Raw genomic sequence first — 108,073 nt, forward strand, 5'->3', positions numbered from 1 at the left:
TACAGAGATTTAACAGGCCAGGACTGAGCTGGAAGCCAGATTATTATGGAAGGATTTGGCTACTGTTATTGACATTTTCGAGTTGTCCTCTTCATCTCTCTTCACAGAACATAATCTTTTCAGGGATTCCATGTCTTTACTTCTGTCTTCATAATGGATCAGCTTTAATAGTTACCTTTTATGTGATCCAAAGGTAGAAAGTACATCCAGCTTACTTTTGTGCTGTTGTTAGTTGTTAGTCACAGGAGTGACTGTGCTTCCCTTGTAAAATGAAATCTGAATAGAACCGTTTCTGATCAGCTCATCATTTAAACATATTCATTACCTCATGGCCAACTCTTTGAAGGATGACATTGTTATGCAAAGAGATCCATCCCCATCCCCCACATCTTTCACTAAGCTAAATGCATTGGCTTTAAATCAAAGAACTGAAAGCTATGGGCTGCCTCAGTTCAGTTAATATTCCTGACTGTTTCTAAGTATATTCTTTACAGCTTGCTTTCATATTTCTCCACAGTGGGAGGCATTACAAGTGTTTACTGGCTAGATGGACATTGTTTTAGAATCATAGAATTGGAAAGGACCCTGGAGGGCATCAAGTTCAACTCCTTTCTCAATACAGGATCTGCTACACAGGAGGCAATTGAGATAACTCTGACAGATGGTCAGCCTCTGCTTAAATGCCTTCAGTGAGTCACCATTAACCCGTGTGAAATGTTCTCCCCTCCCTCAAAATTCCTGCAGTTTGAGCTTGTTTTAAGCGACAGCATTTCTTGAACTGGAACAGCAGAACATACGTATATTAGCAGTGACAACAGATTTTATATTTCTAAAAAGCCTTCCAATTCTCTCTCAAACTGATTGCTATTTATCACTTATATGCACATCACATATAAGGTAGGACTCAAAAATGTTTGTATACCTCAAACTTCCACCCCTCTAATCTCATGACATTTCAGCTACCCCACCCTAAGATTTTGTACAAGATCACCAACATTTGGGGAATTTTAGCCTATCTTTCTAAAAATAACAATTTTTTGTGTGTTTGATGTATTCATGGATGACTTTTTGAGAGATGACAGATGTGCAGGAAGTTCCAGGTGCCACACTTATGATCCCTAATACTTGTCCACAGTTTAAAGGCTTGGTAAGCACCGTTCGGTTTACTGCATGTAAGGAATGCTTTTTTATGGAAAGAAAAATGAAATGAATATTAAGGAGTATAGTTATAAGTTTTTAACATGCTTGTCAGGAATGTGTTATTTTATACATTTGCCTTCTTTCCACTTAACATCTTATAACATGTGATGTTCCAATTATACAGACAATGATATGCAAGTAATCTACTTATTTTGTGTGTAAGTGTGTGTTTTGCAGTGTCAAATTCTTATAGGCAGAGAAACCTGAACTTATGATCTTTGTCTTGACAAATGATACTTGTGAGGTAAAGATGAATGCAGTTGACTTGTTTTCTGTATTGATCCAGCCATATTATTTTCTTCTACATGTAGCTCCTGTTAATAGCTGGTTCTGAGGGGTTACATATAGGTCAAAGTGGGTCAGAGTGGGAAAATAAAATGCAATAGTGGATGTGAGATATTGAGTAAGGTAATAAAACAAGTGATGTTTTTGTCTCAATGAATACATTACTCTGTATTTCAAAAGCAAATGAAAACTGAAAATACCTTTGTCTTTTAAAAATTAGATTAATAATTGTAATCCTACAGTGTAGTTAGATTATCTGCCACTCCCACTTTATCAATCATGTGGAAGCAGTTAATTTTAAATATTTGTTTGACCTCTAAACCATTCCTGGCAAACTAAAATATACTAAACGTTGAGGGAAATAGGGCTGACTGGGTGTATTTAAAAGCACAAAGTCTAGTTGTCAATGATACCCTTTTCCTCCATGAAATTGAATTAACCTTTTAAGCCATTTAAGTTGGAGACTCTTGCAGTAGCTAATGTTACAGATTGGACATGAGCTGTTTGAAATTCCTCCTTTTCTTAGTTCAGCTTCGCTGGATAGTCAAAGTTCTAATCCTGTGAAAACTGCGAAGAACGTTTTTATTTTTTCCACACCACGTGTAATTCTATACCCCTTATTTATGCAGTTCCCATCAATCTATCCAGGATGGTCAGAAATCACAATTGTGAGATTTGCAGCCCAACAACACTTAAAGGGCCACAGTATCTCTGCCCTGTTTCTACACAATGTAAATACAGCGTGATTGAAGTTGCCACCTCAAGCACTAGGAAGTAAGGCAGCACTCACATCTGAAAGAAAGTTTCACTGAACTCAATAACATTTACTTTTGAGAAGACTTCTATAGGATTGAACAGTAAATATCTTTGAATTAAATATGATTGATTTTTAAGAAAAGATCCTTAAGAACCTTCTTTTCCTCTTTTTCTTAAAAATGTCTTCTTTATCATGCAAAATTTCTAATATTTTCTCCTTGTATTGCAGGTGTGATTTGGTTGCTGATACATAAAGCAAAATGGCTAAAGTTAACACTTATCATTCCTACCCTGCTGCCCATAAACCTTCTGCAAAGACTATTAGTGTTGACCCTGGTAGACTTGAAAATGGAATGACCAGGTAATGGATTCATACCATCACTATCACCACCACCACTACCACCACCACCACCAGAAATGAAGTGTTTTTTTAAGTAGAGGAGAGGAATTTTGTGGAGATGAGAAGATAAAGAATGAAAAAAAAATCCATTCTTAAAACATATATCCAGAACACTATGAAAATACAGTTTCAAGACCAATGAAATTTAAACATGTCATTGACAATGTCATCTTATTTACTTACTTAGAAGAAATCCCATGGAGTTTAAGAGGGCATAGACCCAGCAAATTCCAACCTTGAGGAGAAATTTATCATTGGGAACTTCCTCTCCGCCAGCCCTCCCCACAGAGCTCAGACTCTCTTGTTGCCTTCAGCTTTCTACATTTGTAGACAGCAGTCCATTTTCCATTTTGATATCAACCAGAGTTAAAGGAGGTTAACTTTGAGAAGGTTGTTCCCATTTTCTTCTATATCAGTTGCCTTTGTTTAGAAGACCAGAGCTTGTATTTTCAAATAGGATTGTCTTTTCAAGTAGTCACTTGATGGAACTGTACTGTTTGAATGAGTTAGAAAGGTTACCTGGTTGTTCCTTATGCAGAAAAGCAGCTAGAAAGCTAGAGAACATCTTTCGTCCTTATCAAATTATAATGCTATCCACTCATCCTTGAACTGGCAGAAAATGACACCAGCAAAAAATTTGCTGTCACTGTTGTCACTAATCCTGTATTGCCTCTGTTCCAAGTCATTGCCAGTCATCCTATCTCCTTCCAAGGTAATGGAAAGATTATGTTTAACAGATTCAGCACACCTTGAAGCTGCCCTCAGACAATATCAGGAAAAAATGAGGGAAATACTTTGATTTAATTAAGCTTATCTCATTCATGGGCTGGGCATGAGATCAAAGCAATGTCAAAGAGGGGTGTACTTACAGTCAGTCGTTCTCAAATTGCCTCTTATTTAGACTATTGCAACATGCTCTACATGGGGCTGCCCTTAAACCCACTTGGAAGCTACAGTTGATCCAGAGTGCAGTAGCATAAGTCAATATAGGTATACAGCCTCCTCCCCAAATTCAGTTAGATCCAATCTTGCCCACTTTTAAGAACATGCTGAAAACTGGTTGTTTGCCCAGGCATGAGGCCAGGAGCTGGTTGGAACCATACGCGATGTTGGTCTGGAATTATACAGGGTATGCAGTATGTTTTACTTTACTATGTTTATTATTTTAATCATTTTTCTGAACCCGATGATTGTAAATGCTTGTTAGCCATCCAGAAAGAGCCCATTTGGTGTAGTGGTGAAGGCATCAGGCTAGAAATCTGTAGACTGTGAGTTCTAGTCCTGCCTTAGGCACCAAGCCAGGTGGGTGACCCTGGGCCAGTCACTCTCTCTCAGCCTAGGAAGCAGGCAATGGTGAACCACTTCTAAAATCTTGCCGAGAAAACTGCAGGGACTTGTCCAGGCAGTTACCAGGAATCAATGTTAATTCAAAGGCACAAATAAATAAAGAATAGCCATTCAGAGTCACTCGGCGAGTGGGTGTCCAATAATAGATTGATAGATGTTATACCAAGTCTAGAAATAGGTTTTTATTTGTTTTGTTATTTTCTTATAATGCTTCATTCACTTCAACCAAACTGTGTGTACCTAGAGGAGTTGTGGATCCTGCTCTTAAGAGATCCTTGGCGAAGTGTCCTTTATGGGCCATCTCCTAGAGTTAACAGAACCTGTTTGTTAAGGAATCCAGTCTTACTTCCTTATCAAGAAAGAAAAAGCCAATAGATTTTTAGTTTTTAGAAAAGAGGCTTTGTATGAATGCTGTTTCAGAGATGGAACCACATAAATTTCTATGCTCCATTAACTTGTCCGTGCAATTATTCAAAGCGATTCACATGCAATTATTCAAAGTGATTCAACACTTAAGAAAATGATTTATTAACCCTAATGTTTCCATATAATAAATTCATTCTCTGTTTAAGGTGGGGGCTAATTTGCATGCATGTGCACTTTTATGTGTCATTGTGGCAAAGTTGTTTTTGTTGAAGAAACCAAACTAATAAAAGTTGAAGCTTTATCTAGTTAAGACTGTCTTCTTTCCTAGGCTTAACCTAGTCATGAACTTTTTCTAGAGATTTGACTCATAATCTACTACAATTCTGAAATGTCAGCAAGATAATTGTCTGTTCCGGAAAAGAGATAATCTGTGTAGATTTAAAGCTTGTTTTTCACTTCACACATATACAGTACCCACCCACCCCATTTAAATACAGAGGACAAATATTGACATAAAGATGTTAATACATGGGGTTATAGAAGTCCCATAATAGCAGGTTTCAATTCAGTGAATAACTTTTCATTCACTGAATGAAATCTAATCATTTGGATTGAGGAATGCACAGGAGGAAACCAGAGTATAAAGATGAGTAGGCATAAAAGGAACAATATGGGAAAGCTAGAAGGATTTGGAAATTAGACATTTCTTCTACCATATTTTCAGCTTAAATTTATCCTCTTGCTTAGATCAGGTTCACTATCTGTAAAAGAGTAATGGTAGGTTTCTCTCTCCATAGTTTTCTGTGAGAACAAAGCAATGTGGGAATATGAAACAGTGTAAGTTATATAAATATCACTTTGAAGTGCAAAATGTCCTTTCCTCCCCTCATCTTTGAGTAGATCATAGCATCTGCTGAGGTATTCGGTTTTGGTTATTCTCAGATTTTCTTCCCTTGTTGTTCTCTTCTACTGTGATCATCTGGAATGGGCCAAGTGGAAAATCAGACAAATATACAGATAGTAATGTTTTGCCAGAAAAGCTCTCACAGGGACTGAGAAATGTTGAACTAAGGCAGAAGATGATTAATGTATTGTCTATCCTCCCTCAGTGTCACTCATGACAGTAATAACATTGGTGATTGATCAAGGAGTGCGTGTTCTTTCACAGATGCGTAATTGGAAAGGCTTGAAGAATAGCAAGTACACACTGAAAGGGACTAAATGTCTTTCTGCTTGATTCTGAAGGACCCACTCCCAGGGTGAGGATACGTCTTCAGAATTGCAGAGAGTCATTTCCATGGAGACAGAAGGCATGTCTGACTCTCAAAGGGACTCATTCACAGGCAGTGGAGCAATGACTAGGTAAGCTTTATTTTTACGATGTCAGAGTAGTGGCCTTGTAAAAGGTTGTCAGGATCTTGTTTGGAAGCAAAGGGGTGAAAAAAAGGGAGATAACAGTATTGTTAATGCAATGAATTTGGTCTGCGTGAAGCCATTATTAAAAGGGATGAACTGAAGAATAAGTTGATCTTGATTTATACTATTATGGCAGTCTAGTGTTTGGATGTTATGGACTGATGAGCTGCAGCAAATGGGAAGTGTGCTATCCGGTTCAACAGAAGAACATAGAGCGACAGAGTAAATTATATATTACTGGCAAAACTTCCTTTAGCTTTTCATCAGCGCTAGAAGGTCATCTGTGACATTTAGCGTGGTTAAACTCCCATTTCCCAAACTTTCTAGGAGGTGATGAGTCATGATCCTGAGAAGTATCAAAGCTTAATGAATCTTGTCTCATTGCTGGATAAAATGTGGCTGGGTGAAGCTTCACTAACCTCTTACAGAGCATAATAGTCTCAACGTTTTGTGTACTGTGGCGAAGGCATACAGTATGTGGGTACAGATTTGCTGTTTATTTTAATATAATAATGATATCTTTAGAAAATTACAGAGTCAGTCACCTTTTATCACTACTGGAGTTTTCTTTATACCAAATACTATTTGGACAAAAGTGAAATGTTCGTTTTTCAGCTAGGACAAAGAATTCTTATATTATCTTCTGAGATATTTAAGATCACTGGAAGATCTTGTATCGTTGTTTTTGAAAGAAGTGATTATTAACAAACGATACAAGCATATTGGAAGAACTGCTTTGTCTCTGCATTGAGAATAAAGATCAGAGACTACAGAAGCTTTTTTGTTGTCCTGTCTGAAATGTGCAAAGTTCCTGCATATCGGTACATGCACATTAAGTCTATCGAATGTATCAAGTAGAAGTATTTCTACCTATGCTATCAGTTCTGTTTCCAGATTTCTTGGATTCCAACTTCCGCTGTCCCTATCCACTATTGGCCGGGGTGATTGTACCTTGACACATCTGTAGGTCACCAGGCTGGGGAAGCCAATCTAGTTGTTAATGCTGGATTGCAAATGGCCAAGGTTAAATTGTTAGATTGCAAATGGCCAAGATGGTTAATCTTGGCCATTTGTATTGCTGGCATGTTCCCTTTTTCCTTTCAGGTTATCAAGGTTTATCTTATTGGTGAGAACCTGGGTCAGGAAGCACTTACAAGAAGAAGTCCAAAGGTCTGATTCTTTTCTTGAGCGGTTTCAAGGGCCGGAGCACAAAGATGTTTCAAGTAGAGACGGCAACACTCAGCCAAACTCAGAAAGGAAAAATGAGCTGCAAAAGTAAGAGGATGCTGTTTCAGTGGAAATATATTTGTTTTGGGGGAACCCTGCAGGAAAAGGAACTGCTTTGTTCAAGAGTCAGGTTTAGTGAAGAAGTCCTCATGGGAGCTCTGTAAATACAGTATCTAAAAGATCTGTCAAAGGAAAAGAAGATATTGTCACTGACTTTAGTGAGATGTCTATTGCTCTTGTCTAGGTTTGTTCTAAATGTTCCATCCATAGAATAACTGGTTTCCGATGTTCCATGCTCAGAACAGAATGTGTATATTCCTTGCAGAAATATCTCTGAGGGAGAGCAGGAAAAAGCCAAAGACATCAGTTTACAACATGCAGCAGCTAAGGAGTGGTGGGGAAAAGAAAGCCTGGGAAGTCTGGGGCAGGAATATGAGATAGTTGTTGTCACTGCTCTCTTTGGCTCCAAGCATGGGGTATCCAACTACTTGATCTTCCCAGGGCCTTCTTTCTCTACCTCCCCTTATGCTGTGCTTGAAGTCAAGGATATTGGTGATGCAGCAGCTAAGGTGTAATGGTACGTGCGAATGACCTTGGGAGGCAGGAGGAAGAGCTGCAGACTGGGCAACGGTCATGTAAAGGATATCTCAGTCCACAGAAGGAGGGAGGGGCATGGGAAACATTTCAGAAGGGACCCTCCCTAGTTTTCCAGAGAGTAAAAGGAGAGGAGGAGAGAAATACTATCAGTCTTGCAAGACTCTGTTAATGTAACCTTACTCTAAAGTACTTAGTACTCATAGCTGTGCTTCTTGTCTGGGCTACCTCGAAGGGCTAACATAAAGGGAGGTAAAGGAAGGAAGGTCTTAGAAAGGCTAGGGGGAAGGAGGCAACTTGGATATGCCGTACTTGAAGCTAATGACACCAGTGCTGGTGGCTAAGGGGAGATAAGGAAGGAAGATGTTGAGAAGATCAGCAGGTAAGTGGTCCAGATGGTTACCCATTGCTGCTGCTGATGTCATATCCCTCCAACCCACTCACCCCACATCTTCTCAGTGCCTTCCTTTCCCTGCCTCTCCTTAGTTGCTGCTATTGTGCTTAGCATAAGGGCAGATCCCAAAGTGGACCATAACTCAGGCCATGCAGAGGAAGAGGGGAGACTGGAGCAATACCTAACGGCTTTGCTTTATTTATTCCATAAGATTCTTCCAGATTTTATCTTGGCTGAAACATGGAAAACCAAAACGTTCTGAGTATCTTTTCTGCCAAACTCTGGAACAACCTGGCAGAAATATCAAGATACATTTTCTGATTCACACACCTTACTCCTGTAATGTCGGAGTAGTTCAGATCTTTGTCAATACTTTTTCATATCCATTCAGTTACTTCATGCTCCAGAATGGGTGGCTGCTTGATTCCTTCTATGTCTTTCACCCAGAATATCAGGTATCTTGGTTATTCGTTTAGCAGCATAAATGACCTGAAAGGTTCATTTTGGGAGGGGGAATAAACAATCCATATATGACACCAAGGAAGATTCTGCTGTTAAAATTATGACTAAGTCTAACTTCATTATATTTCTATGATTCTTTTATTTTAAAAATGGATAGTATCTTTGCCTGGCATGGAGAGAAAAAAGGGAAGGGTGGAAGAAGGTCATAGAAATTGGGGTTAGATATCCAGTAGATTCGAAGTGGGGAAAAGGATTCTGGAGACAGTCTGGGGACTGGATATAGCACTACAGCCTTGTTTATTAATACTTCTCTAGTCTCGAAGCCTTACCCAAACCTTGCTCCTTGGTTTTCCAAGATTTCCTCTGTCATCCGGCCTACTTGTTCAAAAAGGGATGTTCAGAACACTTGACCTGTGTAACATGTTCTTGATTCCATGCACAAGTAAGAAAAATCGTGGTCATGTGGAATAAACCAAGGAGTGCCTGCTTTGCAGGTTTCTGATTTGGTGGAATATTGAAAAAACTGCCCTTGTCATATCCAAACAGAAGGCTTGCACATCTACTAAGCCAAAAGGGGAGTGGGGAGGAGGGTCTGAAACATTTAATTTGATTGTGGCCTCTAAAAATCCAAAAGGACTGTACAAATGGGAACAGCAGAGTTGGCTCTCAATGGCAGAAGTCCACAGAGATGGGAAAATGCTCATTCCTTGATCAAATGGTTCCTTCCAGGGCATTTGTTATTCTTCCTCTTGGTAAAAACAGGGTTGGAACCTGCTCTTAAGAGATCCTTGGAAAAGTGTTCTTAATGGGCCGTCTCCTAGAGCAGAGCCTTCTTCCCCCCAAGCAGTTGAATTATTCTATTCCCAGTCTTGTCCAGAGTCTCTTGCACCGTGTGTTCTTTGAAATTGTGAATTCTATTAACCAAAGGTCCTGGCAGTTGCCAGAGAGCACTGGAGAATCTCCTCAAGGTCTGGCTTCCATTCATGGTGATGGGGAGAAAGAACAGCTTTGGGTCACTGGGTTCACACTAAATCATGGTGTGTTTGGGGAGTCTCCCTTAACTTTTTCCTGTCTAAATGAAAGCCAGCTGCTCTTCACATGAGGGGACAAAACTAAACAGGACAGGGTAGTGCATGCTATTGGATAATCAGGATGGCTAAACCTAGAAAGATGGGCTTTCTTGGTTTACACATTGCATTAAGCTATGGCTTGTTTTAAGTAATAAATCATGGTTTATAAACATCAGAGGCTTTATTCCCATATCGCTGTAAGCTAAAACCAAACAAACCACATGATAAGTCAGTATGGTGTGTGGACCAAGTGTGGCATATACCTTCTTTCCACCATCCTGGGTAGTTAGGTTCTCACAAGAGAAATCCCACGAAAAGATGCAGTGAGCCTCTTTCAGGATATAATATCCCTTCCTCCCACATTAACACAATATATAAACCATTTATTCACATCCACATATACACACACAGAGATCTGCATACTAGCTAGTTGTCTTATTTTGTTAAAATAGTAGCAATATTCTATTGTCCTAAAGCAGCCAAGTAACCAGTCCCCATTTCCCTGGTTTTTATGCTAACAGCCAATTAATTAATTAATGTAAATTTTCATAATCTATGAACTGTTCAGAAGATTACTGGTTGACTGGGATTTTCATTAATTACAGAGATTCGTTTTCTTAGGTTAATTTATGATTACTAGGGAAATCACGAGCCTGAGTCCAGATGAAAGTCCCTATTCAAGTTCCCATTTCATGTTATCATTCATATTTTCCATGAACCCCTTTTCTAGAAAAAAAAAATGATGGCGTTTTGAGTACATGATATTTCCTTTCCCCCTGGAGTTAGATATTTTTATGAGGGTTACTGTATTCTTCTCATCTCCTATGGATTTGCAGCAGGAGTGAATATTTCTGCTTGCTGCCCAGCAGTCTTGGCAATTCAACGGTGAGGATGATGCTTCTTGAGTGTCACAGCCAAAGGCAGGCTATAAATAGCCAGATCTTCAACACAAAAGTGTTTTGGCAGCATGTGACCAAGGTGGTGTCCTGGATAATTCTGTCATGGGACTTATCCTTGTTATCAAAGTTGTCTTCTTCCTTTTTTTAAGCATAAAGGGAAAGTGAACAATTGAACCAGTGATGGGGGAATGAGTGTGTGTGTGTGTGTGAGAGAGAGAGAAAGAGAGAGAGAGAGAGAAAGAGAGAGAGAGATGTACACATACACATACATGCATATAGTGGCCAAGGGGAGAGGGTTATACTACTTTTTAAATTGCTTATTTTTTCATGTCACTCATTGTAGTCAATGAGCTTTGGCCAGGTTTAATATCAACTGATTCAACACCAGCAGAGAACAGATACAACAGGGACAATACTGTCAAGTCTTTCCTAGTTTTTCCTTTGTAAATAGGCTGCTAACAATTGTAGGGCAGTTCATGTTCATTGCTGTTGAAAACCTGATTCAGCTAAAATGCTTCTCAGAATGGACAATTTGGCCCTTGTAGATAACAAGCTAGTCTTTTCCTTGTTAGAGGTTGCTAGTGATGCAAATTTGAAAATTGTCACAGATTTGATATTAAAAAAAGTAAGAAGGGTGATGTCTCTGAAACTCTGGGAGATGAAGAGCAGAAGAGACATCTGGCATAACTGGAAAAAAACTAGAAGTGAACCTGGCCAAGTGTAGCTATGAATTCATGTTTGGTCCTATACTGTAGCAATAAGAGAGATAGTGCTGATATGTTCCTCTCTCACTGCACTGGGGGGTTGCCAGCCAGTGGCCTTGTTTAGGCTGGCCAACTCCCTTTTTGGGAAGAGGCAAGAGTTTGAGTTCCTGCTTGGTCTCTGTGATCAGTTGGTGTCCAAGTTCTTGAGTGTGATGTGGTTACTGGGGAAGTGCTTTGCCATGTTCTCTTGGATGCATTTTGGCCTGTGGTCTCTGAGGAAGAGGATAAGGTGGTCTCTGAGATACCCTCAGCCACTTGTGGCCTGGACCCATGCTTCTCCTGGCTCCTTTGTGGGACAAGGCTGTATGTGAGGATAAGCTGGTTTGGGAGGTAATCGGTGCCTCACAGAGAGTAGGACTGGCAGCCTTGAAAGAAGCTGTGGTGCTCTGTCTCCTTTACAGACCCTTCCTGGATCCAGCCATTCTTGATAATTAACACTCTATCTTTAAGCTACTCTTGTGAAGGAATGTTATTGAAACTGTACTCACTGGACAACTCAGAAGCACTCTAGATGAAGTGCATTATCTGACCCCTTTTCAGTCAGCATTCAGCCCTGGGCATGGGATAAAGCTGCATCGGTCATTCTTATGGGTGATGTTTGTTGGGACTTGTCTGGAGATAGCCTGAATCATTTTTGTTGGCTTTTGATACCACTGACCATAACATGTTTTTGAACCTCTGGTGAAGGTTGGGGATCGGAGGTACTGTTTTGTAGTGGTTCCAGTCCTTCCTAAGGGAGTGGTTCCCATTGGTAGGGGTATGTGGAGTGATCAGGCAAGCAGTTGACTGCAGGGTTGAGTATTCTCCCTCCTGCCTTTTAACATCTGTCATCACCCATTGGTTGGGGGTGGGCAGTGTCATGTATGCTGATGATACTCAGTTGTTCATCACCATCCCAGGCTGAGTAGGACGTGTTGTCAACATCTTGTCCTGGAATCTGGAGGCTGTTAGAATTTCAATAAGACAAAAAAGGCTGAGATTACTCCCACCATGATGGAGTTGCTGTTTTCCATTGAGGTGCTTTAACTGCTTCTAGCATTGTCTATCAAAAAGCAGCTCCAAGGCCTGGGGGTCTTCCTGCTTCATGGGCATGGAGACCAAGGCCTTTGCCCAGGAATGTTTGGTTGGTATACAGTATTAGATATGACCCTCCCTGGGGCAAGAGACTCTTGCAACAGCAACTCATGCTCTCATTACCATGAACATGGAGCACTGCAATGTGTTTACATGGGGCAAAAGTTTTAGAATGCAGTGAATTGGTTATTAGCCCGCACTCACCAGCAAGTCTATATTCACCTTTGCTGTGGGGCCTGCAATGGCTTCCTATTAGCTTCCAGGTGCAATTCAAAGTGCTGGTAATTAGCTATTAAGCCTTACCTGGCTGGGCACTGAGGTACTTGCAAGACTTCCTCCTCCAGTTGGAATCAACCTGCCTGATCTCTGCGTCCTGAGAGAAACTGCTGATGACCCTCATTTCTGTGACACTGGTGGTGCTGAGGTCTGCAACTGCTGCTGTTTGGTGATACTGCCTGTGCTGTTATGGAATAGCCTCCCAGTAGAAATCAGGCTGGTGCAGATTGTTTTACCTTTCTGGAAATCGTTGAAGGCTTATGATGAGTCACAGGACTCTCCGGATTGTTTAATTTATTTTATGCTTATAGTTTTATCTTTTTATGCTTTTTGGTTTTCATCTTACTCTTACTGGGGATGACCTGGTTTTTACTGCTTCATAGTTCGTTTGTTCTTAATTACTGTAAGCCACCAAGAGACTTGACAGATCGCAGTGGGTGTAAATATAATTGATAAGTGAACAAACAAACAAACAAATAGTACTGCAGTGGAACCAGCATTAAAAAAAGGATTTATTTATTGAAGTTTGCCTCTTGCTTGTGTAAAACGTTTTGCAAGGAACATGGTAGAGCAACGTTTCTCAGCTGTTTCTCCCCAGAATGGTTGGCTGGGGAATTTTGGGAGTCGTCCACCCATCTTAAAATGGCCAAGGTGGGAAAAAATCAACTTATATCCCCATACCAAAAAAGGGAAACACTAAAGAATGTTCAAACTATCGAACAGTGGCACTCATTTCACATGCCAGTAAGGTAATGCTCAAGATCCTGCAAGGTAGACTTCAGCAGTTCATGGAGCGAGAATTGCCAGACGTACAGGCTGGGTTTAGAAAAGGCAGAGGAACTAGGGACCAAATTGCCAATACCCGCTGGATAATGGAAAAAGCCAGGGAGTTTCAGAAAAACATCTATTTCTGTTTTATTGACTATTCTAAAGCCTTTGACTGTGTGGACCATAACAAATTGTGGCAAGTTCTTAGTGGTATGGGGATACCAAGTCATCTTGTCTGCCTCCTGAAGAATCTGTATAACGACCAAGTAGCAACAGTAAGAACAGACCACGGAACAACAGACTGGTTTAAGATTGGGAAAGGAGTACGGCAGGGCTGTATACTCTCACCCTACCTATTCAACTTGTATGCAGAACACATCATGCGACAAGCTGGCCTTGAGGAATCCAAGGCTGGAGTTAAAATCTCTGGAAGAAACATTAACAATCTCAGATATGCAGATGATACCACTTTGATGGCTGAAAGTGAAGAGGAACTGAGGAGCCTTATGATGAAGGTGAAAGAAGAAAGTGCAAAAGCTGGTTTGCAGCTAAACCTCAAAAAAACCAAGATTATGGCAACCAGCTTGATTGATAACTGGCAAATAGAGGGAGAAAATGTAGAAGCAGTGAAAGACTTTGTATTCCTAGGTGCAAAGATTACTGCAGATGCTGACTGCAGTCAGGAAATCAGAAGACGCTTAATCCTTGGAAGAAGAGCAATGACAAATCTCGATAAAATAGTTAAGAGCAGAGACATCACACTGACAACAAAGGCCCGCATAGTTAAAGCAATGGTGTTCCCTGTAGTAACATATGGCTGCGAGAGCTGGACCATAAGGAAGGCTGAGCGAAGGAAGATCGATGCTTTTGAACTGTGGTGTTGGAGGAAAATTCTGAGAGTGCCTTGGACTGCAAGAAGATCCAACCAGTCCATCCTCCAGGAAATAAAGCCAGACTGCTCACTTGAGGGAATGATATTAAAGGCCAAACTGAAATACTTTGGCCACATAATGAGAAGACAGGACACCCTGGAGAAGATGCTGATGCTGGGGAGAGTGGAAGGCAAAAGGAAGAGGGGCCGACCAAGGGCAAGATGGATGGATGATATTCTAGAGGTGACGGACTCGTCCCTGGGGGAGCTGGGGGTGTTGACGACCGACAGGAAGCTCTGGCGTGGGCTGGTCCATGAAGTCACGAAGAGTCGGAAGCGACTAAACGAATAAACAACAACAAAGAGCATTAGATTAAAGGACTGAGAGATCTGTCCTCAGGTCAGAGTGATCCTGACCATCAGCACTCACCCTCATCACTGCCTTTTAGATGGGGTGGCAAAACCACGGAGGCAGGGCATTTGGAGCTTCCTGGCTCCATGCAGTGCAGGAGACCAACCAAGTTAGTTCTATCATGGGTGGGTGAGGACTTGATCAACTGGAACGCAAGGATGCTTGACAAATTACACACTTATTAAACCACTTCAATTGTTCTAGTGATTGAAAAGATAAATTTGCCACTTTCAATATGAGAATGTTGATTGACTGGATGGTCAATACCAGCCATAAAACATTCCTTGCCTAGCTGTAGACACCTGCTTTTGGTCTTCTAAAGCAAACATTGTGAAACATAAAATATTACTTTGATCAGAGTCCATCATGTGCATATAAACTTCCTTTTTTTTTCATTTCCAGGAAAAAGAAAGATGCCTTTGTGATAGATCCTTCAAGCAACTTGTATTACAGGTGGTTGGGAATCATTGCAGCCCCAGTATTCTATAACTGGTGTATGTTGGTATGTAGGTAAGCATGATTTGTAATGCATCCCTGTGCTATTACTGGTATTGGTTTCACTGGCATCCATGGAGGGGTGTCAAAAAAGTCAAGATGGTGGCTAGCAATCAAAGCTCTGCACCTTGTTTAATGTGTTGCATGCATGACACACATGAAAAGGGAAGGAGCTTCAATTGCACCGTTGCAACCACCATCCTGACTTTTTTGACCCTCCCTGCAGTTAACTCTGGTTCTGAAATTTAATCTCTCTCTCTCTCTCTTTTTCCAAGAAGTGTTTATTTGCACCAGCTCCTTTTTTAGGCAATCATATAATGCAGTGTTTCTCAACCTTGGCGACTTCACGATGTGTGGACTTCAACTCCCAGAATTCCCCAGCCAGGCTGGCTAGGGAATTCTGGGAGTTGAAGTCCACACATCGTGAAGTCGCCAAGGTTGAGATACACTGATAAAATGAAACAATAGCCATTTAACAAGTAAGGCTGTGCATGCTTCAAAAGCAGTTTGAAAGAAATGCTGTGGACCTTCTGAGAACACAACACTTCTCAGCTCTTCACTAAAACCTGCATGATGTGAAACTGAAAAAAGAGGATGTGACTGAGTTGCACTAAAGATAGGCTGGTTTAATGATTATTTAATACTTCAATGAATCAGCTAAAGACAGTCTTTGATTAGGTTCACACACAGAACTCTGTTGTTTGTTTTCACCATGTTTTGCTGAATAAGCCTTAACTTATTCACACAAACTAAGCAAGACTCAGTTTACACAACTAAGCAAGAAACCAGGATCTGCACAACACAACAATCAGATTCAGACAGCATGCTTAGCAAACCAACCAAACAGTATATGAATCTGGGTCTGCTATCTATTCATTCTGAGCACGTCAGGGCAGTGGTTTTGATTCGTCCTTCAATTATATGCATGTAACAAGCTCTTTTGACCCATACACAGATGAATAAGGAAATTCCATGTTTGTAGCAGCCTGTAGGCGCCACCTGGTGGATTGTGTCTCATTTGTAAACCACAAATGACTGCATTTGTAAACCGCGAATGGCTATAAACCACAAACGCTACATATGTCTTTTCATTCAGTAGAAGGACTGCAGTGTTTGTTCACTGCCCAGAGTTACTATGGTGAGGGGCAGCCATACAAATCCAAATAAATCAAAAAATAAGTGCCACCTAGATTCATTTGGAGGTGAATCAGCAAATGTATTCATAAATAAAGATAAAGAAAAATGGCAACTTCATTAAAAAAAAAATTGTGGCCACCTTGTTGGCAACGTTGACCCTTTGCAAACTAATCTTTTCAATAAAAACATGGTTGTCAGCTGAAGGTCATGGAAGCCAATGAGCTTGTGGTTACAGGACTTGGTACTTGCTTAGTTTTTTGTTCTCCTTGGCTTGATTGCTTTTTAAAAGTAGTGTTTCAATTATAGATAAGTAAATGAGAAGCTGGTTTGCTGCAAAATCACCTTCTGACTTGGAGGAGTGTTCTTCCAAACTATCACTTGTGGGAGGATGCAGTCCAATGAATTGTTTGGAAGTGTGAACCTGCAGTGAAAATAGAGAGAGTGATAAGGAATATCTCAGGCAGCTAAATGGACAGGCAGGGAACAATCTTACTGGTTAGTCTTCAATAAACAAATGATTTATGACTGGCCACATCTATCACAGAAGTCATTTTATAAATAGGCAAGTCATATTGTGAGAGTGCCCAATCACAGCATGCTCTAAAAATTCTAGGTGTGCTGCAGTCCTCCAAATCTGCCTATACTTGCAAGAAACATGTGACTATTGTATCATGTTTAGCTACAGATAGAAATAGCTTTTTTTATTTCTATCTGTAGCTAAACATGATAAATAAAGCTATTTCTATTGAAATCTAACTCTAACCAGATCATCTGGTTTCTTTAGGGCCTGCTTTGATGAGCTTCAGATGGAACATCTTACACTCTGGCTGATCTTGGATTATTCCTCTGATGTTATCTACGTCATGGATACATTTGTTAGATTCAGGACAGGTGAGCAATTGTCTACCATGAAGCTACACTCATAAATCAATTTCTTAAGAACATTGGAATGAAGTCACAAAATTTATCAGAAATCCTCCTCTCCTTTAGCTTGTACTGAGAGACTCTCACCTCCAAAATTCCGATACTGCACCACTGCAGGATTATACAGGAGGAAAAGCCTTCATAACATGGTGGATATTGGAGAAATAGTTACTACAAGGCAATGCTTATGAGTAATTCTCTTTTCCTTACTCCCCCCTTGCAAATGTAGCCTTTTGTTCAGGTTTAATGCCAATAATGCCCATAGGGACACACAATAAAGCTTCCATTGTGGGGTGATAGACCAAGCAGTTAGATATATACAGTAGGTTGAAAGGCCGTTTCAATGAAAACATCTAACCAGTGCTGATCACCCTGACTGGAAGAGGAAGAGGATGGCCCACATTTTTAAGGCAATCAGAGCTGGGAAACATTTGTGAACTTGCTTTTGAGAGAGGGGTGACTCAACAGCCCCTCTAACAACCCATATTGGGTGGCATAATATAAAACTCTGATTTTCAGGCAGGACAAAAAGAGGGGAGAAAATAATTTTGCAGTCCTTTCTCCATCTGTTCTCCATCTTCCATGGACTCCTAGAGGCTCTGTCTATCCCCAGTCCTCAAGAATCAGGAATGGAAACACAGACTAGCCCTTCTTTCTATGCTCCACTCCCACTTCTTACCTATTATTTATCTTTTCTCTCTTCCCCCACCTCATCTATTTGCTACTTAGAGGCTAGCTTCTCAAGTCCCCTTTTCCTTTTCTCTCCTTCTCCCACTGAACTTCTGCCTCCCCAATTTTCCCCATGTGCACCAGGACCCCTTCCCTCTGCACCCCGTGGTTATCCAAAGAGAAAGGCTCAGACAGAGCATGTACTGGACTTCTATGGGTTCCATGCTGACTGGTGTCAAAACAATCAGGATGGCAGTTGCAACTCCATGATTGAAGCCTCACCTCTGTTGTCACATGCACTGACCAAGGAGCGGGGTTCAGTTGCACTGTCATAACTGCCATCTTGACTTTTTGACACCTCCCCTCTCCTTCCCCACTAGAGCCTTACAGACTTGCCCTCTTCCCTAAAATCTCTTGCATACATGGTGTCCCATTTCTAGCTCTCAGGGATCGTTCACCACTGTTCCCTGCAATGCTGGTTGAATGCTATTTTCCCAACAACTTCTACTTTCTCCTTCATTGTTCTTGCTTTCATTTCCTGCTTTCATTTTTCATTTTTCTTGCTTTCCCTGTTCCTCAGTAAAATCCGACCCATTTCTTTGAGGTGAGTGTGGGCACCTTGTCTGAGATTCACATTCTCTCTGGGATGCATAATTTTAAAATATTATTTAGTTCAGAAATCTCACTTGCAGGCTGCATGCTAAACAGGCCCTATGCAACACATCCTAGCATCCCTGTCCCCCTCAGTGGATGGGCCTAACAATATGTGCCCCCCCACCGTATTTTATGGAATGGGGATTCAAGGGGCAAAATGGGTAATTTTGAGAGTTGTATAGGCTGAAGGCTCTTCACCCCTTAAAACTCCTGAACTTCACCCACCCCCCCAATTCCTGGCACTAATCACTTTTAAAGAGCAGCCCTTGACACACTTTACAAAGCCTGGGGCAGCCCCCTAGATAACAAAAGTTGTGCACTCCTGGGTTAGAGCAAACAGACCTAATATTAGGAAGCTATTTTTAAAGGGGAGGGATTTTGGATTGATTGACAGATTGTATTCTGTTCCTCTTGATAGCCAAAACGTTCTTGGCAAGTCATAAAATAAAGATTAAACTAATAATAAAAAAGGAAAAATAGCAACCTTTGAATAAATTGAAACAACCCAAAACAGAAGTGTAACTAACAGCAAAAGCCAACAACAGTGTATGTCCTAAACAGGGCTAATCCATGTTGTAATGTGAAAAAAATGGAGCTTTGCTTTCTTCGATAATGTCCTCTCTGAAGTATGTAAGCGGGTATAAGAGGAAGGCACTTAAGATCAGATGAAATGAGAGGTCACTGCAATATATTTTGCACTTGCAGGTGAAAATGGGAAGCTTTATGTTAGAGGCATTTCCACTCAGGCCATTTCTTGCCTTTTTTATGCTTTAAGGTTTCCTTGAACAAGGACTGCTAGTTAAAGATGAAAAGAAACTAAGAGAACATTATCAGTCAACTTTACAGTTCAAGTTGGACCTCTTGTCACTTTTGCCAACCGATCTGGGTTTTTTCCAATTTGGAATGAACTATCCTGAGTTGCGATTTAACCGGTTGCTGAGATTTGCCCGGCTATTTGAGTTTTTTGATCGTACTGAAACAAGAACAAACTATCCAAATATATTTCGTATTGGGAACCTTGTCTTGTACATTCTCATTATTATTCACTGGAATGCATGTATCTATTTTGCCATTTCCAAGCTAATTGGATTTGGAACTGACAGCTGGGTTTATCCCAATATCTCCCATCCAGAACATGGACGTCTGTCCAGAAAGTATATTTACAGTTTATACTGGTCAACACTGACGTTGACAACCATTGGAGAAACACCACCTCCAGTGAAAGATGAAGAGTATCTGTTTGTGGTCATTGACTTCTTAGTGGGTGTGCTTATTTTTGCTACCATTGTGGGTAACGTAGGCTCTATGATTTCTAACATGAATGCCTCTAAGACAGAGTTCCAGGCCAAGGTCGATTCCATCAAGCAATACTTGCATTTTCGAAAGGTCACTAAAGATTTGGAAGCAAGGGTAATCAAATGGTTTGATTATCTATGGACCAATAAGAAAACAGTAGAAGAAACCAAAGTCCTGAAGTATCTCCCTGATAAGCTAAAGGCTGAAATTGCCATAAATGTCCATTTGGATACACTAAGGAAAGTGCGGATCTTCCAAGATTGTGAAGCTGGCCTCCTCATTGAGTTGGTGTTGAAGTTGAAACCTACTGTTTTCAGCCCTGGAGACTATATATGCAAAAAAGGTGATATTGGAAGAGAGATGTATATTATTAAAGAAGGGAACCTGGCTGTTGTGGCAGATGATGGGGTGACACAGTTTGTGGTTCTAAGTGATGGCAGTTACTTTGGAGAAATCAGCATCTTAAACATCAAAGGCAGCAAATCTGGCAACAGAAGAACCGCAAATATAAAAAGCATAGGTTATTCTGATCTATTCTGTTTGTCTAAAGATGACCTGATGGAAGCTCTCACGGAATATCCAGAGGCCAAAAAAGCACTGGAAGAAAAAGGACGGCAAATTTTGATGAAAGATAACCTAATTGATGAGGAAGCAGCTAAAGCAGGAACAGATCCCAAAGACTTGGAAGAAAAAGTAGATAAACTTGAATCAGCTCTGGATATTCTTCAGACGAGGTTTGCTAGACTTTTAGCAGAGTACACTGCCTCACAGGCTAAAATCAAGCAGAGACTTGTAGAAGTTGAGACCAAAGTGAAGAAGTATGGAAGTGGCACTTTGTCAGATGCAGTGGATGAGGCTGAAAAACCAGAAGAAAAGAAAAAGAATTAAGTGTGCATGGTCACCTTCATTTAGCACAGAATTACTGCACCCTACACTATGAACATACTGACAAATATGTGAACAAAGTTGTTTTATATTGTCTGAAAGCAGCAAGTTTGTATAGTTTTTAACTGAAGCAATTGTCTTCTAAATAGTAAATGCTGAACTTTTATGATCTTTTTAGAAACAGATTTTCACATTTCTTTTATTCATTTTGTACCGGGTACAGATTTTCTATGAGTGATGATCAGATCTTGTTATTAGGTGCTTGTATAGACCTCACCACATGTATCGTAGCTTTGCAACATGCACCTGCTGCAAAAAGAGACTTACCTGAATGGAACAGTGAATTGACATACGATACCGATGCATAAATATAACAGTATGACTTGCACATCTCCTACCCTGAAAAAGCAATTGTTCCATTAGTATAATGCATCCATTTCACATTATTTCTTTTCTGCTCATTAAAAAAAAAAACTTAGATTAATGTCTAGGAGAAGTTGCTTAGCATGTGGGTGGTGGAAAACAGAGTGAATTTGACCAAATGCAGATGTGAGCACATGTGCGGCAGCAAAATATCTGTATTTCTGTGTCCTTATTATCGCATCAGCAGAATGCCGTCCAGCAACCCTGTTTAAGGTGACTTATATCCTGATGGGTTAAGGAGAGTGGGTAGATCTTTCTTTGGGCTGCTGGGACAGACACGCTCAATGTTTTTCTGACAAAGCCACTCATGTTTGCTCAGAGTTGAATGCTACTTTGACAAAAGTAAAAGTACTAAGAGGATTAACATGAGTTCTGCTACCTGTGGGCTAAGGTTGTGAGAGAGGGGGTTCAAGAGGTGATTAATGCCTCTTTGAGGGAGGAAATGGTACGTCCTCCCCATCCTGAGGGAGGTGGTGATATATCCTTGAAAAGGCCCCCTCTCAGTCCTGCAGTGTTAGACAACTTCTGCCCAATCTCTAATCTTCATTTTTAGGGCACATTCTGCTGAAGGTGGTAGAGCTTCATTGCAAAGATGAAGCTGACTGTCTAAATCCCTTCCAGTTACAGTTCAGATCTGGGCATGGGACAGAAATGGCATTGTTTGCTCTGGTGGATGACCTCCACTGGAATCTGGATGATAGAAGAGCAGCTCTTTATGACATGTCGTATATCTCAGTGGCTTCTGATACCATCATTCTTGCTATTCTTCTGGACCATTTAGGAGGGTGAGGGAGTTGGAGTGGTCTGTTACAATGATTCCACTCCTTCCGGGAGGTACCAGTTAATACTGCTGGGGAATGAATGGTTGAGTCCTTAAACTCTCCTTTTGGGTGCCACAGTGTTTGATATTCTCCTCATATTATTTATTTCTACATGAAACTGCTGGTGGTGGTCATGCATTCATTTTGGTCGAGGTACCATTGGTATGCTGCTGATACCCAGTTATTTGATGTCTGGAGGCTGTAAGTATAGAATGGGATGAAACACGATGAAGTTGAATGCCACTGCAATGGAATAGTTGTTTTTCCTGCAATCACATGATAGCTGGTTTTAGAGGGGTAGGGCTTTTCCCAGAGTAGCAGGTCTGCTACTTAGGAGTGCTCTTTAACTCACAAATAAACCTAGACCATCCGGTGGAAACTGTGGCCAGATGTGTTTTTGCCCAGCCATGGCCAGAATGCCAGTTGTGTAATTTCTTGGAGCTGGACCTCTCAGATACAGTTATCAATGCCCTCATTATCTCTAGATTAAATTGGTTCAATACACTCACCTTAGGGCTGCCCTTGAAGAATATTTAGGAACTACCACTGATGCAGAATGCAGCAACCTGTATGCTGAGTAGTGAGAGCAGGTTCAGTTAACATCTATGTTGTGAATTCTGCACTAGCTTCCAATAGGCTTTGGAGTGCAACTCAAGGTGTTGGTATTGATCTTTAAAGCACTACAGGGCTTATGCCCAGGTTTCTTATGACTTGTGTGTGCCTTATAGTCAGTGCTGACTCCTGGCTATTGCCTGGACAACTCCCTGAAGTTTTCTTAGTAAGGTTTTTCAGAAGTGGCTAGCCATTGCCTCCTTCCTAGGGCTGAGAGAGAGGGACTGGCCCAAGGTCACCCAGCTGGCTTTGTGCCTAAGGCAGAACTAGAACTCATGGTCTCCTGGTTTCTAGACTGGTGCCTTAACCACTACACCAAACTGACTTTTTTTAATGGCTGCCTGCTCCTTAATGTTCTAGCCAGCCTGTCTACTTTATCTGGGATAGGTGCTATGGGTCTTTCAACTTGGGAGGCGAAGGGGCCTAGAAACCATGTTTCACCACCACTGTACTGACCCTCTGGAGGAAGCTCCCCTCCTCCCAAGATCTACATGGGACCCATACTTGCTATCTTCAGGGGAAAGTTAAAATGTGGCTTTTCAGACAAGCTTTTAGAGATTAGCATCTAGTGCTTGTGTTCCTTTTTCATTTATTTAGCGATATTGATAGTCTATCCAAATCCTTATAGAGACTGGGTGGGCTACTACAGAGTCATAATCAAAATATTAAAAAGACCATTAAACAACAGTATCCATAAATAACAGATAAGCATTATCATAAGCATCCACATGTAAACTAATCTAAGGGCCAAAACTGGCTGCAGGGTTGGAACCATCTGTACGTCTGAGGGGAGAGTATTCTGGGAAGAGTATTCTATTGAGGGGCCTGGAACAGAAAAGGACTCTTGCCTGGTCTACCCCACATGTATCTCACAAAGTGAAGGAACCTGCAACAGGCCCTCCTGTTGACTAAACCAGATGGGCCCATCTGACATTTGCAAGGCATGGCCTAATGTAACCTGGTGCTGCACTATAAAGGGCTTTCAAAGCGATGATCAGCACACTGAACTGGGTCTGGAAGCCTAGTGGCAACCAATGCAGTGATTTCAGGATAAGTGTTATTCTTACAATTTAGGGTTGTTCCAGCAGGAATTTAGGCACCACATCTTGCACTAGCTGTAGCTTCCAGACCATCTGTGTAGCATCTACGAATGCTCAATGGTGCCCACCTTTGGCTTTTCACTACCTTTGCCATCACCACAAGGGATCAGCAAGTGGGGAAAAGCCTTGCTGGAGCGATCCAGCGTTCTGGCTGCCTCTATTTTTCACAGTCAGGCAGGCATAAGATGGAGCTGCCCACCAAGTTGTAGGAACATTCCGCCAGCGCCCTTGGGAAACCTGAATTCATTAGGTGCCTGGGGATGCTGTGATCCAGTCTGACAAGGAATTGATCTCACCATCATGAAAGGCAGATATTAACATTCTCCATTTTCAGACCAAGTCTCATCTGTGCTGAAGTGAATGTTGGCAGAATGCTGGGAAAGCCTTTAGCCCAGGAGAGATCAGAAAAGTCACACACACCAGGCATATCTATAAAAATAATTTATTTACAGAAAGCAAAACAAAAGCAAAACATATTTAAAGGACTTAGCTCTCCTTGAGAGCAAGCCTGGCTTGCTACATATTGGCAGAGAGAAAAAAAAGAGGAAGTAAGAAACAAGTCTGGGCAGGATCCTCCCCCCAGGCGATTTGCATGAAGCACGTGAAAGGAGACAATCAAATACAACCTCTTCACCGGGCCAAAATGATTAGGTACAGTAGCAGTCTTAATTGTTAGTAGGAAAACCTCAACACTCCCCTTTTTACACTATAAATTAAGATGCAAACCAATATTCTCTGACAACTTTATATGTCTTTCCATTCACATTATTTTACCATTATCTCCCCTTTGGTTTAACAGAAAGCTACCATTCTTCTTCCTGTGTTTTTCCACAGGGATCTGCTTTTCCTTTTTCAAACCAAAATTCTGCAGTTTTTCATCTACTTTTTGGTTCCAGGATCTAGCAGCTTGTTTTAACCCATAGATTGACTTCTGCAGTTCACAGACTAGATTCTCCCCTTTTTCATAGCCAGGGGGTTGCTGCATGTATAATCTGTGGTCTAAATCACCATAGAGAAATGCAGTTTGAATGTCATAGTGGTTAACTGACATTCCCTTGAGTGCAGCAACTTTTAACAGTAATCTAATTGATTCACCTTTAGTAACTGGTGCAAAAGTCTTGTCAAAGTCTAAATCTGAGTGAACCCTTTTGCAACCAGCCTTGCTTTATATTTTTTGAATTTTGCCATTAGCATCCCTTTTCAGTTTGAAAACCCACCTACAACCCAGACAGCGTTCATTGGGAGGTAGATTTACCAGTTTCCATGTTTTATTTTCTTTCAAGGATGCTAATTCCTGTTGCATGGCAGAATGCCAATTTTGTGCAATCTCAGGTGGTAAAGCATTCACTTGTTCTAAAGACTCAGGTTCTGTGAATATGTGAAAAGCCTTTACTGTTTCAGCCTGAAAACGTGATGGAGGAACGCCTTTATTACTCCTCTGAGATCTGCGAGGTAATACAGGGCTTAAATTTTGACTCCTATCACTTTCCTGAGAAGCATCTGTCTCAGACAGATCTTCAGTTTGCTTTTCTGGTTTAATGTCCTCATCAGGCAAAAGATCACCATCAGCAAGTCCTTGCTGTTCTCTTGTGGTGGTCAGATCAACTGGAGAGCTAGAATTTAATCTCCCCCAGTTTTGTTCAGCAAAAGAAGCGCTTTTGCTAATTATTAATTTCTCTCCCATTATGAACCTGTAGCTCCTCTGGCTTTGTCCATAGCCAACAAAGATGGCTTTCTTTGTTGTGGGGCCTCCTTTCCTTCTCTGCTGTTTTGGAATGTGAACCCATGCAGTGCTACCAAACACTCTAAGATGGTTTACCTTTGGTTTCACACCATAAAACAAATGGAATGGAGTGTCCTGAATCACAGAGTTATACAATCTGTTTTGTACATAAGTGGCAGTAGATACGGCCTCTCCCCAGTACTTAAAAGATAATTGTGAATCTTTAATCATGCATTCCATCGCATTTTGCAAGGTTCTGCCCTTTCTTTCAGCAACACCATTTTGCTGAGGGGTGTAAGGGTTAGAAAGAATTTGTTCTATTCCCTTTTCCACTAGGAACCTTCTGAATTTGTGAGAAAGGTATTCTCCTCCTCTATCACATTGGAGTGCAGATACAGGCCTAGGGAATTTTCCATTTGCCCATGTCACAAAACCTTTAAATTTCTCAAATGCCTCATCTTTATGTTTTAAGAGGTAGATAAATGTGTATCTTGAGAAATCATCAATGATGGTCATTGCATACCTTGCTTCTCCAAGACTTGGAGCAAAAGGACCAATAATGTCAGAGTGTACAATTTCCAAAGGTCTAGTTGTAACTCTGTCACTGTGCTTACTCACAGGAGCTTTTAGTGTTTTGCATTCTTTGCAAACTACACAGTCTAAGTATTTATCACAGGGTTTTATCTTTAGGTCAGCACACAGCTGTGGCATTTGTGCTATATACTTGAAATTAGCATGACCAAATCTCCTGTGCATCAGGTGTACACATTGGTCATGATATGGAGTGTTGCCAACTGCAGCCTTGCAGCTTGGCTTCCTTGCATTTTGCACAATGTACAAGGAGTCTTTTAACATACCAGTAGCACACAATTTCCCATTTTTTCGTATCTCACAACCATTTTTCTAAATGTTATGATATACCCTGTTGCAGCCAATTGTGCCACAGATAAAAGGTTTGATTGTAAATTTGGCACATACAACACACCTTTTACAGTTTGTCCCAAGCAGGATAAATACAAGTCACCTTGTCCCATAATTTTGGTCACAGACCCATCAGCCAAAGATACACTTTGTCTTTCAGTTTTAGACAGTGACACAAAAGAGCTTTTACAATTACATAAATGACAACTGGCCCCAGAATCTAACACCCATACATCAGAATTACCCTTCTCAGCAACCTGTGCAATCTGGGTTGTCTGAAGAGCCTTCTTCTGTGTTGCCCTTGTGTTCTTCTTCTCTGTCTTTCTACTCTTGGGTCTCAAGGCACAGTCTCTTTGCAAATATCCAGCTGAACCACAAGTGAAGCATTGCTGGCTGGCTAGCGCTGTGGCCTCAGGTTCCTTTCCCTTCTTTTCCCTCATTTTCTGGTATTGCAGCTTTCCAGAAGAGATGAGGGGGATCTTTCCTCTCTCTTCTTCCATTCAGCGAGTAAGCGCTGTGTAACATATGATGGGGTGAGGTCTGCTTCAGGCATAGCCTCCAGGGTACAAATCAGCGTGTCCCACATTGCATTCAGTGAGGACAGGAGGATATATGATTTTGTGAGAGGTGTAAATTCCATTCCTCTCTCCTGCAACTCAACAAACAGCTGCTGAATATAATGCAGGTGCTCAGGAAGGCTATCTCCTTCTGCAAGGTAGGCTCGGTACAGCTTTTTCGTCAGGGTAACTTTACTCCCTGCTGTTGCCTTTACATATAAGTCTCTCAAAGCGTCCCAAAGTTGCTTTGCAGACTGCATGCCTCGCACGTGGACTAGCTGATTGTCCTCAACTCCCAAGATAATGGTGGCTCTAGCCCACTCACCCTGTCTCAGCCATTCAGCACTGAGATTTTGGGGGGTTTGCTCACCAATTGGCAGCCAAAGATCCTCTCTGCGAAGATACATTTCCATCTTCAGGGCCCAATTCAAATAGTTGGTCTCTGACAGGCGCTCCAGAGGCATCGCTGAGGGCTGGGAGGTAGCCATGGCTTCTTCCTTCTTTTGCAAGTCACCTCAGCTAGCTTCTTTGTCCTGTAGACCGGCAGTTGCTGGAAAATCTCCAGGCGGCTCCAAAGAAAATCTTCACAGGTCTTTGCTACCTGCCTTTAAATTATGCATGAGGTGTGGAGCTGATCTCTCTTTTCTCTCTGGGTTTTACTGGGCTGCTCACTGGGCACATAACCTGTTGGCAGAATGCTGGGAAAGCCTTTAGCCCAGGAGAGATCAGAAAAGTCACACACACCAGGCATATCTATAAAAATAATTTATTTACAGAAAGCAAAACAAAAGCAAAACATATTTAAAGGACCTAGCTCTCATTGAGAGCAAGGCTGGCTTGCTACATATCGGCAGAGAGAAAAAAAAGAGGAAGTAAGAAACAAGTCTGGGCAGGATCCTCCCCCCAGGCGATTTGCGTGAAAGGAGACAATCAAATACAACCTCTTCACCAGGCCAAAATGATTAGGTACAATAGCAGTCTTAATCGTTAGTAGGAAAACCTCAACAGTGAAGACCAGATCAAGCATGTGCGCACCAAAATGTATCAGGACTGTGATTACTTGAAACAAGCCAATACTAGCCATGAGTGTCATAAGCTACACTAGAACACTTCTAGGGCATGAAGGTCAAAATCATTCAAGACTAAAAGCCTTGGAAACTCAACTGCAAACTCCAAGATGAGATCCAGGAACTCATGGAGGGTCATGCTTATTTTAGGGGGGTGTTGCATTTTAAACCTGACTTCCATATATTTCAGTGTGGCTAAATGTGGTTTTATCATGTTTTTATTAGTATGTTTTGTGAACCATTTAGACTTTTTATAATTGAGTGGTTTATATAGTAAACAATCGAACAAACAAATAAATATCATGTAGAGGCCCAAATAATGAAGTATTTGTATGCTTATCTCAAAACTGAACTTTTTCCCACTGACACTCTCTTCTCGGTGGAAAGGCCTGATGAAATGCCAAGGTTTTGTTCTTGAACATCTATAAATGTGCATCCTTTGATCAGTGGTGAGCAGCTGTGGAAGTGCTGTTGCTGAAATTTGTTACTTATTCTGCCCTCACTCCACCAATATTAGGCTTACGCTCAGCTGGAGCTGTTACAGTGGCTTTAATGCTTTGGGGAGGGGGGCTGTGTTCATGCCAACGCCCTCTGAAAAACAGTCCTTCTGGGTGCTTTGCACAGCCCTAACATTACTGGGGACAGTTGGGACTGTGGGATCCTCAGAGCAGCATCTCTAACTTGTTCTGGGCTTTGGCCCCCAAATGTCCAGCCAATGGGGTCATGGATTATGCTGGCTGGGAGTTGATTTCTGGCACATCTGGAAGTTGCCAGTTGCTGGAACTCTGGCTTTAGTTGATATTGCTTGGTGCTCTTGGGGTTCAAACTGAAATTAATATAACTCTTGCAGGTAAACGATACAAAACAAAACTGCACTAAGAAAAGTCAAGATGACCTAAGGTGATTTGAAAAGAGAGGGGGGGGGGAGAGAAAGAGAAAAAGAGAGAGCAGTCATAACTCACCAGTTAGAAGAGATTGATTAGTTTACCCCATCACCAAGAATTCTGTTTCTGTTTCTGACTGAGGGAAGAAACTGCAACTCACCTCATTCAGTATTTTTTCCCATTTTAGAAAAATGTTGGCAAAGGTTCATTGGAAACTGGCTACATCTCAAGAGAGCGGCTTTATGTTTTGGCTAAAAAGACTGAGCTAGGAGTCAGAACATCGGTTTGATTCTCACTTCTGACCCAAACTCAGAAGCTGGGCTCAGCTAAGCCACTGTTATTCTCAGTCAGTCTCAATCCATCCTCCAATTGCAATACAGGGAATACTACTACTACCTTATAACTTACCAGGTTTTTGTAAAATTGCACCTAGATAATCCAGGATGTGAATTTAGTGCTTCAAATACTTGAAAGCGTTCTGGGCATACTAAAAACTGTTATCTAGATTATGGGAACGTTTGCATTCAGAAACTTTCTGCTTTTTGAAAACAAAATGTGTTTTAAATAGTCTGTCATAACTTGTGTTAAAAAGTCTGTTGTCTTTGTATGTATTTCTCCTCTATATGCATATTATGAATTTAAAAAGAAGTGAGATAGGAAATCTGCTGTGCTAGTGGTTGTTTCCTCTGGTTGGTTTTGCACTGGTACAAAAATAAAGTGTACTGTTTGATTATATTTTCCATATACTTGTAGAAGAGTGAAAGAACCTGTGTCTTTCTCATTGAAATGATATGGAATTGCTTAATATAAGAACATAAGCAGGGCCCTGCTGGATCAGACCCCTGGTCCATCTAGCCCAGCAGTTTGTTCTGAGAGTGACCAACCAACTGCTCAAGAAAACCACCGGTGTCCCAGCAGATGGCCTTCAGAGGCAGCCACACTGCCATCAAGCATAATAGCTGAACTTTGGCTAGATCATGCTAGCCGCCAGTTTATTCAACATCCCGAGATTTTAGTTTCTATTAGAATCTGCAGCAGAAAACAGTTTTCATGCAAGAAAAGGTAAAAACCCTCTCAAGTCAAACCTGACCCATGATGACTTGATGGACATAAACATGTTGTTTTCTAGTAATGGTACTGGCAGAGACATCCGCAGGATGTGGGGGCATTAAAAAAAACTCAAGATGGCAGCAACAATCATGTGACCAAGACTGCATTTTTGACTTTATTACTGCCCCCACCCCCGACACCTCTGAGGACTGAAGGAGTTTGCCTTTGCCTTCTTTCAGGATTTTTTTGATTTTTTTTCCCAAATGTACAGGAATGTGTATATCTAGTCCCAAAAGATCAGCAATGGAGAGCATTGTGGAGAATCTCTATTGAATTGAATTGTTACAAATTTCCATTTTAGATGGTTCTAATTATGAGTTCTTTCATCCATTTTTATTTAAACAAAGTTCATCGATCCTGATTTTGGTGCTTGAAGCTGCTTTTCATATTCCTTTCTTTAAATTGTACAAGGGTAGCAAGTAAAGTATCCATTCAGAATCAAGTGGTTCCAGTTTTCCTATTGATTCTGAAGAGTCAATGCATTGCACTGGGTTGATAATCTGATACTGATGGACCTTATACATGTCTACACATAAATAAGTCTCAGAGAACTCAACAGTGAGTAGTCTCTGTTAAGTGGAATCCTGAAGTTTCTGAGGTTTGGTAAAAGACCCCTTTAGTCTGGTTTCAGGCCTGGATATTTAACCAAACCCACACTGATTGCTCTTAAGGATGACCTGTGATGATACCAGGATCAGGGTAATAAGTTGCAGTCCCGCCAGGTCACTCTATGGCTTTGGATCGAAGTGTCCTACTAGACTACCTTTGAGGGTTAGGAAATGAAGGGAAAGAAGGTTCCAGTCAATGGAGGTGGTGGTAGTAAAATGTTGGCCCTCTGTTGGAGGCACCATCAGGCTCAGTGCTATCCTCCCTACTATTTAACATCTATATGAAGTAGCTGGGTGAGCTCACCAGGCTCAGTCTGAATCCCAGCAAGACAGAGTGGCTGTGGGGATGGAAGTCCTCTGATTCCAGGCACATGGTATCTTTGGTTCTGGACTCAAAGCTCCTGCTTGAAGAGCAGGTGGCAGCTGTGGCCAAATTAAGCATTCATAGTACTACATTTGGCCACAACGTTTTGCTTCCATCCTGTACGTTAGAAGGAGAAAAGACAGAAAAGCGGTGAGCAGCCAAAAGGAATTGGTGACAGTTCCATTTAGAAGAAAGTTAGAAAGGTTTAAAGAAAACATTATAAATGTCCCATATCAGACAGCATTGGCTTCAGGTTTCAAGAAGCCACTGGGCAGGATCCGCTCAGTGAGTCCTCTTTACAACTTTTTTCCATTATCACCATCACTGCTGTTTATATACTTGCCCATCACGCAAGGCTGATGGTGCAAGGCAAACAGCTCTTCCCTCTGTTTATGCTTGTCATTACTTGCATGCTAAAAGAAGACAGATGAACCTGTAAACTGGGAAATCCTACAGTAGAATGTGCCAGGGATTGACGGGGTCTTTGCAAGCATCCCCACATCTTTAACAGTAGCCCTGTTAAAGTATTGTTGGAGCAGGTGCCTGCATGAAAGAAAATAAGATAAGCTTCATTTAGGAAACTTCATTAGCGACTTCAGCCCATCCACAGCTAAGAATCTGTAATCTATTCTTCTCAAAGATGAAGAAAGAGCAAGTCATCTAAGAACCCAAACTGCACAGAAACAGAAAATAAAGAACTGGGCTTAGAGAAAAGAAATTAATAAAAGCCCAGAGTATATTAGTCGAAATCAGTGTTTCTCAACCCCAGCAACTTTAAGATGTGTGGATTTCAACTCCTGGAATTCCACAGCTGGATGTATGACTGTGAAAGTTAGAAATTGAGACAGATGAGAGAAAAAAGATATAATGGTCTCTTTGTATGTCTCTTTAAAAAGTCCCTGATAACCTAAAAGTGATAAGAGAGGAAGGCCTATTTTAATGCACACAAAGTTCTAGCAAATAATGTAATTCATGACCATTACAAATTTAATTCACACTTAATTTCCCATTGAAATAATCCAGGAAGTACTCTAAAAAGAAAACAAAGGGAATTTGCAGGACAGATTACAGGTACCTGAAACAGGAAAGCACAGGGGCCTTTTGCGGAAAGCAATAATAACTGAAGGGAGAGGCAGAGAAAAAAAACAATTCGAAGGCAGACTTTTATTACTATATTTATTGGGGGGGGGAGATAAATCTACAAAACAGCTGTGCAAAATCTGTCCTAGGCAGAGCAAATTAGCAGTTAAAGCCAGAGTAATTTTTTAAAATCCTGCCTGACTTCAAAGAGGCTCAGTGACAGTAATTTCCTACCATCTTCTTCCAAACAGCTTCCAGGAATGTTAATTTCTGTTTCCACAATCTCTGCTGATAGTAGACCAAAAAATAAATTCATTTTACTGCTATTGTCGCTTCTGATTCTAACTTAATCTTATACTTCTCCTGAAAGGAGGATTTGAATAGCGACATCTCCAATACTTAAATTATTTTCCTCTCCTGGATTCCTCTGAGTTTTCAAGGCCTGAAAACTGGAATAAGTTGCAAAACAGTCTTGAGACTTCTAGTTAGCCTTTTATTTTAAAAAACCTTTTGGAAGCTAATTCCACCCTCTTCTATTTTTTCAGTGTGGCCTTAAAGATATCCCAAAAGTACCTCTTAACAGACTTGGGCGGCAAAATATTCCCAATCATGTCATGATTTTACCAGGGTCTAAAATAAAAATGGACTTCTGGATGGGAAGAAAAGAGGGAAGTTTCATGTCTTCAATGACCTTTACTCTTCTGATTTTAGCTATCATTAAAATGTTTCTAGATCTAGTAAAAATTGAAGTATGAGCCAAATTTCAACCCTTCTCCACTTCTGTTAGCCACAGATTTTTTCCCTCTCCAACAATGAACAAAAATGCACATTATACACGCACACGCGCCCGCTCACAGAACAGCAGAAATTCAGCGCTCTTGAAGTGAAAGCCTGGGTTGTCATCCTTAGTCGCACATAAGCGTGCAACAGATCACAGCCTTGCAAGCTTATTAATTTCCTATCATCGTCAATGGCCCAGGAGGATAATTTTTTTATGCCTTTGATTAGAATCCTCACAGAGGAAGGGGAGTTGTGGAACATGCCCCCCAAATCCCATTTACTCAGACGTAAGCTGTTCAGTGTGGTCAATGAACTTTATGTACGGCTACCTGATCGGACTTGCGAGAATCCAGACAACCACAGATGACATCAAAGAGATACAAAAACCTCAAAGATCTTTGTAGCTCAGATCTGCTATCAACTTACTGTACCCTCCCATAAATATGGAATTGTCTGTAACTTGAAATATCCCTCTGATGTATAAGCAAAACGTGGTAATAATGAAATACTTTAAGAACAGCGAAGAAATTGGTTTTTTTAAGCCTGCTGTCCTGTAGGTCCTGTGCCATTGCTTAATGTCCTGAAAAGTATCATTTATTTATCATTTATTTTATTTTTATTTTTATTCCGCCAGTTTCCATCTCAAGAAACTGTCCATCTGGAATACATAAGGATATTTGGATTTACCACTATTTTTTTTTTCTGCAGCCAGTAAAACAGCAGACAAAGCAGCTGATTGTCTCTTCAGCCCGTGTTCGTACATGCTTAAAGTCTGGCATATTTTTTCTCTCAAATTGCATAGGCTTCAAGACAACAGGGGGAAAGGGAGTTAGTTATCTCTAACCGACATACCCCGGATTTACAGCCTGCATTAAAAAACAGAATTTTTATTGTTTTTGCAAAAGGCTTCTGATACTCTTCATACTTTTGTAGTAGTTTTCTGATCAGTCCTAAGAACTTCCCTTGTGCACACAGTAAGTCCAATGTAATATATTCCTAAAGCAAAAATACCACTTACAGCTTGAAATGTTGTTTTTTGTGCAAGTCATCACCACCACCATCACCACCTTCGTCACCATCACCCCTTGCTCAGGACAATGAACGAACAGGCTGATACAGGATAGCAGGGTCTTATGCTATGAAACATTCAAACTTAGATTTGAAAGCTGAAAGGCAACATATTCAAAGTATGTCTCATTCATACGGCACACACAAACAAATATAGTGACCAATATGACCACACTTGCCTTGGCATGAAACAACGAGTACATCACAAAGAAATGGCTTTCAAACAAGCTGTTGAAGAAGAACATGGGAAAATTCTCTCATTGCCTAATGCTATACTGAGAGCAACTCATTTTCCATTTCCCCCTCCATCTCCAGTCCTGCTCTTCTTCCCTGCACCTCACTTCCTTTCATGGGCACACAGTAAATTTTGTTCAAGACTGCTAGGCTTGGCTTCCCTGGCTTCCCTCACCCCTTCCAGCAATTCTGTATTAAAAGGGCTGGTTTCCTATTGTGTGCAATTTGATCTGCAAGCAGGGTGCTAAGGAAGAAAGGGAATCAATGCATAAAAGCTTATTTACTGAACAGTGGGGGAGAAAGTCAGAGAAGGGGGATAAAATAATTTATTGCACTATGTTTGCACTGTACCCTTTGCTCAATTTCTTTAAAAGGTGGGGAATAGTGGAATGGGGAAGACATCTATTTTATTGACTTTGAACACATAATCCCTCGGGGGAAGGACTGTTAGGGTTGTGGGTGGAGTAGGTTTACTACCAGTTCCGTAACCATTCAATTTTCAAATCCCAGGTTTTGTATTACAGAAACCCAGAGATCTCCAAGCAGTTTGTGGTCAGGGAAACCATTTTAGTCATTACATTTGCTTTAGAGTTATGGATGTGATAGTTCTTTGAGTCAGTCTTGGCTCCTGGTGATTACTTGGACAGGTCTATGCTGTTTTCTTGGCAACATTTTGGTAGTGATTTGCCATTCCTTTCTTCCTAGGGCTGAGAAAGAGCAACTGTCCCAAAGTCATCTGCTGGCTTCTGGGCCTAAGTGGTGACTACAGTTCAGGTTTCCTTACTCCTAGCCCAACACTTTAAAACGCTACACCAGGCTGGATCTCTTTTTACAAGTACTTCTTTTAAGAAGGTCCTTGTCTTCTTCTGAGTGTTTTTCCCTACTTCCCAATCTAGCCTATAGCCTTGGTATTCTTTCGTGGGCTCCCATCCAAGTATCAGGTCTGATCCTGCTTTGCATTCACGTTCTGCAGAGGTCAGTTGGCTGCAATTGCAGGACTCAAGTCTAGACTAAGAGCTACTGTAATTTAAAACAAGTCTAATACTCAGTTCTCATTTATTTGATTCCTAGGGATGTTGTGTACTACTGTTAAAACAAAATATCCACCAAGTCACCCGGAATCAAATAAATGGGAACTGAGTATAAGGTTGGATCCAAAGTATGGCTTCCTGTTGCTCACATACTATGGCTGCTTCAACTATTTAATACACACACACACACACACACACACACACTGGCTAGTTCTACCAGTTTACAGGACTTTGATTTTTGAAATTGGAGCAATTTTTTTTAAAGAAATCTAATGTATAGTATTAAATCTAATGTTATAGAAAATGTAAGCATACTCCTGCAAAATATATTAAGTCAGCGGAAGATGACCATTCATAGCAGGAATCAAATAAATCCACCATCCCAGGTATTATTTTTCAACAGAAGGCTTTCATTTTTGCTTCCTTAACAACGAAGATAAGAAACTTGATCTCATCAACAAACCCTTGACTGTTGGTGTAGTATGTCAAGGTTCCTTGTGATTCACAATCAGTCTTGGGGGAAGTCCAAAGACATCTTGCTCACTCCAGCAATAGATACTATTGAAAGCTAAATATTTTTTGCTGTGCAAAGAAGAGCAAGCAGTCAAAAGATTATAAAACCTAAGCATTGGTTTTGGCTTCAGATTTAAATTTCCAGTCTCCCATTTCATGATGGATGAAAGGACTAAATTCAAAGATGGAGACAAATCCCAGCTGGCTTTGTCTTACAATGCAAAAGAAGAGATCCTGTTAAATAAGCAGCTAAGAATTCTAGACTCCATGAAAAAACAGGCAGAAAATTCCCTAATTCTTGATCAAAGGATCTTATACAACAGATTCATTATGAAGCTCAGGAGATCCGAAGTGGCTCATGCCAAGCTACTTGGTGATCGAGAGCTTGTCAAACAGCTCTCCCTGAGTCTCTTTCCAAATCTGCATTGTACTGTGACTGACGATAGCAGGAAAGAGATTGGAGTTCTATTGCAGAATACAGAAGCCTCCAGAGCTATTTCAGTGCCATGCGGAGTTCAGAAGCAGCGGGCTGCCATCTCTGTCACCAACAATCACAGCAGCTACAAAAGCTGGCAAGGTAAGGAAGCTGAGATCAAAGAGCGAAAGAATTCCCTTGGAGCTACAGGGGAAATTAATGCTCAACTGCGTTGTCAGAAGAGGGTCATCTTGGGTGCTAAAGGAGTTTCTGAAGGTCAGCCTGTTTTTATTCAACCTGCCAGCTTTGCTAGATACAAAAGGTCCCATACTTCCTGTCATCAAGAACATTCCAGTGTGAATTACAGCTTTATAAAAGTCTCCCCCCAGCTACCACATTCAGCACCTCAGGCTACAGATCCTAGTATGTCTTCATCCTCAGGGTGTCTAAGAGGGGACTTTTTGAAGGAGAAATGCCCAAGAGCTAAGAGCAGAAGAAGTCACAAATGGAGACCAAATTCAAGGAGACTTTTCTTGGATCTGGACTACATACCTTTGGGAATATGCAACAGCAGGAGTAATAATTTAAACGTACAAAATTATGGCTTTTTAAATGATAAGGTCAAGCTCTTTCTTGAGAAAGTTGCAACTTTAAAACAAGAACGAGGGTGCCCTTTACAGGACTATTACTCTGACAGACTGAGGGAACAGATAGGGCAGAAATGTCAGATAAATCAGGATTTTGTATGGGATACCACTCAGGAGCAGAGTAAATGGAATCCAATAGGTTCAGAGATCAACCATCGAAGCATTACAATAAAGAAATTGGACATGGATTTTACCAAAAAAGACAGCCCACTAGAAATTTTGATATGGGAATATTACAATAAATTACTTACCGAAGAGAATCTCATTAAAAGACACTGGCTCAATAACAACCCTAATCAACTGATCACAAATCAAGACTTGGACAATTTTGTTTCCAAGATTAAGAGCTGTTCTGGGATTAATATTCACTAAAACATGCCACCCCTCTTGCAGGTTTCTTAACTGGTGCATCATTTACTAGAATCCAAAGGTGTGTGGGAATATTATCTGCAAATGTCTTCTATCCCTGCCTTGATGAAAAACAGGCAAGGAAAGTTAGTGATCTTAAGTGTCATATCTTAATAATCTTTACCAATCCTCCATTATGTGAAAATCAGTAAATCACACTTTTTAAAACTGTGGACAAGCTTGTTGTGCAAACAGAGATATTGCCTATCTTTTCTGCACAATATTTATATTGGCTTGTTTCACATTGTATCGATTCAGGTCATCTGAATAGTGACAATTTGTGTAGAATAAAGGTTGATCACTTATACTGCAGACTGACATGCATTTAAACCCCATGGGAGCAAACCAATATAATTATTGCTTAAAATATGACAGCTTAATTTGAGGCAAAATTTAAAATGGGAAGTTTCAGCTGTAGTATAGATTAAGAAAGTATTCTTTTAATATAAAAAAATTCATATATTCGTATCAGATCTGACCATTTAGCAAAAATAACAATATAGTAATGCGGTGTCCTTTTCATCAAGCTGCCTTTTCCTATGGTTTTTGATGCAATTAAATTCAAAGACATTGCACATTATATTTCAGTTTTTTGATTGTATGCAGAATGAAATTTGTGAAGGAGAGAGTTGGATGCAGTATCACCTCTTGGAATAGTTGTGATTTACTACTAAATTAATTATTTTTCTGTCTCTGTTAATATGCAAGTATAAAATTTACAGTATGTAAATGAAAACAAGTTGAAACTTAATCCTAGTAAAAATTTAAATTGTTTAGACTGTGAGCTTTCATTTATTACATCACATGCGCTAGAACAGGGGTCACTAAAAATGTTTGAATCAGCAAGTCAGTTTGTGATCAAGGAAAATAACTGGTTTGGATGGCTTGCCCATACATAAAAGCAGGGTTTCTCAACCTTGGCAACTTTTAAGATCTGTGGATTTCAACACCCATGGTGGCTGGGGAATTCTGGAAGTTGAAGTCCACACATCTTAAAGTTGCCAAGGTTGAGAAACACTGCATACAAGAGTGGCCACAATGTGCCACAAAACTGATTTTCCAGAAAGCCAGTGGATGAGCTCACTCTCTGCAACACTTTTTGATTCTCCAGGTTATTCTGCACTTTCATGTTTTTTTTTTCTCTAGGCAGGTTGGTATTTTTAGAAAGTATTGAGATGTACTCACCCATCATTTTATTTTCGAACACTTACAGGCCTAAGATGAAATGAAAAATGAAAACTAAGGTTACTTAGAAAACTACACTTTCCCTCCCTCCAAATGAGAAAAGAGGAGCATGTCAGGCTGTCACTAAAGGAAATGTCTGTGGGCACATTAGCTGTGCGCGCCATGTTGGGGATCCCTTTATGAAAATGAAAAGATGGCTCTTTCATAATTTTATTCCCAATGGATATTCCCTCTTGAGTTCAGCCCAAGATGGATTTCTGGTACTGGAGTAAAACCGAAGCCTATTTTTTTTCTCCCATACTTAGACTGTGCATGAGCCAGTAAGAAAAATCAGTAGATCTAGTGCATCAAGGTGATCATCCCAAAATAACTTCTTGGTTCCTACTGTTTGAATCAGAAGTACATGCGTTTCCCTACACAAAAATAATCTTTTTAACCTATTGTAATTCTTTGCCATACATGGAATCTAACATGGGTGTTGTAGCTCAAGTGTGAATCTGAGAAATTTCCCAGCAATCTAAGGCAGCACCGGCAATGCTGGGTTCAGCCCTACAAGGTAGACCAGCTCAGAAACCAACTTCACAGGAAGACTATAGCCTAACTCAATAAAGTATAATCATAGCCTTCTTTGGAATCAGTTTCTTGAGCTGGTCTATCTTGTATGGCTGACATCCATCTTGCAAGTCTGCGTGTGTTTTACTTTCCCACCATCGAATACCCCCATTGAGTCAGGGAGAAGCCAGCCTGAGCCTTTTTCTAATATTATCTTCATTCTCAGGGTTTCAGGAATGCTTCTGCCTTTGTTTCTTTAACGTCATTTTCATGGCTTTCTAAGCTTGGGAGTTGATTTTCAGCAGCATCTAGAAAGTAGTTTCGCGTGGTTTTTTTTTAAATTCTGACTGTTGCAGCTTCCCTGAGTTCTCAGATTAAAATCTTTTCCAATCTTGCTATAATTGATTCTAGGAAGCTGTTCTTCGACAGTGACCCCTTTCAAGTAAACATGTAATTTAAACCACATTGGACAATTCAGTAGCCATTTACTTCACTCGTGAATGGATGTTCATTGCTCAAAATTCCCACAACTGCTATTTTTAGCATATTGAAAGGAGGTGCAATATAAATATTTAGCTTATAAAAGAAATTAGCAAATGTTTTCGTTTAAATAGTGAGCTATTTACTGTGTGTAATTCCCGATTAACATAGAATTTCTATTAATGGGCTACTGATGTAAATATTGTTATATTTTTTGAAAGTGGAAAACAGGATCCTAGCTATGTAAATCTTATTGTACAAGTGAGAATTACAAGAAAGCTTTGATGCATAAATTTCAATCAGGAGTGTCCCTGTTCTAAAAGAACTAGAAATTCAGCTGCTTAGTTTTGCTAACTTCTGTGTTTTAAAATATTATACATCTCAAAATACATAATTTTACTTGGCAAGTGACCACAAAAACAAAATACTTTGCTTCTTTCCAGCTTGTATTTTTAACATAAAAATTCCACTCATGTCAAGAAATGCTTGAGTGGTGAAAACCATCAACTAGTTTCAAATGTACTGATTGTGAGGCAAAGCTTTACACTTGCAGTAAAGAATCCTTCTACTCTGTAATTTAATTTTATACTTCCTCACCAAAAAATTCCAATGATATTCAGAGCTAACATCATACTAAGAAAATGACTTTTTTTCTTTGTCACTGGACCATGGTGGAAAACATCACTATTTTATTTGACATTATAGTTACAGAACAGTTACCTGTTTCTATTACTATTTTTTAAAATAAAATAATCCTGAAAGACATTTTCCCCTTCCAATGATTTCAGATTTTAGCTTTTTTCACTAATAACAATTTTGCACCAACCGCTTTGCCATGCAGATATAGCTATCACCAAGGCACAAGCTCAGTTCTGCGCATCAGTTGACCCTGGCAGTGAGAGGAACACCGACTGTATTGTCTTGGTTAAGCACATATGGTCCCTTTATTCAGACTGTAATAGCAGCAATGAGCAGTGTGTAGGGTTAGGGTTCTACTCTGTAGAAAGGGTAAGGGATCCTCTGATATAAAGGTTTACATTCTGAATCTCTGAAATGCCAGGTAAAAGACAGAAGTGACCTTAGGATTTACTTTCTACACATACAATGAATAACTTGGAGTATTACAATGCAAAGTTGTCCTTAAAAAAATTATTTTCCCCTATTGCTAAGAGGAGGAAAAAAAAGGCATCCCCTTGCTGCAGCATTGATCATATGCCTTGATAAAGGAACAGCAGCTCATTAAAAAAAAAGCTTGCAGGGAAGACCGGATTGTCTATTTAAAATGTCAACATAAGAGAAATCATAGTTTCTTTTTTAAGTGCACTTCACATGCTTTCGTTTATTGGCCCAACATTCTGATTTCTCCCACAACACATTTTCCTCTACTTTAAAGTTGTTTGGCTGAAATGCACTTTTCCCAGTAAACATTTTCCTTAAAAAGAAAAAGCCCAAACTATGTTTATTCTTCTATATAGCTAGAAATCTTGCTAATTAAAAACACGGTATGCTACAAGACAAGACATGTGAAAGACAACATATATAATGAAATGAATTTTTGTTTTTGTTTAATTGTTGTGCTGTGGCTAAAAGTAAAGGTCTCAAGGCTGTAATTTAACGTTCCAAGTTCTCCCTTCCATCTTTATTGATTCTAATGTTTTTCCACAAATGTCTTTGGGGGCTAGAACAGCAGTCATTGCATCACACCATTTTGTTTTCCAAGATTTCAAGTTTCAAAAGCAAAACTGTTCAAAAAGTACAGTTCCTGATTTTGATTTGATAACTGGGACAAAAATGTAGCACATACTTAAAGGTTACACAATCTACAAATGATGGCAATATTTTCCTTGGGAGAGTACAGTTTTGTTTTCTTGTAAATACTCAAAAAGGCTCAACTTCAAGCAGTAATAAAACACAAGCAAAAGTGATTTAACCCTTTAAAATAAATATTCAGGAAAACCTCTCTGTACATACAAGTGAAAGAATATGTAACACTTTCACGCTAAAAGAAAATAATTTGTTCATAGAAGCAGCTGAAATCTGCTGTTCCAGCCCAGAGTCCCCAAGTGAAGAAGGGAGGCCCAAATACAGGTGACTACGGTAGCTTGCTTGCTATAGCTTATGGCCTTTTGTGGGTTTTCTCTTATTGATTTTTGGACAGGGACACCACTGCCACCAATCGCTTCATCCCTTTTATTTAATTCATTACAGCATGCCAAATCCTTTGGCATATGTGATGGCCTTCAACAATCTCTCCTTAAGTTTCTCTTTGCTGGAGTACTCCGGAAGCAAGAGGACATTAAAGCATGTATGAGATGTGGGTAACCTGGAGAAAGAAAAGAATTGAGTCTCAGAATTGTCATGAAATCTAAACAAATATTCTGCAGTTCCATTAGTTTAGCATAAGCAATCCCGGTATTTTGTCTATGCTTTATTTTTCACTGTTTAAAGAATTAGGTTATTCAAATGCTATTATGGGTGGGTTTATGTAATCCTCATTTGGAATGAAGTTGAAAACCTATTGCTTAACTACATTTCCTACCTATCTCTGAATTTTAAACAGTTTACCTTTCGGTGTCAGGGCCATTTTTGGCTATAATCATCTTTAGTTTTCCAAGTCCTCCTACTGGTGCTCTGTCTGTACCTGTTGTAAACTGGAGGAAGAGTCTTTTTTGCTCATCTGTAAATGAATGGACTATTTCCCAAAATTCCCTGTAGAAGTGAAAATTAAACAAAAAAGGAAAAAAAAAAGAAACTGAATGCAGTGCCAATGACACAAATGTCTGCTTAGAGATAATCTGGATAAAACTGTGCTTTCTGACATTTGCTTCAGAAGTAGCCAATACAAGAATATAATATAAAATACAGTTTTCTGTCTCATTCAAGACATAATCTCTAAGGTATCTTATACTGAAGGACATCTGGTTACCTCAGTCCAGCTAGAAATATATATAAGTTCTGCAGAGAGCCCAGCTTAGATTTATTGTTTTCTTTTTAGGAATAATTGCTTGGGACATTTCAAAATTACATACAAGTGACTGCCAAGTCTGAAATCCCCCTATGTATGCAGACTACAACAGGCTAATTATGATGCCTACATAAGCAGAGTATCTCATGAATCCACATGGATCTTATTGTGACCAGATTCCAACTTCAAGCAGCAGTGGCGACTTTCTTACTACCCTCTTTTGAGGGAAGCATACTGCTTGCTCTCACCAATTCAATAAAGCACCATTTTTTGAAAGTAAGGCAGTTTTACTCACTGGCTGGAGAAGAGATGTCTAACTTCTTCCTCATAAAGTTCAAGAGCTGCTTAAGTGCTAGTACATATACTGTGCTAGCTGGTAGAAGATACAGGAATGGCAAGATATAGGAATGGCAAGAGGGTCTTGCCCTCTTTTTTGGAAAACCCCAAGAGGTCTCTATGCTGACACAGCTAACGTTATCAAGTACTCAAGGCAGTTATGAAACAGAAGTTACTCATGCACGTGAAACCTAAAAAAATAAATTTTGAAGACTGACAGTGACCCTTATGAATGTACAGAAAGAGCTGATTGATGCTTTACAGGATCTGGCAGCTGGAAAAACAGGAAATGGAGGCTACTCCTATTCTTTACTACTTTTATTTCAGCACCCATGCCCATCATTTCAAATTTCTTATTTCAGAGTCTAGCAAAAGGGACTTGAGGCCCTTCCATTTTCTCTTTTAAAATTGTCAGACTTGTATCATATTTGGCTACTCTCTTGACTTGTTTGGAGGAATAAGTACCAGTTTCTATAGCTATACACAGAAAAGCTTAGTCCCCATACCTAATAATAAGAGAATCTCTGGTATAGCCACCATCATATTCTGTGGTTTCTTCTAGGGCTTGAAAGTCTAGATTCTGTAAACAGAATATACTGTATCACCATTATACAATTTAGCATCAAACAGCAAAACCAATAAATTGTTTTCCATGCAATTAAGATGCCTTACCCTACTTCCGCAAATAAGCAATTCAATCTCCTCAGGTCTAAATAAATATTTTAGGGGAGATTCATTGGTTACCATGTGGAATCCTCTTCGAAAGGCCTTAAATTGTTTTTCCACTGATTTGTTCAGAATGTAGTCAGAATACAGATTAACAAATTCCTGTTTAATAAAAAGCAGACAATGCTAAGCTTCTTTATTGGGTCAGGTATGAACCTTTGTCTCAAATAAAGAGCAGTATGCTCTTCCCACCGTCTACTCAAAAATAGATATGAACTTTCCCTTGTTTAGTAGCTACAGTGGATACAAATCAAATGTGCATTCATACAAAATGTAAGATTTTACTGCTTCTACAACATTCAAATGATTTCGCAAACAAGTAACACATTTTCTTTTTACCATCCACCTCTACAAGGCTGAAAATATTTCCAAATCTAATGAAGTTATTAGAATTTTTCTTAAAACCACTAGCCAAGTTGTTAGTGATCAGTGGCTTTGGATTCTTTAACAAAGGAGCACATTATCTAACACAAAATATATTTTTATTCAGAGTAGCCTCTTCACCTCACATGCTAACTAGTTATTATGACTGTCAGTTACCTGAACTGAATGGTAACTAATAATCAAAGTTATTGATGTGCTTTTCTTGACTTTTACATTATTTGACATTCTCTTATCTTCCTTTTACATTCAAAATACTGCAACACTAAAAGAAGTCAGAATCCTTTATTTTACATCAAAACACAGGCTGCATTCACAGTCCTTTTCCTTATAGACTATATTTCTGATGGTAGAGAATATACGTAGCTCAGGGTTGGAGTGCTGGGCTGCTGGGATTCCCTGAGCTTGGTTTTTCATCTGCAGATGTTTCATTACCCACCTGGTAACATCTTCACCACTAAAGATGCACTTAGATAGGTGATGAAATATCTGCAGATGAAAAACCAAGTTTAAGAAACCCATATGACCCAGTATTACCATCCTTCCTCAATTTAGTGCTTTCTAGGTAATGGCTGGGAATTCTGAGAGTGGTAATCTCAATGCCTGTGGAGGAAACCAAACCAGTACATACCATGAATGCCATGATGCCTCAGAAATGCAGTTAGAAACACCAAGGAAATTCTGCTTCCAGTCAGGCACAGACTTCAGTTATCTGAAGTAAAATTCTAGCTCTTACGAAGCTCTACTTGAAAGCTTGTGGCAATACTTAGTGAGGTCAAGAAAAATAAGACTGGGGGCAGTCTTCAGTGCCCTATACCTTTTTGTCCTTTCTGTGGCATGGTTCATTATATCATTCAAAACAATGCAAATCATGTAAGCAGAGATCTTGCAAAATAAATTTTCTTAATACAAGCAGGTTGCAGAATGTATTTTCTTAATATGCTATCTCTGCAGTTTTAGAATACTACTTACTTAGGTAATCACTGTATAATTGGTGGCAGCCATATTATATTACCTTTCTGTTTTCATTTGTAATAGGGATTTTATCTCCATTTTCCTTTAAATCATGCATCATTGGATTACCAAAGAGATCTGTATGAGATATCTGGAAGGTTATCATCATATCATCTTCCACACTTCCCTCATACTGCAACAAGTCTCTTAAGCTCTGATAGAGAACCTAAAACAGTAAATATATTTCATGTAACCTTAAAAAGCACTACAAGAAGGCTGATGCATAGAATGTCTTCAGACACTAAGAGCCAAGCTAGATGTTATACACATGCACCTACCTGTAACAGTTAGTTGGATATTATTAAATTAAAAGCAGCTGTTGAGGTTGGGAATTTGATCAGAGAAGGAGTAAAAAGAACGGAATGGTTTAACTTGGGTTTTTTCCCCAAAGGATGCTTTTTTTTTATGAAACCACCCTTTAGAAGCTGTTTTTCCATATACTGGGAAAATATTGTTCCTAGTAGCTGGAAAACAGATGGCAATTTTGGCTGAAAAAGTCACAAATTTAAAGTACTCATCACCCATTCCTCCAATCAGATATACAATTTTTTTCATTTAAGACATGTACACACCATTAGGAGTGCACAGACAACTTAAACTATGCTTCAGAAGTGAATGAACATGGGAGCTCTTCCCTCTTCAAACATGTGGCTGTGCAGGTGGCACAATAGCTTCTGTCGCCTGGAACAAGCTAGTGTGCAACGTTAAGATTACACAGCAACTTAAAAACAAATAATAAAGAACTGCTTTGTAGCCGTGGCATCTCTGGGGAGGAACCACATAAGACATTTCATAGCTACATCATTGCTAGTCATGGCAGTGTCTTCTAAATTTGGCCTGTTAATATTGAATTCAGGCCTGGACAAATAACAGTGCATGGCCATCTTCTTCAGAGTTAACAGACTGTTGTACAGTATATTTACTAGATATGCACAGATGTTATTCAATACTAACATTCCTAAAATCCACATTAACATTTATATGATTGACAGCTTGTTTAAATGCAATGCCAAATCCAGTCTCAGCAAATAATTATACTCCTGTATGAAATTCTGAGACAATACTGATTCTCATTTTACAAGGTTGTTTACACAATTATTAAAGTAAGAGATGCACACACACTTACATAGGTAAACTTTCAGAATGTAGTAACAGTAATATAATGTTATTGGTCAATTGACCATATCAAAAATTGGGCATCAGCCACAATAAAATATAGTACCATAAGACAGATAAAATGCAGTAAGATAAGATAAAATATACTAAGGTGAGATAAAATATGATAAAATACAGTAGGGTAAAATTGAGATAAAAGAGTAAGATAAAATTGTAAGATATAATAAGAGGAGTAATAAAATATAAACAATATGTGTTTAGGTGAATTCATCACCTTTACATGCCACCCCAATGTGTTCTATAAATTATGTTCTCACATTCAGAAAGTACTATAGTATCAACAGGTTCAAAAAATACCAGCACTGAAGTGCAGACTTCCAAATGGTAGGAAAACTGAAAAGGACTTACAGGATGAGAGTCTGCCAGATCACGGAAAGTTCCTTTTTTGCCCATTAATTTCCTGTAGACAACCATTGGAAAATGGACATCCAGAATACAATTATTGTAAATAGCCAGGCCCAATACAATCCCAATCAGTGTAAACTGTCCCTCAGTTTCAAAAGAGGATGGGTTAAACCAAAACAATTTTGTGGACTCATCGTAAGTGAACATCCCTATATAAAAAAACAATGTTACATGATTACTGATTTAATGTGAACAATTAAATAACAAGACATCTGATTATGAATTTTTCATTTTAGAAATCCATTTGTTTTTTAGTCAGAGTTTAATTCACAATATACTGCTCAGCATATTGAATAGCTACATCTGTACTTTATGTAAAAGCCCAAAATGATAAAGCCGCCATCATTCCCTAATATCCATTTTAAATGAGCAGAACTTTAAAAGCTGAGCATTGAGAGTACTGACTAAGAGTTGAGGGTTCTTTCAAGAGTGACAAAAGGCCTTTGTGTGCATCTTTAAAACACTCTATAGATTCAGTAAAATGATATAGTACAAATGTCCCAAAGTTTTGTACCTGCTTACAAAGCACAATGGAATGGAGCATGGAAACTGTACATTGAACACTGCATGTCAAAAACAACTTGCACAAACATTCTTCCTAAAATTTCATGTAAAACGTTAAGTCGCAACTAGCTTCGAACGTGAAAGGTATTTCTACTGAAGGGGACATTCCAACTTAAACAGATTCAAAGCAGAGGCATTCAATAAGAGCAGGAGTCAGCAATCAGTTCAGGTAGTAATCAGGACCATGTGATTTCACACAATACGTGACCATGCATGTATAGGTGTGTGGGTGGGTATTAATATAAATATTTAAACATCTAAACAAATTAAAAATGGCCCCAAACTCATAAGATCATATGAATACCTATGAAAGGTATTTCAAGAATTTGGGTATCTCATGGGACTATGGCAATTTTCATTTTTATTTGAGGTCAGCAGATTCCACCCGATGATGCCATTGGTGAACTTCTATTTATTTGGTAGATTTGTATCTCATCTTTCCCCACATCAGTTCAAAGTAGCTTACATGGAGATCTTCATTCACTTTATCCTCACAACAGCAAACCTGTGAGGCTGGGCTGAGAGTGTGGCCCAAGGTCATCTAGTAAATTTCCATGACAAGGAGATGGACTTGAAGCTAGGTCTCCCCAGTCTTCGTACAACGTTTTAATCACTTAAGCACAGAACATGCAATGAAAAAAAAATAGTGGGGAGTGCAATTAATCACACACTAACCATGAAAATTACTTACTTACCAATATCGGGGTTGAAGATTTCTTCTACAACTAGCTGAAAAAATTCTTTGGAAACTCCTCCTTCATCAACCCCTTGTTCTCCTTCAAATTCTACATACAACTGCTTTTTCAAATCTGCTGGATTTTCCATTGCAATCATTTCTAACTATAGGATAAGACACAAAATAATATTTGAGTGAGTTCATATCACTGGATATGAGTTTGATTTAAAAAAATCCAAAGATACCATACCAAAATTTCAAAAATAGCTTCTAATGACAATACTGGGACTTCATTTTTGGGAATAGCTGCAATGAGTATTTACAATATAAATAATTTTTCTCTGTTGGCGAGAATAGGTTCATAATTAATTTAAAAGGGGAGGGATACACAAAGAACCTATTTTTGGCTTATCTTGTCAAGAAACATGCAATTAAATTAACTGGGTTGAAACTGAAGGTTTAGAATCATGGGAGCACTGCACCAAACAGGTGACATTTCAGTGAGATTGGTATGGAACAAGGGCATCTAAAATAGTAACTCGCTTTACAAACTGTTTTTTCGTTACTGCCAAAGATTTTGTGGGAATCAAACGGTTGTATCACTATCTGCAACTCTCCCAATCTTTACTTTGGGCTTAGCTTTCAAGAGGTTGCATCTACTGTCAGCAGTCCTGGGGCTCAGGTGAAAGTTAACCGCTGTGCTACATTGATGATAAGAAGGGTGACCCTGCACATAAACGGAGGAGGAACACTGGTTTTGTCTGGTCAGCGACAGGTGCTATGCATTCTTTTGAACTCTAGAAATTTCATAAATATTGCTTTGCCCATGCACCTGTACAGAATACCTTTAATAATGCTTGTATTTTCAGGAACTGAAAATCTCACAAGTAAAATTAAAACTGAACTATTTAACTTTTACACTATGGAAATATCTCACTCAGTTCATCCCCCAAAACAGAGCAATTATATAAACACGAAGAATACGATCAGCACTTAAGCAGGGTAATATATAATTGAAATTGCTTTATAAGTAGTAGTCATTTTTACAGAAGACAGACATGGACAAACAGCTTCAACAGAGTGCAGCTATGCAAATAAGGCAAGCGACAAACATATCCAGATAGGCAACATAGTTTATACGCTCTAAGTGAGCACATACCCTATTATTCCAATATATGTATAGTGTCAAGGTTCATACACTGCCTTAAGCCAAAACCAAGCTACTTACCAAACTCTAGAGTTCCTGTCATTGTGGAAAATAAACCATGATTTTTGGATCAACATGTGTCACAATAAACAATTTAGCCTAAATTAAGGTTAAACAAACATACGCTTAACACGGTGTTTAAGAACTCAGAGCTTTTATGTATTAACCTATTCAATCTACATTTTCAGAGAAGTAACAAAATTACTGCATTGCAACATGGAAAAAGTATTTGCTTTTTTTTTAAAAAAAACAAATGCATAGAAAATTAATTAACAAATGAAAATCAGCTAAGTGAAATAGCAAATACTTAAATATTGAAAATTTAAGGACTCCATTGGAAATAACTGGCAAGATTCATGGTTTAACAAAACTGCATCTCTCACTCATTATAAAATAGCTCAAAAAGATGGTTAACACCCAAACTAGAGCTAACATTTACTTTCAGAAGGCAAACAAGATTTCTGATTATATATATCCTACTGCACTGCTGAACAAAGAATTTTGAAGAGAAATTTAGACAACTAGAACACAATACAGTGCAGTGAAATATAAACAATATTTCATAGGATACCATGGTTCATTTTTAGCTTGTGCAATTAATTTGCTCTAAAGAAAAGTATGTCCTGTAAATTTGGAAACTTCCTTAACTGAAATACAAGTTTTGAAGAAATATGCTTTTCCAAGGCCATATTAAAATAAAGAAGACAGTGTTCAGTTCTTTTCTTACTCTTTGTATCACTAATATCCATTGTCTGTGAATGTATAAATATGATGGGGTTATGTTAACCCTCTATTATTGTATATATCCCAAACTTATTTTTTTTAAATGTACATAAATATGCAGTGCAGTAATTTCATCCATGTAAAGTGAACTTAAAATGCTTAAATTTTGTTGGAAAAATCATCTTTGGAATAAAAACTGAAACAAAATACTGTAGAAATGTTCATAGTTAATTTTTTATTTGTATTTCACATTTTATCATTGCCCATCTCACTCAATTGCTTTGGTCTTCGCAAAAGAAAAACTATCATCAATTTTTTTCAGTTAAGTTTGAATACTGTTTTATACTTAAAGAAACCAAGTTCAATATAGAATGTTTTTCCTTCTACTGGACCAAGGCCTTTGTACTTGCAGGAGTCCCAAATGTCAATAATTCTATCTAGTGTGTATAGTAATTCTTTAGGATACATATCATTTTGAATATGCCCAGAAGACCCAAGAGACAATTAACAAAACATTACGGCTCCTAATTATTATTATTTTTTAAAAGGAACAGATGATCAAGGGCTTTTTATATATTAAGCCACTTACCCGAACAAGTGCATCATCTATGATGTGATCACGTCTCACTTTGAGTCGCAAATATGGGTTTAACTGCTGGCCTTGAACTAGACTGTAGAGTACAGTTATACGACGTTCACTGTACATACGGATTCTGTTGTCGTAATACAATCCCAGGTTCTTGGTAACGGCATTCAATATAAAGGGGCATGTCATAAAGGAAAATTTATTTTCTGTTTCTACCTTGAAAAATGTATAATCTTTGTCCATTTCTAGAACATCATTCAGTGGTTCATTGATAAACTCTTCAAAGGGGATAAGTGGTTTTCGGCAATCTATAGTTTTTACGCCAAGTTCTGTTTCCAGAGGGTCTACCCGAGGTCCTTTTTTATTTCTTCTTTCCTCACCCAGCAGTTCTTGTAAAGTTAATTCACTAGATTCTGGGATAGGCTCTTCATCCTCCTCTTCATTGTGATCTGTGTCTACATCTCCTCCTACTACATTTGCATAGTAAACCATTTTTAAGCACTTTGAAGCAGCAACAATAGCATCATCATCATTCACTAAGTTACGACTATTGAATTCATTGCTTATGACTTTGTAGGTTATAAGCTGCTGAAAAGTTTCCATCATTCGTCGAATCTGGTCTGCACTGTACTTTGACCACAGTCTGACCAATTTTGCTTGAGCTGCAAGGGGTAGCTTACTCATTGCTTTGCAAAACAATGGTAGTGCGATTTCCAGATACTCAGGACTATGAAGATTACCATTCTCCATAACAATAATAAACAAGTTGAGATAGTTAGGATCTCGAGAGTACACATTATGATAAGTCAAGTCACATTCAACATTGGGTGACAAGTACACAAGTGCATTTAAAAAGGCAGTTTCTATTTTTTCATTAGAAAGTAATCTATTGTAGACCCGTCTGACTGCATCAATATCTACAGATACTTCATCTGGGCCTAATTTTTGTAGGTTGTTATCCCCCTGTGCACTGTCATCCATTCTTGATGATGATGATGATGGTGCAACTAAATCTTCTTCCATGGCAGAAGAACATGCGGCCTTTTCTTTTTCATCTTCATCCTTATCTTCATCTTTTCCTTGTAGAGACTTCAATTCTTCCTTGGTATGCTGTTTGGCTTTTCGAAAACTCTGTACCAAGGCCTCGGCACTAGAAAATACTCTCCCAATGACACGGATTAAAGGAGAATAGTCTTCTTTTTCTCTACACAGTTCAAGAATTTCATATACTTTTTCTTCTGTTAAAAAAGTCACATCTAGATATTTAAAAAGAAAATCAAAAAATATTCTTGAAGTCAGGTTAAATACATCTACATAGAAGGCATTAAAATAATTACTATTTACCATCTTCAACAGAAATCAACAACTTCTGCAATCAGAACTTATTTTCCTACTTACAGAAACTGTACATCATACTATCTGCTGCCACTAATATAGGTTCTGCCTCTTATTCTTCCAAAAACAAGACAATATTATAAAGAAGATAGATAGGATGGAATGGGGGCAGGAAGTGGGAATAGGCCCCAAAGGATACAATTAGAATTAGCTGTCTGTACCTCCAATGCTGAAAGCTACATGCTCAGGTATTTCAGTAGCAGTCTGGAACCCATCCTTTCCTTACTGCAGGCCACAGGGCTCATCTTACTCAGAAAAAAACAACTTTTTAAAATGGTATTATAATGGCAAATGTTTTAATTTGGGATCAAACTGCATGCAACTGAATTTAAAAAAAGGGGGTAATACCATTACACTCACTAGCCCTGTAGGAAATAATCAAGTTTGCAGGATGTGGGGTGGGAGGGTGTTTTCTTTTCGTTTAGAAAATCTGCTCCTAGCTATTTGACTCAATTTAACTACAATTAAAATCAGGGCAAACAACAATGGAGTGACTGACCACTGTCAGAATGACACAGTGAAAGAAGAGCTAAATCTGTTATACTAAGTATGAGTGGGGCATAATGTGGTTACGATTTGTAAACAAATCGATACATTCAGTGTAAGTACATTTTAAATTATGTGCTTAATGCAGTATTTAATTTGACAGATATTCTTTTGTAAAAAAATTAAATACACAGTATTCCCACACACTGGTATAAGCTACGACTAGTAATTTGTGATGGTTTTTCCTTTACATTCCTTTATATCTATGATTATGCAAGCATATTACAAATTTATTCCTTTATTATTTATATTTCAAATTTCGTCACTGCCCAAAAGAGGGAGAAATCGCCAGTGATGACGACTGTTATTCAACAACTATTGCAGAAGACAGTACCACCATTCAAGAAGATAGTTATGGAGCTCAAGCTCATCTTTTTCAGACTTCTAGAACTATTCTGATTCCAAATTCTGAATGAGGAAATAAATTATCCAAACCTGACATATACATATCTTTTTTAATATGCCAGAAGGGAGAAGAGTTCTTTTATGTGTGTTAACAATAAAAATACAGCCAACATCTCTAATGGTCAATTTTCTGTTATTATGATATGTGGTCAGGATAACAAGTTGTTCTGTTGTAAGATACATGCAGGCTATATAAGGTTGCATGCAACGTTGCATCCTTCCTGAACATTCTGTAATGGCTTACCTTTAAAGTCATCTCTTGGACCTTGCATTTCCTTCTTGTTCATTTTTATGTCAGTGCAGGCGTTGTTGTGGGCACCTTTGGAATTATTTTCTAGATAAGCCGAGCTTGTTCCTTTCTTGGAGGGATGAGGATCACAGAGTTTTGCATTAATCTTATAAAGGTCGAGGGCTTTAATGGCTGCTGCATTGTTATCCATACGCAGAAAAGTTGGACAGGAAGCACAAAATTCATTCGTGCAGGCTTCATTTCCACAACCCTCAGTTAACTGATGGTAATAGCGTTCTATTAGATGCTTTGCAGCTGCTCGCTTCCTGTACCAAACATTCAAACAGTAAGCACAAGGATTAGTATGGCTTACATATACAAGCTCATTCAACTTATCAGCAAAGCACAGATTAGTGAAGCTCTCAAGTAATCTCTCTCAATTTAAGAGATCTAGAAATATAAGATGCACCTATTAAATAAAATAAGATGTAATTTAATGTGTGAATTCTGTATAGATTGGTCTAGTTTTTTTAAAAAAAAATGTAAAGTGTTTAAGAAAACAATACTTCTTAGACAAAGCTTTATTAAACATTAACATTCAATTCATTTCAGTAAGAAAGATCTAAGGAAGAGGTCCTTAAGCTAAGGCCTAAGGGCCATGATAGGAAAGTGATTGTCTTCACTGTACGCAATTTTAATTAAAAGTATGTGGAAATGAAATGAAATGATTTTGTCCTAGACTTATCCACCCCTACTTCTTGGAATGTAGTTTGTAGCTGTTTATTCCTGTAAGCTGCCTTCATTATTGAAGAAACAGAAATGTGGGACAGAAATTCAATCAATCAATCAATCAATCAATCAATCAATCAATCAATCAATCAGTGCAAGTCAAGTCTAGCCAGAAAACAATGCATACCCCTGATATAAGTAATGGGAATTAAGGTATAAAAATGGTTAAGGGCATAATCAATTCCTGTTCTAGAGGTATGTCCAACCTTAGGATGAAAATGGGATGTTTTGTTCCATGTTGTTTCCAATGTTCCTAGCCATGGAAATTTGGAGAATGCAGTTACCAATAAAACAGCAGGCACAGATTCAATTTTTGCTGTCATTGGCTACAGCCAGTTGAAAAAAGGAGGTGGATGAGGGAGAGTGATTTAAGCACAGGTTCTGCTACTGAGAACCATCATTCTGGACTGCTGCTTCTGGAGACCCAGGCATAAATTGGAGAGCACAGATGGACTTGAAAAGTTAGGTCACTGTTGAGTTAACTATTACCTACAAAGGCAATAGCACTCCCACCTTATTCCTTATAATTACTATTACTGGGTACTCATTAAGTAATGCAGAGTCCAGTCTCGGGTCAGAAAGGATGAGCAGAGTCTGAGGTAATATAAAATTGCATGAAAGATAACTTTTAGTGGCCATTTTGTATGCATTATAGATAACCTTGCTATGATGCCGAGCTGTCATTAAATATAAGTGTGCACTACACATTTACATTAGAAAGAAGCCTCAAGCCAATAATCCAGGAAGTATAATAGTTTTATTACTGTAATGGGCTACGCTTAAGTGACTCAATTGTTGTTGCTTCATTACTGGACTCAAATTTGTGGCAATTCATGCAGGTCTGGATGCCAAAAAAATAAAAACAAAAACCAACCCACCCACCCCATTTAGCATTTGCTGTCATTGCTTGCTATGGGTGTATTTATTTTGCATAAACAAAGAATCTCCTTGTCTAAAATTTCTGTAGGTTGGGCAGGACTAAGCAGTCAGCAACTTACCATTCCATTTACTTTAGGGCCCTAAAGGTAAAGGTAAAGGTTTCCCTTGACGTAAAGTCCAGTCGTGTCCGACTCTAGGGGGCGGTGCTCATCTCCGTTTCAAAGCCTTGGAGCCGGCGTTGTCCATAGGACACTTCCGGGTCATGTGGCCAGCATGACTCACGGAACGCCGTTACCTTCCCGCCGAAGCGGTACCAATTAATCTACTCACATTTGCATGTTTTCGAACTGCTTGGTGTGCAGAAGCTGGGACGAGCAACGGGAGCTCACCCCGCCGCGCGGTTTCGAACCGCCGACCTTCCGATCGACACAATAAAGAAGTGTGTCTTATATTCCCATTATTCTTCATGTCAGAACACTGGAAACATTTTAATGTTTATTCTAACAGAATTCAAAGCACTTGAAATGTTTCAACACAAAGTTCCAAGTGTAGTTATTCTGTTCTAAGTTAGGGAAATTTTTTTTTTAAAAAAAACCCGTTCAAATCCTGTTTGAGATACAAGAAATTGGTTCCATAATTGCACAGGAAAACAAAATCTGCAAACTGCTGCAGGCAGAAATAGGAAAGGCAATTCTCCCTTCTTTCCATAGCAATCCTTGTAGGTTTTCAAATATTTGCTGGAACAACATGGAGGTAACTGAGGGCTGCAAGCAGAAAGGGGAACAAACTAAAATTGCTGTCCTTTTAGCAGAAGCAGCCATCTAATTATCTGAATGACAGATTCTACTCGACTAAATTCATTTCCATAAGCAAAAGGAACCTTCCATTTATGCAATATAATGGACCTAATCCACTATAATATTAGTTCATCATATGATGAACTTTAGCATATTAGTACATGATTATGGTTTAAAATCTATTGATTCAACTCATGTGGCTATATAAAAGTAGTATATCATTTTTATAAGGATTCTGCATTCTCATATTGGGCAAAGAACAAAACAATAAATATATTTTTTTAAAAATCAGCAGGTTAAACATAGTAAGAATGAACCATGGCCTAAGATGATGATTTTTGCTAAAGCTGGTAATCATAATTTCACAGGAATTTGTGGTTAATTAAATGGATTTTGGCTGAATTATGCCTTGTGCAAAAGGGCTTTGTGAGCAGGCAAAATGTTAATGTGATTGTACACAGAAATGAACATCTGGCCAAAGATATGTTCAAAGTGAGCCAATTTGTTTAGTTAAGATGTTCTGACAATTCAGTTAACAAATTTAATCACAGTGAACCAAAATTATACTTTGCAAATGTCTATCAAAACATGGTTTTGATACTGTGTTGTAATTGTGGTTTTTTAAAATGTATGAACTAGCCACTTTGAATTTAACTTAAAATCAAAGTAGACAAGAAACAGACCTATCCCTTTAAAAGCAATTCTACCCCAATCATATAAAACATTAACTAAGGAACATTTGATTTTAAGAGTATAAGGAGTGGCTGGAGACAAGAACTAATCCTCCCTTGATATGCCTGATCTCTTGGTATTCCATCTTCCCCCAAACACATTGATGCTGGCATTTGGCCCAGGATCCAGTTACTGGGAGGAGGATAGCAAGAAAAGCTGAAGCAGTAAGCTATGGGCAGCAGAAGTACACAACCTGATGCTTCTCAGATGTTTCAGACTACGACTCCCTCCTTCATAATCAGAATGGATAATTGTCAGAAATTATGTGAGTTTAGTCCAAAAACACCTGGTAAAGGATTTAGTGTCACTCATCTGCTAATTCTTTTCTTTAAATTGGATTGCCCATGTTATCCACAACTGGGGCAGACTCAGTTGTCTGCTATGCATCTAGATTTTCAGTACTGTATTTTACTTAAAATGACAGAGGGCTAGTTATGTAACAAGATTGGTATTGGGAGACTGGTATACAAGGACAAGAAAAATGGTTTGTTTTGAATAGCTTTCTTTACCTTAAAAAACTGACTATGGAGGACTCTTTGGTGGGTTTCACTTGGCTAATACATCAATATCTCAGCTTAACTGGATACTATGCAGGAGAGAAAGTTTCAATACTTGTGCCATTTTGCTTATAATCAGACACATTTCTTAAACGAAACAGTAAAAAAATACTATTTAGATTGATCCAATTCAACATTCAAGATGAAAAGAATTGTAAATCCCTTAAATAGGAGAGCTTCAAATATTTATAAAAATCAAATTCTCAATATGTGAAAAACATTAATAGATACTTAAAAACCAGTTTCTTTGACCAAAGAAAATATTTCAGAACAACCTCATGCAGAGCTTTATGTCAAGGCTACACAACAAGATTTTACATGCAAGGAGCATACCAAAGAAGAATATTATACAATTTATAGCATGCTGTAAGTTTACATTTTATATAAAAAGGAGAATAATCAATCTTTAACTGTTAAGACTCACAAGACATTTCATAACATTTTTGTGGCATACAGGCTTCCCCCCCCCAAAAAACAAAAAACAAAAACAAAGTTGGACTTAGATCAGTTACAGTTTTGGGGCAGATTTATTTATTTATACTACTTTTATACTATCTGGCTCAATCATGACTCCTGACGGTTTACATAAAATATAAAAATATTGAAACAGAAGGATACTGTAGAACCAAAACAAAAATGAAAACAAATTAACTTACAAGCAAGGAAACAATCTAAGTTACATAGGATTTGGTTAAGTTTGTTATTTTATATCCATTTTTTTCCTGTTACAATTGCAACTTTAAGGGCAAACAGTTATCATTGTACAAAAATAGTATTATGGTTAACAGTTTGTTTTCAGACAGAATTCAACGAGAAAGTTTGGAATTTGGAATTGATTACCTGAAGAATTTGGACTGTTTTTGCAAGAACCTGGATCAAATCTGAAATCTTCTGCTGAAGTTTGCTATGGGTGATCTCTCTTTTACATATGAGATGGGACTACGTTTTTTTCTTTTTTCTACTATGGCCTACTCATAGGCCACAGTAGAAGCCTAGTCACACTTATGAAGAGTGTGTGTGTGTGTGTGTGTGCGCGCGCGTGTGTGCATGTCCCTTTGAGTCGTTGACTTCTGGCAACTGCCTGGACTAGTGCCTGCAGATTTTTTTGGCAAGATTTCAGAAGTGTTTTGCCGTTGCCTGCTTCCTAAGGCTGAGAGGGTATGACTGGCCAAAGTCACCCAGCTGGTTTTGTGCCTAAGGGGGGACTAGAACTCACAGTTCCCTGGTTTCTAGCCCAGTACCTTAACCACTACATCAAACTGAATCTTGTATGACCTATCATATTTGTAGACTACCACCTTTGTTCACTTTCAGATACTAAAAAACAAACAAACAAACCTCTAATCAACTCTATTTTTGGTGGCATTTAAGCAACATTTATTTCTTGGTTTCTGTTCTTGACTTCTAAACTTGAATTAGTTTTAAGGGTTTACTGGAATATGTTATTTTATGTTAGGATGTACAAAACATTTGCTTTATGAGCCATGTCATGCATAGAGTAGCTGGCTTTAGCTGAACCATGGCCAAAATGAAAACGTGTTCCTGTGATGTCTGGTTCTGCATACAGAATGAAGCAGGTATGTTTTGTTCTGGATAAGGACTGGAATGAGGTTGTTTTGGAAAGAAATGGCATTGCTGGGGGCAGGGGGAGGGAAGTGGGAAAAAGTCAAGGCTAAGGAATTTCCTTGGTGATTGCATGTGCAGACATCAGCAACAGCAGTGGCAACAGGGGAAGAAGGCACGGAGGACACTGGGAAGAATGAGGAGGAAGGTGGGCTGCTGCACAGACCATGCAGAAGAGGAAGGGGCAGCAATGGGGTGGGGAGCATATGCCAGCCGTGCCCTATTTGCCCTGTAAAATCACTCTGTGATCACTTCAGATTTTTTTGGCTGAAACCTGGAACAACCAAAATATTCTGAGTTTCATTTCTGTCAAATCACAACTGACCCCAAAAGGTACAGCATGCAATGGTTTGTATCAGGTTTGAACCAAAGCTTATTTTTCATTTCATGCATACCCCTACTTTTCAGCCACCTTGGAAATGCTTCACCTGATTTTAGATTCCTTTAAGAGTGGCACTCTTCAGCATCATCTTTATTTTCAAGAATGCCTCTGGGTCCCCAGAAAACAAGGATTATGAATGGTGGCAGCCTAGTGCTAATTTGGAAGTGTGCTACCTAGTTAGGCCAGAAGCAGAAACAAAAACAACTTGGGATGGTACAGAGCGACCTAAAGACAGAGAATGAAAGCAACCTTACCAGCATGTGTTCCGAAAGGTGTTTAATGGCTAGCAGTCATTAAAATCTCAAATGGGCAAATTAGCACAAAAACATTGTCAACATCCTCTTTGTACTATGAACAATTAAAATATTTATTTTGTTTCAGGAGAAATTTAGAGACAATGCAAGATGAGATAAAATTATGGAACTGATAATCAATTAAATTATCACTATATTTTTAGTAATTAATGAAGCTAAATCTTGTAGATCTGAACATCAGAAAGAAAAAAGCGATAGTCATTGACAATGTATATTGTTGAAAACAGATTTTTTTAAAAAAATTCAGCAAGGATGAACTTTGGGATAATCCAATGGACCTCTTCCTAAATTGGGAGCTATGACTACTTAGTATGAGCTTTTAACTTCATGAAGTATCTTGTTAAGTCAATATTACTACTTGCTTCAGGATTTTTCTCAGAGTAATTATATGAAATTTTATTATTATTATTATTATTATTACTCCTTTTATTTTATTTAAAACAAAGGTATATTTTCAAAAATGATATTATCTATGAATGAACAGATAATCACTGAGGTTATACAATAATTAATCAATATAACATTAGTAACAGATACCAAGCTGTTTGTTTTTATGATATAAAAAAGGCATAACATTTTAAGTTTAATGCTGAAATCTCCACTATAATATTTTTGTTTACAAATGTTAAAAAAAGAAAAGAATACATCCCTAAAAATAATATATTATTAAATATATTTAATTTCTGACTTCCCCCTTGTTTATACTGCAACCAATTTGCAGTACCTGTTGGCGTAAGCTTTAGAAACCTTACTCTAAATGTTTGTAGTTACCTTGCTCTGTAATATGTAATATATGTAAATCATTCTTGCTTAAATTTAGTTAAACTTCTGTTATATATACAATTATTTTTGCCATTGCTGCATATTCTCCAAGTAAGTTCCTAGTCTGTCAATGTCAGTACGAGGTCTTTTTTCCAGTGTTGTGCGAAGTTTATCCTTCCAGCTATAAGCATGTATCTTAGTAAATTATGGCATTTTTACTGTTGTGTTCTGGAATCTTACCTAATTAAAAAAAATGTGGTTTAATTTTGAATTTGATCCCTAAAATTCTCTGAGTAATGCTGTGTATATCTTGCCAATACTTTTGGGTTTTTTTACATGTCTACCACAAATGGTAGAATATTCTTTCTGTTTCATGGCATTTTATAACTATATTAAATTCAGTCTCAGTAACAAAACTACCAAGCATGGAAGGCAACTTTTTCCAGCCTGATGCCCTTCAGAAGTGTTTTGGAGGAGTCAACTTCCATGCTGTTGCAGGGGAGGGGGGGGAGTAGCCACCAGTGAAGAAGGTATGTTGACCTGATTGCTCTCCTCTTGACCCATTATTTTGATACTTTAGCCATTCAAAACTATGCCCGGAGTCCTGTTAAGTGATAAGACTAATTAAGAAAGGTGTATTAAAAAGAGGAACCAAAGACAACAGAAGCAATACCCTCCCTTCAGTAATGAGGAAGAAATGCCGGAGGAGGAAGATGTTTCCGGAAGATGTTTCCGGAGGGCACTTGAAATTATGCATCAGCCTGGATGAAGTTGGATGTTGGATTTGGTAGGTATGTTCAAACAAATTAATGAACTTAAAGAAATGTCTCATCACCCAAACTGCTAATAAAACATACAGAGCTCTACAATTTGCTCATCATCACATTCAAGCCCATCTTACATAGAAAGAGGACATATTCCCTCTCCCTAAATAGTAAAGATCAGCAATGGTTTGACTCAGCATGTTAACAGTTTAAAAGAGAAAGCATATGATGTTGCTATGAAAAATGAGCTTGATATTGGAAAAGTTCAAAAATACATTATTGGCATTAGATTATATTTTGCAGATGCCCAAGACTGGAATAGAAGAAACGATTTGAGACTTAAAGGCATTAGGAAGAATGAAGAAAAGACTGGTTTAATTGGATATCTTATCTCTAAGAGTAATGAGTTCTTGCTAAATGTACAGCTCTAAATGTGGAACAAACTCATAGTTTTTTTCTCCTAGGCTCACCTGAATGCAGAAGCCAAGAGACGGAGTAAAGATTTGTAAATGCTTCTGTGAGAGACAAATTGTGCAAGGAACTTGTGAGTGGGAAGAGGTAAACTAGGATGGAGATAAAGTGTTCTCCCTCCCCAAGATATTAGCTTTGCTACTTTACAGAGAAGGACTTAAAATTACTAAAAAGTGGAATGTGATATAAATGGGGGTTTCCTTTTAACCTAACTATAGTTAAACCAAAAGTTAAACTATTTCAACTCTTCATAAGATGAACAAAGGCTTAACAACTTTATTGCAGTTCGGAGGAAAATAAAAAAGAAATTAAAATTTGGAACTAGAAATATTTATATACTGTATATTGGGACAAACTCGACCAACCAAGATAATTCACATCCCATGAATTGGGATTATTACGTATTCTCAACGGAAGCAATGCTAAATATTTTTTTACTTGTAGCAGCAAAAAGCAGCTCAACAGTTGATGTCCCTAAATAACAATTGATAAATGGAAGTATGGTCAGTTGCTCTACCTGAAACTTTGAATGTTAAGTTCATAGACAAATGAATCGCATCTTGATCAGCTCTAGAAAGATTATATATATTACACTGTTAAGAATAATAGTTCTGGAAAATCTTGTTATCTATGAAAACTATAAATTTTGATTTATGCTGTTATGTTAAAAAAATAAAACACATAACACACCTACAAAAACCTTTCCATATTTTGCCTGTTTTTAGCTTGAGAGTACAACTGATGTTTAGTTCTTAATTAGGTATTTTCTAGTTTTCAATAGTGGTCTTTAAAACTGCAAGAAAAGGTTATAAATTGAATGCATGTATTATGTCCCCTTCCTCTCTTTTCTCTTTATTTTCTTTTCTCATGTGCCTTTCTGCTAGATATATATCTATTTTCACACACACACAGGGCAATCAGCAGAAATACTTAACGTATTTTTCCTTCATCATTATCTTCTCTGTTTTTTTTTTTTTTGCTTGTGAAATAGTAATCACTACTACCATTACATGACTGCCACCATAATTTTATTGTAATGGGTGGAGGGATGTGTAATGCATTAGAGTAATAAGATTATAAATCTGGAAGTACAAAACTATTTTTTTTTAATTTATAATTTTTAAAAAACCTATTCATCATTTTCCCCTTTTTGTTGGGCTGGAATATTTGTATTGATGCTCTTTTGTACAATATTCAAGACATGTGTGATATATGCCTTCCCCAATTTTAAACATGTACCCTTCTTTATGGTAGCTTTAAGATGGAACAACCAGGGGATGCAGTCTATTTCTAAACATAGGCAAATGTTTACCTAAGTTTAAAAAAGCTTGCAGAAAGCTTGGTTTGGGAAGGTATATGTAAATGTAATAACAGACATGCAACAGGTTTTACAAAAGAATAATAATAATAATAATAATAATAATAATAAAAGTAATAATAATAATAATAAACATCTGCCTATCCCAAGTCCTTGGGGAGGACTCGATAGGTGGGCAAAAATGCCAAATCCAGTCTAAACATCTGGCTGACTGTGCGATCAACCATAAAAATGGCCTAAAATTGGAACATTAAAAAAAAGAAACTGAAGGTTTCATTTTGGCTGCTCAAGAGCAAGCTATTGAACTAACGCAATCAAGGCCAGAATTGACAAATCATCAAAGTGCAGATTGTGCAAAGAGTCAGAAGAAACAGTAGATCATATACTCAGCTCATGCAAGAAGACTGCACAAATTGACTATAAACAACAACATAACACAGTCACCAAAATGATTCACTTCTGTAAAAATTATAATGTGCCAGTAATGAAAAACTGGTGGGAGCATATAGCTGAAACAGTAGTTGAAAATGAACAGGTTAAAATATTGTGGGATTTCCAAATACAAACTGATAAAGTCTTGGTGCATAACACTCCAGATTAACTGTGGCTGAAAGGAAGAAAGTGTGGATAATTGATGTGGCAATACCAGGGGATAGTAGAATAGAAGACAATGAATTGGAGAAGATCAGAAAATATCAAGATCTGAAAACTGAAGTTGAAACTTTATGGCATAAACTGGCAGTGGTAGTTTCAGTGGTTAAAAGCCCTGGACAACACTTAGAAAATCTGCCCATTGACAAAATTTCCACCTGTTAATTACAAAAGGCCACACTGCTTGGATCTGCACATATACTACGCCAATACATTACAACATCCTAGGTTCTTGGGAAGAACTTGATGTGAATGAAGGCCAACATCAGCTAAAGAACTAGCAGCTGTGATTTCATGCTGTTATGTATATAATAGTAATAATAGTAATTTATTAAACTTGTATGCCACCCAACAACAAAGAAATTACAATAAAATCAATAAAAGATAAAGATAAAAGATGGCAAGCACAATGAAGCATGGGATTAGATTCTAAGTTGGTCACTGAAGAAGAAATATCAGGCAAAGATAATTATTAATACAGTACTTATAGTTAGACTAGGAAACCACTTGGCATTACCGAATTCACTCTCCAGAATAAATACATACAGGTAGTCCTTGGTTAATGACGGTAATTGGGACCAGAAGTTCCATCACTAAGCAATGCTGTCCTAAAGTATGATGTCACATGACTGCATCACTTAGTGATGGCAATCCTGGCACTCCCTGTTGCCGTCATTAACTGAATTCCAACCGGTTGTTAGGCAAGGACCCACCCTGATCCAGGCTATTCCTGGCTTGGTCCCCCCTAGCCCCGAGCCTTGGTAAGATAAGGGACTGCCTCCTCTTCAGGTCCCCCCACCTGCCTATCTACTCTCCATCTCTGCCCTTTTGGCTGCCCTGGACTCCGATACCTTTGCTGCCCTGGCTCAGCCTGCCCTGTACTCCACTCATCCTGCCACCCTGGACTCTGCTCACCCTGCTGCCCTGGGCTCTGCTTGCCATGCTGCCCTTGCTGCCCCCAGCTGACCTTCACCTTCTTCTTCCTCGTGCTGCTGCTGAGGCTCCTGGCCATGCCATCCTTGTCCAAATCACATACAGCCTTGTCCAAATAGCATGCGGCCTTCTTACAAGGCTTTGGAAGGCTTCAAAGCCTTGTGAGGCTGCAAGTGATTTGGACAAGGCCACACACAGCCTTGGGAACAAGGCCTGGCATGGCCGACAGCTACCTCATGAAGGGCCAGGCCAAGCATGCCTTGTCAGCAGTGGCAAAAGACGGCAAGTCAGCTGGGGTGGCAGGGTCAGCTGAGTGTACGGCAGCAGGGCCGGCAGAGGCAGTTGATGTGAATTCAATCAAATAGATCTTTGGTGTTCCAATAATCCTACACACTGTGAATATGCTTTATTTTCTTCTATAAAGAAAATATATTTTCCCTGGTGTTTCATTTTTTAGTTTCTAAAATTTTAAAAATGTGACACAGATACTAAGTTAAAGTATGCTATTATTTCAAACTGTGTACCAATGAAACAGATAGTTTTACCTGATTGTTGTTTAAAATACAAATAGATTCTAATTGAATCTCTGTTAAACAATAAACATTTTATTAAGCTGATTAAACAGGAGATAGTACATTTTTAAATATTAACAGGGACTTGATTACATCACTATCTTTGGTATGAGACAGCAAAAACATTGATTCAGTGGCTTATTATTATATATGCTACTTAAAAAAGAAGCAACAATTATTTAAAGTTAAATATCTGGAAGAGAAAATTAAAGTATTGGCAACCCTTTAGGCATGATATTTATCTCCTGAGGGATGTGGATCTTTAATTTCTGCTAATTATAACTCAGCAAGCTCAATGCCTCTGAAATTGAATGTTTCTTGCATTTTATCAGTCAACAATATGTGGAAGAGAATATCAGTAAGCTATTGGCTTCTAAACAATTAAGCCATGTAGTTCTGTTCTTGATGCACTTTAGGAACTATAAACAGGAACTAGATCAACTGCTTTTAAGAAATATATTCTAAATTATGTAGTTACAAATTCTTAACAACAGATGATGAGATCAACACTTTTCTAGAACATGTGAGGTGTTCTGTCCCAAGAACTGTGTTATAATTAATTTTATGAAACTTGGCTAGGGTGTAGCTGATGGATACAAAAGGTATATATGGTTTATCTTTTTCAAATAGAGTCCTATGCTTTATCTTCAATGAGGCTAACATTATAGTCTACCCTAAGCTTGACAAGGATCCAACCATATAGTCCAATTATAAAACCTTTTCCTGACTAATGTGAATCTACAATTTTAACAGCGACCTTACTTGTTGATTACAGCTTGTACTTCTGACAATTCTGCACAGGCTGGATTTATGAAGCCATCAAGCTTCTGATAATATTAGATTCTTAATTGAATAAGCTACTTTAACGCTAAATAGTCAAAATCTAGCAGTTATTATTTCATTGGATATTGAGAAGCTTTTGAAGGAAGACAAAAATGTCAATTATATCATTAAAATTATGTCATTTACATAAACTTGAATTAAACAGACATTAGAGTTCAATGGACCCTTTCCCTTAAAACAGTTAAATCAAGGTTGAACTGCACAACACTTTTAAGTTTAAATCTACACTTTAGGACTACATCTATACTGTTGCTAAATCTGCAGCAACAGATGCCTGAAACATGTTCTATTTAAATTACTCTTTTTTGGACAAAAAAGCAATTCAGTCAATTTTTTTGAAGCTGTTTTCTTTATGATACAATCTATTATGCTCTTTTCTTCTTTTAATTTTAAGGGCATATCACATTATTAATAGTTTTATGTATGAAATTACTAAAATGCACCTGAAGCTTCAAATATTTGGAAACATTCAAGTTATGGTTAAAAAACCAGGACACAGCTCGACCGTAGTTGCATATAATGAGTAGTAGGAAACTATGGCTGTTTAGAAACAGCTTATCTTACTGTTTCAGGGTGGAATATTACAATACCAAAACTACCAAAGACATTTCATGAGGGGCTACCCATGTGTGTAATCCAAAGACTGTAGCTACTACAGAATGCAGTGGTTAGGCGTCCAAGTGTGTGTCTGATTAGAAATATATTATACCACTTGAGAAGCAACTGTAATGGCTGCGTGTTACACGCACACCATTTTTAGATCATCTGGTGTAGGAAACCTTCAAAAGGAGGGATCTGTACAGTCTGAATAAATTGTATACTTTAATTCTAGTTAATAGGGTTCAATGGGACATCAGAATATTACTCAGACTCCGAACTATGGTATTATATTTAAAAATATAACTTTCTGAAAGCTGGATTTTATAGCATGTTAGGATCCTTAATGTACAGTACTTAAAGTAAGCAAATGATTATGGGCATTATCTGTGTAATTCTGCTGGGAGAAAAAAGCCTTCCAATCAGAAGAGCAGGCTACTCATTTTATACCCACTCCTCCACCTCCCAAATCTTGTCCAGCATCATGGGAACTCTGGAATAAATTTTGGAGCACAGACAGGGAAGACAATGGGAGGAAATCCAAGGAAAGCCCTGTTGCATAAGTAGCACCCCATTATATAAGGTTGAATATAATCCTACAGGGTTTGAATGCTGAGTGATTTCTTTGAAATACAACTTAAAGGTAGCTGTTACAAAACTGCCATAACACAACCCTGATGTTGCATCTGGCTTTAACACACAATATACCAAATGCAATCTTTTGTAATGCTATTTATACTTACATTCGGCTAGTTTCAATGTTTTCAGAGTGAGGTTCTCCTGGTGATCTGAAATGTTTAAATAAAAATTTAAGCAACTTGTCATGTAGATAAGAAGAAAGTGATATGGCTCTATATGTGATGTTAATGCTTCACTAATACCTAATAGAGTTTTCTAAGTCAGTCCTATAGTTGTCATAGGAAATATGTTTACAAATAAGGATGCCTACAGCTGGGAGAAGCATAAATACAAGCTCTGATCATACTGCTCACAATTAACCTCTTTAAATTTCTGTTTATAAGGCAATAAAACTTGTAAGAAAAAGAGTTAATGAGAACCTCTAAGTATGGAGATTAAATTTCGGAATATATCAATTTTCCCCTCTCAATTATAAAGCTTCAGATCCATGAACATTAGTTGCTTATACAAACAATATTATGTCACTATTTGAGGCAAAGCTCAGCAGAACCCTTTATAATAATAATATTACAATTGAAGCAATGAAAGTTGTTGCCTAGGGATATAGAAAATGCTCTGAATGTGGGACAGCTGCTTCAAGTGCATATCAAGGTGAAAATGGCCCATTTTACATTCAAGGTGTTTCACATTCAAAACATTTTGCTCATGTCTATTGTTGTCTATTTTGATTTCTCTTTTTGCACTAGCCTTAAGGTTTTTGGAGGCTAGAACTAGAAATGACATATTCTTTAGCAAGGAGAATCATATTAAAGAACTTTTTTAGAAATAACTGACAGCTCATTATGATGAATACACTTTTGCCTGTGGTTTTATTCAATGGTAGATAGCTCTAGCTTGTCAAAATCATTGTGTATCACATGGTGAAAACTGTTAATATCTATATAATGGAAACTAGGATCTAGTTGGACAACTGTAGTAGAGCTTTTAAAAGTGTATTAAATTTAACACTAAAAATGAGAAAGAAAAGTCATCCAGAAGCATTCAGAACAGAATAAAATATGTCGAGATTTCTAAAATAATATGGTGATGTATGTGACTAGTATATTTTTGGATAAAATGAGCTCCAAAATTCCAACAATTTGATTTGATGTTTAAAATTAATTTTTTAATAGTTGTAAAAACTGACCTTTCATTCTCATTGATCTGGTTAGTGTCTCCTAAATAACAATTTCGGTCCAGCTGTAAACAACAAACAATGGTTTGCCATAAACCAGGGCTCAGTTTCAATACTGAAGGGAAGAGGAAATGTAAAACCTTTGATCTCCTTTCTAGACAGTTCACTTGGCATTAAATGTGACTTTGGGTCATGCTTGAATTGAGTCAGTGTATTAGCATCCCAATATGATTTTATTGGACATTTCAAATTCTTTACAATTCAAAGCTGGGATGGATTTGGACAGCCTATAACTTTAATAAACAAATAAATATTCTAAAATTAATGTCCAGCTTTTTAAACAGCACCAGCAGATTCTTATTTAATTATATACCCTTCCATCCTACAACTCAGGTTTGGAATGCATATGTACTCTGTGATTTAGTGGCCAGATTGTTCCCTTTTCCCTGCTTTAACAGTCTGATGAAGAGTTCTGGAGAACTCAAAAGCTTAGCTGCTATTTTGTGTTATTTATGTTGGCCTAATAAAGGAATCGCTCTACCATGCACTTTTTAAAAAAATTACATGACATTTTATTTTTATATCCCAAATGCTTCTTTAAAACTTTTGTTCATGGTACATCAAATATTCCTTTGATTCAAGGATGTATTTATTTTCTTGTTCGTCTGCAAGTACCAATTGAGATGAAAAATAATTAATTTTGGTGTTACAAAACAAAATAGTGTCACTATTTCTTGATTTTAGCAAGTCTATCTTTCTAAATTTTCAGAAACACAGTTGACCTGGTTTTTATTAAAAAGCATAAACTTACAGATTTTATAAAAAACGGTTTAAATTAATGCTGATCAGCTTCAGTGCAGGATACATGTGTGGATTTGTATGGAAGCTTTTAAATCCTAAATATTTCATTATATTAAGTAATCTAGAAAGAACTGCAGAACTACAAAGTAATCAAATGTTCAGCATAAAACACTTGCAAACCTTTTTCGTTCTTATGTATTTCATATAATTTTATCACAAATGCTCTGAATTTTCAGCCCTGAATTATACTGCAGAAAATGTGATCACAACACACACCCACTAATCTGAACACTGCAGCATGAACTAGCAATTTCAAATGGTGGCTCACTTCCAAAAACCCTCGGAGCAACTTCTCCATTCTGCAAGCCACTCCTTTTACCTCCACTGTAACTCCCTAGGAAAGAAAAAGCAAAGGTATGCAAGTTTGCTGCATTTAGCAAGATTACCAAATTTCCTGAACAAGACAAATTTTTAAAGCAAACGATGAAATTCGTCTGTATGTTATTGTTATATGAAGGTTTTCTCTTTAAAAAATGTTCAAACAATTTTAGAGACAGTGGTGGGTTCCACCTGCTATACAGTAGACCAAGAAAAGTATCTTCTAATTCTGGAATGATAATATTTTAAAGAATATTATCACAAGCATTCAAAATTATATAAAAAGGGATGGTCATCTCTAATTTACTTGCCTTGATAGTGTCCTCCTAAAGTTTAGTAATTAAACAGTTATGAAGGCAGTTGATGAAATATTTGTATTTAAATATTTATTTTATAAAAGTTTGTGCTTTATCTTGACATTTACCTTTTACAAGCTGTGGCCATTCGGTGACATTGGGGTGATCACAATTTTGTGTCGTTGATTAAAAATACGTTCTTGCCAGTCCTCTTGTGCTGGGCCAAGCATATGCTTAATAGTGCTAAATAAATAAATGCATGCTAATTAGTTTATGTACTCTGTATCCAATTTTTTTGCCAATAGTTCAGTTTTTCAGAACTATTTTGACTTCTATAACCAACTCTGAAATTGTTCAAGAATGTTTGTCAGTTCGGTGTAAGCCATTCCTGACAGAACTCATTTTTAAAACATGATTAATGCAACATTTGAATATCTGCAAAACCCCATGAAGATCTGAAAGCTGCTGCTGTCAGTATGCAGGTATGTAACAGAGTCCTAGTCTATGGTGAGATCCAACAACCTAAAGCATTTGATAAGTTGATCCAATGTCAAGAGGCCAAAATACATGGCAATCAATTTTTGCTTCCCAAAAAGCCTTCCCACATGGGGAATAATGGGATTATTTGTACAACACAACTGCTGAAAAAAGTTTGCATCCAATTTGCACCAAAGATTAAGAAGGTGAGTTTAGTCATCAGCTGATTTCTGATTTTATGGCTATAGACGAGCATTTTTCTTGACTGTGCAAAGCAACAAAGCTAGAGAGGCTGGCTTTCAATTATCCCTCATGTTTTATAAAACAGAATAGTTCTCAGAAGAGAAGAGGAGGGATAAAAAGAGCCTATCAACATCTGAATAGTAGGCTCAAATGACTTCCCGCAACACAAACCCTTTGCAATGAATTCTGGACACATGCTGAAACCCACAAATTCTGCAAGGTGGTAATAAATAACTGGTTTAGCTGACTGTACTGATTCCACGTGGAATTCACTAAGTTTGCCTGTTGCCTTCTCTTGTTCTTTTCTATATTTCTTTTCCCAAGAAATTCCTCCTTTTATCTATAGAATTGGCCTCAATGGTTTAAAAAGGCCTTTTCTAATTAAAACCTTCCTTATGAAAAAGAGTAATAGTTAAACAGCTGTCCTTCGGGTTACAGGATTGACACCTTGTTATGTTTTATATTTCTTGGCTTTGGGCAGGAGGATCAAAAAGCATCTTACTTTTTATTTTGTTAGAGCTGGGCTGAACCTTATCTTTTACTGGAGAAGCCTTGGAAGAAGGGTTCTACTAGGGTGGTTTAAATCATCCCTGTCCCATTTTTAGCAAGGCAAACCATTATGCCTGCAGTTCTACAACAAAAGAAGATACTGGCATTCCCACTATCAAGCAGATTCACCTATTTTAGTTAGTGTATTTGCAATCTGAGATCACTTGCCTGAGTTTGTAGACTTGTGCTGGTTCCATTAATTCCAATGATTTAGCAACTGTTCTAAAGTTTAAACTAGTGCAAATAATGGAAACCTTTCATATCATGAAGGTAATCAGGATTTACTGTATATTATATCCATGACAAAATGACTGCCTTTGTCCTCTAGGTAGTCTTTGGGGCTTGATGGCAATTGGGACCAGGATTGCTGTTGCTAAGTGATGCGGTCTTAAAGCGCAACATCACATGACTGCATCGCTTAGCGATGGCAATCCCCAGCCATCGTAACTTCAATGGACTGCATGGGTTGTTAAGCGGGAAGAGGTGGGAGTCCCGGGCAAGGAATGTTGAGGTGGGGGTGGAGTGCCGCAGGGGGGGTGCTGGGGCATTGTGGGTGGTGCTTTGGAGCACGGGTGGGTCAGCGAGGGCTGCAGGCAGATGCTGCAGGCAGGCGCTGAATCACGATCATATGGATAATGAGGACTATCTGTACTGGATAATTTGAAGATGTTAGTTATGACTGAATAATTATTTACAGGTAGTTCTTGTTTAATGACCACTCCTTCAGTTACCGTTCAAAGTTACAATGGTGCTGAACGAGGGGATTTCCGACCAGTCCTTGCAGTTCCAGCCATTACAGTATCCCTGCGGTTATGTCACAATTTGAGTGCTTGGCAACTGGCTTGCAGTTACAACGGTTGCAGCATCCTGCAGTCACATGATCGCCATTTGCAACTTTCACTGCTGGGTTCTCACAAGCAAAGTGAATGGGGAAGCTGGCAGGAGGTTGCAAATGGCAAGCATGTGACATCATGCCTAACAACCGAGTGGGATTCGCTTAAAGACAGCAACTAGAACTGCTGCAACTGCTGTCATATTTCAGTGCGGTCACGTGACATCAAGCTTTACAACCGCATCGCTTAGTGACAGAGTTGCCAGTCCCAATGACCATCCATTAAGCGAGGACTACCTGCCAATTTAGGAATGCAAAGGAGCAACAAGATTGTTTTTGGTGCCTATTATGGAGTATTTTTTGTTCTTAAGATCCACTATAAGCAATTGAAATAGTTTTCAGGAAGCAATGGATTGCCTTTTATATGAGATGGATTCTGATGGGTAAAACTAGAGTGGCAGAAAAGTCAAAAATTTTGATTTGAAAGGCTCTATTTTCAATATTTATCCTAAGCCCAACAGATGAATGAGCTACAAATTACAGATATGTATTTGTAAATTTCGTATCATTATTTATTTGTAAATATTCCATCAGCCTAATTGGTATGATTAAGGATTATACATGATAGTAGTTGTAGTTGAGCCTCAGCAGGTCACCTGTCTCTGACCTAGAGTCCGTGTTTTCCTAATAACATGAGACAGGGCTTCAGACACAATTAAGGGAGAGGCGTGAATTTTCTATCCTTTTTCAGGTTTCCCTTTTAAAATACTGAATTGATTTACATGGCCACCCATCTCCCAAATGTGACTCTGGTTACCTAACAAGGATTAAATATTATGAGTGCGCTAGCAGATAAAATGTTAACCCACTAATCAGAACAACATTAATTGTCAATGGATTCCACCCCCACAGATATGAGGTGATCAATGAACAACTTCCTTGGTTTTGAACCCCATCAGTTCCCAGGTTTTAGGACTGTTTAAAATGTTACATTCTAGGTATATACAAAAAAAAAACACCACCTCAGATGCATAATAAAAAAAGGTAAAACGTGAATCAATGACTGCACACTTGGCAATATGTAGTTCAATGCAACTTGCTGACTGTTCACTCACAAGAGGAGCAGCATTCTTTTTACCCTATGGTAAGGTTTGAGAGCCATTGTTTCATATTGTTCTATTGCTTACAAAAAGTACTAAAAGAAAGCAATAAATTTAAAATACTTGGACTCTTCTCACATATTGGCAGTAGATATTTCAGTTTCAAAAACTTACCTGTCAATTGTTTCCTGCAGTTAGGCTTCACTGATATTAAATGTAAGGCTGATCTCCTACTCTGTCATGTCGCTATCAGCCAGTGATTATTCAGCAATAGTCGTACCCACAGTACCCTGAGGCCTCCCATTGGCTTTTTGCTCTCCAACTGAAGACTTCCATTGCTGAAACAGAACCAGATGATATCTCATACATTTCTATTACTTTACCTTATTGTTCTTAATATACAAGTTTTAATTGTTGGTTTTAAAACAATTCGTGCAGGTAAAACATTTTGTAAATTAGAATAGTGTAAGCTAGTTATCAAGGTGGAATTGTCAAAAAGCAGAGATAAAAAAAATGTAAACTATTGCCTGTTCAGGTTATCAAATACCACATAGTTACAGCGTAGAACAGCTTAATAGTGACAAAATTGTAAAAACTGGAGTAAGGTAAGGTGATCTGCTCTTTGATAATTTTTTATTTAAGAAAATTTTAAAAAATACTAAGTTGGCTTTAATCTTAAGAATTTTTTTAAGGAATTCACAAATTATGGCTGTGTAATAAAAGAGATGCTTTGCAATACATTGAAGTGCAAGCAAAGCAACCCTCTTCAAGCTATTAAAGCAGCCGCATATTTTGCATGGCATGGAGGAAAGTGACTATGCATGCAAAGTCACGAGTAGACAGTTGGGAGCAACTTCTGAACAGTTGTACAAGCCTTGCAAAAGACGCTGCTGCTTTAATAATCCAAAGAGAGGTGCTCTGTTTGCACTGCCCATGTTGTGAAGCACATGTTATAAATCCATTGATCAATATATATGAAAGCAACTCAGATTAGAGCAAACAGTTGAAGATAATGAAAATAATGAAAATAAATTAAACCAAATTCAACTTTTATTACCAATCTAATTCTAAATTTAAGCCTTCAAATATTTTCTGTTAGAACACAAATATTCACTGACTTGCTATTTTGTTTTTTATCATAGACACTGGAGCCATCAAATCAATCTGTTTTAAAAAATATTAGATACATTTACAGGGAATAAAGCTATTAGTGGCTCCTAGCCCTATTCTCCAAGAAGGATAGGACTATCCATGCTGCTAATGCCTCTGAATAATACCAGTCCTTGGGTTAAAATGGGAAGAAAGGGCTTTGTGTTCATATTCTGTTTATGGCATTTTCATAGGCATCTGTTTGGTCACTGCATAAATAGAATGCCAGGCTCCTGTACTCAATTTGCTATACATATATGGAAGTCCACTTGGAGAGACTGTCCATTGTTTGCATTGGGTTGGCAACAGCACTGGCATGCACGGAAGGTTTCAATATGCAAGCTGCATTTAGAATCCAGAATTTTGGTCAGAGAAAAGAGGTGTAATTGAATTAGTTGTCTTATCTCATATCTTTTGTCTCCAGTGGCTGTACAAAGGAAATAAGTAGGATGTATTTAACGACTCGTACAGTAAGTCACTAGCAATACAGAAGATTACAAAAAACTAAGAGCCATACGCCTGTATATTAGCACTACAAAAGTAGAAAAAACAGACTAAATAATTCTTCAAAACTATGTATTAGAAACCTCACAATAGCAAAGAGCATGTTAGAGTTTCAGCATGCATTTTTTTCAGATATCATAATAAAATCGTACTTTGTAGCTTGATGGTTTTTAATTACTTCTTCTTGTGAAACTAGACCAAAACTCATTTAGTTACAGCTAATAACCATAAAATTAGTTTTAGCATTATTCTAAGGAAACTAGCATGAATACTATCTTTAATATATAAACAAATTATTGGAACAAAATGCATAGCGCATGGATGATCATACATTTTAGGCATATAAAAGGAGTGCAATCCATTTTGTGTAATGAAAGTTCATTAAACAGCTAAGCTTAAACAAAAATAAATAAATAAATAAAAACAAAAGTGGCTCAATTTGTATTCTGTCCACAAACAACTAGCATACAATAGTCAAGTTATTTCAGGCATGTGGAGCTGCTTTCAAACAATATCGTCCCCTTCTTATGAAATGCTTATATTCCACAGACTTTTGTAAATTATATGTTAATTGATTACTTGGCTACTTAAGTCCATAAATACCTGTGTAAATATTTCTATAAATTAGGTTTAGTCAGTCCAGTTATTTTTGCTGCTAAGAATACAGTAATCAAGATCTAACTATTCTACTTACCATGTTCTTCTAGCACTTCAGTAGATTGTTCTTGCACAGTTGCCAAATAGCCTTTGGTGGGTTGCAGACCTAGAATATATTATCTTATTTAGTTTTTGAAATAGTGGCATATAATTAAAGTACATTAACTCAATGCCATCTTCTTAACAGATTCACTTGGGTTCCCACACTCAGAATGATTTTTAAAAAAAATGTAAATTACAAGTTATATTTTAATTAAAAAAAAACTTTTCTAACAATAGTATGTATATGAAATATATTTCATTTTACAAAAGTAAAATAGCCAGCTTATAATAAAAACTAGATCCAATAAGCTACAAGTACATTTTTAATTATCTCAAAAACTAAATAATCCTTGCACACAAGTGCATGTTTTTTGTTTACAGGGGCATGGCTCTACTGAAATTAACTGCAAAACTAACCATCATCTAGTCTTGGTTTCAAATTGTGATTTGCTACAGGAGTAACAATAAGAACTTCATTTCTGATGTGACAAGAACCTTTCTCATATAAAGGTGAATCAAGTGCAAAAGTTCAGGCAATATGGACAATCAAGCTGCTTATAAATAATTAGATGGCCTTCTCAGTTATTCTGATTTTTCATTATCATCAGAGTGCCACAGCTTTTCTACCAGAAAAAAAAGCAGAAAAATATTTTTGAAGTCAAGCATATAAACCAGGCAAAAACTGGCCTTATGCTGCATTGTTTTTATGGGCCTGATATTGTAGTCCAACGACTAATATGCCATAAATGCCACTAGGATCAGGCTCAAGACAATACTATCTTTTCTTTCACTTCAATAAACAGCCATAGTGCCTACCTGTGACCTTGTATTTTTTGTTCTTTATCTAAGCTCTGCAATCTGGTCAATTCTCACATGGAGTATTTATCTCTATAAGCAAGGAGGAAGGCTTTTAATTAACCTTGTGGTTGTGTACCTTTCCGTCTCCTGAACTACAGCATTGTTTTAGCTTTTTATTGTTTTAAGAGGATTTGTTACTAAATTGGTAATTGTACATTTTAAAAAATTATTACAAATTAGTGTTTTAATTAAATATTCCATGATTATTATTGTTCAAAACAATTAATACGTTGGATAAAATCTTGTAGTGGTGTAATTTAGTATCTTAAAATGAATTATATTTTTCTTATTTATAATTATAATTCATTTTAAGATACAAAATTGCACAGCTACGTAATGATTAATACTTGTTTCTTAAACGTCCTGGATTTTTAAGTTTTCTGAACACAGACATAAAAGTGTACAAGCAATACAAAAGACAGAAATGAATAAAAGTGTTGTACTATTAGCTGCCTTGGGTTTCTGGACTGAAGTGGCAGCAGTGGTAAGGGTGGGGAGAGGTAACAAGATAAAATAAAATAAAACTTGAAAAAAAGAATATCTTTCTTAGCAAGTTGTTTAATTTACAGCTAACATTTGTAAGCCGCTAAGCAGCAAGTTAGCATGTGGCATGACTCAGGAAATACCTGAATCACCAATGAGAAACTGATAATACAAACTGTATGTACTGTAATCATAAACTTAATTGGGTTATATTTCCTTGAATGAATTGGTTCACAGCTTGGGTGCATTAACCCTGAATCTGCATGCCCACATTTTGGTGGTAGCCAGGAGTCTACTTCCACAGCTAAGGCCAATGACTGAATATACATTTCTTTGTTCCTAATATATGTTCCTTTGTTCTTTGAGAAGTTATATCAATCTATAACCACTCATGCTTCACTTATAATAATTGAAAGCATGCATACTGACATTTTAAAAGGTTTGAAAACTTTTAGTTAATCCAGAATATTATCATCCAATTTAGTGACTGGTTCAATTTCCTTGCTACAGCAAATTCATTAGCTTCTGGTCACTTCTAAGCACAGCTATAAATACTGATTATGACCAATAAAACCAATAGTAGTGATAGGCAACCTATGCCACTCTTACCAATCCCAGTCAGCATGGCCAATGGTGAGGGCTGCTGATAGCTTTAGTTTAGAGCCTCACATATTGCCCATCCTTGCCTTATAAAGCTTTTAAAAGATTACATACTTTCATGTGAACTTACTTAGGCTTCAGATTCTTTGGACTGATTTTTCTGTTTCAGCACTAGGTAAAGGTAAAGGTTTCCCTTGACATTAAGTCCAGTCGTGTCCGACTCTAGGGGGCGGTGCTCATCTCCGTTTCAAAGCCGAAGAGCCGGCGTTTGTCTGTAGACACTTCCGTGGTCATGTGGCTGGCATGACTAAACAGAACGCCGTTACCTGCCCGCCAAAGTGGTACCTATTCATCTACTCACATTTGCATGTTTTCGAACTGCTAGGTTGGCAGGAGCTGGGACTAGCAACGGGAGCTCACCCTGTCACGCAGATTTGAACCGCCGACCTTCCAATCGGCAGGCTCAGCAGCTCAGCGGTTTAACCCGCAGTGCCACCGCGTCCCTTAGTCCCGTTTCAGCACTACCAGAGACATAATTAGCAGTAACATGAGAGGAAAATTTCTGCTTAAGATTGGGCATTCCCTGTTAAGGAACAACCACCTATTCCAGCATGCTTTATTCAAACTTGTGTTTGGCATCCAAGCACAATCCAGGTTTTAATCTGGCATATGCTTTTTCTCTCTCTTAGTGATGTGATTTTATTAGATGGGCTTATTAGAGTTTGAAATAAGCATACCAGAAACACTCTTATTTTGTTGTTGGCTGCACTAAACACTATGTTTAATGGAAAGGCAGGATATAAATTTGAAAATGCACACATTTTGAGAGGCAATGAAATACAGAATTTGGAAGCATGGCCTTTAAAAAAAATATTCCTCTGATGCTAATACTGCCTGGTAGCCTATATTTTAAAAATATGGCTACTATGCTTCTCAAAGTGTTTCCTTATATTTTTAAAATCTTGAATGGAGAACTACAGTTTGAAAACTGTTACCTGCTGTTGGCTGCTTTTAAATTCACACAATTCAAGGGATAGTAATACATACCTCCTTTTATGTAAAATAAAGCTATACTGCATAATTTTTAATTGTTACAATTAGTTGAAATTAACTGCTCAAAATTTAACAAGCAGCAGATGCAGATCACAAGCCATGGATTGCCTGCACATTTTAGATTATTTTTCTGACAGTATCAATTTTTTCCCCAGAGCCTTTCTTCTTTAAATGCAGCCCAAAAGAAGAAGAAACAAATGTAGCTCATAGTAAAATTTGTAATGATGTATTATATGGCATCATTTGATTATTCAATAATTATCACACCATGTGTTTACATTATCAGTTCATACATTTTACCTTCCTCTTCCATTTTAAAAAATCAGCATTAACTAGTGCTAGATATCACAACGAACTTCTGTTGGAGGAAACCTGGAAATTGAGAAAAAAGTAACTTTTCCTAAATTTTTGAGCATTTGAAATACATAAGCCACACTGAGCCAAAGTAAACCCCCAAATCCGAAAGTCCGTGCTTCAGCAATGTCATGCTGCTATTGCACCAGTCACTGCAGCCATTGTAAGTTTTTAGAAGCAGTACAAAGCACTGATCTAGGCTTATTTCAACTGGAGTTCAGAACCAAAGTTAGTACTGAATCTGACTTGGTTGCCTTGATGGATGGCTGTCACTGGGCAGTCTGAAAACTTCTATTAGTTCAAGCCAACATGCCAATGGCCAGAGATTATGACGGTTGTAGAAGGAAGCATCTGGAGAGCAGGAGTGAACAAAAACATTGAGTTCAAATCAACTTTCCCAAGTTTTCTGAGCTCTAAACAAAACACTATATTCCTAGAGTTTTATTTCAAGCTTGAAAGAAACAGTCTGATTTTGTCCTGTCCACAGGACAAAACTTAACCATTTTGTATGGCTTGGCACTGAGTATACTGGCTATTCAGAATACTGAACTGTACTGGCCTATTCTTTTCTAGCCAGCACAGCAGCAGACATCAGTCAAATGCCTGTTGCTATTGTCTTAAACCAGATGAGGTGACATGAGGGTGGAATGTTGAGGAGGGAAGAAGCATATATTTAAGCACCTGAGGCTCAGGATAGGAAAAGCCATTTGGACTTCTCCATCCTACTGAAGAAAGAGGACCTGGACTATCAAACCAAATAATTATAACTTGACTGTTACTGGAGCTGCAATGAGGAGTATGTGGTGCCTCTCTCAGGCAAGCCCCTTATTAAATATTTTCGTACACTTGACTTTTAAAACAGTATTAGATTTGTATTCCAGCTTTCATACAGAAATTCAAGGTAGCATATGTAACACTCTTAATTTCTCCACAAGAAGAACTATCTGAAGTTGGGCTGAGAGTGACCAGCCTAAACAAGGGCCAGTACTAGGTTAAAGAGAGATTCCATCACACCCTCCCCTGCTCTTAATTCAATCCCTTATTTAAAAAAAAAACAAAAAAAAACTTCTCTACTTCCTGCTCCACCAAATGGTCTTCTTGTTTATTAGGGGGAAATTAATTTTTCCAACTAAGTACTATTTCTTCTAAACTGAAAGCAATGCTATGCTGTTTAGAAACCCAAACACATATAAGTAGAGTCTCTCTATTTTAACTGAAGCTTGCTTTTGCCGCTTCCATCTGCTCCCTCTACATTTGGGGACAGCTAGCTAACTGCCCCCCCTTTCTTCCTCCCTAAAATAAAAACTCCACTCCCAAAAATCCTAACTGGGAAGAACAGCAGGACAAGATTTACTGATAGCAGAAAGAGGAGGGCAAAAATAGTAGGGGGCTAGACTTTTCTAAGTTGCTCACACTTACTATAGCAAAAGCACTGAAACACCCCAGTATTGTGAATATGAATAACTTTATTGATTAGTCAAATGACCATATCAGAAAGTTGGGCATCAGCCACTATAAGATATAAAATATAAAATATGATACCATAAAACAGCTAAAATACGTAAAATTAACTAAATTATACTATGGTGAGATAAAATATGATAAAATACAGTAGGGTAAAATAGAGATAAAATTGTAAGATAAAAATGCAAGATGTAATAAAACAAATAATAAAATACAGAAACAATGTGAGTTTAAATGAATTCATCACCTTTACATGCCACCCCAATGTGTTCTATAAATTGCATTCTCAGTTGGACAGCCCTAACTATAAACTTAGCAGTTCTATTGACCACATGTGTATTTGCGCCCTGGAGGAAGTAACATAGCCTTTTGTTACGATCCCAGTATGTGGTTCTGTCAATTAACGTCTGAAGGTACTGAGCCCTTGCTGGGGCATATGGTTGGCAGTTAAACAGGACATGTGCAATGTCTTCTACTTTGGGTGCTCCCCCAGTATTGTGGGTGAAGGAAGGACCAGTGTTGGGGGAAGGGTTCTGACTCTGGTATATGTGGAGAACGTTATGGGTACTGATTACTGCCCAATCAGTTCTCTGTCCTCTGTTAGCAATCCATGGACTAAGAATCAGAAATGAGCTGCCTCTTCCTGCATCTGAATCCACAGCTGGCAGTAATAATTGCAGAAAAACCAGCAGAGAATCCAGCATCTCCCAGCACCACCAAACCAGGAGCTTACACACTGAAGCTCCTATAGCAGTGTAGTATGGGACCACTTCAAGCTGGGGTGCTATTTGACTGTGTTCATTGGATGGCACAGATCAGCAGGGGCAAGGACACTACTGGTTTTTAACATAGTGGATGCTTAAGCAGCTGCTTAGGCATTAACTAATTGTCTTTGAAACTGTTGGAAAATGCAGCAATCCAAATGTATCGAAGAGATGTATGGCAGGAGATGAAGGATGAGCAGTACAGTAATTCAATATACTGAAGGATGCTGGCTTCTAGCATCTCCTCCAGCTGTTTGTCCCTGATTACAGGATCTCCTCACACATCTCCTTCAGCTGGCAGGGGATGCTCTCCTTGCATTGATGTAGGAAGTAATGGGATAGATGTGATCAGCACACCCTGGCACAAACATGAACTTCGCCTCAAACATTTGGTTGAATTAGGGTGCAGTGGTATGCATTTCACCACTCCATCATCACACACTGGTGGGGCTAGACTATGAGGACATATGACACTGCAGCTGCAAGGCCCTCCTATACTGTGGGACCCACACATAAATAGGGGTTGCTTCATGTTGAGATACTGCACATAGCCTGTGTGACAAATGAACAATGCTATGATATACATGGCGGATAGACTCCCAGGGCAACCAAATCTAAATTAAGGCTTCAAGGATAGGAAAGGTGCAGCCTATGTGAAAAAGGCTGCAGCACCTGAGCTTCACCTGATCCTTTTCAAAAGGTTCTATGTTGTTTAGTTAATGTAGCTTCTCTATGTTGGTTTCAGTCATTTTGCTGAACTTCTCTACGTATACATTCTAATAGTTCTTGCATCCTGTTGATGATGAACTTTTAGAGTATATTTAAAGGCATATTTGCTGGTTTTGAAGAGGCTGGCATCCATAAGTTTCCTGGCTTTAAAACAGAATTTAAGATTTAAAGGAACCACGTTGGGCAGAAAGCTTTCAAATACGAGTTGGAGAGCAATAGCAGGAAAGGGGCATGTCTCCACCACAGAGACATCTAGTAGGGCAGTTTGAGAAACAAATGGACTAAAATGGCCCTTGGGCTAATCCAGCAGGACTATACATATGTTATGTTAACTTCCTATGCACATCTAGAATTGGACTCAGGATTTCATTTGTTACTTCAAACCAACCAAGTAAGTTAAGATGTCATACATTTAGCTTGCTCTACTCTGTTATAGACTTCAACAGTTGTCCTGCCTTCTTCATCCTATCAGCAAAATCTTCACACAGGCTGTCTGTGGAAGCTTCTGTAAAAATTGTTGGAAGTACACATATGATGCTATAGGATGCATTATATGAATTCTATTTAGTATTTGTAAGCTACTTAGAGCTTGAAAGAAAAGTAAATAGAATTTTGCAAACATATATGGTACACAGGATGCCTTACTACCTATTTTCCCTAAAACCACAGTTATTTGCCTAGGACTTTTTATAGGTAGTAAAGACAGTAATATTAACAGACCTAAGGATTTCCATGGCACACAAATATCTTTTAAGGAAACGTAAGAATGCAAGAATTACCTAAAATGTGCACCAAACCTTTTTGTATATAAAGAACAATTTTAGCTTTCTCTCTAGGTTTGATGATTATCATACTGAAGAGTTTATTACAGTTTCTGATGAAGTCAAAACAAAATTAGGGATAGATGTGGGTAAATATTTCTTCCTCTCCACTGATGCGGCCACTTTGTATATACATCCCCTGCTTCAGTGTCTAGATTATGCTCTCCAGCCAACCTGGTTTCTTCAACACCTTTCCACTGCTTTAGAATTCAGTTCCTCATATATGCTGTCTTAAACCAATGGATGGTAGTGAGAGCAGAATAGCTAGTCAGCATTCAAAGTCACAGATGTAACAATAAAACTGGAATAAACTGTAATCATGATGAATTATATTAATAGTTTGGTCCTAATCTGTTTTACAAAATTTATTGGGGATTCTTTTCCTCTGACCTATGAAAAAAGATGTGTTGTAAAAATCGAAAAAATTTGCGGAGGGTCTCTGTTGCAAATAATGTCTGTGATGTCATCACCCAAGTGCCTCAATGTATATACTTGCACTGGACATCGGGATGCAAATATGTAATGGTAGGATTTATGCAATAGCACCATCCTGTGTCATTCTGGTTTGCTGTTTATACTGCCTCAATCTGAAATTTCTGTGAGAAGCTGGGAATTGTTTTAGTTTAATCTAGGGTTATCTGATCATGGGTACAAAATTCAGATAACCAATAGGTAGGAGCAAAGAGATATAGTCAACTTTAATTCTCTGCTGATAGCTAGTGGATTTTTGCAGTTCAGGTCCATAGCCATAAGTAATATTTGCTTACTAGTCAGCTTAGCACCCTTCCAATGTTTTGCCATGAGCCCCAGCCAGCAGTCAATGGCAGTGGATTGTAGGAACTGTTGTCCAAACCATCTGGAGAATAAGATATCCAAAACCTTTCAACCACTGTGCCATAAAGGCTTGTTCCAAGAGTTCCCAGCGTTGAACAAATCCCATGCTCAAAACAGGACCATTTTAAGAGACACTGTTTCAAGTCTTCCAAGTGTGTTGAGTTCTGTGATTGGCTTTGGTTTTTAAAACAATGTTTCCAGTATAACCAGTTATGTACAGAAACTAGCTCCATCCCTATTACTGGCTCAGATAAAGGGTGGGGAGAAAGCGGGATGAGAAAGTAGTAGCCACAGGTAAGCATATGCTCAGAGCCAGATATTGCTGATGGGCTCCAGTTACTGACTCACCTGGATCAGACGGGACGTTGCATCTGCATTCACTGAAGATTTAAGTTAACTAAGCCCAAATGTAGGAACTGATGAGAATTACTCTTGGTTGCATGTCTGTCAGGTAAGAAGGTTAACTGCTGTTTTCAGCAGTCTTTGCTACGGAAAAGGGTTTTGTTATGTCACCTTTTGAAGAAAGTTAGCCATTAGACAAAAGATATGTGCATGTGCATTACATAAACTTTAATACTACTGAGGTTTTCAGTTATGAACGCAAACACTATATCATTGTCTGCAAAACTTTGGTGTATATATAGGAAGTGCATTCTGTGCATATTCTTGCTGATTAGAGCTTTTAGGGGCATTCTAAAAATGCAAGCTTGAAATGAGATGCTTTTCTATTTTCTGCAGATCTCTACTGGAGGATAATGTGTCAATACCATCCAAAATGTAACCTGTACTTAATGCTAACTATGGTCAATAGAAGCAATGGTTAGGTTGAAACATAATGTAGTTTGGGCTTAGTATAAGTATGAATAATATGACGCAAGCTATGGTGAATCAAGAACAGAAACTAATATTCTGAACTCTTCTTCACTGTAAATAAGGGGAGGGAAACATGAGAGAATCAGGCTTAGTTAGGCTTACTGTGTAATGCTCAATTATGTTTAACATTACAATTAAATCAGCACATAAACTATTTGGTGGCAGAATCTAGCAGATCCTGACTGATCTCAAAAAGCTGGCAGGAACAGACATGGTTAGTACTTGGGGTGGGAGACTACTGTATCTGGAAATACCAGGCTAGACTGAGAAGTAAAAAAGTATAGAGCTTGTAGGAAAACACTTTTGCACTGTTGCTAATAAAACTACATGGGTCTGAACATGAAGTTACCAACAATCAAGCTCAGCTCAAAGGAGACTTTCTTACCATTTAACATCAGAGCTTCTACTAGCTTTAGTATTCTCACTATGCATCAATAACAACTCTCAAAATAGGCATCCCATCAACAGAACAAAACAAAACATACATCCCATTCATAATTTCACTGAAGTCAGGACAAGCATCTTCATCAAGTTCACAGAGCACCTTTTCTGGATCCAGCTATTCACACTTTAGAAAACATTTTATATATTATTTTTAGAATTCTGTGGCTGGAGTAGTGGTATTGCACTATCAAAATAAAGCACATCTCAAAACTTGTCAGTGCCTTAATCAGAGGCTATCAAGGAAGTCATTTTGAACTTCTAAAGGATAGAGATGTCCATAGGACAAAATTTAAATATTTTTGCAATAATCTCCAGTACTCCAATGTTGCAAGTAGAAATCTAAGAAGAAATTGCATGAGGTCCATGCTCATTCTGCAAATTGGTAATATTTAAAATCAAACTTGAATTCAGGACACATGTGACACTGTAATGCCTTTTGGATTCAGTGAAATACACATCATATTAAAATGAGTCATCACATGAACTATTGAACAATCCATTTTTGATCTGTGTTATTTAACACCCTCTCCAGATAGCTCCTGATGATGAAAGGCAGTGTTCACCCAACACATAATAGGGCATCCAACAATGGATGCCCTATTTTCTACCCTTAACAAATTACACTGAAAAGAAATACAAACAACCCCTTCCCTCTCAAGCTACCTGAATTATGCTAGTAAAGGTATGCACATGTTCGTTTTAACCTGGTTGTGGGAAATAACATGTGGCATAAACTAAACTTGGAGGGGAACTGGCTTTTCTACTATCAGTCTCTTTTCCCTGAACTAAAGGATCTGGATTCTGTTTGGGGGTTGCAGTAATTAATGTAAACGAAATAAATATTTATTATGGCATTCATCAAGCAACTTCACACACCATGTATCCAAAGTATAAAAGCTAAACAGGTACATTTTCTTCTTGGCACCTTAACTTAATGTAGGGGGTTTTCAGACTTTACAAAGACCAGTTCAACTTCACTTTTATTCTGTTTGCTCAGACAAACATTTGGAGTGTTGATCTGAAATCTTAGGTAAGGGAGAGAGAATAATACATTTGATAGATTCATCATGTTATGGCTCAAACCTGCTGCCCTCCCTATATTGGTGTTTTGTGTGGAACCAGCTCATCATACACAGGTTTATATATAATTCAGAAATCTCTATATCCAGGTTTCTAATTCACAAAGGGTGCTTATATGCATACATAGAACAGGCTCCCTTTCTTCAACAATTTAGCCACAACATGTAGTGGGTAGCAAAGGTGGCCACTGGGAATATAATGGGGCAGCAGAGATTACAAGCATATTCCCTCTTCCTCGCATTCATACAGTTGGAGTTTATGAAAAATACACTAGAGCTTGAGTACTGACTTTAAACTTAAAAAACACCACAACAAGGTTAACTAGGGCTAATGAACTGCTGATATTACGTTGTCTGAAAGTAAAGACTGAATGTGTTCCCTTTGAAGTGAAGAACTAAATGTACCTTACAAATCAGTTACCCTAATGCTTTTTGTTTAGCAGAAAACAAAAAAACAACCCCCCCAAAAACAAAACAGGAATGGGAACAATAACTAGAAGGCAAATAAAAAAGCAAAACAAAACATGTTGCATTCAGAAAAGGGTAAAAATCAACAATGCCCATCTAAATAGCTCAGAATAGGGATTATCTGAACTAAAGTCTTGCTTTTCTATGGGAAAAAGCTCAAGCATAATAGAAATGCATGAATATTTATCATAAGCAATAGTCACATATTTTCAAAACATAAGACTGCACAAATTGAATCCAAACAAGCTGTCTCTTTTTTTTAATAAATGTAAGCTATGTTTGTTCAGCATTACTGATCACAGAGTTGCCAGCAGCACAGCTTCATGCTATTTTATACTGGGTGTCAAAATAAAGCCTCTTATAACTTTTTTAAAAAGATGTGGAAGAGCAATTGTACAGATTTCCACCATACTGGTAAAAATTTAAAGTTGATGTCGCTGCTTATACTATAATGAAATATCTCACTATCATGTGATGCAGCCATTTATATTTCAGTACAATTTAAAAACTGCCATGGAGCTGAATCTATGGGCAAGTTGTTTCTAATTCTCAGATACAGTAACTTCCAACAGAGTTCTCACTATTGTGGGCGGTGAGGCAGTGGAGGAAAGGAGGCCTAAACTGACAGGCAAAATACCTAACTTTCAACGCATACTCTAATCGGCATCTGGGGGCCGGGAGAACCGGTGGTTTAATAGCTCTTTAATCTGATTCACGAAGGCAATTTTCCCGTTTTCACAGCATAATCCTATGCTCTACCCCTCCGAAGTAAGTTGCATTGTGTTCAGTTGCGCTTATCGCCAAGAACGTGTGTCCAGGACAGCGGCCTAACGTTACCCAAACGTACGATCTCGCCCTCTCGACGTTTCTTCCTCAGCACCTGGCGGGCATTGCGCTGCCGATACAGGTCCGGCCCTAAGGAAGTTCCAGCGGGCGTCCCTCGCTCGGCCCCGGATGGGAGCGCCTTCGCAGGGAGAAATGCGACCTCCCCTTCCTCGCACCGGGGCAGGCGGCGTCTCCCCTTAAAGGCGCGAGGCCCGAGGGGCGCTGACGGACAGGGAGGCCTAGCAAGAAGACTGCTGAGGCCGTCGCGACTCCTTCCGAGCAAAGAGGGCAGCGTGCGCCGAGCCGAGAGCACGGCTTGCCCGGCCGCCGACTTACCTGTCGTTTTCCGCTGTGGCCGGCAGGCTCTCGCGAGGCCGGCCAGACCCGGACGCTGGGCAGGCGGATGGTGCTCCTTCAGCCGACGCCTAGACTAGGCCGTGCGGCCAATGCAAAGGACGTGAAGTGCGCGGGGCAGCCGCCGAAGGCTAAGGCGGGGACGGCGCTAGGCCGGGCCAGGCGAGGCCTGGGAATGGGAAGGCCGTCGGCGCTCTAGGCGTGCGCGTGGCTGTCGAGATGGTGGCGGCTGAGTAGGGCCGCGCTGCGCCTCCGCCTTTTCCTCTCGGATCACCCAGAACGCAGCGCCACCATCTTGGAGGAGGAGGGGGGTGAAGACGGGAAAAGAAAAAAAAGGCAGGAGAGACGGATGTCAGCGCGGCGCAGCCTCGGAGGACTGGCGAAAAGGAAGCCGCGGCCCGGCATGCACTGCGCGCCGGTTAGCCGCGTGAGGGATAGAGCGGCACGCGCTTGGTATGCCCCTGCCGCTCTAGGGAGCTGGAGCCATAGTGTCTAGAAATGAAAAGGGAAGGGCGTGAGGCTGAAATGTGCTCCTTCCGCGCCCCTGGAGGGCTGTATCAATTGAGGTGTCATTATTCCCGGGCAGTGTCACAGCAGTTGCGCGGCGCAACCAATTAAGCGGGAGGGGGTGTCCGTTCCCTACACAGCCAACTGTCCGAGACGCTTTTAGGTGGATTCCTGCACTGAGCAGGAGGTGGGATTCGCGGCCCCTCCCAATCTTCCGATGCGAGTGTCGTCGCCCTCTCTGTACGTCCTTCCCCGCCCCCCCACCCCCACTCGCTTCTGGAATCTTGAACCTGAGAGCGCCGGGGCAGCTCGTCCCTTCCAGGCTGGCGGGGCGCAGGAGAGGCAGCGGCGCGAGGCTGGTGTTGCAAGAGGCGAGCCCTGGGAGCGGGGGACCCGAGGGGCAATGAGGTGCAGGCTCAGGGAACTGACAGGAGTAAGTACGTGAAATCACAGGCAGTGTCTAACCTGGGTAAATGTACGTGTCGGTGGAATCAGTCCAGCATGGACGATATTCTAGATTACTTTCTATGGCGGTGTTTGTCAACCTTGGGGACTTCAATAGGCGTGGCTGGCTGAGGAATTCTGGGAGTTGAAGTCCACGGCTATTAAAGTTGCCAAGGTTGAGAAATACTGTTCTATGGTAGAAACAAAAACAGGCAAGTGCTTTGGGATACTAGTTGAAAGCCTTACTAGGGTCGAATTTTCATGGGCTACAAGCGTGAATGCATACATGGGAGAAAGGAGCATGAACTGAACAATCGTATACATGTGTCATCCTTCTATTAACTACCCCAAATATTGGCTATAGATAGAAACTACACTAAGCTCTGTAACTGTACTAGTGTATGAAGTTTTCACCTTTCACCACAGGGTGGATATCTGTGAGAGAAAGGTGGTGGTACTTGATTTGTATTTATTGATTTAGTGGGGCGGGAGGGGACTACATCAATAACACAACTAGTCCTTCCAGAAAGTACTGTCTATGTTAACTTATAGAATTATCTAGGCCTGTGTTTCTCAAGCTTGGCATGCTGTCTGGAGAATTTTGGAAGTTGAAGTCCACACCTCTTAAAATGGCCAAGCTTGAGAAACATTGATCTAGGCGGTACACAATGGCTGAGAAAATTTCCTTCTTCAGGGATTTTCTTTTTTATATTGTTGATAAATGGCAAATATCTGTTGGACGTACAGTAAAATATTTTGGAAATAAAATATGGCACTTTGGAAAAAGATCCTGCAATTGTAGTTTATTGCAAACTGAGCATGAGGTGAGAGTGTGTTGTGTCAAAATGATGGAAGTAATTGTTCAACTTTATTTTGCCTTGGAGAGAGCCCACCTCACTTACTGTGTCCACTTTTAGGCCCTACACTTGAAGAAGGATTTGGAGAAACTGGATCGGTTTCAGAAAAAGGAAAGGACAATCAGAAGATTAGAAGTTAAATCCTACAAAAAGAGATTGAAGGAGATGGCTGCGTTTAAATAATAAAACCGCAAGGGAATGATGATAATGAGCAAAGCTCATTTAGTCCAGAGAACGTAGCATTATCCTCATCTTCTTATTTTTCTCCCCATAATCACACTGAGATATCTCTCCATTATTGTTGCACAGTGTTGTCAATACTCATGTTATTTCTTTCAATCCAAAATAAGATTGTACCCCAAGAAATATTAGCATTTTGACATTCCATGTACACAGCAGAGAGAGAAGGAGAGTAAAAGGAATGAGAGAAATGGGGAAAATGAGGATAAAACAAATGAGCAAATTCAGTTATGTGTCCTTGGGCCTTGTTTAACTGGGAATGAAAACCAATGGGTTAGCCAAGATTTCTCAACCTCATGTCCTTAAAATACATTGAAATTCAACTGCCCACATCCGCAGGTAGCATTATGTAACCTCAGTATTTTAGAATAGCAAAAGAGCACAGCAAGGTGGTGGTATTTATTTATTTCATGGACTTATGGGGCCCCTAACTCAAGCAAAGTGACTCTTAGGTGGTGTACAACACAATAAAAATAATACAATGTTAAAAAAACCAACCCAATATATAAGTTATAACATGGTGACCAAATGGGATAATTAGACAACCAAAAGGGGACTTGACTCAACTGGATCCAAATACCTGGGGAAAAAAGCCAGGTCTTAACAGCTTTTCTATATGCAAGCAGCATTGGGGCCTGTTCCATATTGGGGGAGATCATTCCTAGGTCTTCCTAGGTCCCAAATGATGGCAATGTTTAAAAGAAGAAAAAGGGACTACTGGAATGTGTGGAGTGGGCAGATGTTACCCTGCAAGTAACCCAGTCCTGTGCCGTGTAAGGTTGATAACTGACACCTTGAATTGCACCTAGAAGCCTGTTAGCTTATGGAATAGTGGTCTCAGGTGGGTGTAATGAGCTGCACCCATAACTACCTATACCACTGCATTCTGCACCAACTGAAGCTTCTGGTGGTCTTCAAGGGCAGCCCCATGTAGAGTGTGTTGCAATGTGATAATCCAGTTGGGAAGTGACTAAGAATGTGAATGACCAGTTCAGGAATGGATGCAACTGGTGCATAAGTTATGCAAAGGCCCCCATGACCACAGCTGCCACTACTCCCAGATCGTGCACTGTCTCTGAACGGGGCTATGCCGCTCTGTCCAGAACCAAAAATGGAAATGCTCCAGTTCCTGGATACAGGGGACCCAGTATTCATAGCCACTCAATCTTGGCTGTTTTTGCCCATCCAGACTTTTAAAGCCTTCAGACACTGGGAAAGAACCTTGACAGCTTCACTTACATGGTTGGGGGCAGGGAGGTACCACTGGGTATCATCTACATATGTATGACACTTCACCTTGTACAGACAGATGACTTCCCCAAGTGACTTCATGGAGATATTAAAAAAGAGGGGGAGAGGGTAGTGCCCAGAAGCACCCCACAAAGCAAGCCTCCCCTCCCACAAACACTGACTGGAACCACTTCCAGAGGTGCTCTTCATTCCTAGCCCCCAAAGTGGGTGCAGAAGGATACCATAGTTGATGGTATTGAGGCCCATCAAGAAATCAAGGAGAGCCAGGATAGATGTACCACCCATCCCGAACTCGTAACAGGTCATTGATAAGCAGGACCAATGTCATCTCACCCTGGTCTGAATCCTGACAGAAAAGTGTCCAGGTAATCCACTTCCTCCAGGGCCCTCTGAAGTTGGAGGCTGACCACCTTCTCAACAACCATCCCAAAAAAGGGGAGGTTGGAGACTGGATGAACGTTGCCCAAATCAGCTGGATCCAGAGATGGCCTCTTCAGGAGGGGATGCATCACCACCTCTTTCAGAGCCAATAGAATCACTTCATCTCTCAAAAAGGCATTTACCATTGCATGGATCCATCCGCATGCTCATTCCCTGATGACTGTAACCAACCAAGCAGGGCATAGATCTAATATACAGGTGGCTGCACCCACACTCCGAGGACCCTATCCACTTCCTCAGGACTAATAGGGTCAAATATCCCAGATAACATCATAAGACAATATCATCAATCACCTCCATAGGACTTGCTCACTGAATCCAACTCAGAGCGAATCTGAGTGATGTTATCCACCAGAAGTTGAAAAAATCCTCAAAATAATCCTGCGGATGCAGGTGGGATTAATTGATCCCTCCTGACCTAGAAGGGATTGGGTTGCCTTGAAAAGTGCCACTGACTAACATTTGCAGGATGCAATAAGGGCAGAGAAATAAGCCTTTTTCACCACCCTTATCGCCACAAGGTAGGCTCTGATAAAGGATCTTTACTGTGTCTGTTCAGATTCACTCCTAGTTTTCCACCAATGGTGCTCTCGGAGTCTTTTCTGTGACTTCATCCTTGGGAGGCCCTCTGAAAACCAAGGTGCACGCTGAGGTTGGTGCACAGAGAATCTGTGTAGGCACAATCCAATCTAAAGCCACTGCAGCTGGCTGGAGAATTCTGGAAATTGAAGTCCACACATCTTAAAGTTCCCAAGGTTGAGAAACACTGGACTAGAGCAGCCTGCTTTGAGCCTGAAATGTTCTGAGTGTGAACCTGTTCTCACACTCCATCTTTCCACTGCTATCTCATCTCATCTCATCTCATCTCATCTCATCTCATCTCATCTCATCTCATCTCATCCCATCTTCTGATCCATTCATTTAGGCGTTTCTTTGAGTCTTATTTTCATGGATGTCCCTCCATTCCTAATCACCTAAAGCTGTATAGTCACAGCCAGATTCATGTGAACCTGGTATCAGTGGTGAAAGGGGCAGTGAGGCCCCACATTTAGCCTTACCCCAAAAGTTGTATCATGCCGCTCACTTTTTCAATATTCTCATAACTGCTGAAGTGAAGAGAGAGATTTCCCATATTTGCAGATTCTTCACAAACAGGGTTCTAAATTGTATGAGGAGCCACTGCAGTAGAAAAGACTCCTTGCTGAGAAACTTTGCTGAACATAATGACAGCAGAGTTGGAAAAATGCAGTTTGGAGGTGGAGGTGGGGGGTGTGGAATGTGTTCATCTGTCTCTGAGGTTTATTATGAATATTAAAATATTAATGTGGAATAAAGGAAGCTGTGCCCATTCTTTCCTTTTGTTTTTCCCCTTGCCTAAATTTATTTGCTGGTGATCTTGTGATATACTTCTGGCTAACAGTTGTGTCCTAATTTCAATTTTCTGGAAGCCCATTCTTTTGAGTTTGATGAAGCTTCCTCCCAGGTAAATGCAAATAGGATTGCGGCCTTAGATCAGTTGGCAATCATTGTGTTGTTACATTCCGTCAAGCTAAATACAGGTTTTGGTGCCAGCAAGAATGCATAGCAAAATGAATGGCTTATTTGAAGTGACCTTTGAAAGTAAGCCAGAGGAAAATCCATAGGCTTTTGTCCTCAGCTAACCAGCACGATGACTTGCAGGACCTAAAGTTTACAAGGCATCTATAGAATGGTTATTTATTGTGTGGAGAAAAGGAATGGAACATAAGGAAATAATTCATCTTAATTATTACTAAGTTACTAATATATTCCTGCTGTGATGTGTTTCTGGGTGAATATAAGTATATAACAGAACTTAACTTAAAAATAATTTATGGTGCTTATGGTAAATGAGCAGGCAAGCTGCTACCTCACATACAGCCTCTCACAGACAGCCTCTCGCTTCTTAGTTTCAATCCACATTCATTTATCTCCGACAAAGATCCAGCATCTGCAGGAGGAACAGTTGTGTGCCCTGGATCATATATGGTCTGATTATCCAGATACCTTCTTTTCAGCTAGAGATGAACACGTTTTGTCTTTGAAAAGAGTGCAGAAGAACTCAGGGTAAAAAGGAGCAAGAAGCTGTGTGCCAAGGTGCGGGAGAAAGAAAGAGCTGTGGTTCTCCTGCAACCTCTGATGAAAATTGGAAATTTTAGGACAAAGTATTTTCCAAGTAATAAATTGGCACAGAGATAACCTCTGTTTCAAGACTCATCTGTTATCTAGAAGAATGGAAAAAAGTTTAATTTCTCTGTTTTTGAATTTAGTCATTTGTCTTTGGAGATTGTTGTCTCTATACAAGCTAGTCTCTGGGGATTTTATGTAAACTGTTTTCATGCCCAGGAGATGGGGAGGAGTGGCTGATTTCCCTAGCTACCCATCTCAAAGCTACAGGTTCAGGAAGTGGGCTATAGATTTCTCTTTTTTCTCTTTGTTTCATTTGCAGGTAAGGAGCCTTCTCTCTCTCATATACCAGGCATAGGGAGAAAGAGCCCAAGGAAGGCATCCCTCTAAAATACAGGTGGTGGCAGCAGTAACTGCAAAGCCTCCTAGCAAGGCAGGAGGAGTTGGATCTGGGACCTGTAGAGGGCTTCTGGAGACATTGTTTAAGACCTCCAACCTTTTACTCAAGGCTGAGCCCTTGCTGCTCCACTGTTAATTACAGTGGACCCAGGGAACACTTAATGGATCCTTATTTCTTGAGAAAGTTGTCAAGTAATTCTGCTAATGTACAAAAGCAACAGAATTTGTGGGGTTTTTATCCTGCTAATTTATGTATAATCTCTGTTTTAACTTGAATTTGTTGGAGAAAAGGCAGTGGTAAACTGGATTGGCCCCTGACTTGTAATGTTTCTTTGATCATGAATGCTGTGTCCCCACTCAAAGCCTAGCATAGTGTTTCTCAACCTTGGCAACGTTAAGACGGGTGGACTTCAACTCCCAGAATTTCCCCAGCTGGCTGGGGAATTCTGGGAGTTGAAGTCCACCCGTCTTAACGTTGCCAAGGTTGAGAAACACTGGCCTAGCAGCTCCCATAATGTCCTTTTATAAGGCTCCCCTCCTGCCATCTCATGAGGGGGCAATGACAACCCAGCTGGTAGAAGGCTAATAGGGGTGGGTCTGTCTGGCAGCAGGACTCTAAAAATGATCTTAATGTGTGGCTGCGCTGATAGCATGAATTACAACATTTGAACATAAATTAACAAAGCAATTAAAATGGGAGTTCAGAAGCATGAGCTCATGTTTCCCACTGCACCTGCTTGTCTCCATGAGTCAGTACTCTTATTTCTCTTTATAAATACAGCAAAATACAAAGTACAACAAGGGTGGTTTTTTTTAAATGCAAGCAATGCTTGTTTTTTTAGTGCAGAATGTTAAAAACCAGGGTGCAACCAAGGGAATAAATGTTTATTGGTTTATATAGTCCTGTCTGGCATATACAGTATTGTGGATTTTACTTGCAAAGAATGCAACCTTCTGCATTGGTTGGCTTCATTAACTGAAGGCATGATTTAAAATGAATTTTCTTCCTCTATTATTTGCTTTTCAAAGTGTGTAAAAAGTGTGCCCTTAAGAAGCTGAAATAATCCTTAACTTTTTTTAAAAAAAGAAAGAAATTAGGTAATATAAAAATTTAACTTCATTTAAGCTTTACTAAAAAAAACTAAATTAAAGTACACAATAAAAACTAAAGCAGAAAAGAAAGAACAGGAAAAAAAGGAAAATGAAAATAGCAAAGAAAATATCTAAAAATGTTAAAATCATAAGAGTAAATAGTATAGTAATGCAATACTATTGTAGTTTTGAGTTTTGTTTAATATTTGACTAGTTTTCTGTGATATCCAAGTAATATATGAGTTTCTACAAATAAATTTTTAAATAAGTTACATGTATGCTGTCTGAACTCATTGTTATATAAATCCTACATTCAAAATACCATATACAGTTTCCACACTGCAACCTCTAGGCAACCACTCCTGGTGGCAAAGGGTTAATTTCTGTAGTTCTTTGCTGCCATCTTGTGGTCTTCTGCATTTCTGCAATCCAGATGTAGTAGCCGTACTTAATGGCCAGCAGAGAGATGCTTTCCTTATTCTTGTTGCTTAAATTACAAATAAAGATAAAGAGGTTGCAGAAGTACTGACTCCTGATTAATTTAGCCAAATGACTCTCTTCTTCATGGCCTTCTAAAATAATAAAAGGAAGGGTAAACAAAAATTAAGGTACCTCCATCTCCTATAGTCCTCTATAATTTGAGTACTGTTCATGAATCATATATTATGTTCCAGAGATTTCCTTCAATTAATTTGCATGCCTCACACTGACAATTTTTTCTTCTGTGCTGAACTCTTTAAATTTATTTTTAATGAAAATGAGACGAAATATGAATGTACAGCAAAGCAAATACAACAAGATGCTGGCTGGGGAATTCTGGGAGTTGAAGTCTACACATCTTAAAGTTGCCAAGTTTGAAAAACACTGCCTTAGTAGAACATGTGTTACTGGGAGCAAGACAAACTATTACAACAGCTAGAACCAAAAGAACTGACGGAGAAAGCTACATTAACAAAAAGTAATATGAACCAAAATACAGATAAGCATACAATTAATGGTTTCTTTAGAGTTTCTGTACTTTTTCTCTCATTCGTTCCTCCTTCATTTGAAGCATGGCATAGAGCGCTGCTCAGAAGAAAGGGGTTATAACCTGGTTGTCCTTTATTTTTATCTTCTGGCTGAGAAAGAACAACCAGGAGAAGGAGGAAAAGCAATGTTTTTAGGCATTTGAACATCTGCAGAGACTTACATCTTCTGCCACATTCATTGTTTTCACATTGGAGTGAAAATCTCTGCCTTGCAATTTGAGCAGGTTTGTCTATCTACCACTTCCATAACAAAGGCCTGAGATCATGGGAACTTGCAGAAGAAGTTTAAAGTCTATTTTCCTCCAGGTCACAATTCTGATCTACCTATTCAGCCTTTTTTTTCCTATCGCAATGTATTATTCAGAGCCAACCTAGATAACGGTTTGTATTCTGTCTTTACGCTTACCTAAACAGACTTTTTTTAAATTTATTTTTTATTTATATTTCAAATTTCATCACTGCCCATCTCCCTTTTGCTTTTAATATGTGTGAGAGCAATACACACAAAGTACAGATCAATTTCTTTTAAAGAAGAAAGAAACATTATCTTGGTTATTCAAAGTCAGAGAATATTCACATAGTCCTTAATGTATAATTAGAAAGGTGGATCATGAATGACAGGTATTAATTTGGATCTGAAATTTTGCAGCCTACCCACCCAGTATCTGACCCTGATGGGCTTCAAGTAAACCTTGCTGTGCTGAAACGGCAAACTTTTTATGCAGATCTGCAGGAAGATTTAAGCTGTAGCTCTACACACTTTAGGTTGGATTTGTTTGGAAGATCCTTGCTAACATTTTACATTCCACTCACCAGAGAGTCTTTACTTTAGCTGATGCTTTACCAACATCACAATTGGGAGATTTAATAATATTCCTTTTCAAGAGCATTGTAGAGCTGCCTGATGTGGAAAGCACAATCCATTTTCTGTGTCTTTCATCACTGCCTGGTTTATACACATTTGTTCAAGGATTTAAAAATGCCCTTACTGATTGATTTCATGAGAATTCAGAAAAGGAAATTATTATTTTCCTCTTTATTGACAGTTCGATGGTGATTTCCAAAGGATTATAAAATTCTGTCAAATTAACCACTGCCCTCTGTCATGTAATGTTAGAGTCCTTATTGCTTACTATACTATTTCTGTTCTCCTTATTGTCCAGATTTTGTGTTGGTGTATTGTATTGTGGTCTCTGATTGTTAACACAAATTAATCCAGAATCTACATAATACACATATACATGGATCATCTGCCATGTAGACAGATTTTATAGTGGATTTCATTGTAGGGTTGAATTTATTAATTACCTATTGTTATATTTTAATTGAGAACTAGTTTGGTTTAGTGTGTGCCTTTGGGCTAGTCACTCTCTCTCAGCCCTAGGAAGGAGGCAATGGCAAACCACTTCTGAAATCTTGCCAAGAAAACTGCAGGGACTAGTCCAGGCAGTCGTCGAGGATCGGACATGATTGAACGGCAAGAAAAAAAATATTGAGGATTACAAATTAAAACAACTGTTTACTGTTCTACTTATATTACATTCTTCTTCAGGAAGATCATACATAATTGTTCTCTTTTCCCCATTTTAGCCTCACAATAACCTTGTGAAGAGGTGAGGCTGAGAGACAATAGCTGACTCAAGGTTACCAAATAAAATTAAGTGGGGATTTAAGCCCAGAACTTCTGAACTGTGTATTTCTCTCTGTGGTTAGATGTAAAGCCACTTGTTGTTAGATATATAACAGGACTGTTCTTTTATTGCTTTAACAAGCCTTCTGTAGCCTGTTATGGTTGTACAATAATTGAAACAGAACAATACAAATCTAACCAATTCCAAGGAAAGAAAAAAAAAAATCATTTCCAAGATTAAAGAAGTGTCCCTAACTTTCTGGATATTTATTTTATACTTGTCACGGTTTAATTATGGAGCACAATTGGGAAAGTGAAGAGAGAGAGATTTCATCCAGATAGGTCAAGAGGGACAAGATCATAGGAAATAAATTGGACCAAATCTGGCAGAGAGCCAAAGAAATATGGGACCACGGAGGGAGAGGGGATGTTAATCCAATTGTCTGCAGTTCAGGGCTGAACAATGCAGCTGAGATGGTCACACGTATTTCTTCCACATGAATTCAAACAGCAGTAAAGTCATGTAAAAACATGGCAGGTGTTTATAGTGCAGTGGATAGTCCATAACAGTCTTGGATTTCAAAATGTAAGAAAAGTCCTCCTGAATAAGATCACAAATCTCTCTAGTCCAGCTTTCTTTTCTTATAATGGCCAGACAGAAAATGACCTGTCTTTTCCAGAAGGCATTCAGGGAATAGACCAGAACTGTATGTTTGCCAGAGTAAGTTGTGGCCTCATCTATTGTATTATATTGTATTGTATTTATGGTAGTGATTATTTTATAGTATTCCTGTCTTATTATATTACAATGTTTGTTGTACTGCCCATAGTCTATCGTGATTGAAGCAGTAGGTTTTATAAACAAATCTATACTGATACTACAAATAAGACATTCTTATTAAGGACAAAAATAAATGGTTCATGGTTTTTAGAATTGCACTTTGCTTTGGGATAAAACTTGAAACTGGAGGGAATTCAAGGCAGAGTTTTACTATGCAAAGGCTAGATGAACAGATCTAACCAGTCCTGTTCCAATTAAAAACTTCTGTAAATATCCATCCTTCATTTGTTATTCTAACTCTTTGCTTTGTTTGCCCCACTTGGGCAAACAAACATCACCGTGGGGCAAAATGACATCACTGAATTGTGACTGTGGGGCTGAAAAACAAACTAGCCAACATGTAGTGACAAGAGTGCCAAAAGAGAGCCTATAAGGGAGATTTTGCCGATTTCCTGGCTGTGACAAATGAAACAGAAAATTGTATTTGTAATCTAGACATACGTCTATAATTTTATACTCTATATTTTATATCTTGTATTTTATCTCCTGTGTTTTTATTCTGTTGAACTGTGATGTGAATGTGCCACATGATAAATAAATAAATAATTTGCTTTGTTGGAAATGATGGTGCTGCAGAAGCTACCCAGAAAGGAAGAAATTAACATGATGTAGTTCTTCTTTTGTATGTTACCTTGGTTACCTGCAGCCTGTTTTGCACATTTCTGTCACGGTCGTCTTCTTACTCTCTATAGGTGTTCTGGACATAAAGTACTTTGCACACTGCATCCTCTTTCAGAGGAATCACTTCTGGAAAAGTGTGAGCTATGCCCAGAAGTGCTATATTAGCACATTCCAGAATAGGAATAGGAGATAGTCCTCAGATTACAACCACTCGTTCAGTGACTGTTCAAAGTTACCCTGGCACTGAATGAGGGGGACTTACGACTAGTCCTCGAAGTTCTGATTGCTGCAGCATCAACAATCACGTGGTCACATGATCATGATTTCCAATGTTCCCTGCTGGCTTCTCACAAGAGAAATCAATGGGGAAGCCAGCAGGAAGTCAGAAGTTGCTCCTGCTCCCACCACTTTTTCACCTGCCTGTGTTCCATAGCCCTGCCCGTGGTATCCCCTGCCCCCCATGGAACCTGCACACCCACCAACCTGCTTACCTGGGACTCCTGCCTCTTCCTGCTTAACAACCTGTGTGGTCCTTGGGTTACGGCGGCAACCAGGACTGCTGGGATTGCCACTGCTAAGTGATGCAGCCATGTGATGTCGCACTTTAGAATCGCATTGCTCAGCGATGGAAGTTCTGGTCCCAATTGCCGTTGTAACCCAAGCACTACCAGTAGACTATGAGTTAGACATCCAACTAATTTCAATCACTTGAAAAGATACACTTCTAAAATCATGGTTCTTACATTCCCTTTGCATTCTCTTTCACATTAATAATGACTGAATGGTCACATAAGCCGAACAAGAGAGGCAGGCTAACCCATTTTAATGATGGAGACAATGGAGAAGATTACCTCATCCAGTTCCACACAGAGAAGCCAACCAGGCAGTTCACTGTTATTCCAAGACTAAAAACAAAATCCTCCATCATACCTGGCAACAGCTGATTCATGGGATAAAGGACAAGTCTCTTGATTGTTGTAGCTCAGCCCATCAATGTCTCACCTAAATCTCCTGCTTATCAGCATCCACTACCTAGAAAGTTCCCTCCCTTTGTGTAATAGTGGAGTTGTTTATTAAGTTCTTCTATCAAGAAAAACTTAATGTAGTTCTCTGCTTTGTTCCCCTAGTCCTAGACTGCCTGGTGAAAGGAAAGAGTATTGGGAATGGAGAAGCCATGGGTAACAGTGTTTGGAGACTTTCTGGGTAGTTGGAGCCCTGGTGTCTGCCTAGTGAATAAACCACTGCCTTTTGATTCAGATGTGGAATAAACCCACACAATTTTTACTTAAGAATACTAGCAGTCACCTGCATTTTTCCACTGGATTTGTCCTAAATTACCTCCCAATTTTCTTAATTGTCTAAAGCAGTGTTTCTTAACCTTGGCCACTGGAAGATGTGTGGACTTCAACTCCCACAATCCTCCAGCCAGCATGATCTAGACATGCCTGGCTGGGGAATTCTGGGAGTTAAAGTCCACACATCTTCCAGTGGCCAAGGTTGAGAAACATTGGTCTATAGCTTTTGAGAAACACTGGTCTATGGCTTTTGTTGTTCAGCTCTACACTGAAGATATGGTCTCAGCTCTTTCCTTTTCTCTTTCCCCTTTTTCACTTATGCAGTCAAATACAGAGCACAGATGGCCTTGTTTGTCATTCATGAAAAATGATCCAAAGCAAGAGAGCATGTATTTCACTCCCCCTTCCCTGCACTCTCTTTCTTCTCCCACAAACTACAGCATTAAACCATTATCCTGGATAAGAAATTCCGGTTTTACCACCAATCATGGAAGGAACCTAACAAGAACTCTCAATTTGGGATTGGCTTCATATCTGGAGTCCAGGACAGCACTGTGCTTAAGCAACAAGCAAATTCTTAGCTTGTTTTGTGTTTGCATCATACTTTCCCTAGTTCTGAATGAGGGACTCTATTTAGGTGGTGATGCTGCTGGAGAAAGTTGGATCACTCCCTTCAAGGCTGAATTCAGTTTGACCACTAGACTAAAGCTTGCCTGGCTCTACCAGTTATAATGGAATATTTTGGAATTCTAGTACAATCTTATATTTACCTGTCAGGGGCTGAAAAAACTAGATCTAGAATTATATGGATCTGATGGGTATTTCTTGCAATATCAGAGTTGCTGAAGAAGAGGAAGACTAATGATAATTCCTGCTGAGATTCTTAAATAACCAAGCCCATTGTGCGTACATATTATCTTTAGGAAGCTTGCAAAGCTCAAAGCCTGGCTTCTTTGATCCTGGTGGCACGGCCTCTGGTCCTGGTTGTTCTGCAGCCACCCTTTCTCTGACAAGCATATTAATTAACACAGGGGTCAGCAACCACTTCTGATACCAGGTGCAATTGCACACTCTCATATGATGACCTATGTGTCCTGCCTATCCCCCGAAAGTACCCCAAAGTTCATGAGAGAATCAATCTTTAGAGCCAGTTTGGTCTAGTGGTTAAGGCAATGGGCTAGAAACCAGGAGCCTGAGAGTTCTAGTCCTGCGTTAGGCATAAAAGCCAGCTGGGTAACTTTGGGCCAGTCTCTCTCTCTCAGCCCATGATATCAGGCTCGGGCGACAAGCCAGTTGGTCACTTCCTGTTGTAACCAACGGATCAACATTTGGTTGATCTGAAAAAAAAAAAGTGGACCCTGCACCTTTGGGAAAAATGCTAGGAAGTAAAAAAATCTATGAGGACCCAGAAGGTAGGCGTTCTCTGTTGCAGCACTTGCCCTCTGAAATAGCATCTCCCTGGAGATATGCATAGCCCCCACCTTACTGGCCTTTAAAACAGCATTTAAAAAAAGGGTATTTTCCCAGGCCATGAGTTAGAGTGATTGGGAACCTTTTATCTGTATTTAGCACTATGGATGGGGAGAGAGTTTACTGTTGCTCCCTCTGAATGTTGCTGTTTTTCAGTTTTATTTCAATTTGTCAAATTCTCTTTATACTGTATGTTAACTGCCCAGAGTTGTTGGGGCAGGTGGCTTAGAAATTTGAAATATAAAACAAATAAACCCTGGTGCCCAGAGGAACCATGTTGCAAGTCTCTGACCTGATAGCTATAGCACTGCTGCTTCATAAGCATCCTGAAATTGCTAGTGTTAGAGGTCTGAGAACCAGCTCTGCTTGACAGATACTGTAGCACTTCACAGAACTGTATATCAGAAATGAAACCCAAAAGCTTGCTGTTAAGTTATGCTTTTTGGATTTTTTAAAATGATGTCTTCAAATGTGCAGAATTTAATTGGAGGACAAAGTGAAATTAGTTCATACTTCTTTAGCCCTTTGGTTCTGGCAACTTAAAGTAATACTGTATCACAATTGAAGCCATGTTGCTGTAGTAAGAAAATGATGTTGTACACTTTATGGTAAACAGATAGCAATAATATTATAAACCGGACTGTTACATTACAGCAAAGAGGTTAAGCCTTTTGCGTCCTGTGAAATTACTGCAGTTTCTCAAAAAGGATCAACTTCTAGGCATAACAGCATTTATAGCGATTGGTTTGCAAGCTTGAGATGCGTTGAAGAGTAAATGTGTCTTATTAATGTGTTTCCACATTTGCAGCTGAAGCTTGGAGATATACATACGGTATTTCTCTTTCTTCAGGGAGCCATATGTATCTTCGGAGTTTTGTTTTAAGACAAATTTTGGAAGAGAAGTGAGAGGAACGTTGGTATCTGACATTTTTTGTGCGCATTCTCATTAAAAGTTGGTAAACCAGGTAACTGTTCAAGCTATTGGGCATGGGTCATCAAGGTACAGGGGATCATCTTCATAAAGTGCCTCATCAACTACATAGACATTATATTCTCAGTCTTGTAACGAAGAGCAGAAGTTGGTGCTTATCTGGAAAGTTAGAAGGCAGGGCAGTCAATGGTAGGAAGAGACAAAAACAATATTTGAAGGCCCATTTGACAATGGAAGGTTAGGGCTGTCTACAAAATGAGCTTAGATAAAGCCGTGGCCCTTATTTGCAGCTTCCTACAAATTAAACATGAATCAGATTGTGTGTATTTGCGTGCATGTGCATGCATGTGCCTAGAGAAAGAACATAAATCTTGCTAACCTAAGATTATTTAAGTGCTTAATTTCACACTTGTACGCATGCAATTCATTCCATTTAAAAGAGTGTATTAGTAGTAGTACTGAAAAAGAAAAAAAACGTTTTAATACAAACCAGTGCTTAAAACAGTATAAACAAGACCCATGTTCAGGATTTACCAACTGTGGCAAAAAAACCAGTGTTGTTCTTTCTAGCATAAAAAATTCTAAAACATGTTCATCAAGAAGTCCAAGTGTTATGATCTAGACCCGTGTTTCTCAACCTTGGCAATTTTAAGATAGCTGGACTTCAACTCCCAGAATTCCCCAGCCAGCATGGCTGGCTGGGGAATTCTGGGATTTGAAGTCCACATATCTTAAAGTTACCACAGTTGAGAAACACTGGTCTAGACCATCAGTTCTAGATCTGTATAAGCTTGCTGTAGCTTTTTATGAGTAAAGGGAAAACATTCTGCACATGCTGAGAAGAATTTATGTTTTGTCATCTCTCATAAGACAAGTACTTTAAAAAAAAGCCTGCTTGGTGCTTTGCTCTCCAGCTTCAAGTGAAGAACTCCAAGTAAAGGGTTAATTCAAAATCTACCATTGGAGGCTGGGAGTGTGGTAGCTTCAGCCTCCCCCCTGTCCCCAGCCTCTCCTAGATGGTTGCCCTAGGATTTTAACTGGGAATGATGAGGTTGTACTGTAGTCTAATCCACCCAAGAGTAACCAGGTTAGTAAAAGCTATTATAGGGCCTAAATGGGACTTTATTATTCCACCAGGATAAAGTTGTACTGCTTGTGAGTCATGTTCCTTTCTTCTGACTTCATTCCCATCCAGGCTAACCCACCTGCTCAAGTGTGTCATGTAGGAAGGCCTAGCCCCAACATGTGCAGGCTTGGCTTGAACTATGCTTGCCTCCATGAGCTAAAACATTCAGGTCCAACAAAACATGTGCAATGCTCAGTAAATCCTTTCTTACGCAAAGGCATGCATGTATGCACATATAAGATCTTCCTGGCAGTAGTTTCCAAATTTCCTTGGAGAAGCTTTTCTGATTTGACTGAACTGAATCCTCACAAGTCCAGCAGGAAACTTTATGAATGCAGGACAGAAAAGGACAATGTGGGGCATCTCTTCCTTCCCAATTCCCTGTTAAAAAATTGAGCAGACTAACTTAAATATTCAGGGGCTAGAACATCATCCTCTGCTGTTCTGGAGTGCAAGTCAGCTTTCCTAGCATGTGCTCTCTATGCTCCTCTGCACCAGCTCTCTGAAGCAGCTGCTTCAACCTGTAACCTTTTTGTGGACAATGGCTGACTGGTAGGGCAATATTATGTGTATCGGCAGACCTGAATATCTGCAGCAGCTTGTTGCTTTTATCAGAATAACAAAAGCACCATTGTGGCATCACGCCACAAGCTCTGCCCCTTTTGCCTGTGTGTGCAGTGTCAGAATGCATGTACAAAAAGGGCAGATGTTTTATTACCCCCACCTCCCATCTGCAGACACCACTGTAGGTGGGGCTTGTTTTTGTAGCAAATTTGGAGATCTATCTTCAATTCCCAGGATGAACTACCTGCCCTAGTAATACTTCTGCCTCAGGGCAGAAATTCTCATAAAAGAAAGAAAATTTCAATTTTCAATTCATTTCTGTCTATAGCTGAAGTCACTCAAGTGAACTGTGGAGCAGAACAGAGTCCTGAGCTTTATTTATCACTTGTCAGCTTTTCACCTATCTCAAGGAGAAACCTTTTGAAGCTCTCTGAAGCCAGACCCCCTGCTCCTCCAAACTGGACTTGAGCCCAGCCAGTGAGATCTTCAAGCAGGCAGAAGCCCATCAGGGCCATCTACTGAGTTGGACTTGCAATTCAGCCCCAAGGAAGTTGCTGGGCCTTACAGGAGTTGAACCAAACTTCTGGTATGTCTGCTTACCGGGCCCCTCAAATAGGCTTGTTGAGTTAGGTTTCCTAGCCTGGAAGAACCAAGTCGCTTCACTTGCTCAACTGGCTCTAGGATCAGACCAAGGAGTGGTATACCAATACCCAACCTCTGATCTGGTCTTAGACCACAGCTCCAGAGGAAACAAGGTTTCAGGAAACCAGGGAGCACAGTGAGTAAAAACCAGGAAATAACCCAAATAGGTAACTCACTTGTGATGGTTGTCTATCAAAGTGTTACGGCTGCAATCCTATATTTGTTTAATATAGTTGATTGATTGATTATGTGCCATCAAATCAGTTTCAACTCCTAGCGACTAGATAGATAGATTTTCTCTATGATGATCTATCCTTAACATGGTCTTTCAGGTCTTCCAATGATGCACTCATCACCACTGCAACTGAGTCCATCCACCTTGCTGCTGGTCTTTCTTTCCACCTTTCCCAGAATTAGAGTCTTTTCCAGAGAACTACGTAGGTCTTTGCATAATATAGTTAATTCATTTAATAAAGCATGATATATTTCCATATAAATACAGTATATGTAGGGACGCAGTGGCGCTGCGGGTTAAACCGCTGAGCTGCCGATCGGAAGGTCGGCGGTTCGAAACCGCGCGGCGGGGTGAGCTCCCGTTGCTCGTCCCAGCTCCTGCTCACCTAGCAGTTCGAAAACATGCAAATGTGAGTAGATCAATAGGTACCGCTTCGGCGGGAAGGTAACGGCGTTCCGAGTCGTCATGCTGGCCACATGACCCGGAAGTGTCTATGACAACGCCGGCTCCATGGCTTAGAAACGGAGATGAGCACCGCCCCCTAGAGTCGGATTCGACTGGACTTTACGTCAAGGGAAACCTTTACCTTTTTACAGTATATGTATGTATGTGGGTGGCTTTCTTTCTGTGCTTTTGTCTGTCTATCTCAGCAATATTTCCCTGCACAAAACAGACATTTTTGTAAATTGTGTATAATTAATTCATTATGGTAATTTCAGTAGGGCTACTGAATCTGGGCTGGAAAAATCCATATGACCACCAGATGGCAACGAAGTGACAACAGAAAACTAATTCTTTCCCATCATCTACTGTAGTGGTTATTGGGATTTTTCCAGCCCAGATTGTCTGGTAATCAGCTAAATGATATTAATATCCTTAGTCATTTGCTCATGTTTTATTACTTTATATTCACACACACTAGGCAGGAAGACCTAGAAGGAACCACACATCTTTGACCAAAGCATGGACACTGCTTAATGCTTCACTTCCATAGTCTGATACTGCACCCACACACCACTTTTATTCATTTTTTAAATTCATTAATACTGGCCTCTTTCCATGCTTTTTTCTGACGTTCTATGCCCAAAGTTTGTTTTCCTACTCAGAAAAATGTTGATGGGCAAGTCGATGTATTTTTCCTCCCTTTCTCTCTTGGGTATAGTGAAGTAATTAGCAGGAGGTAACTTCAAGTTACCCAACTTCAAGTTGCTGCTTGAGTCACTGGCCCCAGGCCGTCCAAAGGTAACTCACATGACCAGTTTTGTGAAACTCCCAGCCAATTTGAGTTCTGCCTGTGTCTCTTAATGTACAAATGTAAGACAGTTCCTTCTCCTCCTTGTCTTTCTTTTCCTTCTTATTACATCCTTTACTCAAATAACAGAAAAGGAATAAAATGAAAATGTGGATTTATCTTCCCTTTCCAGCTCTTACAGTTTTCATACCCGATTCACTTAAAGAGGCCAGTGCACAAATCTGTTTTCCAGATATGGATATCACAGATGGCCTCTAGATTAGGTGCAATCTACCTTGACTCATTTAGAGAACCCAGTCTGGTTCCAAATATTGTCATATGGCATTTATAACCTAGTGGTGTTTTCCTTTCCCCCCTTCCTTCCTTTTCTTACCAGGAAAAAAAAAATCCATTAAGGGTGGTAAAACAGAATCCTTGCATGCTGTGTTTGGTTTGGCAGTGGTAGGAATGGTCTGTTTGAAAGCATCCTTGGCAATTCAGGAACAGCAGACCTAAACTGGATGAGCTTTCAGATAATATTTTTGAGGGGAGATTGTTTAAACATCTGTGCTGCTGCATTGCCTGAAGAGATTCCTCAAGTACTTCAATGTTTCTCAACCTCAGCAACTTTAAGATGAGTGGACTTCAATTCCCAGAATTTGCCAGCCAGTGATACTCCCTTAGGCTGCAAGAGATACCTTCTCTGAAGCCAGCTGCCATGCTTCTAATGGTTCTTTGAATCACAAAAGAGCAGTTCCTCTTAAATTCACCACCCATTTGCCAGTTGGAAATACTGAAAATATTCATGGGGCAATGTGTAGGGGTTGATCCTTTTACATGTTGTAGTCATCTGCTGCTGGATTGCTGGGAGTGTAAGATAATTCCAGGGACTTTGGAGGAAATACATCAGCCAGGTGAACACTTCAATAGTTCCGGAGAAACAGAAGTCATAGGCAATTGACAAAAGGAGGCCTCCACAGCGTACCTATGAGTGGGCCTACGCCAGCAGTTCCATACTTCCTCCTGCACCAACTCTGACCCTGTGTGCTTTGCAATGGAGAACTGCGAAGAGAGTTCCTACAGACATGAACAGCTACTGACATAGATAATTCCACGCCAATGCATGTGGATATTCAAGGAGTGCCTGATATTGAGAAAGGAAGCCAGGGGCATCTGTGGGGAGAGGGTAAAAACAATCAAGATGACAGCCACCACCGTGCAATCCAAGCCCTGCCCTTTTTTGCATGTAAAAAAGGGTGGAGCTTTGATCATGTGGTTGTAGTCAGCATCTCGACTTCTTTTATTCTCTCCTCACAGGTGCCACTGGTTGAGGCCAGAAGTGTCCCCATCCCCAGCACGTGAAGCCCACTTAATATCACTAAGGCTTGAGCGAGCATGAACAGCTTCTTCTTTGGTGGACTTTGTTTTAGGTAAGCAACTTGTGCCGCGCTTTCTGATTACTTTCAATATCACGCACTCCTCTGCCTGTCTGATGAACTGATCATTTAAGGCAGCTAACAGAATTGAAACACAATGTGAATACTAATACAATTTAACCATTAAGCACCTGGAAAAGGGATGTGCCTTTGTGGATTTTCAAAATTTGGAGTGAGTAGGGCTTAAATGTATTAGTGAACATATTACAGCTAAAAGTATGAGTGAATTCCATAGCTCTGAAGCAATGCATTGGGTTTCTCCCATGAATTTTTTCCAGCTTAAAAGAAAGACAAGTTCATTACTTGATTCTTGGACCTCCTTTAATTATGAAGGGCCACTTTTATCTGTATAACACAGTAATTGCTCCCTTGGGCATAAGAGGAGTCAGCAAGCAGGTGGGCACCAGTGAGAATTAAGCTAATAGGCAAGTGGAATGTGAAAAACAAACAACAGCAACAACTTTATCTCCATGTGAGAATGGGGTCCAGAACAGGGTACATGACTAGGTCATGCATTGATGCATGGAACTGGAAAACGACTCACCAATATCAGCCGGGGACTGGAGAACACCAATCAGAGATTTTAAAAGTTAATAGTGAGCTGCCATGCAACAAGTCACATTTGACCAGGAACATAACAGATCAATAAATGGCTGAAGGGATGTGGAAAGCTGCTGGCAAGGGATGCAAGAGTCGACTGTACAGATCTCTGTTGGAAGATTCCATTAGGTGGACCCTCCACCTGTGCTATGTAGCTGTCTTCCCCAACCACATACACTGAGGTTCTCCAACTCAGTTATAGGCAGGTATGTAAGCTGCTAAAGTAGGAAGTCAAGAAATAACCAGAATAACAGGCAAGTTTGGCCTTGGTGTACAGAATGAAGCAGGGCAAAGGCTAATAAAGTTTTGTCAAGAGAACATGCTGATCATAGCAAACAGTATTTTCCAACAACACAAGAGATGACTCTACACATGGACATCACCTGATGGTCAATACCAAAATCAGATTGATTATATACTTTGCAGCCAAAGATGGAGAAGCTCTATACAGTCAGTAAAAACAAGACCTGGAGCTGACTGTGGCTCAGATCATGAGCTTCTTATTGCAAAATTTAGGCTTAAATTGAAGAATGTAGGGAAAACCATTAGACCATTCAGGTATGACCTAAATCATATCCCTTATGAATATACAGCAGAGGTGATGAATAGATTTAAGGGACTAGATCTAGTAGACAGAGTGCCTGAAGGACTATGGACGGAG

The 108,073-nt window shown here is 39.0% G+C and overlaps 2 protein-coding genes across 5 annotated transcripts; one reads left to right on the top strand and one right to left on the bottom strand.

Moving 5' to 3' along the window:
* Positions 1 to 2,501: 2,501 nt before the first annotated feature.
* On the top strand, positions 2,502 to 20,644 carry CNGA3 (cyclic nucleotide gated channel subunit alpha 3). 2 transcript variants are annotated; one of them, XM_063304364.1, is made up of 7 exons: positions 2,502 to 2,602; positions 5,600 to 5,716; positions 6,875 to 7,045; positions 13,788 to 13,826; positions 14,984 to 15,091; positions 16,998 to 17,104; positions 19,236 to 20,644. In XM_063304364.1, the coding sequence occupies exons 1-7, from the start codon at positions 2,502 to 2,504 to the stop codon at positions 20,642 to 20,644; spliced, it is 2,052 nt and encodes a 683-aa protein (XP_063160434.1). The 2 variants fall into 2 exon arrangements, with proteins under 2 accessions (XP_063160434.1, XP_063160435.1); XM_063304365.1 differs by lacking the exon at positions 13,788 to 13,826.
* Positions 20,645 to 40,764: 20,120 nt separating this feature from the next.
* On the bottom strand, positions 40,765 to 86,756 carry UBE3A (ubiquitin protein ligase E3A). 3 transcript variants are annotated; one of them, XM_063305004.1, is made up of 15 exons: positions 86,369 to 86,756; positions 74,379 to 74,447; positions 72,206 to 72,369; positions 68,959 to 69,073; positions 67,368 to 67,420; positions 66,286 to 66,330; positions 52,574 to 52,884; positions 49,987 to 51,239; positions 47,487 to 47,631; positions 46,171 to 46,376; positions 44,648 to 44,812; positions 43,198 to 43,353; positions 43,032 to 43,105; positions 41,790 to 41,933; positions 40,765 to 41,547 (listed from the first exon to the last, which is right to left on the bottom strand). In XM_063305004.1, coding segments are annotated over exons 6-15 (2,577 nt in total). In that variant the 5' UTR covers positions 66,288 to 66,330; positions 67,368 to 67,420; positions 68,959 to 69,073; positions 72,206 to 72,369; positions 74,379 to 74,447; positions 86,369 to 86,756; the 3' UTR covers positions 40,765 to 41,426. The 3 variants fall into 3 exon arrangements, with proteins under 3 accessions (XP_063161074.1, XP_063161073.1, XP_063161075.1); XM_063305003.1 differs by lacking the exon at positions 67,368 to 67,420; XM_063305005.1 differs by lacking the exons at positions 67,368 to 67,420; positions 68,959 to 69,073; positions 72,206 to 72,369; positions 74,379 to 74,447; positions 86,369 to 86,756 and adding an exon at positions 68,433 to 68,487.
* Between the last annotated feature and the right edge of the window lie 21,317 nt (positions 86,757 to 108,073).

This window comes from Candoia aspera, chromosome 5 (assembly GCF_035149785.1).
Source record: "Candoia aspera isolate rCanAsp1 chromosome 5, rCanAsp1.hap2, whole genome shotgun sequence".
NCBI classification, from domain to species: Eukaryota; Metazoa; Chordata; class Lepidosauria; order Squamata; family Boidae; genus Candoia; species Candoia aspera.

Bases quoted from the DNA above. Each gene is read 5' to 3' on its own strand.
- CNGA3 (XM_063304364.1), top strand. From the start codon at position 2,502: ATGGCTAAAGTTAACACTTATCATTCCTACCCTGCTGCCCATAAACCT. The intron at 2,603-5,599 runs GTAATGGATTCA...TTGATTCTGAAG, and splicing joins CTTGAAAATGGAATGACCAG to GACCCACTCCCAGGGTGAGG. The intron at 15,092-16,997 runs GTAAGCATGATT...TGGTTTCTTTAG, and splicing joins TGGTGTATGTTGGTATGTAG to GGCCTGCTTTGATGAGCTTC.
- UBE3A (XM_063305003.1), bottom strand. From the start codon at position 68,978: ATGGCCACAGCTTGTAAAAG. The intron at 44,813-46,170 runs GTAAGTCCTTTT...TTACTGTTTTAG, and splicing joins ATCTGGCAGACTCTCATCCT to GTTCTCTATCAGAGCTTAAG. The intron at 41,548-41,789 runs GTAAACTGTTTA...TTCTTTCTCCAG, and splicing joins AATGGCCCTGACACCGAAAG to GTTACCCACATCTCATACAT.